The sequence below is a fragment of the Lampetra fluviatilis genome, chromosome 22 (assembly GCF_964198595.1).
Source record: "Lampetra fluviatilis chromosome 22, kcLamFluv1.1, whole genome shotgun sequence".
Taxonomy (NCBI): Eukaryota; Metazoa; Chordata; class Hyperoartia; order Petromyzontiformes; family Petromyzontidae; genus Lampetra; species Lampetra fluviatilis.
Genome location: NC_136296.1, coordinates 9,769,596 through 9,913,774, shown reverse-complemented (window position 1 = coordinate 9,913,774; position 144,179 = coordinate 9,769,596). Strand labels below are relative to the sequence as shown.

The following is a 144,179-nucleotide window of genomic DNA, read 5'->3' as shown; positions in this document are numbered from 1 at the left end:
TCTTCCATAGCGTACGTGAACACATTATTTATTTTATTTTTACAGGCGAAGTTTCGGGCGATTGCCCTTTGAACGATCATTGCCCTTTGAAGGGTCATTGCCCGAAACGTCACCTGTTACGCGCCACTGCCAGCGCAATTTAGAGTTAATGGTGAACAGACGAATGAATTGATCGAGTAATGAGTTCACGTGACGGGTGCTAGGTGGAGGTGGCAGTGGTTTGGGGGCGTCTTCATCGAGCAGTGGATCGTAACAGCTTGAGCATGACGATGAACAGAAGTCCCCGTTGGCTGTCACACAAAAAGGGATGTTGCTTTACATCTCATCGTGAAACGTTCCCTCAACATTCCTCTAACATTACCCCACCATCGGTGGCATTGTTCAGAGCCAACGAAGGCAAGAGGGCCGTCGAAAGAAAAAAAACTAAAAAAAATACGTAGCGTCTAAAAAAAACAATCGTTTAACACCTTCCCTAAACGCGTGGCAAGGGTGCGATGAATTACCCTGAGCTTTGAAACCTGAGCAACACGCAAGAATTATGGCGCGGCTCCGTTTGACGTCGCGGTGGCCGCCACTCACATGCACCTAAAATATTTTTTTTTTACTTTTGACCGAGAACCATTTCCATTTGCGATTTTTCTCCAGAAACAAAACTCCCGGGGGGGGGGGGGGTGGGGTTGGGGGAGGGGGAATTTGCGGGCGCTTTGCCCGAGAGAGCCGATAACTCTGCAAGACGAGCACGTGAAACGATTGCAATGATTGCACGGCATTACGCGTCGACGAACGTACACCTGGCGCGCGCAGTTTTCAGCGGTGCCGTCATCGATATGGCCAGCAGGTATGATTTTAAACATCTGAAAACAATTAACAACCCCCACCCACTCGTCCCCAACCCACCACGCCCCCGTGCCTGAAAGGTTGTTACAGCAGCACCCACTTCTCGCCGGAGTGGCGGTGTTTAGTTGAGCGACGATGCGCCGGGTTTTGCCAAACTTTGTTCAGAAACTTCAACGAGCAGCTGTGTTCTCTCGAGCGAACGGGAACTTCACAACAAGAGCAAAAGAAACCACAACGCGCTAACGCAGCGTTTGGCGATGTTATCGCTCGGCCTTTTCAGTCGAAGGGGGTGGAGGAGACCACCCCCCCACATACACACACAGCTTCTTGCGAAAACGCGCGGTCAAAAAATGAGAATGTCCAAATTTGGTATTTTGGCACTTGTCACGGCGGTAGATATCATCGTGTAATGTTTTAACAACAGCAAACCAAAAATGTATTTTATCGAATCTCGATGCGTCACACCGCGCGCTCGCGGCCACAGATTTGGAATTATTTACACGAGGCGACCACCAGATTTATGAGCCGCGATTTTACTGCTTCTTTATTTATTTTCTCGCGGAGTAATTTATGTACTTTGAAAACCACCGGCTGCTATTAATATTGGTATAAAGCCAACAAAACCCAGCCTCTGTTTATTTTACTTCCATTCCAACCACCTTTGCCACGTCCCAGCGCCGCCCCCCCCCCTTCTCTCTCGGGGCGCCGTGGGGGTGCGATGTTAATTTCCTCGCCGGGTATCCAGGAAGTCGCGGGTTCGATCCCAAATCTGACGCCTGCCGCTGTATATTTGGAGTTTTCATGTTCTCCCCGTGGTCGAGTGGATTTTTTTTTCCGGCGCTTCCCTCCACATTTATAATCAACGTGCGTTTGGAGTGTTTGGCTGCTATCCATTTCCACGTGATAAGCCACTTCGTTGAGCTATCATTTGTGGCCAGGTCACTTCTGAAAAAGAGCTCCAAATATACAGGCTTCAGGGGTGGGATGGAACCCACGACCTCACGCATACCAGGCAAGGTAGCTAACATCTGGCCACCGTGATGCCATGTATACATATATACCCTAAGCACCCCCCTGCGACGTTTGGAGGGAGAGAGGGAGGGGGAGGCAGAAAATAATCCACGTGGGAATGAATCCCCGACTCTTAGCCAAAAAATCTCCGTGGCCAAGGGGTTAAGCCGCAGCAGTGACCACGACCAACAGCACCGCCACCCTCGCTACGCAGCCCCGACGACGCCCCTCACCCTGTCGCGACACCAAGAGCCGCCGCCGCCACCGCCGCTGCCAGCGCCGAAAGCCGAGCCCGCGAACGAGCCCAGGAGTTTCGATTTAAAAGCTTTCGTGACTGCAGGGATTCATCGTCTTGGTTCCTTGATTCCTTCGGTAAAGTCACGTAGAAGGGAAATAATACAATAATAAAAATAAAACATAATAAAAATAAAATAACATTATAAAATAATAGAATAATATTATATATTTATTTTATTATGTTTTATTTTCATTATTTTATTATTTCCCTTCTACGTGACTTTACCGAAAGAACCAAGAAGATGAGCCCAGGAGTGTCTTGTTGAAACATTTCCGGCGGCGATGGCTGGGCGTAAGGAAATATTGACTTTAGCACGCACGATCGTGCCGGGCTGCCCCCCCCCCCCACCTATTGGCTGGTGTTTTGTTTTGTTCTCATTTATTTTGTTCTGTTGCGCTATGTCCTCTCGCGCCACTCGAGAGAAGAAGCCCTCGGAACGTTCGGGGAGGAAAGTGTTGAGGTCTCTCACTTTGGGGTTGCGCGCAAGCCGAGAAAGAACCTCTGACAGGAAGAAATAACAACGGAGTGAGCTGGGCGTACGAGAACGCAGCGATTGTGGGAGCGAGAACACTGGCCGGCTCTCTCTCTCTCCTTTCGCTCGCTCTCTCTCTCTCTGGCCATGTGGCTCCGGTTTGAGTCACAGCGTGGGATTGTGGGATGAGCGAGAGGGCGCTGACCGATATGAATGCTCTTGGTACGCATGCATGTTGAACTTCTGTCGCACCGTACGTAGCCAAAGACGTGCTAAAGCGGAGGTGCGTGGGAAGGACAACAAACTGAACACAAAAAAGGTCGAATGCGGTTGAGCGGAGCAAGCCAGAATCAGGATATGTATTTATACTGGAGAAATCCGATAAGCTGTAAAGCTCTTTGCCTCGAAAAGTTGAGACAATTATTCGCTCGCCGCTGTCATTCTGTGCTCAAAGGCATTGCCAATTGGCCTCTCAGCTCCTAGTCAACACAGCCAGACACGCGCTGTGGATTTTCATGGCGGTAGGATTCTTCTCGCTGAAATAACCCCCAGGACGAGGCGGCTTGCCACAGGAGGTTATGCAGAGTGTCCTGTCCTGGCTGCATGCAAGAAAAAAAGACCAAACACATACACGCACAGACACATTTCCCTCTCGTCGTGCACATCCCCACTATTCACGACACATCCTGATAAGTGGCTGCATTTCTATTTCAATTCTCAGAGCTGTAGAGTATCCAAATCAATTGCGGAATCAAACTTGGTACGGAGGAGTTTAATTTGTGTGTGTGTGTGCAGGCTGGGACTACAAACTAACCGCTCAATTTGATGATCATCAACTGCCTGGATCTAAACCCAGGCCTCAACGGTGCCAACTTTGGGCTTAGATTCGTGCCTCCAAACGGTGTCGTATCGTACAACTATTACCATCCGCGTTGCTGAATAAGCCACATTTTACTGTGGATGCAGTCTTTTAGACGATGCTATAAATTACTCGAATGGAATTTCGAGAAGTGCCCGTTGCAGGTTTACACTTGCGTGTCATTCATACTGTTTAAGCTGTGTATCGTTTATATCTAGCTGTACCCCCCCCCCTCCCCCGCGGAGGATATCTGCAATTGTTTAACAAAAAATGAATCTCACATTGTGAGACCGCGCGAGTTGGTGGCAGCTTGGACGAAGCCTCCGCCCAGCATTGGGGCAGATCGTGGCTGATGGCGATCATTACCGCGATCTTTACGGCAAGCTGACCTCGTCAATTCGATGTGAGGTCGCTGCCCACCGCGACAACCGGAACACGCGTTCGTCAAGCACGGCAACCATCTCAAATCGGACCAACAAAAGCGAAGGGCAACGCCCGACAGTTTATACCAAAAAAAAAAACACGCCAGAGTCAAGGCGGACGTGAATTCTCGCGAACCGTGTCTCAAACGGCCCCAGTTATCCCGCATTAGGACCATTAAGCCGCGGGCAGCTGGCGGAGTGCAGGTAACGCGAAGCACGTGGGCCTAAACGAGAGCCAGACGACGGCCATGCGGAGGAGAGGCGGGGGGGGGGAGACCGACGGGACACGCAGACACAGACCAGAACCAGAATTCGGAATATTCCATTGTCACCGGAGGAATCCGATGAGCTATGAAGCTCTTCTCGGCGCTTCACGCCTCGTCTCTCACCCCTACTGGTGTGTCACCCTCCCCCACCCCAATGTGTGCAGACACTACTGACTCTATTGCGTGGAGGGTGTGTAGGCATATATGCCTAGAAAATACATTTCTTTTTTGGGGGGGTTGGGGAATGAAATGTTTGTTGGGGAGGTGGGGGTCGAAAATTGGTGTAACTCTGCTGGATCAACATCTGGGAGGGGGGGGTCCACTTTCTATCACTTTTTTTATTCAGGCCTCCTAAAAGGCTCTCATCATCTAGTTGACGGACAGACGGGAGAATGGAACTTCGGGCTTTCATACGAGACGTCCAGTAGAGGCGGGTAAGAACGTTACAGCAACAAACAGTACAAAAAAAACATGATAGCGGTACAAAATACAAGAAAGGTAAACAAATCACCCAAACACACACAAATGAAACTAAACCATCTCCATCCTACCAAAAAAAGCCTACTGAACATGCAAACTCCAAATATGCTGGCGTCGGGATCTAACCCTCGACCTACTGCAGACGTGCGGAAAAGGTCACATCTCACCACTCCAGGGGCTGTCGTTTGCGCACAGTTGCTTTGCTATCGAGGGGTCGATCCAACTCATTCACGGGCCTGTGTATAAGCAATGTGGAGGTTTAAGTTTGCTTGAGTTCACTCTGTTTAACCAGGTGAGGGTAGTCTCATTTGCAAGAGGGTCGTGGGGGCATAATCAGTCTGCAATTGGAGAGCGATGATTGCTGTGCACAATCCCAATTGAGTTAATTTGTGGGCACTTTTCGAATTTTGGCAAATGTGAGCCCCTGACGCCGGCGCACACTGGCCTAGTCTCGCGAATAACGAAAGGGGCGATATTTTCACGTCCACTCTGAAGCAGACGGCGCGGAGTATTCGCATGGCTCACGCGACCGCAGTAATGTTCGGGGCGGCCACTCGATTTGAACCGTGGAGCCTCTGCAACAAGCGGCGAATGTGCTGCCGATGGGCCACGTCACTGCCCAACGATGCACCGATTCAGGTGCAGGGATGCACCGATTCATCAATCGACGTAGACCCTTCAGATAACGATACATTCATTGACATGCTGTCGTGAGGATCAGTGGTTTTCTCATTCGTATACGTTGTATGTAATGGGTCACACGTCGTGGCTTCATTGCCCAATGAATAATTTCCTGGCTGTTGCCAGACGGGAGTAGGCTCGCGACTCGTAGCCACAGCCCTAGGTCCCAATGCTGCCCGTTGTCAACGCAGAACAGCAACAGTGGGTTCTGTGATTCATAATCGTGGGCAGATTTAAGCGGGAAGAGGAGGGGGGGGGGTGGAGACTGGGGGTTGATGGGCAATTTTAGACATTGGGCATTTGTCCAGGACCCAATATTCGGAATTGGCCCACGATAACAGACACATTGACATTTTAATTTAAAAAAATTGGACTGAGTATTGATTTCGTCGTTTCAATGTGCAAAAAAAACAAAAACAAATGACTACCTTTCACTCCTTTCTTTTTTATTAGACTGTTTTAATACCATCCACCAATTGTCCACATCGGACATCGATTCACCTTCACGGATCGCAGTCGCGTCATTGTGTCTGCATGTGTAAGGGAAGAGGGGAGGAACAGGGGGGGGGGGATGGGAGTGGTCTTTCCTGCTCTGGTGTCCCATGGGGTGAAGATAACCTAAATTAGGCCCTGTTTGTCATGTAGACCGCACAGCATTTCACCGTGTGCCTGTGGATATTTATAAGTGACAACAAAAAATCATCCCACGGCACCATCGAAAAGAGCCAGGCCATTGTAAGTGTGGGCGCGTCAGTCGGAAAAAGTATTTCGGAAGAACGCTGGCGAACAGAGAGGAGCCACTAATAGGGGTTTTCCTCTTTTTTCTGGCAACAAAATTGACACCTTTTGCAAGGAATCATGTTTACATTAACCACAATACTTGCAGTCAAAATGCAAACAAAAAGCAATACTCTCATAATTTATGCATTGTCCTTGAAACGCATTGGTCCACACCAGAGACAGCTTTTCTTAGAGCCTAGTCTCATATGGTGTTCGACCAGATGACGCCAAAAGGCGCACAGTTCAAAGACAACGCACTATCAGAGTATTGAGAGCTCGGGGTAAGCATCTACATCATGAGGCTTCCATTGCCAGTACCAAAATATACAAATAAGGTTTTTTTGATTCCTTGCAAAAGGTGTCAGTTTTGTTGCCAGAAAAAAAGGGGAAAATCCCTATTAGTATATGTTGGTACTGGCAAAGGAGGCCTCATGATGTAGAGTGGAGCCACACGAGCGTCCAAAGGCTCGAGCATCTCACTTCCTGGCTTTGAAATTCCTCCTCGCAAGACACCGGCGGTGTAACCATCAGCCGCATCAGGACCTCAACAGGCCGGTGCATGAATGTAAAATGAAATGCAAGCCACAGTTGTGCGACTGTGGCCACGCAACCCAAACCGTGGACCGTAAAGTAAACCCATAGAGAAACACAGAGATACGGAGACTAACAGAGATGCATGGAGACACAAAGAGATGCATGCAAGCCCATAGTGATAAATTAATGACGAGCCACACGAGTGCGATTGTGGCCAACGCAACCCAATCTATTGACTACATTGCAAACAACTTTCGTCTGCGCTCTTTAACCGGCGCTCTCTCTCTCTCTCTCTGCTGAAGCTCGCTCGCCGTGGCCAGCAGCAGACCTCGACATTGGCAGTTAGCTCCCTGAACCATATTGCTGCAGCATGCAAGAATAGAACGGTGGTCACGTGAACGGCTGCCTATGTGCTACACTCTACCCAGGAGGCCCAGGGAAACGAAAGCCCCCCTCCGCCCCCACCTCTCTCTCTCTCTCTGCACTCTGGAATTGCAGACTCTGCAACAAGCTGACAAACAAATAACGACAAACGAACGGTTTCCACTTCAACACGCCTCATGCATTTTCAATGAAGCAGCAATTTTTGGGTAGTATTACTATTACGATAAATACACAAATAAATTAGAGAGGGAGAAAAAATAACTTACGTCAATGGAAACACACGGCCCATTTTGGTTACGAAATAAATCTCCTGCAGGCAAACTTTGTGCACAAAGTTATGTTTAACAGAATAAATCGTGTTTTCTTTTTTAATCGCCAGAATGTTCAGAGTTGCTTGAGCGAGTTGGATGTTCTGCAGTTCTCATGAACTCACTCACACACGATGTTTTGTATACTTTATGGGTTTAAGTCTAAATGTCGACTGCTGTTGTTGTTGAAATTGTCATACTTTTTTTGTAACTCTCAACGCCTATCGCCCACGGTAGGTGTAGCATCCACGAAAACTCAAAAAAAAATTAGTTTCTTTATAGACAACAGACATTGCGTGCAAAATGCATCCCAATCTGTGTGATTGCATCCGTGATTATATGCTGAAAATATATTGGAGTAAAGTTGGCCGATAACCCAGCGGATAATGTCATGCACGGGATTGATTAAGGTTCTTGTAGGCCCTCGGCACCTTTGTTTCGTCGGCCTTCGTTGATAACGATCTCCAGTTGATACTGCTGCTGCTGCTGCCCCGTGTCACTACCACCGCCGGTGTCACGCGCCTGTTCCACGCGTACTTCGTCCGTAGGACCACGACGCCTCTTCTTCCCTTGCACGGCTCTCTAGTGAGAATGACATTGTGCGGGAAACACCATTCGAAGATGTTATTGCTCATACTCTTTGTTTTTTTCGGTGAAGTCACATAGGTAAAAAATAAAATAAAATAAATGAAAACAACTCAATTAAATCACGATGTTTCGGGCGCAACACAAGCGTCCTTCTTCAGATGGGGACAACGTAGCGAAAGCACAACCGCTTAAGTGTGTCTAAGAGATGTTATTGCTCATTTTGAAATGGCGAAATCTCGGAAAGTTCATCTCCGGTGTTCATTTCTCTCGCCCGATGAAAAATAAAACGATTGACATGACTCTGCCTCTTTTGTATATACACTGTGCCTATCTTTGCTGTGTACATATATTTATTCAAGAACATATCTTGGTTCAAAAAATGTTCAATCATACAAAGAAATAAAAAACCATGGTCAACATTTTCTTTTCGTAGTTCCTTTAGTTTTAGTAGGCCCGAGGCCCAGTGCCTACAGTGCCGATTGAATGATAGGGCGCTGGGAATCGGTCTCCCACATCGCCCACGGATGAGAGTTCTCCTAAATTATTTTTTGTAAGCCAGGTATTCCTGAGAACGAAACTTGCAGTGTCACCTGATTATAAATAAACGCCAAGTGCAGTTTGCGCCTATAATACAGCCCATTTAACGTTTCACTTTCCCAACCTGCTACACACCATAAGTGCTCGCGCTGATTCTCTTTGGCCAAGCGTAATTTTAAATTCCATTCAGGGGCCAGGCTACGAAAATTGAACGGCGTCATTATTATTATTTTCCTGGAATGAAAAATGCCATTGTTTGTGAGTGTATTTAAAATAGTATTTTTCCATTAATCACTCCGGGGACCACCCCACGCCGCAGAGCGCGCCGAGAGTTTGAGTGGTGAGCGGGCGTCGCTTCACGCACAAGGGGCCCCCTTTGTTCACCCCCTAGTGCGTCGCCACCTCACCCACTCACTCACCCACCCGCCCACTCACTCACTCACCCACCCAGTCACTCAATGGCCACTTACTCACCCACCCACTCAGTCATTCACCCATCCAGCCACCCACCCACACACTCATTCACTCACTCACCTGCCTGCTCACCCACACACCGACCCACTCACTCATCTACTCACTTCACCCACCCACTCACTCACTCATTCACCCACCCATCCGCCCACCCACCCACACACTCACTCACTCACCCGCCTGCCCGCCCAGCCACTCACCCACTCACCCACCCACTCACTCATCCAGTCACCTACTCACCCACCCACCCATCCACCCACTCACTTGCCCGCCCACCCACACACTCACTCACCCACCGACTCACTCACCCACTCACTCACTCACTCATCCACCCACCCACCCACTCACTTACTCACCGACCCACCCACCCACCCACTCACTCATTCACCCACCCACCCATCCACCCACCCACACAACCACTCACTCACCTGCCCGCCCACCCTCTCACCCACTCACTCACCCACCCACCCATCCACCCACCCACACACTCACTTACTCTCCTGCCCGCCCACCCACCCACTTACTCACCCACTCACTCATCCATCCATCCACCCACCCACCAACTCACCTGCCCGCCCACCCACCCATCCACCAACCCATCCACGGAGACGCCTGCCAAGCAGCGGCAGAAAGCATTAAAGAAGAATGTCACGAGCAATGAATAAAAAATAAAAATAAGTATCCAGCAGCCGTATGGGAAACCGGCGCTGTTCGTTGCGTGGAAACTTCGCGATCCAGAAACGTGTCGCCCGTGCGTCACCACGGCGAGGGATGGACGGACGCTGGCTTGCCATGATGACAGGAGGTGTGACGTGGAGGGATTGGTGTGACGTGGCATTTGTCAGCTCGACGCGAGGGGATGGACTTCATGCTCAGGCAGAAGAGTGGAAAAAAAACGTGCCTTTACTCCAAGGAATTAAAATGTGTAATTGACAATAAAATTATGTTTTTGAGATACTTTTCAATCCACTGCTGAATGAAGGCCTCTCTACACCTATGTCGGCACAGAGGGATTGTTTGACCATACTTCACCACGCTGGTCAATGCGGGTTGGTTTCAGGACCGGTTCAGATATCCACTCGCTACTGATGTCAAGTTGGTTGGGCCCACGGCGCAGTGAGCGAACCGCGGTACCGTCTCTGTACTTTACAAAACACATCTCAAACTCATGATGGAATACCAGTGCACACACGTGTGTATGTGTATGTACAGATGCATGTAATCGTCTTGTTGTTCAGAAAATACATAGATCCATTTTAACCTTGTTGTACTGTTGCTCCCATGTATGTTAGCGGAGTGCCTATCATGCCTGGTATGATGCGCCGGGCGCTGGAATGGGCCATCACCATCGCTGTTAAAATAATAACGGCTCATGGCATTCTTTCCCTGGATAAAAGTTAATTTGAATAAATGCACGCGTTCGGTACAAGCACGAACAATTGACGATCCACTTTCAACAAACATCCACGCACTTAAATTAACAATGTACGTGCCACACAGGCTCACACAACCCAGTCAGGCGATTTGTTATCTTCGGAAATTTGCCTGCGAGCAGCAGCATGGGGGCAAAAACACACCAGTCTTGTTTCTTACTTCTTCGCCAAAAAAATCCCACCGTGTCAATATCTGATGAACTTCATCTGCCACGGGGTGGTCCACACCACCCATCAATCACGGCATCTTTAAAGAGCGCCTGCCCATCCCGTCGGGTTAAAGACGCAGCCCTGCAAAAACCCGCAGAATGGCATTCAGTAGTGGAAGATCTCGAGAGCACCCCCCCCCCATCCTCCCTCCCTGTATCGGCTTCTTCACCGACTCTGCCACGCTCGCCAGACGTCTCGCCAAAAATCGCCGCAGCCACGCATTGAGCCCCACCACGGCGAGACCTGCCGATCGACGAAACTGCGGCGCTCACCCATTCGAGCCGCTTGTGGTGAACAGAGAGGCGACACAGAGTCCATCTCAGACATTGGCACCGTCGTTGCGACTGGCCGCGTGGCCACGAGAGGTCGGACCCGGCCGCCACGACATTGCAGCTTCCAGCGTGGCAATTGTTACGCCGCGGGCAGCATCGCTGCCAACGTGGGGTCAGCCCAATTCCCACCGTGAGTTCACCGCAGATGACACCCGTGCCCCGCCCCCCACCCTCTGTGCACCCCATGTCACAGCGGTGTCGCTGTCTCGGCACGACGTTCTGACCACTTTTCCAGTGTCATGAGCCAGGATGCCCGAGTTGTAACTGGAGATCTTGCTTTGTCTCATTTGGATGCCCGAGTTGGAACTGGAGATCTCTCTCGTCTCATTCGGATGCCCGAGTCGGAACTGGAGATCTCTCTCGTCTCATTCGGATGCCCGAGTCGGAACTGGAGATCTCTCTCGTCTCATTCGGATGCCCGAGTTGGAATTCGAGATCTCGTCTCATTCGGATGCCCGAGTAGGAACTGGAGATCTCTATCGTCTCATTCGGATGCCCGAGTTGGAAATGGAGATCTCTCACGTCTCATTCGGATGCCCGAGTTGGAACTGGAGATTTCGCTTCGTCTCATTCGGATGCCCGAGTTGGAACTGGAGATCTCCCTCGTCTCATTCGGATGCCCGAGTTGGAACTTGAGATCTCTCCCGTCTCATTCGGATGCCCGAGTAGGAACTGGAGATCTCTCACGTCTCATTCGGATGCCCGAGTTGGAACTAGAGATGTCCCTTGTCTCATTCGGATGCCCGAGTAGGAACTGGAGATCTCTCTCGTCTCATTCGGATGCCCGAGTTGGAACTGGAGATCTTTCTTGTCACATTCGGATGCCCGAGTTCGAACTGGAGATCTCTCACGTCTCATTCGGATGCCCGAGTAGGAACTGGAGATCTCGCTTCGTCTCTTTCGGATGCCCGAGCAGGAACTGGAGATCTCTCACGTCTCATTCGGATGCCCGAGTTGGAACTTGAGATCTCTCTCGTCTCATTCAGATGCCCGAGCAGGAACTGGAGATCACTCACGTCTCATTCGGATGCCCGAATAGGAACTAGAAATGTCTCGTCTCATTCGGATGCCCCAGTTGGGCTTGTAAAACAAAAGTCAAAATGGTTTCCCTTTAAAATTAGCATGCGGTGGTGTTCATCTGTGTACAGATCAGAGCCAGTGGTGGAAATTGTGCATTCGTATGGCAGAAGAAAGCCTATTGATGATGACAACCATCGTTGACTTATTACATATGTATGTATCTTGAACTTCTTTTGCATCGTATGTTGCCAACCGTGCTAAATTGAGGTGCGAATTCCTTATCAACTTCTTATCAATTTGTTGGATAAAGGAGGTCTCTGCCGAGTTGCCAATGATCACACACACTGAATTTGGGTTGTCATCTATACTGTCAAAAGTCCATCTCCAATAATAATAATAATTATAATAAAAAATATTTTGGTTGTTGTACAATGAACATCTCTACAGCAGCGCACATGAACAATCACTAAACTGTCCACAGACGCGACTGGAATAGATCTCAGAAGTAATTCTGCTAAATATCCCTCCACCGGCCATTCCGTACCACAGAGAGTTTGAATGAACATTTTGTCTCATAAGCTGATGCCAAGAACACAGTTTGGAATAAAGTTTGGGGAAAAAGAACAAAGCAATATACTTTGTCAAAATTACTTTCGCGGAGATGATGGACCGAGTTAAACTTTGGCGAGGATGTAAGCTTGCAACTTTCCGATTATATTTCGATTTAAAGCTTTCGTGACTGCAGGGATTCATCTTCTTGGTTCTTTCGGTAAAGTCACGTAGAAGGGAAGTAATAAAATAATAAAAATAAAACATAATAAAACAATTCTCACGACGTTTCGGCCACAACGCAAGCAGCCATCCTCAGGCGAAGAATGAAACACCCCAAGCTTGGAGCGTATATTTAAGCTGGGTTAGAGGGGGGGGAGGTGGGAAGAAGAGCGCTCTTCTTCCCACCTCCCCCCCCTCTAACCCAGCTTAAATATACGCTCCAAGCTTGGGGTGTTTCATTCTTCGCCTGAGGATGGCTGCTTGCGTTGTGGCCGAAACGTCGTGAGAATTGTTTTATTATGTTTTATTTTTATTATTTTATTACTTCCCTTCTACGTGACTTTTCCGATTATAATCTACGTATTCTAATCACTGAGCTTCCCAGAAGAATACGTACATAGTGTGTGTAATAGTTCACGTGAATTACAACGACCCAAATAATTAAAGAAAAACACGCATTACTACATTCATAAACCACCACTCAGCTTCCCAAGCTACAGAAGTTCTACGGAAAAAAAACATAAAATGAAGCCAATGAGTATTGACACGGATGATTCACCATCTACAACTGCAGGCTTTATTTGAGAATTGTGAACACATTCTCCGTTTCCCTTTGACGGCTTTACTTGCTGCTGCTTTTTTTTCCTCTCTTCAAAATGACTCTTGAAGGAGGCATATTGTCAAATTGGACACACCTTAAATTATGCCAGCAATGCAATTTTTCAATAATTTCCACGGCACGAAAAATGGTGGCGAAAATGTGGCCGTGAAATTTCCGTTTGTCAAGCGCAAGCCGAGCAAGAACCATGAGAGGCAGAAAATGAAACAGAGCGATTGGAACGTGCGAGAAGGTAGCGATTGTGGGAGCGAAAACACTGGCTGGCTCTCTCTGGGCATCTGGCTCCGATTTGAGTCACAGTGTGTGGGATGATCGAGAGGGTGCTGACCGATATGAATGCTCCTGTACGTATGTATGTTTAACTTCTTTCGAACCGTACGTAGCCAACCGTTCTAATTGGAGGTGCGGGGGAAGGACAACAAACTAAACACAAAAAGCAGTTCTAAGAAATGGGTTTGTCAATCTAGATTATTTAAAGTGTATTGTAGCTTCAGTGGCTTCCTAGCATTGGAAGGAAGAGCGTTCCAGACGGCCTCAAAAGCTCATCTGAAAGAGCGCGATGCAGTGCCCGTCTTTGTTCGACGGTTAGCCAAAATACTCGTCGAGGATGACCAGATATTGTGTGATGTTGGTTTATGCTCAATCTTAATTTTAGAACTTTCGTGACTGCAGGAATTATTATTTAATAATAATAATAATTCCTGCAGTCACGAAAGTTCTAAAATTAAGATTGAACCACTTCTACGGGGAAGTTTTAAGCTTATCTTTTTTCTCTCTCTCTGGCGACTTGTTTTCTCTGCCTGTGTCCTCTTTAGAATGTTCACACTTAAATTCTAACTTAGCAATCTTTGAAATACGTAATCAACCAGGCTATGCGTTAATTGTGTGTTGACCGACCCTCTGTGTTGTATTACATTACATTTCGATATTTTACTAGGTTATTTAATTTTAGTGTGTCCTTCTCCTGATTTTCAGGCTTGCTTGCCGTGCCATCGTACTTGCAGCACCACGTCTGTTGACCACTCATTGATATGCTAATTTTTTCTCTAACCCCCCTCCCTCTCTCTGCCTCCGCCCCCCCCTCTGTCTATTTAAGGCCACCCCACAGAGACGATCACCCTTCTCTGTTACCTGTGTTGCTCTCGCTATGTATCTTGGTGATATCTGTCTGCTAATATGTCTGTCTATAGTTTTCTGGTTAGATTTGATGTCGCTATTTCATTATACCTGATGATGATTGCTTGTGTTGCAATCGAAACGTCGTATTCTATTATTTAATTTAATTTATTATTTTATCTTTAGACGTGACTTAACCGAAAGAACCAAATAATGGTTTATGCTCCTTGATGAGTCCAGCAAGGTATTGTGGTTCATTTGTGGCGAGCGCTGTGTGTGCAATGAGTGCGAAAATGAGGCCCGTCATCGTCACCAAGTTTCAAGGGCAGCTCAAACAAACCAGCGAGTGACACTGGCTCGACACAGGAAGGTGATTCGAACACGTCCTGTCCATAAATAAACGCAAGGGGTATTTATATTATCGCAGGATGTGCAATCCTTCTTCGTTAAGAGTCGGGTATGGCGATGGCAGTTTTCCGTCCCCCATAGGGCCCACGGGCTCGTCATTTCACGCCACATTCAAAATTATCCCAGCGAGGTCACGATATGATTTGCGAATCTGTTTAGCAGCAGCAGCATGCGTCTGTGATTATTTTCAGATATGTTTCGCGTGCGATCGAACGAAAGTACGCGGTGTCCATCGAAAGGTATCGTCCCATTATGATGGAATTACATACTCTTAGGTTTTTTCGGTAAAGTCACGTAGGTAAAAATAAATAATAAAAATAATAGAAATAATAATAGAAATAAAATAGAATAATTATTATTTCATTTATATTATTATTTCAGCCAGTGTTTTCGCTCCCACAGAAATAACATAAAAGAATAATTATTTTATTTATATTATTATTATTTATTTTTACCTACGTGACTTTACCTAAAAAACCCTAAAAGTGTGAATCCTTGCAGTCACGAAAGCTTCAAATCTAGATGGAATTACAATTCGATAGTTGCGTTATGGAGTGAAATCGTGTGCTCGCACGAATCCGGCCGTGCTGTTTCCAACATGCCTTTTGCAAAGTATTTAATTAGCGACGGTGACGTTGCCTTACGAGCCACGTGACACGATGGCGACACAATGCGTGCACAAAGGCGTCAACGTGAGTGAAATCGATGTCATCACCGCTGGCAAGACCGCTTCTTTATTCTCTGATTATTTTATCAACCCTCTGATAAAAAGCAAAAATGTGATCGGTTTTCAAAGAAGGTGAGTCCAGCTACGTTGGCGAGGTCGTGGGTTCGATTCCAACACAGACGCCTGCTGTACATTTGGATTTTGGATGTGTCCCTCTCCCCGTGGTCGCGTGGATATTTCTCCAAGTTCTCCGGGTTTTTTTCCTCCACATGTGTTGGCTGCTCTAAATGTATTTGGCTGCTCTAAATGTCCACTTGATAGGCCACTTCGTTGAGCGATCATTAGTGGCCAGGTCGCTTCTGAAAAAAAAACTATATAGTTCAGTGGGCCTTACCTGACAAAAATTTTTTGTTTAGTTTAAATAGTAAAAAAATCGGATTGAATCATCTTCATGAGAGTCATCATGCCCCTCCCACCCCCCGCTACAGACAGTTAGACGTCGAGATAGACAAACAGGTTTCATCCTTAGCTGGAACGAATTAAAACCAATCGTCATGCGTGAGCACACATGTTCGGTGTTAATAACGCAGAGAGAGAGAGATACAACACTAAGACTATATAACAAGCTACAGATGAGTTAACAGGCGACGACAACAACAGCACCATTGACGATGACGACAACGACGGGATGCGTCGTTCTGATCGTGGCGAGGTCCCTATAGATGACACGTGATGGACGACACGTGATGGACGACGCGGGATGAACGACGCGTGATCGTTGGCAGGGTGGAGCCAACTGCGCCGTGTCCTGCTGCGTCACATTTTTGTTATCTTATATATAAATGCAGACGAGTTATGGGCACGCGACATAACTTATCCATCCGAGATAATTAGGGATTCTGGCGACAGTTGCGAAATTTATCTCGAAATTAATTATCATAATAATAATAATTGATGAAGCACCCTTAAGCAATCATTCCCAGGGCGCTATGCATGGCAAGGCGGAAATACTTAGCAACAACCAAGTAAGGTAGAAGTGAGAAAGATGTTTGAAAGTATTTAAAGAGTGAAACCAATGTTTAAACAGATACGTGTTTATGTCTACGTGTTTATGTCTCGGAAGCCGTGACCTCGAAGGGGCAAGGGGTCGTCCATAAATGACGTCACGCGATTTTGAACCATTTTTGACCCCCCGCCCCCCCCCCCCATAGTCACACGGCGTCACAGAAAGTCAGACCCCCCCTCAAAAATTACGTCACAAAGCTCTGCCCCCCCCCCCCCCAAAAAAAAAAATATAAAATATACTTCAAATCGCTTTAAACTATTGTCATTGCAGTGCGTATTTAATATGGCGCTGCACTCTGATGTTGTAAGAGAAAACATTTATTAAAACGTCTATTTAATTAAGTAGAACGTGTTGTCTATATTTATTTAAAGTTGCGCATTTTGACGTGACGTCACATTTCTCAAACCCCTCCTCGTCACACATCGTCACAAATGTCTGAACCCCCCCCCCCCCCCGCTATATGCGTGACGTCATTTATGGACGGCCCCCAAGGAGTTGCAGAGTTCAGGTGCCGCAAATGCAAAGGCACCGTCACCCCCTGAGCGCGAAGCCGAGAGACCGTGGAACGTGAGCCATGCACAATCTGAGGATCTCAATGATCTTGATGGGATATCCGTGGCTGAAGGAGGTCATGAATGTAGGGAGGAGTAAGTCCATTTAAGGCCTTGAATACCAGTAAGATAATCTTAAAATTGATACGGGGTACGGACACGGGTGTGATGTGATCCTTGAAGGGCGTACGCACCAGTAAGCACCCTGGTTGCCGCATTTTGAACACGTTGGAATGCGACTCCCTTAAACAAGAGGATGACCGAGACGGAAGCGCAGCGGTGCATCATAGAAAAAATAACAAAGTACAAATATGCACGAGATCAAGGAACATCTGTGGAAGCTGCAGCACACTCGGCTAAGTCGCTAACACAGAGAGATAGATGCAGTTGGTCAGTGACCTGTTGTGGGGAGCGGTGGTGCAGCGGTTAGCGCACTGCGCTACGAACCTAGCGACCCGTGTTCCATTCACGCTCACGGGCAACATCAGTGGCGATTATCTGAACCGGTCTTGGGCTTCCCCTAGGTCGACTCAGCCTCAAATGAGTACCTGGTGCGATGTATAAAAATCGTCACTGGGGAGACAAAAGTGGCCGGGCGTAGTGCTGGTCATCCACCCACCCTCTCGTGTGCTGTGCCGGCCTTCATAGGTGCTCGCTAACAGCACTTGCCCCAACAGTCTGTTCAGGCTATACGGGGGATGTTTGTCTTTGTTGAATTTCCATCGCACTGTATGTATCCGACCGTGATAATCGGAGGTGCTGAGAAGCCACTGAGGATCAAAGTTCATTGTAAGGGACACTTTGGTCCACACACACAGCTTTATTTACAGTCAGCCTTTTATTTATTTTCGCAGTAGTCTTCGTCTTGCCGATGACGACTTGTGGAATTTGAAAAGAAAAAAAAACAGCAACACGTTCACCAATAGCATTGTGGCCTTTTAAGGAAACACGTCGAATCGGTGATATTTCAGGCAATTGGCCATTTTTCATAGCACATAAATTAACAAGGACCATCTAGCCTGAAATGCCACCTTTTTTTATACACGTGGGGGTTTATTTTCTTCATTTTAAAGCCACACAGTGCGATTGAGGGAACGTGCTGAGTGCCGTTGTTAAATGTGCTTGCGCACTGCTGCAAACGCAGTGGTGGCTGCATCACCAAATTTCCTGTGGAATTCTTATTTTCATCTCGTCTCAGTCGATTAGAATTCGACCATTGTATTAGTCATTATAGCGCACGCCATATATGTTTAAGGTTGAACATTGTTAACGATGCACAATTTTACCTGGTTATGAAGGGTAGTTTAGCATACGATATAAGAGACATTGAAACAACCCTTAATCTCATATTGATGCACGCACTGCTTTGTGCGGCTATACAATGTGAATATAAACGTGATGATGACTATTAGAGTGGGAGTAATACTAACATGACTCGCGGTGGTGGTTATGCACGTGGCTTGCAATCAAGCACTGCAGAGACAGCATTGAGTGTTGGTGGATCACCGAAAAGTTGCAGCAAAAACTCGTACCCTGGCCTGCTAAGAGATGGCGGGACAGCATAAAATGTGGACTTCTCCTGTTCCATCGGGGATTGCGTGTTGCCCCCTCGCATATGTGGGTTTTCTCTGGGTGCATCTGTCTCCTCTCACACTTAAACACTCATGAGTTGACACAAAACACTTTATAGGCCACTTCGTTGAGTCATTATTTGTGGCCAGGTCGCTTCTGAAATAGAAGCTAATAACTCAGTGGGCTTTACCTGGTAAGATAAAAAATATATATATTTACATATGTTGAACTTCTTCAGCGCCATACGTAGCCAGCCATGCTAATCGGAGGTACGGGGGAAGGACAAGAAACTCAACACAAACCAGTTCTGTTTATTAATGTTTGTGATTTGCTTACCATCCCAATACTTAGCACTCATATCGTGCTTTTTTGTATTGGTTGTCGTCGTAACGTTCTGACCTGCCCCTTACCGGGAATCTGTAAAATAAAAAAAATCTTTAAAGCTCATCGGATGCCTCGAGAATAAATCGAAATGCTGCTTCTGATTAATATATATCGAGGACCGCAGAACTTGTGCGGATAATTTAGAGCTGGCTGACCACGTGACTGCCGCCGCTCGCCTGTGGTTCCTGCTCCTCTACTCGTCTCCGAGTCGTCTTCTACTCCCTCTGCGAGAACGAGCGAACACCATCGGGCGCTTTACGAGCTGAAGTTACTCGCATTGTACCAACTCAACGTCGTGATGAAGAGCATCTTTAGTGCACGGAGTATTGGTGCGCGTGCGTTTTTTTGTTTGCTGTTCATGCCAAACAAATGGTACGGCGGAGTGAAGCGCTCAAGGGCATACACCGTTTTACAATCACTTGGGAAAGTGCTCTTAAGATTAAGGTTTCAGTCGTGAGTCCACGGGCATGGACACAAAAAATGCTTTGTTATAGCACAATCACACGGTGCAAATATTCGGAATGTTTTTTTTTTTACAAAGTAATCTTTGCAATATCCGATAATATTACGTTTTGGGGGGGAGGGGGACATATATTTATTTCTTGGGAAACGAATATTTGAGGGAGGAGGGGCTGACATATCTTGTCTTACACCATCACCATGTTCCTGTGCAGCCATGGCAGCAGAAGACCAGCGACTCTCTGCCAAATGTTACCCCCCCACCACCACCACCCCTATCCCGCACCACACAAAATAGAAGCAAATGCTTTTAGGCTGTCAGAAGTACATTACGGGCAGACAGCTGAGCGGGCGTCACCACTCGGGGCGGGTGAGCGATGGGGGGGCTGAGCGATGAGTTTTGGGCGGGTGAGGTCAGCGAATCGCGTGCCACATTAATCACACTCTGCAATTCCTCTCTCAGTAGGGGGGGGTGGGTAGGAGGGGAGGGCAGGAGGGGGATAACAGAACGTTAATTAAATGTGCAGGCAACCGTCGACCCAATTACACTAAATAATTACTGTGTATTTATTTTGCGAGCCGAGATGTTGAATTAATTGGAACAGCGTGGCCGTTATTCAGCTCCACGTTTTGCCACGGGCGGAGCAGCGGCGCAGTTGTTGGCGTAAGGGCGCTGCGAACCCGGCGACCCGAGTTCAATTCCTGGCCACGGCTAACACACCATTGGCGAGCGATATCTGAACCAGTGCTGGGTTCCAAAGCCCCGCTCGCCAGCGCGGCGACGCGCAGTGTGCGGGGAAGCCTTCATCCAGGAGTGGAATGAGAAAGCCTCCTTGAGATCAGTTGAGGTTAATCTCGCTCGTCTCGTTTACAGCAGGCGACTCGTCGTGTCTGGATGCGCAACCTTTGCGATTCCTCTTATTCTCTTTATCAAGGTCAGAGGTCATGGACTGGCTACCAGCAAGAAGCCACCACAAGCAACACTAGAATAGAGCATTCAGCGTGTGTGTCAACTGCCAGTCACTGATGTGCAGATGTCCTGCATTTGGCATTCAGAATGTAATGACGCTTCACCTCCCAACCCAATTTTAATAATCCAGGTCGCTCTTGCAAATGAGAATCATCCTGGTCATCTTTTATTCTCACTTGGTTATATTAATTACATTTAAACCTGACACTTGCAGCCCAGTGATTTAGCAGGTAACGTTAGCCATGAGTCGCGGTAATGATGCATTTAAATGTTGGCTCTTATAACCCATCGAGCAGAATCTGTACCCGTAGCACCTGTAGAGTTTATATGCCAAATATAAAAAACGGAAAGTTACCCAACTTACACAAATGCTGATTCCAATAATCCAAGTAAATGTCTTCTGCTGCGTACTGGAAATACGAGTGTTTGCCAAAACTGAGTATTTTCATTCTTCCTTGTAAGGCAGAGAACCCGTGTGTGTGGTTTTGTGTGATGAGGTAATTTCTAGAGGGGTGTATGTGTGTGGGTCTGTGCGTGTGTGTGTGTGCGTGTGTGTGTGTGCGTGTGTATGTGTGTGGGTCTGTGTGTGTGTGTGTGCGTGTGTGTGTGTGTGCGTGTGTATGTGTATGTGTCTGTGCGTGTGTGCGTGTGTGTGTGTGCGTGTGAGTGTGCGTGTGCAGAGCGGTACTGTAGCGGTTAGCGCGCTGCGCTACAAACTCGATGACCCGGGTTCGATACCCGCTCACGGTCAACACCAGTGACGATTATCCGAACCAGTCCTCCCCCCCCCACCTAGGTAGACTCAGCCTCAAATGAGTACCTGTTGCGGTGCGAACAGCACTTGCCCCAACAGTCTGTTAACGCTACACGAGGGAGCTTTGTCTTTGGAAGTGCTTCTATCGAAGCGACTGCACACAGCCCTTGCTTGATCCCAAGGCGTCCTCTACCGATCGTGTTCCCGACCGCCCGTCCCACCCCTACCCATAAACCGTCACGATACAACAACAAAAAAACCTCCCAAATGAAACGCAGATGTTTTATACTGGATATATATCTATTTTTAAAACGCATTCTTGCTCCGCGCTGGACTTCAGAGTCCGTACCTGCATGTTCGGTCTATCTGGGCGGCTCTAATGGGCCAGAACGTGCACCCCAAAACTGGGAGCCGTGCAACCTGGACGAAACAAGAAACATCGCGGTCGTTTCCTCAGCAGAGGTCCAGGGCACACGTGGAAATCATTTGTCGGGTGTGGGCACATCAGCCCTCGGCTTGCTCTCTCCCACCCCCAACTCAAACCTACTGGCGCCACGGGCAACTTCAACTGCACGTTCCTGCTTCCACCTCATACCAATCTCTACCTCATTCCATCATCCCCCCTCATCCTAGTCTCCACCTCATCTCAGTTTCCACCTCACCCTAGCGTCAACCTCACCCCAGTCTCCACCTCATCCCAGTCTTCACATCATCTCAGTTTCCACCTAATCTCAGAATCCTGCTCTTGACCACAGCACTGTTTGCTCTGCCACTTAGGCTTACCACCTCTAAAAAAACCACCCCAGAACATCTCATGGGAAGGAGAACATCTCACAATACGAGACCAGGGGAGAACTGCATGGCAAATGTATTGTCTGGAGTGGTGTAGAGATGTTAACTCCCTCGCCTGGTATACAGGAGGTGGTGGGTTCAATTCCGACCCTGACGCATGCATATTTGGAGTTTGGATGTTCTTCCCGTGGTGGTGTGAATTTTTCTCCAGATCCTCTGGTTCTTTCCTCCACATTGAGAAACATGCGTTGAGAGTATTTCGCTATCATTGATAAGCCACTTCGTTGACCTCTCATTTGTGGCCAGATCGCCTTTGACAAAGAGCTACGTAGCTCAGTGTTAAAATGAAAAAATAGTTTAGTTTTTAGTTTCGTATCATTATTATTTTTACGCAACTGACACAACGACGAGACTGATTATATCTCGGGAGGGCTGACACATTTCCCGGGACAGCAGCTCAGAGAGTTTAAGCGATCAGGGGAAAACCTGGACAGGTGGCAACCACCCAAACTGCTAACCACCGTATCCAGAGCTTCCACCACCCCACACCCCTCCCACGGCCGCTCCTGTGAAGGTGTCACTTCTATGAAAGCGCCGTGCACGACGATAGTGCACCGTGGCAGTGGCCTATAAACGGTGTCCGTTACCCTCGCAAATTAAACCCGATCTTCAAAGGGGCAAAGAATCCCTTCGATGTTGCTGCCTTTGGGTAGAAAAAGTGGCACTTCCTTGGGGGGGAAATTGGCGGTTGGTCGCCAATTACTCAGTTTCCAAATGCAGTTTATTTTTTTGCTGTTGTTTAAATAAGTGACATTGATTTAAAGGAAGTTTTTTTTAGGAAAATTTAGAGTATGGATTAAAAAAATAATTACACCTCCTTCCAAAAGAGCTTTTTGAACTTCCAAAGCAGGATAAAAATGCATAGCTCCATTACGTATCGTTCAACATGTTGTGCTTATATGGCATGGAGCGGTCTTCACTGCACTGGTAGATTGAGAATGGCCTGAATTTATTGCATTAATTATTATGTTAAAATGCATTTAGAATGTAGTGAATACGTTTAAAGTACAAATAAGCTCCCCATGCAATGGAATCCATCACATTCTCGACAGTTATATTTCCAAGATTACTGTGAAAATCACACATCGATTACAGTGCACGACCCCATGTGAAGAGAGAAGCAATTCCGTTCCGGTAAAGGCGGCACGTTACTCAACTCATTGCAATAAAAACAAGAGGGATTTTGAGTTGAGAGCATGTTCAGCTTTTTCTCCTACTCCCCCCTCCCACCCCCACGGGAACGCAGTGAATAAATAATAAGGTGAAACGAGATCTTAAGCCAAAAGTAAAGCTGCACGGCTGAAATGGAGAGTGAAATATTCACTGCTTCTGAAAAATAACGACGACGACGACAAAGAAAAACACCACCACGAGAGGTCATCCAGCCAGGCCGCAAGACAGAGAAGAGGGAAGCCCACCCAGGCCAGCTCCCGACCCACACACACACAGGAGGCACAAGGCGCCCGGTCTTTCATACAGCCTCGCAGCGGACGGATAGCTCCCGCTTCCACTGCTGCTCCAAAAAAAAACATCACAGCACAGAGGTCACCACGTGGCAGCTGACGGGGAGCTCACGCCACGCGAAAACTCTTTTCCACTGTCCACAGCCGAGCCGCGCCGGGGCTGTTGCTCGAGCCAATTCGACGCGGCTCAGGAGGCGGCCAGATTTATTTTTTCCCACTGCGGAACCAGAGCCGTGCCACCGACGTCACACGCGACGAATGAGCCGAGACGCGAGTGGTCGTTGCGGCGACGCCGTGTTTGAGTCTAATGCGGTGATGTAGCGGTAAGCGGGCAGCACTACGAAGCTTGTGACCCGAGTTCGATTCCCGCTCACGGCCAACACCAGTGACGATAATTATCTGAACCGGTCCTGGGCCTCCTCCCCTAGGTCGACTGAGACTCAAATGGGTGTCTGCTGCGATGTGAAAATATCACCACTGGGGAGACAAAGGCGGTCGGTCGTGGTACTGGTCGCCGACCCCCTCGTGTACCGTGCCGGCCTTCACAGGTGCTCGCTAACAGCAATTGCCCCAACAATCTTTTAAGGCTATACGGGGGATCTTTGTCTTTGTTTCGTGAGAGATTAAGTGAGGAATGAGTGAGTGGGAGGGAGTGTGACTGAGTGAGATGGTGAGTGAATAAGTGGATGTGTGTGAGTGATTGAGTGAGATGGAGGGTGAGTGACTGAGTGAGAGGGTGAGTGAGAGGGTGAGTGAGAGGGTGAGTGAATGAGTGGGTGTGTGAGTAAGTGATTGAGTGGGAGGGAGCGTGAGTGAGTGAGTGATAGTGTGTTGTTGTGATCTGCAGTGTGGGTGGTGGTTGAACAGTGTGGATGAGACGAAACAGGCAGATCAATTCCTCAACATGGGTGCAGGAATCACCGTGTGGGAGGCTCCTGAAAACAGGAACCGTGGGAGTTCTATCGAAGCATTAGAAGAAGGAACAGCGGAATAGAGAAACAGATAAAGATGGAAACATAGACAAAGTGAGACGTTAAGATACATTGGGATATACAGACAGGCTTCTAAATAAGATTAGAAGTTTGGCTGGCTGATTGGAGGTGGTGGGGTGGGAGAGATGCAGTGTTATTCCCCATATGTGCAGACTCATAGTAGAAGAAGACATTTCCAGATCTAGTTTGTATTATGTTAAGCTCCAGCCAATGATGCTTATTTAGTATAATTGTGCTCGCTAGCAGCACTTTCCCCAACAGACTATGAAGGCTATATGGGGGATCTTTGTCTGTGATAGCCTTGCTTTGCACCCGAGTCAGATTCATATGTCCTGTGAGGCCAGCGGCGAAGCTTGGTTTGGTCTCGGCTCTGCACGCGAAAGAGCCAGTGGAAAACCACCGGTACCCGAACTCGCTCAGCATGGACGAGCCAGTGCAAAAAGGAGTACTGCAGATTGCTCACTTAGCACGACTGAAAGCCTGGGTTCAAATCTAAGTTTCTGCCACGGGCGATCAAACAGCACAATGCAGAAGGCTCACAATAACACATTAACAGCACATCGTATGCAGAGACAGGCTTTTGCCGTGTGAGTTCCGGAAGGAAGTATCATCTCATGTCAACGTGACATAGATAGCACAGATATAAACCGTAAACATCACCAGCAGTAACAAGACACCTGATGAGGGAGGGCCTGACAGAGTGAGGGGCTAGAACCTCGGGCCACCAGGAAGGGCCGTAGTGGAGGGGGGCATGTGTGGTGCCTGCCTCGCTGTTAGAGGGGCGCCACGCTACAGAGATGTTCACTACCTCGCCAGGTATACAGGACGTCTTGAGAGTTTGCATGTTCTCCCCGTGGTCGCATGGATTTTTCTCCGGGATTTTTCTCTGAGTATTTGGCTGCTATAAATGTCTACGTGATAAGCCACTTCATTGTGCCACCATTTGTGCCTATGTCGTTTTTGATAAAAGAGAGCGAAATGGTAAACAAAAAACTAAAAAGAACATAAAAAATGTTGTTGAAAAAATAGGGACCCACAACAGAATTAGCAATGGGCTCGTGGCTTAAGGCGCTCGTGTCAACTTCAAGGGAAAGCCCTGGGGGGGGGGGGGTGGAGAGTTGCGTGGGACAAGACTCGTGTCTGATGGTAGATGACCCCCAGTGGTCGTGACGTGATGAGGGAGAATGAGACCAGACGTCCAGGGAATGGCCGTTCAAGATGCCCTCCGCCAGCTCGACTTTGTGTTTTTTGCTGTAATCTTCCAATTGCCGTTGCTATTGGCCGTGTAGAGGGGGTGTGTGTGCGTGTGCGGGGGCGGGAGGCTGGCAGTCGCCCCCCAAAGTTGACGCGGCCGGCCGCCCGCCTCCCCCTCCGTCTTTGCGCCCCAATCACCGCCTCCCACGCCCGCTCCCATGCCCCCCCCCCTCATCCGCCCGCCACGACCCCAGCACTCATCGCCCGGTGCGCCGAAGCGAAGGTGGAAAGCGTTAGCGGTGGCGTCGTAGGACGACTCCTCGGCTAAGGTGTCGGCGCGTCCAATCGCGGGAATGGCCGAACGCCGCTGCGGCCGCGTCGCGTGTCGCCGTGTCCGATTGCCTTTCTGTTCCCGATTAGCCAGGAGCGCGTTTACTGACGACGGAACGCGCGTGGAGCTGTTGGGCCGCGCGTGCTCTCCCTGCTGTGCCCTGCCTGTCCCCCCCCGCCTTACTCCAAGGGTGCGCGACCCCTCGCGTGCCCCGCGTTTATCGGCGGATTTGCGCACGGACGGCGCTCTCGCCGCAGCTGGGGGGGTTGGTGGTGGTGGTGGCCGAGGGAGGAGGAGGAGTGGGGAGGGGGGTGCTGCCGTCACGCCGCGCTTCACGCATTCCTGCACGGCGCGCGCGCTCGCTCGCGGCTGCGCCAATCAGAAGACGCGCGCGCGCTCCGCGTCACAAACAGACAGACAACGGAAGCGAGCGCGTTCCTCGCACGCGCTCGTCCCTCGTGCGCGGCGCACGTGACCCGAGGGCTGGACGCGTCGCCGTGGTTCCGGCCGCTACATCCATAGAGGCCGTCCATAAATGACGTCACGCACCTAGGACGGGGGGGGGGTCAGACATTTGTAACGATGTGTGACGAGGGAGGGGAGTTGAGAAATGTGACGTCACATCAAAATGCGCAAATTTTGATAAATATAGAATTGTTATAATAACAATAATTATTATAACAACACTCCTACAACATCAGAGTGCAGCGCCACATTAAATACGCACTACAATGACAATAGTTTATAGCGATTTGAAGCATGTTTTATTTTCAAAATGGAAATATGGTTTTTGGGGGGGGGCAGAGCTTTGTGACGTCATATTTGAGGGGGGGTCTGACTTTTTGTGACGCCGTGTGACGAGGGGGGGGGGGTAAAACATCGTCCAAAATCGCGTGACGTCATTTATGGACGGCCCCATATCGCGACCGCTGTCGACTTCCCACCAAGTGGCGAAGGCCCCAAAGGGGGGAGTGATAGGCTCACTTTGGGCATGTCCTAAATTTGAACTTTAAATCTTTATGGTTGAGTGGCGCCTTCCTACCCACCCACCCCAACTGCTCAATCAACGGAACTATCGTGGTTGTCTGAGCGAAAGGTCAGTGGCCCACATTCAATGCGAATTGGGCACGATCGCTATTGGAGGATGAGGCGCATACTTCTCAATGGCCCACGTATGCAAAATGTTGCGAGAATTCAGCTTATAATCCCAACCACCCCAGCAATTGAATTCAATAATCATGATTTTGGGTAAGAGATTTAATTGAAGAATGTATTATATTTTAAAAAAATTACGTACGAATATGTCTCGTCTGGAAAGAAAAATTGACGCTCACGTATGCAAGGTTATGCGTGTATCATGGGCGTAAGAATCAACTATAATCGACGAATCTTCACACGCCTGGCGTGCGTTGCCATACTGTGCATGTCGAAACTAACCGCCCGCTGCGTGATGTACACTGCTGCGTGAGCGACTGTGCAAAAGTGTGCCTTCTTCGCCAAGACTCACATTAGAAAGCAGAAAGGTTCGATTAAAAAAACCGGTAAAACGGAAACTAAAAAAGTAAAAAAAAATTAACAAGATATTTCCCAGGCGCAGATGAAATGTAATGTTTTTGCTTTTGTTGGCCACACTCCCAGAAATCATCTTTTTTTTTAGTACATTTTTGTCCACGCTGTTAGAGCCACTGACAAAGTGTTCATTATCGTAAGGGCGCCATGTGCTGGGCATCGTGTGTGCATCGCAACGCCCTGTATAGGAAAAAAAACAGTCAAGTTCTCCTGTCGGCGCCATCGCCGGATTCAAGAAAGCACAAAAAACCCCAAGTAAAAATTATCCCTCTGTTTGTTGTTTTAATCTGGCCGAGTGGCGTTAGCGGTCAGGTGAGGACGTTAATTTTTTTTTTTAAACAATGCTTGATAAACACAGGCACGAAGCCTCAAAGGTTCAAAGGTACCAAGTGGTCAGCAGTAACCGTTGAGCAGGGCGTAGGTGCAACATTCTCGCTGCAAGTGAGAGGAAGACACAAGCCAGGAAGCGAACAACTCTCATCTTGCTTTCCGTGTGCTGCACTGTCGAAAAAACTTTAAGCTTCGTTCATGATAAATAGAAGACTTGAAAACGCCTCTCTGCAGTGCGCTAGCAGTGTCAATGTGGAGTGATGCTCCCATCTTTTAATGCAACGTGACTGTAGCACTGTTCCCAAGAGTGCAAACCTTGAAGGAAACTTGAAAGCTCTCGTCGAACGATCACATGGATCACATGGATAGGTCCGTATGAAAAAAAACACAATCCTGGACTGATCTGATCAATCCTTCATGTTTTTTATGGAATTCGGGTTAGCCACCAACTTCGGCAGATACATTTGAGAGAATGTATACAATGGCTCAAAAGCTTTGTGTTTCAAACACGTCAAATGTCTCACCGATATAACAATGTTCAGCCCTTTGTCAATCCATTTCTGAGTGAAGTACCACCCTCCCTCCCTCCCCCATATGGCATGTCAGTCGCTGGAGTTGTTTGACCATACTTCACCATGCTGAGCAGTGCAAGTCGGTGAATGCTGCAGGAGGCCTCCAACCGGTTCGGATGTCACTTGCCAACGACGTTAGCTATGGCCGCGATTCAAATTCACATCACTCGTTTCAGAACCCACGGCTCCCCTCTAGCCTATGAAAACACATTAAGTTAAACGTGGGAATTTGGCGTGTGTTGCCTGCGCGTTGTGGTGTTTTTTCTTCTCCTTTCGAATTTCTCAGAAAGTCGTGCGCATTGTCTCGCAAGGGGTAGGCTTGGACACGTGTCCCAACTTGCCGCCGTGGGAGCCGTAAGAAGCGTGGAGCGACGTCACGTTCACGTCCGACAGCTCCCGGTGGGGTGGAGCGGCGGTGGATGCCGAGCCAAGCACGCGGCTTCCGGTCGAAGAATGGGCCAAAAAAAATATCCCATAAAACCTCGTCTCTACATGCATCTTCATGAACCGCCAATCCTCGACGGTTGGCTGGAACTTATTATCACAGTGAAATGGTTAAAGGTGCAATGCCGAAATTACTTGCTTGTGCCACTGCTTGCGAAAGAGCCTCTGACTCAATGGAGCTCAAGCGAGTCCCTCTCGTGGATGCTATGATTGGCCTACTCTTCTACACTGGTCAGACGCCTTGGGAGGAGGTTGGGGGCACCCACACTTTGCACCACCACACGCGACCTGCCGATCCGCTGTGTGGTACCCATTTATACTGCCGGGTAGGACAGGGGCGATGGATTGAAAAAACCTACCCCCCATTGTTTACACGATTGTGAAGAATCACCCGATATCAATTTTGATCCAAACTAGAGGGGTGTTTTGGGGTAATATGGTGTATATATAAATGTGTCGTTATATCCACATAACCACCCGACACAGCCAATTAGTAAGGTTTGTCACGTGGGTTTATTCTCCAACACAGCGGTCTTCTGAAATAATAACGAATTGCCATGTTTTGTTTAAGTGACAAACCTTACTAATTGGCTGCGTCGGATAGTGGCGGGTTTAACGACAAATTTATATTTATACGATCTAACCCAAAAACACCCTCTATTGTGGATAATATTGGTCGCAAAAGCCTACGTGTTAAAAATAAATTTAGACGTTCCTATTAACTATTTTTTTTTTTACCAGGAATTATTTTTCCAACCGATTTGCCCGAGGGAACTTTTGTCACAAGACGTTAATTGCATTTCCAATTTATTGTGTTTTTTGCACAGTTTATTTTCGATTTCTTCTGTCACGAAGTTCCTTTTAGTCTCCGATTTCCCATTCTGTTGTTTTTGCTCCGATTTCTGACTTGCTTCACAGCTATGCTTTGTTTTAACCTTGATTGCCTTTGTCGTGTTTGCTGACCCAGCTCACTCCGTGCGAATGAGACGACCCTGGTCTCTTGAGTTCTCATCATTGTTAAAACAAATAAACTTGAATACAGCGCTGAATGAGGGCCTTTGTGATACATTGTCATCTCTCACTGTCCGGCGATATAACGTTCCACTTAGCACTGGCGAGATGTTAACTACCTCGCCTGATATACATACAGGAGGCCGTTGGGTTCGATCCCGACCCGAACGCCTGTATATTTAGAGTTTGCATCTTCTCCCCGAGGTCGTGTGGATTTTTTCTCCGCGTCCTCGGGTTTTTCCCTCCACATTTAGAATCCTGCGTTGAGAGCTTTTGGCTGCGATACATTTCCATGCGATCAGCTTCTTTGTTGACCTATCATGTGTGGCCAAGTCGCCTCTGAAAAAGAGCCATATAGCTCAGTGGGCCTTATCTGGTTAAAACAAAAAAAATGTGTATAGTTTAATTTGAGTCGTCACTCCATCTCTACAATGGACGGGCTCTCTTAGGCCTCCCTTGGCTGCGACTTTCATTCGTGCCGTCCACCGGCCACCATCTCCTATCGGCAGCGTTCTTCACTCATTTTCAGAGGGGAGCCAATTTATTGCCAATTAGACATCATCGGTGCGAGTGCCGCCACACCGCCTGCGAGCGGGGTGTCTTCACATGTTCGTGTGTTGTCGGGAGTTAGGGGCTGCACTAAAGGCCCACGGGCCTTGCAATTGTAATGTTCTTGTAGGGAGACGGAGTCTTCGTAGAGGCAACACGGTTTATTATACCAAACAGTTTACACTTAAACCCTAACACAAAGGGGTAATGGCCCCTTCCACCCACAACCTGGGGAGGTCAGCCTCTGGGCTATCGTACCTACAACTCTGACTACTCCAGCCCTCCGGCTGGCTAGACCTAGGGGAGGCTGACCCACCGCTGGCCCGGTGGGTCCCTGACCACTGGCCCATCCGGACCTGGTCCTTAGAAGGACATCAGGCCGAGGGAACCTCAGGGTCCTACCCTCTCGACCACCGGCACCGCACTGAGCCCCGGCCCTTAGAAGGCCGTCGGTGGCTTTGGGTCCAGGGTCTTCTTCTCCAGGCGGCTTCTGGCTTCGGCTTGAGGCGGACTGACTCACGCTCTCAGGGACCCGCTTTATATACTCGTTCTCCCTGAGGGGCGGGGTTCTGGGGGATCGTAGCTTCCCCCAGCCCCCTCCCCTCAGAGGGGTTCCAACCGCCGTTGGCCCGACCGGTCCGGACCGGTTTCTACCGCTCCCCCTGGTTGTGGCGCGTGTGTGTCAATCATGACCACCACACAATGAAGAACACTGCCCTATTGCGACAGTGTCCTTAGAGATAAGACAGCAATCGTTAGATGCAAATCCCCCACCACCCCCCCCCCTTGCAATTTGGCCTCCTCATTCTCCACAACGACTCTCTGGAGAAAGAGCAATGTGACCGCAGATACATTACGAGCCACACACAGGCTCCCAGTGCCAAACCCATGCAAGTTGAGTCACTCCCCCCCGCCACCTCACCCAGTCACGACGTACAGTGGTAAGCGTACCGCACGTACTGCGCTTACCACTGATGCCTCGCCACGTAATGGACAACGAATGTAATTCCCACGGGTAGGAGGCAACATCGTAAACGGTCCCCACACCTCCAACCTTCGCCAACCCGCGTAAACCAGCATGGTGAAGCGTGGTCAAAAAGAGCCCCGATCACCGATAGGGCATGGGGGAGGGCTCCGTCAACCATTTGTGGATTGAGAATGACTGGAAATGTATTGACGATTTTACTGTCTTCCTTGCAAATGACGGGCAGGTCAGCGTTTCAAAAAGCCATCCTTTAGGGCAGGGGTGGGGAACGTCCAGCCCGCGGGCCGTATAAGGCCCGCAAAATCATTTGGGTCTGGCTCTGCCAAGGCAACCGCAGGCGGGACTCGAAATTCAATAAATCTAGGAGCAAACACGGAAAAACAGTTGCGAGTAGTGACATCATCAATACCAGCTAACACCACACGCCTCACCAAAGAGAAGCAGTTCCAGCCATCGCATTAGGGGCGAGTTAATGAAACGTTTGACCAAATATAACAGGCTAATTTTAAAGTTGATAATTTTGTATGGCCCGCGAATGATGTTATAAATATCCAAATGGCCCTTGGCAGAAAAAAGGTTCCCCACCCCTGCTTTAAAGGATGGCTGTTGGCACGATGCAACGTCATAATTCATTTCGTTAGAAGTGCTTGTTGTGTTTAATTTGTTGCCCTTCCCCCTGCACCTCCGACTAGCACGGTTGGCCACGTACGGTGCGAAAGAAGTGCAACATACATGCGTGCATGTCGACAATGTGAGTATGTTTGCGAGGACTCTGATGCGAATCTTGAAATTGGGAGGCGAGAATTCCGTACGAGGTCCAAACTTGGCTCCAGTTTTCAGTATAATCATTTGCAGGTGCTGGTGAGTGTCCGTTTTTCGGAGCCACCAGCGCCGGTCTCACTGCCGCCACAAGCATCGGTTGCAAGTTATTTCTGCGAACAAAAACAACTTTGTTATTGCCAATAAGCGATAAAACAGCAGCTCGCCGCCGCATTCATCACTCGCGACAACGTCGTATGGAGGAATCACTTCCATAATACAGGTTTTTTGGGGTTTGATCGCGTAAATATATAAACGTATCGTTAAACCCGCCACCACACGACACAGACTATTAGTAAGGTTTGTCACGGAAACAGAACATGCCAATTCGTTACTAGTACAGCAACACCGGTGTGTTGGAGAGAAAAGCCACAACATTTCCAAACTGAGTACGACGTTTCACCCGTAATTACAACCTGCTTCATCAGGCGACAGCCAGATTAGGAATAACTTGGTTTTACGGCGAGTTAATTTTTCACGTCCAGCGGAGAGATTCGGAAGAGGCGGAGTGGATCTGTGAGATGTTTCCCCGCAGTGGGTAAAGAAAATCGCCGGTTGTGCGACCGAGTCTCCATTATCGGATCTCGGTAAAGCATCGGTGTTGCCAAATCCCAAGCAATGTGCTCAAGCAGCCAAACCTACTGGAGGGGACAATTTATTAGAACCCATTCATTTACTCCACTCAAGTCGCTGTGTTGGCTATTGGGGCAGGAAAAAAAAGTTCGTAATAATAAAACTCATAACAAGGAGATGAATCACACTACGATACCACATTGGTCGTATGCCTCAGAGAACTAAGCAGGCAATGGCTGTGATCCTGGGTTAGGAAGTTGAGTTTCAGCCGCCCATGGTTAAGCCAGGTTCGGAAGTACACCGAGTCAATGCTCTCAAGTGCGGTCACCAATGGCTGCACAAATGAAAGACCACGTCAAATGTGTGTTGTTTTTTACTTTTACTGATTTCGAGAAAATTCTAACTCTGGGTAGTAAACATTTCAGCTCGACTCACGGCGTCACGAGCATATTCATAGCGGCGGGCATGACAAAATGCGGCGTGCTTGATGTGGATTTAAAGACCACCTAAAGAAGGTATTTCAGAAGTAGTTCTCTGACATCCACTTCCCATTGACCGTTCTCACTTGCCAAATGCGATCGGGGCGATGCCCTGTCCTGCGAGATTTCACAATGCACACTTTGTCTCGCGACATGATGCCAATAGTGCAATTGGAATAAAACATCGGTAACAAAAGAGACCTACTCTCTGAGCCTGTGGAGATTTTTTAAATGCGCCTCAAAGCCTATTTATACGCTTCCGCTTATTAAACTTTTAGCTGATTTAGTAAAGTATTATAATAGGATATTTGTTATGCTGAGTGTCTGCTGCTGCTGTGTCCTGCACAGCGCTTTGAGATCATTGATGAAAAGCGCTTTGTACATGGGATTATTATTATTATTACTCATCGATAAATTTAGCACAAAAATATCTGGGGGCATTCATTTGGCGAGATTCGGAGGCTCGAATGAACAAACCTTAGCTCGTAGAAATTGGCGCGCCCAACTGCGCAGCCAAATACGAGCCCAGCCCAACAGGACGGATCCCAACGTCGCTGTAGGTAATGCGCGCATGTCACGGCGCCGCTGGTCACATTGGTACACATACACATTTGGTGAATTAAACAACAATGAATAGGGCAGATGCTGCTGTTTCCACATGGAACGAGACACTGCATCCGATCCCACACACTTTTACTGCTCCTCCGACAATTGCACGAGAGAGATGGGGGTGGGGGGGGCTGCAGCGGGGGTGGGGTGGGGTGGGGGAAGATTCAAGCTGTCGATGTCCGATTAAAAACACAGAGCAGGTCTAGCCATCGGGGTGGAGGGGGGGGGAAGCCATCGGTGGAGATCTCTCCAGTGCGCAGTTCGGCACGATGCCCCCGACGTTTCGCTCCACGCGCTGGGAAGCTCCTTCGGGAACCGAATTCATTCCGGATAAAACAAAAAAAAGCCGGACTCCAAGCCAAAGGAGGACGCGGGCACAACCCCGAAAGCGTCGCGCCGGTGGGGGAGCTGTTGCACAACACGGCGGCGATCAGCCCCGAAGCAGCGTTCGTCGGTGCGGTGTTGAGGCCAGCTGTCCGCTTGAACGCTGCGACGCCGCAAACGACAACAACAACAACACCCACCCCACCCACGCACTAATGAGACGCCTTACACTACTCACAGCTGGGTATAAACGGGTGTCTGTGTCCGCGTGTTCCCACACTCTCTCCCTGGGCGTAACACGTCCTAATTTGTGTATCCTTACCGGAATTTAAAACCCGCGCATGAACGGCGAAAAAAAAGGCCATGCCTACGTGGACAGGGTGGTTGGAGATGAGTGTTATCTCGGTGAAGGCGAGGTAAGAGATAATGCCAAACACTTGCCATTCACATCTGGCGTTCATCTCACGGGCCCAGAGACAAAAGCCACTTTCTCTCCACCGTCCACATCGGTCAGCCCTTGCTACTGCTGTTGCTGCCACTGCTTCTGCTGCTGCGATTACTACTGACTTTGCTGCTGCTGCTACTGCTGCCGCTGCTGGTACAACTGAAGCTTCCACTGCTGCTCTGCTGCTGCTTCTACTGCCGCTGGCTTTTGTACCCAATCTTACTGCAATCCCAGCGATCGCACGTCTCGTGTGAAGGTGTGGGCACACGTGGCAGACTTTGCACCGTCTCCACTGCTAGCCTTCTTCAGGAGATCAAGTTTTTAATGCGGCGGAGGAGCACGGGTCGCTTTAGTCAAGCGCGCTCGGGTTGACAACAAAAACCAGATGCGTCTCATTCTGAGGTCTCCCAAGGCCAGCAAATGTGTATAACTTCCAGTAATTACCAATAACGTTGACAACAATTCGGAAAAGGAAAAATAAACAATACGCGGTTCCCTTCACTGCACTCAGACAGTTGGCAATGCAGTGAGTCTGTTGAAAAAGAAAGTCTGGATTTTTTTTTTAAATAGTGCCCATGTAGATATTCTGCAGGGGTTGTAACGATGAACAGATACTTCAGTTCACAACATTAAATAAAACTTCAACACATTCGTAAAAAAATTGGAGTCATGTTAAAATTCTACAATTTTATTCTTAACAACGAATTGAAAATATAACTGAGACACAGAAGTAGAGTGTGTTGTACAGTAATACTATTAAATTCAGACTTGCTACTTTGAAGGTTCCAACTGTGAGCTGGTAAACCTCTTCACCAACCCTCAACCCAAGGCATTGACAATTCGCAGCGCCTCGGTTTGTTTGAGTAAGCGTTCGATTAGGTTTGTTTATTATTATTTTTTCTGTAGAGTAAAAAACAGAACACCTTCGCGAACAACTACGGCTGCAGCGATGCTCTGCAGGCAGCCAAGCCGGTGGGGGGGTGGAGCCGTAAGAAGTAAAACATCGGGGTGGGGGGGGTAGATAATTGAAACAACGTCAAAACTTTTACGTGCCGCTAAACGTTTTTTTTGCAACCTACGCGCCCGACGCAGATCGTGACACTTTCCAAGGTTGCGAGCGGTCCTAAAATGTCAATCTTCGCAAACAGGGCCTTAGGTTAATACAACAACAACATGTATTTTCTGGGGGGTAAATATCAATATAATGCCAATTAGCAAGATCTCAAGGGATAGGCGATCACCTCCACCCACCGCCCCCCCCCATTCCTCCCCCCCCCTTGGGTGCCGCCACCAAACTCGCGGCTTAACGGCAATTTAATTGGCCACAGTAGGTGATGTCGGGCGTTTTAGATGCTGCGACTCGGGCGAGGAACCGCGGTGGCGTGGAGGTGGACTGGGTCATCCGGAGAAGTCGTGCAGACGGCGGCAAGACGGGAGACGTTTAACTCGGGGGGGGTGGAGGGGGGTGGGGGGGGGGCACGCGGGGTCATGTAAACAGTGACCCCGGCAGTCGGGACCCCACGAAGCAGAGCACCCCACGGAATACAGGAGCTCACCACCACCCCCCTCCCCCCTCCCCGTGGGGTGCGATGGAAATGGGACCTCCCACATCCAACAACAACAACAACAACGACGACGACAACAAACAGACCGCAATGCGGGACTTGCCTCGGACGCGTTCGCAGTCGTTCCGTCTGTAGGCATGGCACCTCCTCCTGCGATGAATGAATGAACTACACCCTCGAGGATGGATGTCGAGAAACGTGGTGAGGCAAGTGCAGAGAGACAGAAAGAGGAGCAGTACGCATTGAGAGTTGGAGGCATCATATTGACTCTTGAAAAGACTAAAAAAAACATTACGTGGGGCTTGAGAATGATACGTCTGCGACTGTGGTAAGCCCAAACCATTAAACGCATTCTAGATTTGAAGCTTTCGTGACTGCAAGGATTCATATTCTTAGGTTTTTTCGGTAAAGTCAAGTAGGACATTTTTTTTACAATTTTAATTAATAAAAGTAAAATAAAAAATAAAATTAAAATCACGACGTTTCGGAGGCAACACAAGCTTCCGTCTTCAGGTGGAACCGTCACAGCACGATAGCTGTATATTTTACTTTTATTAATTTTAATTTTTTACCTACGTGACTTTACCGAAAAAACCTAAGAACATCAAACGCATCACCGACGTGGTGTGCCATCCACGCACACCTTGGATTGGTTAAAGGACCTCAACGCTCAACTGTGACATAGAAGAGGGTGATGGCTGGTGGTGGAGACTCTTGATGGAGTGGCAGCCGAAGCAGTGAGCACGCCTGAAAGTTCGTCTGCCAAGCGGGTGGAGCAACAATAGCAGCAGCTCATGCCCTGGGGCAGGATGCATAATTACGTCACACGACGGTGTGAGTTTGGTGACGGCCTACGAAGACCAACATCCAGATCATGGTTGACGATGCCATGTCACATCAGATTCCTAACAAGTTCAGACTCAGAATCTTAACGCAGGCTGCAGGAGGAATCCGAGGAGCTGTGAAGCTCTTTCTCACAGATGTCCAAGTTACAACGCGAACAATACAAACAACGAATATTTTTTTGTTGTATAATTATGTAATGTTCTAATAGGGGTTTTCCCCCTTTTTTCTGGCAACAAAACTGACACCTTTTGCAAGGAATCATGCTTACATTAACCACAATACTTGCAGTCAAATGCAAACAAAAAACAATACTCTGCTAATTTATGCGTTGTCTTTGAAACGGATTGGTCCACACCAGAGACAGCTTTCTTTGGAGCCTCGTCTCATATGGTGTTCGACCAGATGACGCCAAAAGGTGCAAAAGGTGTCAGTTTTGTTGCCGGAAAAAAGGGGGAAAACCCTATTAGTATATTTTGGTACTGGCAAAGGAGGTCCCATGATGATGATGATTATAGAATGTTGTCAGACCTTATCTAAGGTCGAGCTGTGGGCCCCCTTAGAGTTTCAGCAGCACGAGATTAGATTATTGACAGGCATCAAATGGTCCCTCTCTACCCATGAAAACTATTCCATTAATTGGCATCTATTATTTACGCCTCATTTGTATAGCTTTGTCTGCCACATCAGCCAACATTGTTACATTAGCATATAATTATCATGTAAATTGCACGAATTATAAATAATTGATTCTGCATCAGAATATTTATTTGCGTTGGCGGAATCCGATGAGCTTCGAAACTCGTTTTGACAGACGTCTCGTAGGGGCAGGTCAGAACGTTACAAACATGATCTAGCAGTGGAGTGAGCATGGCTGATGATGATGAACTGATGCTCACACACACAACTTAATTGCAGGTATTCTGAGCCTTGAGAATTAACACTAATCAATGAATTCATGCACATACGCATACACAGCACGTGTACGTAAACGACGAACATACAGACAGTGCTGTACTCATATACACTAAAGATCGTATTATTACAACTACATGGAAAGAGTAGTATTGATAAGCAATACCGGAGAGAGTTTAGAGGTAGATTGCACAGCATTAACGGCATTTAATAAAACAGCTGCAACGCAAGAGTGGGCACACATACACAGAGAGACAGGGAAACCAAAATGCTTCGAGTTCGGTTGGAAAGTTTCACTTGCCAAGAGAGCTTGAACCTACAGAGACCCATTAGGGTCACGGATTACAGCTGTTATGCTTTAAACCACACAGGGTCCGCCCCTCCCAGGCCAGCAGTAACAGAAAACCAGGGGGCCCCTTTCCCATGGGGCTTGGAGGAGCTCAGGCACATCTGCAGCAGGAGCGTCTATTTATTTTAATTTTTAACATCCTCACGCAACAGAGAAGAAGGGAACCCCGAGGTAGCTTTGTCAGATGGCCACAGCAAGGTCTGATCGCGTGCACGCGGGGGAAGTTTGGCATCAACCCTTCCACCAACTTTGTTAATTTTTTTATTGGTATACCCGTCAATCCATACGGTTTACCCCGTATTTTTGTACAATCAAATTTAGTGTTTCAGGTCCATACGGCGTACAGCCGATTCAATACGGGCAAAACTATTTTGTTTGTCTATTGCTTTGTGTTTCTCCCTTGTGATGGGGCTTTGTAGGATGGACGTTGAGATTTGCACTGGCACAGGGCGACCAATAAGGTCTGAATTGGTCTGTAATAAGGTAGGACACTGACAAGGAGTTGACAGGTATGCTTTAGATGTAAAATAACAAAAAGAAACTCACACATGATGAGAGGAATCTCCATGGGTTTTTTTTGTGGTTGTCGCCCCGTCCATCATCTCGTTCGGACGACAACCAACGTCGATATTGGACGGCGCCGGCCCTTTGAAGTGTTTGCTGAATTCCCCCAGGGCGCGTGGGGGGGGGTGGCCTTAGTCCTCGTCACATCAAAAAGCGAGGACGCGATCCGTTAAGAGCATCTCCCCACCAACCACTACCACCACCACGTCCCCCCTCCCATCAAGAGCTTCGTCGCTTTTCTCGTCGATCGCGACCACAACGCCCGGCCGGCTCTCGTCCGGCCGTGACCACTTTGGCAGACCACAACGCCTCCGTGGACTGGTCGTACCCTTGCTCCCACCTTTTCTGGAAGACTTTGCTGTTCTTTCCAGGATTTTTCTGTTGCGTGTAGTCACTTTAAGATGTTTCATGTTCTTGTTTTTTTGTTGCGGTTGCACCCGAGTCAAGAGCCGCATGGCTCACAGGGTTATACCTTATAAATGAAAAAACTGAAACTGTAAAAACCTCACGTTCACTCCCTTCGCCCTCTCTCGTTTGAATCTATAATAAAGGATTGTTTATACTCTTTGGTTCCTCCGGTAAAGTCACGTAGGTAGAAAAATAAATACACCGAAAAAAACAAAGAGTATGGATTCCTGCAGTCACGAAAACTTCAAATGAAAAAGGATTGTTTATTTTGGGTTAGGTCGCGTAAATATAAGTGTGCCGTTAAAGCCGCCACCATCCGACAGAGCCAATCAGTACGATTTATCACGTAAACTAAACCACTATTCTGGCAAATCGCCCGATGATGCTGGATGTAATTACCAGCGAAACGTCGTACTCAAAATTGTAAATGTTGTGCATTCACTCTCCAACACACCGGTGGGTTAAAGTAGTGAACTATTTGTCTTTTGTCAACGTGACACATTTTTTTACTGATTGGCCATGTCGGGTGGTGGAGGGTTGCGACACATTCATAAATAACGCGATCTAACCCAAAAACCTTTATTATGAATATTATAAACGTGCCAATGTGTCACTACTTCAGCACACCGGTGCGTAGTAGAGTCAACCAACAACATTCACGACGTTCTGAATCTATTCCCCTCCGCGCGCTCCCATACCTCTCCCTTCTCATCTTACTCAACTCTCCTTCACTCACTCTCTGCTCCAGCAAACCGAGGCTTTCTGTCCATGTCCCTCAGTCACTCTTCACTCGGTGGGAGGTCGCTCATTCTCCTCCGCTGACCCTACGGGTGTGTAACGCTCTTGCCTCCAGCCGCCCGTATTGCCGACTCCCTGTCCAAGTTCAGCCTCAAGAAAGTCCCGTCGTCTCCTCCTTCACCATGACTGGCCGACTGTCTCTAACATTAATATTCCTCCTGTTTCTGTTCAGCATTTCCGGATATTGCATTTGGATGAGATAGAAATCGGCATTGAACTACATTCTAAAGCACATGAAGCGTTGCGTGGAGACTTGAGTCCAAACAATAAACCTGTGGGTTACCCCACGTAGGCCCCATTATTAATCTCAATGGTGTCACGAATATGTTAAAATATGTGTCTCTCTGTGACATGCAATGTATGGAGTAGTAATATTATTATTACACATGTGATGGCACACACTTGGTGGATCGCGGAGATATTTGTACACGCTCCCAAACTCACCGGGCAACGAGCTAACTGAGAGATGGTAGTACAGCAAGTAGGTTCGTGACCTCATCTGTGCAGATCCGTGTGGCGGTTACTCCCCCTCGTACGAGTGAGTTTTCCTTCCGGGTGCTCGAGTTTCCCCCAACTTGCAAACACTTCTTCAAAAAAATATTGTTATCATTATCCAAACATCCTACCAAATGTCGGACCCTCGTCGCAAGACTGGGTTTAAGACTGCGTGAGGCTTTTGCTGATTAAATGAATTAAGACATATTTTCGGCAGTGCTATTGAAAGATTCATCTTAAGGGTAACCGGTTTCCGAGAAGGAGGAGAAGGAGGAGAGGCTGCGGCGTCTTTCCTGCTCCTCACACGTGGGTTGGGAATGTATCCGGAGGACAAAGAAAATGGGGAAATTGCTTCTTTAGCGGTTATTGAATTATGATCACGGCGCGGTAGTACGGTTTAAACAAACGCGGTATAACTGAATGAACCAATACAAGGAGGCCACGACACGAAATAGCGCGGGGCTCTGTAACGATGTCCAGCACAGCGGTGACAATCCGTTAACCTTTCCTTGACTCTCATCGAGCGCATTCTGCTCTTTGTTGAAAGTGAGAGGGGGTGACGAGGGGGGGCTGGCGGGTGCATTATTTTTTCTTAGCGGAATAATAATTTAACAACCCGTCAAACATTTCTTGCCACGGCGGCGGCGAACAAACGGCCCCTGGGTGTGTGCTGCGTGCCAGCGCGCGTGGATCAACGCGGCCGCCGGTTCAGCAATGCCGGAAACTGCGCGCTGCTTGGCGAGTGTCGATCGTTCAGTCGGTTCCAGGCCCGGCGAGATGCGATTCCCACGCCCAGGGAATAGGGGGAGGGGAAGGCATCGAAGGTTGTTTTTTTTTCTTCCTGGGCCTCAGCCGCAGCCACCGATTTGGCTTTCAATGGGCCTCAGCTTTGTGCAAACGTCATGCTTCTATCCATCTTAAACTCATGCATGAGTGATTGAAGCTCGCTCAACAATAACTGTAGGCCCCCATATCCAGGCTGCCCCGTTGTTACTGATAAACCAATTTCCTTTACACATTTAAATTACACGCAGTGGCTCCCTGTTGGCTAACTGGCCTCAACCACTGCACTCCCAGCCAGGTCCACAGATGCCAGATCACCTCACTGCACTTACATTTTTGTAAAAATTCCCCTGCCAATATTCGGGGAAGAGATCAAAATGCACTAAGCAGGAGGTTCTGTCAGCAGCGGTAGCTTTATTTATGATGCCAAGTATAGACATTCCTTATCATAGCCAAGTGCTAATCAATTCCTTACACAAAAGGGGGCTTTCCTCCAATTCTTAGCACATCGGTAACATTGTTTAACCAGTGGCAGTTATTTTATCAGCCTTTCTTTTTGCACGTACCAAAAATACATGACGATTTTAAATAAATAAAAATCCTAACCAATGCCACAATTCTAAAGTCTTTGTGATGTTTTTCAAGTGCAATTGCGAGTGATTGTTCCTATGGGGAGTCCAAAAAGCCCTTTGAGCTTCCTGCAACAGAGCACCATCACTGCAAACCGAAGGAAATGCTTTTCACAGACCCCTTTGTATTGCGAGCTAATATATTGCATCCCACCCGTTCTCGCTAGCAGGTTCGAATAAAAATCAAAGATTATTTTTTTTACTTAAAAACGCACAACACATCCACACGCTTTACCAAGCTAGCGACGGCAGTGCACTTTACGTGGCAACTTGAAAACTAAGAGCCGATCTATAACAACTGTACTCGATCGCAGGCAGAACGACGGACAAATCAGAAGACAGTTCTTCATCTCTCACATTGCCCTCCACCTTCCCTGAACAGCTTCAGCACGTACACCAATCCAAAGTGTTTTGGCCACACCATTGGCGACCGACCAACATTCACGGCATCTCATTTTTGCGCCAGCGAGCCAACATTATGCCCACGTGCGGGTGATGCCAGACAACCCACGTGGGTCCATAATGCCCCCACACCACCATCACCTGCCGCATAAACCCGGCACAGATTGAGGGCCCTCTTGTGCCAAGCTTGCCTCCCAAGCAGCTTTTGGAGGCGATCACTCCTCAAAAAGGGAGCGCTCGCTAGATCCAGAAGAAGAGATGAAAAAAAACATCCCTCGCGATTCAACTTCCAGTGACCACCCCACGTGTGTGTGTGTGTGGAGGCCAATTTAAGGGTCTCATGATCTCAGGAATGTGCGTCTGAAATTGCACAATGATACATCCACGCTCAGCCAAGCCGAGTGTCTGGGGTGGCTTTGTGAGTGTTTTTCAACTGGTGCTTTATTTGAGATTTGTATTCCAATCGTGATTTCGGCATCGTGTCTCGAGACGAAGGGTCCGTTCAGAACTCTCGCAGAGCAGTGTAAACCAATTGTGTTCAGGGAATGCTCTCGGCTGAAGTAGATACCGTTGAACTACTTCGGACGTGCCTTCAAATGACATATTTAGTCACGCATTTGGTAGCACACTTTTCCATACGACCCGATACAGAGGGACGTCACGTGGCAGTCAAACCGATGTGAAATCAAAATACTCTTTTTTCTATTTCAAGCTGGGCTTTTGAACAAGTCATTGACAAACTAAGCTGACTTTATTTAACCGGACACGATTGAGAATCTGGGTTCAAATCACAGGTGGCTGAAACCTGGATTTGAAGGCAGGTACTCAGCGTTGCAGGCACAAGAGGTATTATTATTATTCACATTTTAAAAAAATATGTGCACGTTTCAAAACCTACAGGGGGCTAACTGCAGTGAAAAACCATGAATAACGCGTGCCATGGCGACACATGTTCAATTACGTATAAAGAGGCATGCCTCTTATAACGCTGCCTCCTGAGTCAACCGGCCACCTCAGGGGGGGTGGGGGCAGGTGGGGGGTGGGAGTAGGGGGAGGGGAGCAAGTAGGGGGGAGCAGGAAGGGAGCAGGGAGGGAGGCAGGAGGAAGGGGGGAGTGCGTCGGGGGGAGCAGTGAGAGGGGAGCGGGGGGAAGGAGAAAGGGTGGGAGCGGAGGGGGGGGCATGGGGGAGCAGGGGGGGAGCGGGAAGGGGAGGAACAGGAAGGGGGGAGCAGGGAGGGGGGGCGGGGGGGAGCAGGGGAAGAGCAGTGAGGGGAAAGCGGGAGGGGGGGAGCAGGGAGGGGGGAGCAGGACGGAGAAGGGGTGGGAGCGTGGGGGGAGCAGGGGGGAGCAGGAGGGGGGAGAGAGCAGGTGTTCGAATTGAAGGAGGAGGGGAGCGAGCAGTCAGCGCGCAATTAGAGGAGCAGTCACAGAGGAAACGCTTGACGCCACCCGCCCATTCCACGGCACGATTTGGCGAATGTTTAAGTTTGAAGTCTGGCAAACAACGGGGCGCAGTCTGTCATCGCCCGAGCAGACCGCAGTCGCCTGATGTGCCACACGAGGCGCCGCCGTGGCGAGATGTTAACTCCCTCGCCTGGTCTACAGGAGGTCGTGGTAGATGTTGACCACCTCGCCTGGTCTACAGGAGGTCGTGGTAGATGTTGACCACCTCGCCTGGTATACAGGAGGTCGTGGTAGATGTTGACCACCTCGCCTGGTCTACAGGAGGTCGTGGTAGATGTTGACCACCTCGCCTGGTCTACAGGAGGTCGTGGTAGATGTTGACCACCTCGCCTGGTCTACAGGAGGTTGTGGTAGATGTTGACCACCTCGCCAGGTCTACAGGAGGTCGTGGTAGATGTTGACCACCTCGCCTGGTCTACAGGAGGTCGTGGTAGATGTTGACCACCTCGCCAGGTCTACAGGAGGTCGTGGTAGATGTTGACCACCTCGCCTGGTCTACAGGAGGTCGTGGTAGATGTTGACCACCTCGCCTGGTCTACAGGAGGTCGTGGTAGATGTTGACCACCTCGCCTGGTCTACAGGAGGTCGTGGTAGATGTTGACCACCTTGCCTGGTCTACAAGAGGTCGTTTTAGATGTTGACCACCTCGCCTGGTATACAGGAGGTCGTGGTAGATGTTGACCACCTTGCATGGTCTACAGGAGTTTGTGGTAGATGTTGACCACTTCGCTTGGTCTACTGGAGGGCGTGGTAGATATTGACCACCTCGCCTGGTCTACAGGAGGTCGTGGTAGATGTTGACCACCTCGCCTGATCTACAGGAGGTCGTGGTAGATGTTGACCACCTCGCCAGGTCTACAGGAGGTCGTGGTAGATGTTGACCACCTCGCCTGGTCTACAGGAGGTCGTGGTAGATGTTGACCACCTCGCCAGGTCTACAGGAGGTCGTGGTAGATGTTGACCACCTCGCCTGGTCTACAGGAGGTCGTGGTAGATGTTGACCACCTCGCCTGGTCTACAGGAGGTCGTGATAGATGTTGACCACCTCGCCTGGTCTACAGGAGGTTGTGGTAGATGTTGACCACCTCGCCTGGTCTACAGAAGGTCGTGGTAGATGTTGACCACCTCGCCAGGTCTACAGAAGGTCGTGGTAGAGGTTGACCACCTCGCCTGGTCTACAGGAGGTCGTGGTAGATGTTGACCACCTCGCCAGGTCTACAGGAGGTCGTGGTAGATGTTGACCACCTCGCCTGGTATACAGGAGGTCGTGGTAGATGTTGACCACCTTGCCTGGTATACAGGAGGTCGTGGTAGATGTTGACCACCTCGCCTGGTCTACAGGAGGTCGTGGTAGATGTTGACCACCTCGCCAGGTCTACAGGAGGTCGTGGTAGATGTTGACCACCTTGCCTGGTATACAGGAGGTCGTGGTAGATGTTGACCACCTCGCTTGGTCTACAGGAGGTCGTGGTAGATGTTGACCACCTCGCCTTGTCTACAGGAGGTCGTGGTAGATGTTGACCACCTCGCCTGGTCTACAGGAGGTCGTGGTAGATGTTGACCACCTCGCCTGGTCTACAGGAGGTCGTGGTAGATGTTGACCACCTCGCCTGGTCTACAAGAGGTCGTGGTAGATGTTGACCAACTCGCCTGATCTACAGGAGGTCGTGGTAGATGTTGACCACATCGCCTGGTCTACAGGTGGTCGTGGTAGATGTTGACCACCTCGCCTGATCTACAGGAGGTCGTGGTAGATGTTGACCACCTCGCCTGGTCTACAGGAGGTCGTGGTAGATGTTGACCACCTCGCCTGGTCTACAGGAGGTCGTGGTAGATGTTGACCACCTCGCCTGGTCTACAGGAGGTCATTTTAGATGTTGCCCACCTCGCCTGGTCTACAGGAGGTCGTGGTAGATGTTGACCACCTCTCCTGGTCTACAAGAGGTCGTTTTAGATGTTGACCACCTCGCCTGGTATACAGGAGGTCGTGGTAGATGTTGACCACCTTGCATGGTCTACACGAGTTCGTGGTAGATGTTGACCACTTCGCTTGGTCTACTGGAGGGCGTGGTAGATGTTGACCACCTCGCCTGGTCTACAGGAGGTCGTGGTCTACAGGAGGTCGTGGTAGATGTTGACCACCTCGCCTGGTCTACAGGAGGTCGTGGTAGATGTTGACCACCTCGCCTGGTCTACAGGAGGTCGTGATAGATGTTGACCACCTCGCCTGGTCTACAGGAGGTTGTGGTAGATGTTGACCACCTCGCCTGGTCTACAGAAGGTCGTGGTAGATGTTGACCACCTCGCCAGGTCTACAGAAGGTCGTGGTAGAGGTTGACCACCTCGCCTGGTCTACAGGAGGTCGTGGTAGATGTTGACCACCTTGCCTGGTCTACAGGAGGTCGTGGTAGATGTTGACCACCTCGCCTGGTCTACAGGAGGTCGTGGTAGATGTTGACCACCTCGCCTGGTCTACAGGAGGTCGTGGTAGATGTTGACCACCTCGCCTGGTCTACAGGAGGTCGTTGTAGATGTTGACCACCTCGCCTGGTCTACAGGATGTCGTGTGTGGTTCGAGCCCGACGCTGACGCCTGCCCCGCACGTGGAGTTTGCGTGATCTCTCTCCCGCTGGAGAGTGAACACGCATTTCGATCGCAGTGTTTGGCTGGTATCAATGTCCACGTGACAAGCCGCGTCGTTGAGCTGTCATTTGTGATGGCTAGGTCGCTTCTGAAAAAAAAGCAACATAGTTCAGCGGGCCTTACCTGGTGATTTAAAAATTGTTAATACTTCATAGCATGTGGCTTACATTGTTCTGTTGGACACAGAGTTGCTGGAACAGAACGTGTTAAAGGGATCAGCTGGTGTCTTCATAGTCTCCAAACTGGTGTTGCTACATTCAGTATGCCTATTCTACCCGCTGTGTCATTACAGACTGTGTCGTCATCGTCTACACAGCTGCTGCTGTTGTCTTGCGTGCCACATTGCTCGTATTGAAGACGAGCTGCTTGTTCTTTTACAACACACTGCTCAATCGACGTCATCATTTTTTTTCCCATTTGAAGGCTTGGGGGGCATACCCCAGGCTAAAGTAGCTCAGGTGGGGCTCCTACCCAGGTTAAAGTATAAGCTGCTGTGCTGATTGATTGATACATGCAAAGTGCATTGTGTATCAATTGCATAAACAAGATTTCGAAGGTCAAAGTGATTTTCTGCTCAATTTTACTTGGGGTGGTTGCTCATGTAGAGTTCCCAGCCCTGAACCGGTGGTGAAACTTCTAAGTTCCTACGGCGAGGTGCAGAGTCCTCATTGTACATACAGAGACGCATCTGTGTTCATTTCCATGGCGTAGTCATTTGTACACTTAGCGATAAACCCAGCCAACCGAGTTCAATTCCGGTCCACGGCTATCATGCGTGGGCGAGTGATATCCGAACCTGTCCCGAGCCGCACTCGTCGCTAACCCGCACTGACCAGTTGTGGTGAAGTATGGTCAAACAGCCCGCCTGACCGACAGAGTGTTGGGAGACCTTGATTCGGCAGTGGATTGACAAATTATTGTAAATTAAAATAATACTTTTTACATGTAAAATAAAACACTTAGGCTCAATCGGGCTTCGGCGATTGGTTTGGCAAGAGAAAACGGCGTCACTGGAACCCACCGTCTCAGCACCCTCAAGCAGTGGGTGATGATCAAACAACGTCTTATTGGGTAATGCGCAAGGATTATTCCATAAGCTTATAACTGAGAATATTTTTTTCAATGGATAAAAAAAAACACTGCTGGATTACATTGAAACTTTAATGAACTCAAAATGATTGAAATTAGATATTTTAATAAGTATTTTTTTTCATTTAAATGGTTTGCGTCATATCGGAACTGACATATTTTTAAGAAACCCCATGTTAGCTTCATTTGAAAACGTTAGAATCTTTTTTTTTTATTTCTCTGATATCATCTGTCCACAGCTGGCCACGCAATGGACTTCATTATTATATTTCGTCCATTTAATTCCGTCTTCTCTCAAACGAATGTCTGTACAATGATCTTGTTGGTTATAAAGTTTTCTTTCCCGAACACCCCCTAGGACCTAGGATCACGTTTTACATTATAACGAGCTATATACAGGGTGTTTAAAAACGATGGACCCAATTTCAAAGCAGTATATTTCACGATGCCAACATGTTACAATTACACAAAAAGTTACAAACGGTTTAATGAGCTATAAAGTTTTACTAACCATTTTATAAATGATCTATGTGCCCTGTACGGACAACATCAAGACGTTAATTGAAATCGTCCCAAACGCCTCTCAAAGTTTATTCTTCCACTGAAGTCACCGCTGCCGTGATTCTGTTTTTCAGGTCATCCAGATTAGTTGCTAATGGTGGCACAAAAACCACGGTCTTTGACGTATCCGCACATGAAAAAGTCGCAGGGTGTGATGTCTGAGGATCTTGGGGGCCAAGAGTGTAGTGCCAAGTCTTGGGGTCCCGTGCAACCTATCCAACGTTGAGGCAGCGCGTCTAGCGAATGACTGAGGCTAGGGGCTGTTTATGCGCCGCGAGAGGCATCTCACAGTAATCATTTGAACCTATATGCCCCGCCCTATCTATGCCCCGCCCTCTCTATGCCCCGCCCTATCTATGCCCCGCCCTATCTATGCCCCGCCCTATCTATGCCCCGCCCTCTCTATGCCCCGCCCTCTCTATGCCCCGCCCTCTCTATGCCCCGCCCTTTCAAGTGGTAAGAGTTTCATTCATGGGCGGTTAGTGGTTGCAGAGATATAGCGATTTCAAATCGGATCCAACCTTTCCCTGTACTGTTTTGATTTAAAGCTTTCGTGACTGCAGGGATTCATATTCTTGATTCTTTCAGTAAAGTCACGTAGAAGGGAAATAATTAAATAAACAATAAAAACGCCACTTTTTTTACATTTTCTTGCTGTGGTTTTCACACCTGATGATGATTGCTTGTGTTGTAGTCGAAACGTCGTGAGAATTTTATTGTTTTATTTTTATTATTTCCCTTCTACGTGACTTTACCGAAAGAACCAAGAATATGAAACCCTGTACTGTGCCACATGTTGGAGCGGTGGCACAACAGTTGAGCACGCTGCACTAGGCAACAACGAAAACTCGAGTTCATTGACCGGGTACGGCTAACATCAATGTCAACTGATTTCATAATCCGTCTTGCTCTCACCCCCATCCCCCATCCCCCCGCCGTTCTTCCAACCACACAAAAGAGCATGGTGAATTATTTTATTGCAATTGTTTTTTACACATCTGCAACATGGCATCGAACGGTGGTTTGAGAGCGGCACTTGGCAATTCCAGCCAACGACGCTCAGCACCTCTGTGCACTTAGACCGAGCCGGCTGATTCTGCGCGCTCTGTGGGGAATGCACAGACGCCGAAGAATAAAAAAAGGACATCTCCCAAAATAACGTCAAAAAATATTTATTTGGCAAACGAGCAGCTACGGGAGAAAACGTTGATACCCGACACGAACCCCAGCTGAAGGCCACTCTCGTAATAAACATTGAATCAGCATTACACGCTGCGTCTGACGAAATCTGACTTGGGACTGCCCCAAGCCACGTCCACTGTCTAGCGCGTAGCAGATGCGCGTCCTCAAGAAAGTTTTAACTCCTTTTGCCGCAACGCAGAGGAATACAAGTGAGATGGCTCAAATTAATCTGACCCCTGCCCGCGTTTCCCTTCCCAGGGTCGGGAAAAAATGCCCTGTGGTGAAGCCTGAAAGGACAGGATACTAGACTCCAAACAAGGCGCCACGGTTGTGAGATGTTAACTACCTCGCCTGGTATACAGGAGGTTGTGGGTTCGATGCCAATCCTGACTCCTGCTGTGTATTTGCAGTTCGCGTGTCTCTCTCCCCGTGCTCGTGTTGATTTTTCTCCGGGGCCTCCGGTTTTTCCCTCCATGTTTGGAATCAACGTAACGCGTTTAGCGTATTTGTCTGCTGTAAATGTCCACGTGATAAGCCACTTCGTTGAGCTATCATTTGCGATCGCTTCTGAAAAAGAGCCATGTAGCTCAGTGGGCCTCACCTGGTAAAATAAAGAGAAATAGTTGATAGTTTACTTAGCCCCGTGACACCTATTCACCAGCTTGCTTGCATTCACACACAGCCCACAGAGTAAAACCTCTTGAAGCTGCACTCGACGAGAGAGAGCGTAAGGTTACCATGAGCGGACCACGTGGTCGACCGGTGGCATTGGCAAAGCGCACGCCGGTAGACGCATCGGTTAACCACGTGCTCTGCTTTAGGAACAACCTTACGCGCTCTCGTTTTTGGACGTCAAATTCCCCCCCCCCAAAAAAAAATGTGTGCATGTTTCGAAAACTACAGGGGGCGAGCTGCAGTTAACACTCTGAATATCGTGTGGCATGCCTACGCATGTTCAATTACATATATAGGCATGCCTCTGATAGCGCTGCCTTTTCAAACGCTGTTTCCTCATCACACTCTTTGTCCTGGAGGAATCATCAGACAGCCCATGTATGGCGCTGTTTCGTATTGAGCTCCGTTTACCAAAAACACATCCGAAGTATGCCTCTATTAAAAATAAATATTTTATCCCCCCCTACCCACCTCCAAAGAATACTTTCACATGCCACCTGTGCCTGCACGGTTTCCTTCTCCGTGTGGCCAATGCGCCGGAGAGCATCGTGCAATCGCATGTTGACTTGATTTCACCAGACGGACAATCCATTGAGACGATAAGTCTCTCGCAAGAGGGTGAACTGGGTAAACAAGTTGCAACAACACAGTGCAGCTTAGAGCTAAACACACACACAGAGCTAAGGGTTTCACGGGAGAAGCTCAACTGCTCAACAGCAGTAGACACCGTTGCAGAGAAAAGTGATGCTAAATTCAGCCATGAAAAGTATGGGGCCATCAGTGCAGAACTTTATTGGTCCGAATTTACATCGGCACGCATACGTTTTATATTTGTAAACGTGACTTTGTCGTCGGGTGGTGGAGGGGTTAGTGACAAAAACATGGGCCTAACAACTACCACGTGGCCTGACCCAAAACGCAAACGCGGATCAAGCAGAAACGAGTTCGTGCAATGTCAAAAAACACGCCACGCGCAACGAATGCATCCATCGTGATGGATGCCGGGGTAAGAGTCGGACCCATTCAGTGTGTCCCATCCTTGTTCATGGTTCATCACCCCAGGGGAGCGTTCTGTGCGCCTGTCTCGCATGCATCGCATTACTGCGATCTAAAACCACGTGCCAGGCCCTCTGCTGATAATCCCCAGGGCCATGCCCTCTCAAAGGGGGTGGTCCCTTTTATCTTTATTTTTTTTGTTTTGTTTTTGAAGCTTGATGCTTTGATGTCCATTTTTCATGGCCGATATAATTATACATTTTCATATGTAATCTAATAACGGAGGAGCGGGGGAGTTGGAGGGGAGGTGGGGGTGCAGTGGTGGTGTTCGGGACCCAGTAGTCTCTGAGTTAAAATTATGGCCATGGCTGATAGTGAACAAATCAGTGGTCATTGACCTCTCCTTACCCTTCACCACCAACCCACACTGACCAGCGTGGTGAAGTATGGTTACACACTGCTGGACAATGCCTTCATCATTCCACTTAAGTTCTGTTGTTGAACCAGATTGTTAACCATGACCGAAATCCAAACCCATGCTGGCGAGTTGAAGGCGTAGCACGCTTTCAAATCTGCCATCGAACCACAAAAATGGTTACTCAATACCTTTTAATATTAGCCGCCCGCTATTTCCTCCACCTAAAAGTTAAATACATCTCATTCGCATAAATCTGCCTCTGTTTACACGTCCGGGTTGGGAGGGAGGGGGGGCTGGGGGGGATGGGCGCTTACTGAATGAGTCAACCATTTACACATTTTTGGTAATAACGTGCGGCAAGTGAATGCGAGACATTTCCTGCACTAACCGAAAAATTAGGTCAGATATTCTGGAATCAATTACACGTGCTTCTCGCAACACGAGCCATCCCCTGGGTTCCAGCAGAAACAAGCGCACTTGTATCGCTCTCACCCGGACCACGAATAAAAAAAAAGCCAGCTGCTCATTATAGACACTTCTTTCATTCTTAATCGTACGGTAGGAATAATAATAATATCAAGTAAGGGCGCGTTAAGTTGTTGGGACTCACAATTCTTTGTAATCGAACCCAGGTTGCCGAGGCTCATAGTGCAGTTAGTGCTCTAATCATCTTGCCCGTTCTGGCATTACTTGTGAATATTCTAAAATGACTCCACGTGCTTCGAAGCTGCAAGTTTCACACGAACGAATACAAATTAAAAGGTGGCATTTCCTTAAGGAGGGCACGGCCCTCTAGGTTGCTGAGCGCAAGCGAATGCCCCAAAAAATGCCAAGAGGCCAGCAACGCACACCACAGCGAGGCCCATAAGTCATGCGACAGGGGAGTTTTTTTTCTACACATCTTAGGCATTTACAAACCCAGTGAGATTGTTTGCGATTGAGCAGAAAAAATATAATTGCTGCCCCCTAACGCGCGAGGTTTTTCTCCGGCTGCTTGGGCTTTCTCCCGCGTGCACTCATCACTCAAAACTCGCGTCTTGTTCCCCTCGCTTAACCGCAAGACCTCCTCCTTCATTTGCCCCTCATAACCGCCACGGTCGCTGTTCCCTCTTCACGTTCTCGTTGTGCAGCTTTCGCTCCTTGACCCCCATTCGTTCAATCCGTTCATCGTCGTTTCACTGTCCTCAATTTCGCTTTCACCGAATTCTTCGCAGATTCGCTCCCATTGCTCCCTCATTCCCGTACCGTCGTTGATTCTGTGTAAAGCGCCTTAGTTAAAGCGCGATATAATTTCCGTTACGATAAGAGAAAATGAATTGGCCGATGGACACCTACATGTTTAGAGGACCGCAGAGCGTGGGCAATTGTTGGTGCTGGTTCACTGCGTGGGTGCTGCTGTTCCCTTCCCACTCCTCGTCCGCCTCCTCCTCCTCCTCGTAGCGCCTCTGAGTCGTCCTCTGCCTCTGCGTGTCTCTCTACGAGAGCGAGCAAACACCGCGCAGCGTTACAAGATGAAGTGATGAATACCATCGCGAATGCACAAACATGTGCAGATTTTGACATTAGACACGGCTTGTTTATGAATTCGAGCAAAACAAAAAAATACGGATGTAAAATATTTGGTAATGACCACCAAAATGTAATAACAAATATTAACTGTTTGGGAAATATGAATTAACTGTGTTATTGTAAAGAGGTTTTGTTTTCTTAGCACTGCCCATTACATCTACAAAGCACACAAACACACGACAAACAGAGATTCCCCGTATCGCTTAAAACGACTGTTGGGACACCGCCTTTGTCTTCCTCGTGGCGATGTTTACAGACCGCATCACTTGAGGCTGAGTCGACCTCGGGGCGGCCCGGAACCGGTTCAGATAACCGTCGCTACTGTCAGTGGCCATGAGCAGGACTCGATCTCGGGTTGGTGGGTGCAGCGCGCTCACTGCTACCCCCCCCACCTACAGACACAAACACAAAGACACGCACGCGCGTGTAAACACATGTGTGCGTTGTGCGCGTGTGCGTGCGCACACATAACCAATCACCATCCCCACCGGAAAAGCATGCCAGAGGGCAGCACGTAACATGGCACTAAAATGTTCTAAAGCCCTCGCCCCGCCACCCCTTCCCCCCCTCTCGAGAATCAGTGAAGAATTAGCTCCCAGTAGAATATAAAAGTTCGCTTCGTGAAAAACAACCTCAGGTTGTAGCGCGCGTTTATTTCTTTATTTTATCGGCCACACTCCCTTGGTTCTTTCGGTAAAGTCACGGAGATATAAAATAAAATGAATTAAATGACGACGTTTCGTGACTTTAGAAAGAACCAAAGAGTATGGATCCCTGCAGTCACGAAAACTTCAAATCTAGATCATTTTATCGGCCGTTTCTGCGAGTAACGCAGGCAAGTTTGAGCACAAGAGTGAAGTGGGTTCAATGCCCCCTCCCTAGCATCCCACCCTGCCCCTCCCCCTTCTACCGCCCCCATGGGGACGTGAAGGAGCAGGGGCAGCCCAGGGCACGCGATGTGGCTCTGCGTATTTGGCTGTGCCAGCAAAAATGCCGGGCGGAGAGCGAGTCGAAAAAGCTGCGTTCGACTCGTTGAAAAACAGTGGCCCAATACGTTGTGTTTCGCTACCACTCAGGGTAGAACATGCTAGCAATGAGTATCTTTTTGGGTGGCCTAGGGGGGTGGGATTGTATCTCTCGTACATGCACCAAGACTGTGCAATGCTATCCCTACCGATCTCAAAATGTGTGTTTTATACTGGAGGAATCTGACTAGCAGTGATATAAAACATCTACGATATTTCATAATACACAGGAAGTTCGTGTGTGTGTGTATGAAGCAGATGGCCTGCATACCAAACAATCTGATCACAGTGGGCACTTCCCGTGGCATTAGGGATTGAACTTACCACCCTAACATTTTCCTATTTTTTTTATTTACCAGGTAATGCCCACCCCACTTAGCGATGTAGCTCTTTTTGAGAAGCGACCTGGCCACAAATTATAGCTCAACGAAGTGGATTATCATCATGTGCAAATATACAGCAGCCCGAATACTCTAAACGCATGTTGATTCTAGGTTTGGGGCGCCACGGTGGCGAGATGTTATCTACCTCGCCTGGTATAGAGGAGGTTGTGGGTTCGATCCCGAGACCCTGACGGTCTGTATATTTGGAGTTTGCATGTTCTCCCTGTGGTCGCGCGGATTTTTCTCCAGGTCCTCCGATTTTCCCTCCGCATTTAGAATCGTTACACAACTGGGAGGTTGTTAATGGGGGTTGGCTTTTTTTGTCTGACCAACAACCGTGGTTGAAACGACTTACATTGCATGAGACAACAATTGTGAGGTGTTGAAAAAAAATACTGATACCCCACATAGATGTTCATAAGATAACCGATTGTAACTTCACCGCAACACTTTTCTTTTCTGCTCACAACCAAGAAACAATTTCTTGCTGTGGTTGTTCCACCTGATGACGGACGCTTGTGTTGTGCCCGAAACGTCGTGATTAAATTTATTTTATTTTATACCTACGTGACTTTACAGAAAGAACCAAAAAGTATGGATCCCTGCAGTCACGAAATTTTCAAATCTAGCTTGAACCCTTACTTTCACAGTCGTGATTCTATTCAAGATTCGATCATGTTTTCTTACATTTTGTGAATATAGCGGCCACTAGTGGCTGCAGGCATGACATGAACGAGTCTATTATTGCACATGCCATCGAATGCTTGGACCGTGAGTTGAAGGAAATCCATGTTCATCGATTAATCGATGGATTGTTACTCTCCCACTGCAATATATTTAAATTAATGGATACGGAGATGACAGGAGCAATATCAGGAAGGTTTCTTTTTTACACTTTCTCATTTGGTAGGATATCTTATATTTGTTACTTGGAAGCTACATTCCCAAATATAAGTTACATTTATCTCATGTTAAACATGTGGAGTACCTTTGGGCAATGTTCAATTCGTCATCATTATCAGTCGTGCTTAATCCACTTCTGAATGAAGGCCTGCACTAGGCTCGTCCCTCTCAGACAATCCCGCAAGCCAACAATTCAAACGGACATCGTATTGTCAAACTTTCAACATTTCAGCAAAAAACTAAATGTAAAAATAAACCCGCACTTTTTTTTGGAACAGTTTAATCTCCGAGAAAGAAAAAAGATTGAATTTACAAAGGGAAAAAGCTGAGTCTGTGGCAATAAATGAACAGATGTCATCCTCATGCAGGACGAGGTGAACATCTCCCTTTCCTGATTGTCGTCATCACCATTGTTGTTGCTGTGAGCACACGAGGCCATCAGGAAGACGGGAATAGAAGCGGAATTTATGCGAGTCCGGCGAGGAGCAGGCAACCGGGACATCCTGCCAGGGCCACTGCACCGACAACGGGAAACTCGACATGGCCAGGTGTGGTCCCGTTCCCCAAACAACTTTCTCGCCCAGTCTGCTGGCCAACCATAACCTCGCAGCCGCCCACTCAGAAACTCTAACAGCAGCCTCCCAGCCACCCAGCCTCCGAATCAGCCACGCGGCCAGTAAAACAGCCAGCAACTCAGCTAGCACCTCAGTAATGTAGCCACCCAGTCAGCTACGCAGCCAGCTACCAAACCAATCCCATAGTCAACCACCCAGCTAGCAACCGAGCTATTCACTCACCCCCGCAGGCCTCTCAACAAGCAGCCATGCACAGCCTCCCACCCATCCAGACATACAACCACACAGTGAACCAGCTACTCGGTCTTCCAGCCGTGCAGGCGTTCAGCCTCCTGCACATGTAGCCAACCAGCCACCCAGCCACCGAACTTACCAACCAACCAGACAAGCATGACCTGAATTGTCCAACGACTGTATATATATACACAGTGTATGTACGTATGTTGAACTTCTTTTCCACCGTACGTAGCTAATCAAAAGTGCAGGGAAGGACAAACACGTTATGCGATCATTCCATCTCTCAACGTAAATAAATGAGCGCACTGAAGCGGAGATTTTCAACATTTGCCTGTGCCTTGACCCATAAAATCTCAGTCTAATGAAGCGTCCAGGGAGCCGAACTGCGTGCAGTTGCTTACCTTGACGATGCCAAAGCCACTCGAGTAGTCAAAGCGGTTTCGCAGTTTACCGTTGCATAGCTGCTACTTCAAACGCGTGGACAGCTACCCGTAACACGGAACAAGAGATGAAGGGTGAACACAGAAGAATGGACAGGTGGATGCTCGGAATTACACTGAGAGGCAGGAGACGGAGGAGGAGGAACACACGGACGCGTGCAACAAACCGGACCGGCAAGATAAGGTAACAGGGCGAGGGCAGGTTTCGTTTGGAGAAGCCACGATGGTCAGTGGTTAAAGACGAAGTTCGGTTCGGCAGCCAAAGGACACCTCCCACGGAGATGGAGCGATGGAATCATCTCAGGCGCGGGTGTACTTGACGGATTGTTGTATCGGCAGTGCATACAAAGATGGTGACGTCTCCAGGAAGGTTTTTCGCCCAGCAGTGAATATATCATAGATGAGGATGATGATTTTTTAAGCGCACGCAATTGCTAAGGATGTTTCTAACATTAATTTAGTTTGTACTTCAATGGGGGCCAGAGTTTAATTTGAACAAAACAGGCTTTATCACAAAAAAACACGTTGGTGAATAAACCACAAATGATAGCTCAATTGAAGTGGATTATCACGTGGAAATGTATAGCAGCCGAATACTCTAAACGCGTGTTTCTAGATGTGGAGGGAAAAAACCGGAGGACATGGAGAAAAATCCACGTTATCACTGGGAGAACATGCAAACTCCAAATATACACCATGCGTCAGGGTCGGGATCGAGCCCACAACCTCCTGTATACCAGGCGATGTAGTTAGCGATGTAGTTAACATCTCCTAGCCCTTTGTAGCGCGGCGAACCAAACACAATACTGCACTGAGCACCAAAACCCTGTGAACCACAGTATTCAAGATTGCAGATATATCAATGGGGGGAAGGGGGGGGCAATGGCGGCAAGCAAGATCTAAAGGAAAGACAAGCGATAACTAATCCTAAAACCCAACTACGTTGCCAACGCTAATGTGTCAATCGGCGGAGATAAGTAACATGCCCCCTCCCACCTTCAGCAATTAAGACAATGAAGGGAAAGGCGTTCACTCCCCTATGCCCTTGCCTTGGCATGAGCATAATGACACGCACGAGCGTAAACAAAACTCTCGCACTATTATAATCATTGGCTAACCCCACCAGCGCGCCGTGAGACGATAAAATCCTACAGCCTCTGTCATTTGCGAGCTAAATCGCTGTGTCGATTCACTGCCAATCGATCAATGGATATATTGGCAATGATGTGATCCCCCCTCCCCCCTTCATTTGATTGGCTAATATCAGCAAGATCGGTGATTCCGTCGCGGTCCGCTTTGATTGTGATCGCAGCGCCACCGATGCGTCGTGGGTTATTTTTGCTTTGCAAAATGACCATCGGCTCTGCCGTTGGCTTCGCGTCTTTTCGCAAATGTCGTCGTCGTGTTTTTGTATCCGCGAATGACGCACGCGCGCGTATTCCCTCAATTACATCGCTGAGGCCAACTCGGAGGAGGTTTTCGTCGTTTCAGAAGCAGGGCCATTATGTTAATCGGCCGGCTCGTGGGACCACTCCGCGCATGTTATTATTGTAATTTAAATCATTGTGTTTGCACAGCGCTATCTGGTAACTTCAAGAAAGCACAGTTTATCTTCTTGGTTCTTTCGGTAAAGTCACGTAGAAGGGAAGTAATAAAATAAGAAAAATAAAACATAATAAAATGAAATAATTCTCACGACGTTTCGGCTACAACGCAAGCAGCCGTCTTCAGGTGAAGAATGAGACACTACCGAAAGAACCAAGAAGATGAATCCCTGCAGTCACGAAAGCTTTAAATCGAAATTTAAAGCACAGTTTGTTGCTATAATAAAAAAAATATTATTCTCTTTGGAGACGAAGAACGGAGCTCTGCTTGTACAGTCTTTGCCTTTACCCATGAAAAGGGATATTTTTTTCGAGTTGATGCACTTCGTCTGTCGAGGTTGTTGTTGTTGTTGTGTTCTTGTTGTTGTCGTCAACAAACCACCCCTCACCTAGTGGATCGCTCGCGTCCGTCCGCCCTGTGCGCGATGGCCGAGTAGCTTTCTCGAGTCAACTCGAAATGCCCGCGCGTTGGTATTCATCCGAAGACACGACGGAAGACTTCCCCGTCTCCACCGACTGAGGGGCCGTCCATTAATGACGTCACGCACCTAGGGGGGGGGGGGGGTCAGACAATTGTGACGATGTGTGACGAGGGAGGGGGGGTTGAGAAATGTGACGTCACATCAAAATGCGCAACTTTAAATAAATATAGAATTGTTATAACAACACTAATTGTTACAACAACACTCTTACAACGTCAGAGTGTAGCGCCACATTAAATACGCACTACAATGACAATAGTTTAAAGCGATTTGAAGCGTGTTTATTTTCAAAATGGAAATATAGTTTTGGGGGGGGTGGGCAGAGCTTTGTGACGTCATATTTGAATATTTGAGGGGGGGGGTCTGACTTTTTGTGACGCCATGTGACGAAGGGGGGGGGGGGTCAAAAACCGTCCAAAATCGCGTGACGTCATTTATGGACGGCCCCTGAACGCCGCACCACGTAATTTGTCAACTCGGCAACGTCGTTCACGATCATTATCCGACGAACAGATCTCGGCTCGTGTTCCGTCCTCATGTCCAGCTTCGATCATCGTTCACAAACCTCCGCCGCTCCTCGTTGCGTTTGCGGTTTACATCCAAATCGCTGAACCCCCTCGATAGCCACAACCGTCGAGTTCAATTAGCCTCCTGTTGGTTCCACCGTCCAAATGCTGATGATGATGCGTGCCCGTCAGACACCCCCCCCCCCCCCCCCGTGGGAGTCAATTAATAATGAGATATCTTGGCACAATCGTTCGCCGAAATTACACTTGCGCACTCTGATTGCAGCTCATTACGAATGACACATATCCAGTTTGGAATTGAGCCCAGGTCTGATTATATATATACGTTTCCGTGATAAGGCAGTGCTGATGATTAATGTATGGCGCGTTACTTTGAGCTGATATTACATTTGAGCATGCAGAGTGATTAGTGCTCAACGCTATCAGAATATACATTACTGGAGGAATCCGATGAGCTATAAAGCTCTTTTCACAAATGTCCAGTCGGGGCGGGTAAGAACGTGACATCAACAAACTGTAAAAAACACGACAGTAGCGCAAAGAACAAGAAAAGTAAACAAATCACCCAAACACATACAGATACAACAACTAAGCCATCCCCATCCTACCAGACAAAGCCCACTAAGGTTTTCACTTATACTGGTAGGAACCTCCTGGTTACACCAGCCCACAGGGGATTATTGTGTCCGTCCGTCCGTCGTGCATCCAAAAATTGGAGGGGTGGGGCTGGATGGAGAGGGGAAGGTGGGAAGGGGCTGGTTGGGGAGGGGCTGGGTGGAGAGGGGAGGGTGGGGAGAGGCTGGGTGGGGAGGGTGGGGCTGGGTGGGGGGTGGGAGAGGTGAGGCTGGGTGGGGAGGGGCTGGTCACCCCGTGGTGCCCTTATAAAACTCAACGTTGAACCTACTCACGCCGGCTTGTGCCCGCCCTCACAGTCGGCCATATTTGCGGAATACACCACGCCGCTGTTGACCCTGGCCATTGACCGAGCAACCCAACGTTCCTACCAGCTCCCTCCGCAGGAGGAATGTGTTTTTTCAAAAGCGACCTGGCCGCAAATGACATCTCAACAAAGTGGCTTATCATTTGGACATTTAAAGCAGTAAAATAACCGAAATAGTGTGGTTCCTGGCCACGGCTAACATCAGTAGCCTTCACCAACCCGGAACAACCTGCACGGTGAAGTATGGTCGAACAACCTTGGTGACCGAAATATTGCGTGCAACGCCTTCACCCAGCAGTACAGCTCCCCGCTGTCTCTTCGGGCACGATGTCCGACGTTTCGCTCCCCGTAGCCGGGAAGCGTTTTCGTGAACGGAGCGAAACAGTGCCCAACAGGACCAGAAAAAAACACGCGATGTAGCTGCGCCGCACAACCACGAAAACAACCGACGCGGTGATTTACCCCCATGACCTCGTGGTCCAGATACTCCTGATTTACAGGGCGGGTGTGTGTACAAACATTTCTGGTCAAGAGGAAACAAAAACATACGTTCGCCGCTGTGCTGGATGTCTGATCAGAATCTTCTCAGCAGTGGTTGGGGGCCTCGCTCGCGAAGGACCTCAAGGGTCTGACTTGCCAACGGTGCAGCTATGGGCCAGTGAGTAATGCTCGCTCGGAGCCTGACTAATGGCTCTGTAAACAAACACAAAGGCGAACACTTACCGCTTTACGCCACCAATCACCCAACGTGACAATGCCAGCCAAACAATCTGGGAAATGTACATCTGAAAGGTGAACAGTAGATATATACACACGCATGCATGTACACAAGACAGACGCACGCTCACACTTGCCATTGGGAAACCACTGCTATCAATTGCTGGGAGCTCACCCGATTCTGTCGTATCTCGGAAAGCCAATCAGGTTTTGCGTCTGGAAAGTGCAATTAATTCTAAAAGTTATGACGACCACGTCGATGTCGCCGTGAATTGTGATTCGTCGCGAAAGTCGAATGTGGCGAGCCATTGCACTCTCGCCGTATCGAGAGCGTGGATATTCATCTTCATCACCTTGGGGCGCCACGGTGGCGAGATGTTATCTCTCTCGCCTGGTATGCAAGAGATCGTTGGTTCGATCCTGATCCTGATGCCTGCTGTATATTTGGAGTTTGCATGTCTCTCTCTCTCTATCCCCGTGGTTGTGTGGATTTTTCTCCGAGTCCTCCGGTTTTTTTCCCACGTCATTTAGAAACGCGCGTTTACAGCATTTGTCCTGAGTGCCATTCCTGACGCCTGCTGCTGTATATTTGGAGTTTGCGTGTCTCTCTCTTTGATAGTAGGTTTTTACCCTTTTAACTGGTACAAAACTGACACCTTTATTAAGGTGTCAGTTTTGTACCAGTTAAGGTGTCAGTTTTGTACCAGTTAAAAGGGTAAAAACCTACTATCATATTTTGCCACTGGTAAAAGAGATCTCATAGTGTAAATGTCTCTCTCTTTCTCTCTCCCCGTGGTCGCGTGGATTTTTCTCCGGATACTCCGGGTTTTCTTCTCCACATTCAGAATCGACGTGCGTTTAGAGTATTTGGCTGCTATACATTTTGCACGTGATGAGCTACTTCGCTGAGCTATCATTTGTGGCTGGGTCACTTCTGGAAAAAGAGCTACGTAGCTCAGTGGGACTTACCTGGTAAAATAAAAAATAAAAACGTATACTCTTTGGTTCTTTCGGTAAAGTCACGTAGTTAGAAATAAAATAAAATTAAAACGAATCACGACGTTTCGATTGCAACACAAGCAATCGTCATCAGGTGGGAAAACCACGGCAAGAATATTTTTTTTTGCTGAAGTGGGAGAGAGATGCGGTGGTAAGAGGTTATATAGGTAAGAGAGGGGGGAGGGGCACGGGGGGAGAGAGAGAGAGAGGGGGTAGGGGAGCGTTGCGTGGACGTTAGCAGAGGGACGTGAAGCTGAAAACACACTATTGCTGTGGTTTTCCCACCTGATGATGATTGCTTGTGTTGCAATGGAAACGTCGTAATTCGATTGTATTTATTTCTAATTATGTGACTTTACCGAAAGAACCAAAGAGTACGGATTCCTGCAGTCACGAAAGCTTCAAATCAAGATTAAAAACGTATAGTTTACTTTTGGGTGCACCATTGCCGAGCACAGGTGCGATATAAATGGATTTGTGAAGACGGGAGAGTTTGTTGGCAGCATACGCAAGGCTGCCACGACAAAACGTAACCCGAGCTCGATGGAAATTCTTGACATACCTTAGCCCTGAATTAGTTTTAGTCTGGAGCTCAGATGTGTTGCACGTATTTCCATGACCTGCTCATAATACTGCCATGTTGCGAACATGTGTGCCCATGTGTGCCCATGTGTGTGTTTCTTGCGACCGTGCGCATGAACACAGATAAAAAGATCCCCTATATAGCCTTGACATACTCGTAGAGCAAGTGCTGGTTAAATTTCGATTTAAAGCTTTCGTGACTGCAGGGATTCATCTTCTTGGTTCTTTCGGTAAAGTCACGTAGAAGGGAAATAATACAATAATAAAAATAAAACATTATAAAATAAATTATTATGTTTAATTTTTATTATCGTATTATTTCCCTTCTACGTAACTTTACCCAAAGAACCAAGAAGAGGGCAAGTGCTGTTAGCGAGCACCTATGAAGGCGTGCACGCCACGTGAAGGGGGTGGATGGCCAACACCACACCCAACAGACTTTGTCTCCCCAGTGGCAACGTTTACAACTCACACCAGGTACTCATTTGAGGCTGAGTCGACCTAGGGGAGGCCCAGTACCAACTCAGATATTCGTCACTGGTGTTAGCCGTGAGCGGAAATCGAACCCACACACACACACGTGCGTGCTTTCTCACGAGCATTGCCGCAGTAGTTAATGCGGTGCACGATGAGCCAGGTGTCCTGAGTTCGATTCCTGGCCATGACTAACATCAGTGGTAAGTGGTATCAGAACAGCACCTGCCCCAGCAGTCTATGTAGGCCACATGAGGAATCTTTATAAAGTGTGTGTGTGTAGGCAACCTGATTTGCATTACAGGCTTTGGCTAAAACGAATAAGAATTTATATCAAAAACAGTCTTGGGCCTCGCCGAGGTCGATTCAGACTTTAAAGGAGAACGCGGTGAGGTGTGTGACTCGCTATCAGTACAGGAGTAACAATGAAGGTTGTGCGGTGGTGCTGACCAGAGTAATCTTTGTAGTCTGCAAGCTTTAATAGGTGCTCTCTAACAGCACTTGCCCCAACAGTCTATAAAGGTCATAGGGAAAATATTGTCTTTGTTGATTATGCGGTGGTGTAGTGGCGCTCCAAATCCGACGACCCGAGTTCAATTCCCGGCCATTACCAGTGACGATTATTTTAACCTGTCCTGGGCCTCCCCTAGGTCTACTCAGCCTCACATGAGTACCTGGTGTGGTGTGTAAACAGCGCCACTCGGGAGACAAAGGAGGCCGGGCGTGGTGCTGACCACCCACCCCCTCGTGTGCCGTGCCGTCTGTGAAGGCTATACGGGGGACCTTTGTCTCAATTACATTCGTGGTGCGTGATAACCGAACCGGTGTCTTAGGCTTCCCTAAGGTTGACTCGACATGATGTGTGCGTGTGTGAGTGAGAGAGAGTGAAAGGATCACCGCAGGAAGTAAGGATAACATCATGCGAGTCAATCGTGACGTGTGAGCCAAGCCACTGTTATTGTATTGAAGGGAACGATTTAACAGAATCAACCGCAGACCCAAACAAAAACAAAGACAACGATCCCCCGTATAGCCTGAACAGACTGCAGTGCTGTTAGCGAGCACCTTATGAAGGCCCGCACGGCAGCACCACGCCCGTCCGCCTTTGTCTCCCCAGTGGCGACGTTTACACACCGCACTTGAGGCTGAGTCGACCTAGGGGAGGCCCAGGACCGGTTCAGATAATCGTCACGGAAATCGAACCCGGGTCGCCAGGTTCGAAGTGCAGCGCACTAACTGCTACAACTACCGCTCCCCATAGACGCAAACCCACCAGTGCCTTCGCCCTGTTGAAAATCTTGCCAACAGCGTGTAGCCCAGCCCAGTTTGTATTCACAGACACAAAGAAACAACAACAAAAAGAGCTCTTGACGACTCTTTTCTTACTTTGCGTGCGGGTGTGTGCGCGTGTGGGGGATTTCCACCGTGCTTGTGATGCCACTGGAGAGAAAGCACGACCCCCGCAGTGAACAATACGGCGCGTAGCCGCGAAATTCAAAACACGGAGCCCGCATCGTAAAGCCGACGGATTTGATTTCGCGAAAACCCCGGCGACGGAATGGATTTTGAAGGGGGCACTTAGAGAGCTCGTGCATTAAAGTCGAGCCACTCAAGTTTCCACAAACATAATCAGACTCCAGAAGTTGTGAGTGTCTCTCTCTCTCTTTCGACCCTTTTGTCGGTCACCGTCTGAAGTTGGCGTGGGACTGCGTGCGCACGTGTGTGTGTGTCTGTGTGTGTGTCTGTGTGTATAGGGGGTGGGGAGCGGTAGTGTAGCGGTTAGCGCGCTGCGCTATGAACCTGGCGACCCGGGTTCGATTCCCGCTCACGGCTAACACCAGTGACGATTATCTGAACCGGTCCTGGGCCTCCCCTAGGTCGACTCAGCCTTAAATGAGTACCTGGTGCGGTGTGTAAACATAACCACTGGGGAGACAAAGGCGGTCGGGCGTGGTGCTGGCCACCCACCCCCTCGTGTACCGTTCCGGCCTTCATAGGTGCTCGCTAACAGCACTTGCCCCTACAGTCTGTTAAGGCTATACGGGGGATCTTTGTATCTTTGTATAGGGGGTGGGGAGCGGTAGTGTAGTGGTTATACACGCCGCCTCAAATGAGCACCTGCTGCGGTGTGTAAACATCGCCACTGGGGAGACGAAGGCGGCCGGGCATGGTGCCGGCCACCCACCCAGCCCCTCGTGTGCCGTACCGGCCTTCAAAAGTACTCGCAAACAGCACTTGCCCCAAAAGTCTGTGAGCGGCTACGCGGGGGATCTTTGTCTTGTGCCCGTTCAGTGTGGCGATGGCCACCCGCCCCCCTCGTGTGTTCCACACTGTCGGCCTCGCTAACAGCACTTGCCCCAACAGTCTGTGAGCGGCTACGCGGGGGATCTTTGTCTTGTGCCCGTTCAGTGTGGCGCTGGCCACCCGCCCCCTCGTGTGTTCCACAGTGCCGGCCTCCCTAACAGCACTTGCCCCAACAGTCTGTGAGCGGCTACACGGGGGATCTTTGTTCACTGTGTGGTCCACGAGCCTGTGAACGCATGCCCGCCCGTGGCTGTTTGTGGGTGTGAGGGTGCGCTTGTATGCGCGTGCGTGTGTGTGTGTGCGCGTGTGTGTGTGTGCGCGTGTGTGTGTGTGCGCGTGTGTGTGCGCGCGTGCGTGCGCCAATAATTGACCTAATCTTGTAGGGTTGGCCCCGTTGGAATGACAAGGGGCCTGCCGCTTTTAAGAGCCCGTGGACCATGAAAGATCGCGTACCACACAACTTGAAATCCTTTGTTCCCTTAACCCAAGCCCAGCTCTTTCCTCCCATGAACAAGCTTTGCTTGCACTCGTCGGCGCAATCTCAAGCGGCTTTGTCCGAGCATTTGTGACCGACAAGAGAGGGCCCATTCCAGTCGCCCCCATTCTCGGGTGCTCACTTGTTTCTTAGCTGTTAATAAGTTCCTAGTCTTTAATTGGCCGCATTCCTTTCATCCGCAACTCCTCCTCCTCCGTCCGTCCGTCGACCCCATTAAGCCATCATTGTTGACAATATTATTCTTTCCAGAAAAAAATGGGAATTCGTCTGTTCAACAATAGTAAACAAAATAAAATAAATCCATTCCCAAGTAATTTAAAATCAAAATGTGACACGTGATGCCGTGGTGGATTGTGGGTACAGTAATTACGTTTTGAATTGACAAAGCAAAGTATGAAAAATAAGAATATGTGTTACCCTTTCTGGAAATAAAACAGTTTGTGTTATGATGTTCAAACACCAAATTGCTACCTTTTGCAAGGAACCAAGTCTGCATTAACCACACGTACTTAGTATGAACATGCAAACAAACATGATCTGATAACATTGCCTTTGAAACTGATTGTCGCTCTGGCTAAGAGCTGCAACATTTGATGGACAGGATTTGTTCGGGGTATGCGCTGGGTGACGGCGAAGCAGGGGAGACGTGGACAATGTCGACGTGATGCGTGGTTTATCATGATTACCGTTCAATTACACTGTGATGGTGATACAGATGGTGGACGACAAGGAGGTTCACAGCTCATCGGATTCCGGATTCTTCACCCCCGACAGGGTGCTCAACCGACTGTCAATGAAGAATTCATCTACAAAAGGTCCTCTGCCGGGCTGACGTTGGGAATCTTCTTGTTTCTTGTTTAGGGAGAGCGACGATATCCCTCCCGCTCCCAGAGCCCCCTGGCGTGCCAACCACTGACCGGTGTTTACACAGCAATGCCTTCCCAGCGGTGTCAGTTGCGGAGTCTGAACGCCCCCCCCCCCCCTTTTGTCATCCTGCTCCCCCTAATCGGGGCTTCACGTTTCCTCTCCCCCCCCTCTGCCCTTCTCGCAAAGGTAGAGGTGAGCGAGCGAGCGAGTGGGCCTTACCCATGCAGGTTACAAAGTAAATACGCAGACAATGCACCTCTTTCAAGGGTCTGTCAATCCACATATAAAAGTTTGCGTGTGTGTTTTTTTTTCGTAACATATCCTATCAGCTGCACAGCCTTCTGGAAGCAGCACATCGTTTGAGCGGCATTTTGTTTAACACAAGCAAAACTCTGGAGCGGTTTTGACATTCAATGTCTCATCAGCGGAATCAGGCTTGCTCTACCCACTGCTGGTAACTGCTCTTGATGTTCATAGGCAAGGGTGCCTCACTGTTACATCGGGGGTCCTACTTTGACACGAAACGAATGTGCTACGTAACACAAAGCGCAAACCACTCCTGAGCAAGTGATTCTTTTTTTCCCAGGTCAGGCGATCATGATTCCAGCCAGAGGTCGATAGGCAGCACTGAGAGGCTCAACCGCTGAATCCATGGACACTCTGCGTCTGAGAGGTCCACTATTCAGTGTGCCCTTGCGTCACGGGCCATTGATCGAGAGGAGGGGCAATCGAGAAGTCCCCTTCCAGAACGAAAGGGGGGGGGGCGGGGTAGGAACGGAGCCTCCTTGTAAACGAGACACGGGCTCGTAGATTCACGTGCGAGGCAGCGTGAATAGGTGCCCAGTGGGTGGCACGAATCACCGTCGAGAATAAAATGTCATGGAACAAAAAATGAATTCGCACTGGAAAAACGCACAACGCACCGTGTCAGAATGGGTTCATCTGCTGCCTTCCAATATCACACAAATAAATTACGAATCTGCAAATATAGCACTGCGATATTTTGTTCTTGGGCTTAGCGGTGGTATGCACGTGTGTATGTCTAACTTCTTTCTCACCCTACGTAGCCAACCGTGCTAATCGTAGGTGCAGTGGTTTGCACACTCCGCCAAAAACCCCGCAACCTGAGTTCAATCCCCATCGACGGCTACGTGATATCTAAACCCGTCCTGGGCACCCACCCCCTGCGCCAACCCACGCTGACCAGCGTGGTGAAGTATGGTCAAACAACCCCCCCCCCCACCCCACCTCCTCGCCCCATGACCAACACGTTGTGGTTAGATTGTCATCGAGCAGTGGACTAAAACACGGGCGGTAATTATTGTTGTTGTTGTTGTTATTCGATGCAGTTGTTGCTTTGAACTTTTATCTTTTTGGTCCACGGGACTACTTAATTGTCGCTGCGGCGAGGAGACGGCTAGGAACGTGACATGACGGTTGCCAAGCAGGGATTGTGATCAAAGAGATCAGACGCGCGGCTGACGATGTCACTGAAATCGCCCATCGGAGGCAAGCGCTGCTGCTCCTCTGACTTCGGGACGAAAAGCGGCACCCGACCCCAGCCACTTTCGTGGCCACCGCCCTTTGCCCATTCTCACCAGATCCACCAAACCCTGGCAAGAAAGCACACGAGGCAGATGACATGTAGGGGAGCTGGCACACCAGATGCCCGTGAAGAACAGAAGGCAGGTGATAGATACATAGAAGGGGTCTGGAATCCCAGATGCCCGCACAAGACGAGGCAGATGATTGTTAGAAGGGGACTTGACATCCCAGATGCCCGCAAAGCAGGCCGTGTCCACATTTAATGCCAATTTTCTACTCGGGAATGCGTCGCCGGCCCTCGTGACTCTGTGCTAACACGCATTCGGCAGGCTTTCGCGACCGATATTATCAATAATAATAATAAACGTGTCGTTAAACCCATCACCATCCTACACAGCCAGTTAGTAAAGGTTTGTCACGTAAACAAAACGTGCCAATTAGCTACTTAATCCAGCACGCCGGTTTTGTGTGTTGGAGAGTAAACGCACAAACATTGACATCTTCTTGGTTCTTTCGGTAAAGTGACGTAGAAAGGAAGTAATAAAATAATAAAAATAAAACATAATAAAATAACGTTTTATTTGTATTATTTTATTACTTCCCTTCTACGTGACTTTACCGAAAGAACCAAGAAGATGAATCCCTGCAGTCACGAAAGCTTTAAATCGAAACATTGACATGTTGCGGACGACGTTTCGCTGCCGATTACAACCAACTTCATCCTCGTGACTTTGATGCTTGCGGGGGGGGGGAGGAGGGGCGGGGGGGTGGTCCAGAACCTTTGGATCGAATCCAATCGGTGACTTCTACAAGCGCGAGCTCGGATAAGGATCTCGTGCTTGGCTATGCCGCGCGCACGTGCTTTAAATTTGTGCAATTAGCGCGCTTCTGGCAATGGTCATGAACTGCAGAAAAAGCCACAAAGCCGGAGAGGCCACGAGTGGCGATGGAGGCGTTGAGCAAGCGTGGTCGTGGTGTACCGAGCTCAACTAGACACGCAAACGCTCGCCTGACTCCAGTGGTACCGTAACCTTTTACTGCAGCCTTGCAATCCCGTTGGTTCTCAATCGTAAACACGAACATGTGGAATCGTAATAAGTACACAGGGGTTTGATGAAACGAAGTAGTTGGGACTTTGGTGCCCGTGCTTAATTTGTGCTTCGTGTATTTACATTCTAAAAACGATCTGGCCACGTCTCGTACCTCCAGAAAGGGCATATCGCACCCGCAGGGAGTGTAGCGTGCACCCCGGGTTAATAAAAAAGAAGAAGAACTACTGCCTTCCTCCTAACCAGCTAGCTTACAAGCCACTTACATTAGCTCTGCACTAGCCCTTATTAGCTAGCTTACCAGCCACGAGTACTAACTCTAGCCCTAACCAACTACTGTGCGTTTGTGAAAACGAGTTTTATAGCTCATCGCATTCCTCCAGTGTACATATTCTGCTTCTGAGCTTGCCTACCAGCCACCTGTACTCGCTCTACTGCGAGACATAACCAGCTAGCCAACCAGTGAAGTTTCAAGTTTCATGTATTAGGTATAGCCCTGTGAGCCATGCGGCTCTTGAGTCGGGTGCAACCGCAACAAACTAAATATGAACGGAGAACATCTTAAAGCGACGACGCGCAACAGAAACATCCTGGATAAACCAGCAAATCTTCCAGCAAAAAACACCGTATTACAACCTGTGTGCATACATCCCAGTGTGATGCAAGTCAAACAATAACAAACATAAGACATTTTAGATTAAAGTTATCAGGCCAACTCCGCACTTCCGCAAGAAACGTGGTTTAACCATATGTTTTCGAAATCACAAAATAAAGCTTTAAAAACAATGTAACAACAGTAATCATAGGAACTGTGATTCAAATTTAACAATAAACGATATACATAACATGTACGACCAAACTTGCAGCAATAGCTGGCAGCATGACACTCCCAGTGTATGATGTGTGAGTGAGTCAGTGGTAGTGGGAGTGAGTGCATGATGTGTGAGTGAGTCAGTGTATAATGAGTGAGTCAGTGTATGATGTGTGAGTGAGTCAGTGGTAGTGTGAGTGCATGATGTGTGAGTGAGTCAGTGGTAGTGTGAGTGAGTGCATGATGTGTGAGTGAGTCAGTGTACGATGAGTGAGTCAGTGTATGATGTGTGAGTGAGTCAGTGGTAGTGTGAGTGAGTGCATGTGTGAGTGAGTCAGCGTATGATGAGTGAATGGGTCAGTGGTTAGTACTAACTCTACTCCTCGCACTAACCAGCTATCCTACCTAGTATTAGCACCACCCCGAGTCCCCAACCAACAAACCAACGAACCACTGTTATTGGTTCTACCCTTAGCCCTATCCAACGAGGCAACCAGCCACTAAGCATTAACTCTACCTCCTCACTCCAACCATGTCGCCAACTGGTGTCAGCCCTAAGCCTCGTCTCATATCCGCAAGATAAAAAAATAATTTCCACTGCGCCCCTTTCTTATCCGTCTGTTCCCAGCGAGTCGTCGACAGACACGTGGAGACAGCTACCCCCCCCCCGCATCATGCAACGCGACACCAGAGACGTCTTTGGCCCCGCGTGTTAATTGCCGGCGTGAAGCGGGTCCGGGTGAATGGGCAGAGGCTTTAGCGCAATTATGCACCAAATAAATGATGAGGGTTTCATGGCGATAGTCGATGAAACAAAAATCTCAAGGAATGCGTTCGATCTCACGAAAGGTCCTCGGACCGCTGAGCGGGGGTCCCGAGAAAACATGCTCGACGTTGAGCCAACGTTGAGTCACGAACGTTGGACGAACGTTGGCACAGTGCTCCGTGTTCAGTGGGGTTAGGCTCGGATAGAGCAAGGATGGGAAGCCGCAATGCATTAACGTGGCCACGTTTACGACTGGACGTCTGTGAAAAAAGCTTCATAGTTCATCGGATTCCTCCAGATTTATTAAATATTCTGATTCTGATAAACAGGTTGTCAGAGGACGGTGGGCCCACATGACTGGGCACTGCAGCAACATCCATTGTTGTACTGTACTATGCTGTCACGGCTATGCTCCCCTCTCCTTGCCCAGCGTGGTGAAGCATGGTCAAATATTCACACGGAGTACTAATCCAGCAGTGGATTTACAAACGCGCCCGTATATGTCAGCATGATTGATGAAAGTCCATGCACGGCGGTCAGCCGTTTCCAGTATGTGCATTGCATAAAAGATGAAGAGTCGAGAGTGCACGCTTAGCGGCTCCAACGGGAGATCCGGAGCGCACACACTGAACGGGGAATCACGAAAGGTGCGTTGGAATGTTGGCAAAGAAGACGCGTGGGGCGAGAGACGCACGCTTGGAGTTAAACCGAGAGAGCGAGAGAAGAACATGCGGTTTAGAGAAAAAAAGTAACATTTAAAAAAAAACTTTTTAAAAAACACGCTTTTATTAAATGTACTAGGAATTGAAGAACTCCACGACTTCAAGAAGTGGCCCCGAAGCTTGCCATAACGTAAGGGGCCGTGGTGATTTACAGCCAACGTCAGTTGAGCGTGGACAATTAGACCCAAGCCGAAACATAACATATACAAATATGGTTTCAAAATATTTTTTTTTCATTTTTTATGATATAATATTGTATTGTCATCAGTATGACATAAGTAAACCAAGTGTGCAGTCGATACCACATTGAGAAGTGGGTTAAAAATGAGTTACAAGATTTGAGGATACAACAACAACGACAACAACTTCAATTTCGATTTAAAGCTTTCGTGACTGCAGGGATTCATCTTCTTGGTTCTTTCGGTAAAATCAGGTAGAAGGGAAATAATAAAATAATAAAAATAAAACAATAAAATACAATTCTCACGACGTTTCGGCCACAACGCAAGCAGCCGTCCTCAGGTGAAGAACATGTCTGTCGAAAAGACAGCGTCTGAATTCATTCATTATTTCCCTTCTACGTGACTTTACCGAAAGAACCAAGAAAACGACAACAACAACAGACAGAGTGAGTTAAATAAAAGCGTGTAAAACGAAACGCGCGCAGGTTAATGGCACGGTCCGCACTATTGAGAGGGGCAGGCGATGAATGTGGGCACGGTGCAGGCGACATTGCTCGAAGGGATGACGGATGACGGTCGAGATGAGATTTTAAAAAAACACAACGGAGTTTGCGACAAACCCATCGCGTTTGTTGGACCAGCCCAGTGTGTGTGGGATACGTCCGTGAACGTCGTACACACAACTCGACGCTTGTTATTCTCGACAGCGGTGGCACGTGTCGAGTGCGAACAGAAAGCTGCAAACAAAAGACGGCTCAAAATAGAGATGGGACTGCTGAAAATAGAATTCTCGCCAAATCCGAGTGTGAAAGTAACGACACTTTTTTTGTACAATCAGCTAAGACGGCGCTGCACTCGGGCATGCTTCAACCCCGGTTAATAGATTTACATCCCCCCCCCTCCAATTATTTCAAAAGTCTTGCGCCCTATATGTGATGGGTCACAGTCGTTTAACAGCTTAACCTCGCAAGCTGCGTGGAGTTCACGATGCCCCATCGTTTGACGGGGAATGCTCCCATCAATCATAACATCTGATAAAGCAGCTGCTATCGGTCTGAAGCGTGCCTGGTTCTGCTTGATGGAATCCAGAAGGTTGGAACCGGACCAGACTTTACCTTCACATATCGGTGCTGGAAATCCAAATTGGCTGATAGACTAAACACATATATAATTGTAAAAGCTACGGTTCTGTAAGACTATGAAACAAACTCAACACATCCCTCAATAACACTGTTGCTATTAAAAGGATAAAAGATATAACAGGCGATACTTGGGGCAATGCTATATATTTTACCATTGACGAATGCGTTGATATGTTTTATTATTATTTAGTATGCATGTGCGCCACTGCCTATGCAGCAAACAGCAACAGCACATGGCCATTTGTATGTTTACTCAGTCATTCGCCAATGACTATCCACAAGCGAGCAATCGTTTTTTATTTTATTGTACGATATTGGCTGTTTTGCGATCAGAGATCTATTTTAAATCTGCTAAACCAGCAGTAGAGGTCACATGTAGCGGTCCTGACTGCTGATGAGACCCATAAAGTGGACACCCCCCCCCCTGCAGTTTGCTTTCTCAAACAATCAGAATCAGAATCTGTGTTTATGCTAGAGGAATCCGATGAGCTATAAAGTTATTTTTTTATAGATGCCCAGTAGGGGCACGGGGTAAGAGTTAGAAAGGCCTATGAGCCCCCCCCCACACCGCTTTCACCAACAAACGCTGACCAGATTGGTGAAGTATGGCGAACGAACATCCACGGAGTGTGGAAGCCTTCACCCAGCAGTAGATTGATAAATGACCCCTACATTAATATAAACTGTTATTGTTGTATTCTGCAGCGAGATTCCGCGTGATTGCTCCAGGCACTAGAGGCCGCTAAATCCACAAAAACCTTTTTTTACGATCGATTTTCGGACAATCTATTGAATGACCCTTGGAATGAGAGGCGGAGGGGGAAGCTGGGTGGGTGGTGATGGGTGGAAGCGATGGCTGGGTGGTTCCACGGCCAATAATTAATGTTGAGCGCAGTGAGTTGGAAGTGGCGAGAGAAGGAGTTTCTCAAGACCATCACTTCATCACTTTGGGGCAGGCAAGGGGGGTAGGGGCCGGAGGGTGGGTGGGTGAGTGGGTGGGTGGGGGGCTCTGTGGAGAGGGGTGTGGATTTATCCCAGACCGCGAGACTCTTGAGTCTTACGGAAACGCTGACGTCAAAGAAAAGCAGCTAGAAGAAGAAGTAGAAAAAAAGAAGGGGGATAACTTTTTTATTTGGGGGGGCGGGGGAGAGGGGAGAGTTCTGGCAAGGAACGAAAACTGTTAAACAGCCCCTACGAGGTCGGGAACACGCTCGCTCTTCCCGCTTGCGCGACACACGGGGAAGGGGCATGACGACGCGAAGAGTTCCATAGCCGGAGAAACTTTTTTTGACGGACGCGTGGCCGCCACCACTCCCCCCCCCCTACTCGCTCGCTCGCTCGACTCCACCCGAGTAAATTTTTTTCTCTTTTCTTTTTTGGCAACTTCAAACTGTTGAGAGGGCCGGGCAAAGGGGATATCTTTCGCGACGAAGTAAGAACGGAACTTCTGGCTTGCTTGCTTCACGGACTAACGGCGAGCGTCATCGTCTCCGCAGACGCGCATCCAGCAGTGAGTGGCCGCGCGTGGACCATTTTGTTACATTCCAAGGCGCTGGATATTCTCCGAGAGAGAGAGAAGGCTCCTCTCCGGGTTGAGGGACCCTCTGGTCAAAGGAGCTAGCTCCATGTGCCCCGCGCACTAGCTCAGCAGGACCGTCCATCACGATCGCCATGGGCACTCTCCGGATATCGCTGTTGGCTGTCATCTACCTGGGAGCCGTGTTCCTCTCGCCCTGTCTGTCCACCTTCTCGTCCTCGGCACGCTATCACCCGCAGTCTTCGTCCATCAGCCACGGGCAGCTGTCATCAAGTCGCCCCGCCAGCAGACACAGGTAAAATTAATCGATTTGCATTCATGGCGCGCCCCGTCTAGGACCACGCCGCCGTGAACGCGCTCCTATCGCTCAGAAGCTGAGCAGGGTTTTCGAGCCTATATAGTCGGTGTTACGGGCTGCGGGGTCGCGCTGTGGACGGTGCAGGGACATCTATGGTTGTACTGTACTTATATGCTCCAACGTCTGCGCTCCCCACCTTTCCCGACTGCTGACTGGCGTGGTGAAGTAAGGTAAACGAAAATCATCGAAACGACTCGCACTGCCCATAGAGGCCTTCATCCAGCAGAGGACTTGCAAAGACCTCACGATGAACGTGGGAACATTTCAACGCCGTGCAGTCGTTACCGATCTGGGAAGCTAAGCAGGCTTGAGCTTGGTTAGTACTGGGGTGAGAGGCTGTCTGCCAATACCTGGTGTTGTCCACCGGCTTGTGGTGCGAGATGGACAAGGAGGTGGTGGACAGCAATGGATTATTGAATCAATCTGTGCGGAGCTTTGAATGTGTTTCTCTCGCATCCGTTTGGCGGTTTTGTCCAGGCTCTCAGGTTCCCCCCCTAAACGAAAACAAATTCTCGTTAATCGAACCTGCTAATCATTCCTCGCCTGGTACACAGGAGGCCGTGGGTTCGATTCCGACTCTGACGCCTGCTGCTATATATTTGGAGTTTGCGTGTCTCTCTCTCTCCCCGTGATCGCGTTGATTTTGCTCCAGGCCCTCCGGTCCCCCCCTCCCCCCTCCGCATTTAAAAACACGCGTTTAGAGTATCCGGCTGCTGTACATTTCCACTTGATAAGCCACTTCGTTGAGCGATCATTTGTGGCCAGGTCGCTTCTGAAAGAGAGCTACGTAGCTCAGTGGCACTTACCTGGTAAAATAAAATATGTTAGGACATCCGATGAAGCAAGGACCCTCTTTTAAAATGAATCTTGGGAACTCAGTGAAGTTGTCCTGTGTAAACATAGGGGGTGTATATATATGGCACAATAAAATGTGCTTAAGCGATAACCAATTAAAACAAATTCTCTGACACACTGGGGTTGGAGTGTCCGGGATTGGCGTTTGAATTTTGTGAATGATAGCAACAACACAAAACAAGACTTTAACGTTACGGTCCGATATGTCATTATGACACTTTAGTCACGTGACTGAAGAAGGAGGATGATTTCTCCACAACTCTGGCAGTCCGCCTGATGATGCTGGTTGTAATTACTGGCGAAACGTCGTACTCGAATTGTAAACGTTGTGGTTTTACTCGCTGAACTTGTAGCGAACCGGCATGTTTTTGTTTACGTGACAAGCATTACTAATTGGCTATGTCGGGTGGTGGCGGGTTTAACGACACATATTTACGTAATGTAACCCCAAAAAAACCCTCTATTATGGGCCATGTTTGATTTAAGCAAGGTCTTGACCATTTTTTTGACAAGTGAATGAATTGTGCGGTAAGATTCCATAACTTTCAGAAATGGGACGGTTATGTGTTCTGTACAGCATGCCTATAATAAAAGTGCACGTTATGTAAGAAGTGTAATATAAATCTTGATAACCCGCAAGGACTCACTGCCCAGTTGTTTGTTGAGAGTCGGTGGATTAACTGCATTGAGTGAACTAATACACTCATTGAGCAGCCACGATAAGAAACGAAATAATTGCAAAAGTTATTGTCAGGCGTTTGAATTATAACACCATGTGATATTTTCAACATAAAATAAATGTGGATTATCAAGTCCTTTTGACGTTGCTTCTACAGCGTAGAGTAACCCTCGTAATATTAACTCACTTATTGAGTTTGGCGGTGGGTGGTATTGATTTTGCTTCCCATGGCGTGCCTTCATATCGCAATGCTCGGGGTGAACAACACTTGCCACATTGGTCTTCACCTACCCGTACTGACCAGCGTGGTGAAGTATGGTCAGATAACCACCCCACCCCCTTCCACGACCCGTAGCGGATTGAAAAAAGAGGGCTGTCGTATAGCTACATTAGTCATCGTCGCGTTGCTGACAACAATTGGGCCAACATGGGCATTTGTCAAGATATGCATCTGAGACATTGTCCATCGACGGTGTTATGTACACGTTCGTGTGGCCACTTAAATCGAAGCTCTAGACACATAACCGATGTAATGTCCTTACCGCGCACTTACGATTAGCACGGTCGGCTACGTACTGTATGAAAGAAGTTCAACATACATACAATGGCAATGAGATGACAAAACATAATCATAGCTTCGTCGCTCATCCAAGCCAAAGTGGCACGGTTGATTTAACAACTCGTATCTTGAGTGTCTGGGCACTCCAAGCACCGCGACTTCGTCAGCGAAAGTCGCCGGATTATTGGGCAGATGGCGCCCCGTAGTGGAACCGACGTCGAAAAGCCTTTGAAGTGCATTCGTTGTGTCACACAAGACAAAGACAAAGATCCCCCGTATAGCCTTGACAGACTGTAGGGGCAAGCGCTGTTAGCGAGCACCTATAAAGGCCGGCACGGCACACGAAGGGATTGGGTGGCCAACACCACGCCCGGCCGCCTTTGTCTCCCTAGCGGCGATGTTTACACATCACACCAGGTACTCATTTGAGGCTGAGTCGACTTAGGGGAGGCCCAGGACCGGGACCGGTTCAGATAATCGTCACTGGTGTTGGCCGTGAGCGGGAATCGAACTCGGGTCGCCAGGTTCATAGCGCAGCGCGCTAACCGCTACACTACCGCTCCCCACACACACACGCACGCACGCACACGCGCACACGCACGCACACACACACACGCGCACACACACACGCGCACACACACACGCAGACACGTTGCGAACCTACAACGTCCAGGGAGGACCTGGTGGCACGCGCGCGCCTGTGATCCAGCGCTTTGGAGGCAAAGGGTTGGTGGGTCGCGTAGAGATTTGTGAAACTCCCAAACCCCGCTGGGCCGTGGGATGGCCAGGAGATGGTAGTACGGCAAGTGGACTCTTGTAACCTGTCTTTGAGTGTTTTCCCCGAGATCCCGTGGTGGGTGTTTTGTTGTTGTTTACGGCACGTCGATATCCTCCGACTTGCTTGAAAAAGGAATTGATATCAAACACTCAATGCAGGACCCTCCTCAAAGCGTCTCAATGCTCAACGAGGCTTTCCGAGATACACACGGGACAAATGGCAAGGGTACATGTTTGGCATTGATTGAAAGATGTATGCATGTATGTGGAACTTCTTTCGCACCGTACTTAGCCAACCGCACTAACCGGGGATGCGGGGTAAGGACAACACAGCTATAGACAGAAAAGCAGTTTTAAAGAAATTCGTTTTAAATGTTGATTTAAAAGTGCATGAAGATCATAAACATCTCATCATCATCATCATCCAGTGTTGTGTCCGTAGACAAGTCAGAGGCACACGTCTCTTTAACATGAAACAGGCGGATTTAGCCACAACTCTGGCTGTCTGCCCGATGATGCTGTTTGTAATTACTGGCGAAACGTCGTACTCGAATTGTAAATGTTGCGGGTGTTACTCTCCAACACACCGGTATGCTGCACGAGTAACGAATTACCATGAGTTTTTTCTTGTTTACGTGACAAACCTTTCTAATTGGCTGTGTCGGGTGGTGGCTGGTTTAACGACACACACTTATACTATGTGACCTCCTTTACCAGTGGCAAAATATAGTAATAGGTTTTTACCCTTTCAACTGGTACAAAAACTGACACCTTATACAAGGCATCATGTTTGCAATAACCACAACACAAGCAGTCAAAATGCAAACAAAAATAAACATCTCTGATGATGATAATGATATGCACTGTCATTGAAGTTGATTGGTTCACACCCGAGACAGCTTTTCTTAGAGCCTAGTCTCCATTGGTGTTGGACCAGATGACGCCAAAAGGCGTACAACTCAAAGACAGCGCACTATCAGAGTATTGAGAGCTCGGGGTAAGCAAATCCGAGCTCCTCCATGATGGAGGCACGCTTCTTCCCCGTTGTTTTCCCCTGTCTCCCACCTGCACGCGCGCCCTTCCTTGCATCGACCACGACTGTCCCTCCTCGTGGTATTTTCCCTATGGATTGTGGGGGGGGGGCGTCTTCCCTCGATCACCTCCTTCAGCTCATTCCCTCCAACCACTACCCACGCGAATCCAGATTATTATTCCTCTTCCGAATATACGTCTATGGGTCTCTACGTCCATGGGTCGCGATGCAAAGACTGCGCATGGTCTCAATCGGTGTCTGTGTGTAAGTTTGTGGAAATGTATGAGTCATTACCTAAGTCCATCATGCATCCCTGTGTCTTTGAGTCACTCGGCAAGTCTGTGTAAGTCGATGGGTCTCTGTGCAAGTCGATGTGTCTACATGTACGCCTATGGATCTGTGTATAAGTCTATGGTTCTCCGTGCAAGTATATGGGTCTTCATGTAACTCTATGGGTCCCTTTTCTAAATCTATGGGTCCCTTTGTAAATCTATGGGTCTCCGTTTAAGTCTACAGCATGCATCAATACAGTTCCACCCCTCAATTCGCCTTCTCTGGACGAATAATCCCCTCTCTACATGTTTAACAAAGCAGACCCACATCTTTTTCCCAATGCTGCAGACGCGCATTATCTCATGACTCGGTGCGGCAATTAAGTGCTTACAGGAATTGACCGCATCTGGTAATTGCTCTCTCGCTCTCTCTCTCTCTATATCTCTCCAGTTTGTTTTTGTGTGTGTGTGTTTTTTTAGCGAGCAGCCTCTAAATTTAGAGCTCATGCCCCTATCGCATTGATTGTTTCTCTTAGTCATTTATACAGTCCCCCCCATGGGAGAGAGTGACTGCAAGGGCAACGCACACTGATGGCTGTGGCCTCAACAGAATCCGATGGACTGACCGCCTCTCGGGGCCTTTTTGTGCAGGGACACCGGAGAAACTCCTCTTATCCGTAACGATACGGGACAAACAGTATCGCGGATCTCCATCACACTGGTCAACAACAAAAAACACATTTTTTTTCTTGCCTGGACTTTTGCAGCTGTTTCAGACTAATTTCGGGGTGCTGATTCCAAATCTGATCTCAGATTTGCTCTATCACATCATTTTAATGCTATCGGCATACCCCATTTTCATTGATTTTACCCGAAATTAACTCTGTCACTTATGATTGCAAGTTGTTGCGAGTCAGTGACTACTTTAGTGTTAAAATATGGTGCTGTATTTTTAGGATAGTGTGTTTATAATATAATTTTATGTAGATATCCACATTTATTTAATATTTTTCTTCTGCAGTTTTTATTGAAAATGCATATTTAATATCTCAAAAACCTGATGTGATAGACAAAACTGATGCCAGATTTGGAATAAGCACCCTAAAATTACATTAAAACCGTTGGATACCTTATCCCAGAAAAAGTGTGTTGACCAGTGTTATCCGCGAGGCTGTCCGCGATTTCGCTCCATTTATCCGTGGGAACATTGTTGTGGATGATCGCGGATACGAGGAAGAATTAGGAGCCACTGAGAGCAGACGCTGTCTTTCCGACGGCTCTTTTTCTTCACCCGAGGACGGCTGCTTGTGTTGTGGCCGAAACGTCGTGAGAATTTTTATTTTATTATGTTTAATTTTCATTATGTTATTATTTCCCTTCTACGTGACTTTACCGAAAGAACCAAGAAGATGAATCCCTGCAGTCACGAAAGCTTTAAATCGAAATTTAGACGCAGAGAGGTTTTTTTTTTGTTGCAGACCCATTTGGCGCTGTTGGCGCGACAGAATGAGTCCGTGGAATAAGGGAGGAGGAGGTGCAAGCGTGAGTCCTATGCAGCCAACGGCAAGCGATGCCACACAATCAACAACCAATGGCTGGAGATGAGTTGGCATGGGATCTAGCGTGGGGTCGAGCATGGAAAGGAAATCGATATTATATTTATCGACTCCGGTTCCATAGTTCCACATACGGGGCAAGCACACACCCAGGGTAACATTCATTGGATATGACACACACACACACCTACTTTTACATGAGGTTTTTTTGGGTTATATCGCGTAAATGCATCGTTAAACCCGCCACCACCCGACACAGCCCGTTAGTAAGGTTTGTTGCGTAAACTGACACCTACTTTTCATTATTATAATTTATCCCTCTTATTTCACAGGCAGACAGATGCTATATGAATCATTGTGTGTGTTAACCATGGCGGTAGTGTAGTGGTTAGAGCACGGCACGACAAACCTGGCTACCCGGGTTCGATTCCCGCTCACAGCTAACACCAGTGACGATTATCTTAACCGGTCCTGGACCTTCCCCTAGGTCGACTCAGCTTGGTGCGACGTTTAAAAAACATTGCCACTGGGGAGACAAAGGTGGCCGCGCGTGGTGTTGGCCACCAAACCCCCCTCATGCGCTGTGCCGGCCTTCATAGGTGCTCGCTAACAGCACTTGCCCCAACAGTCTGTTGAGGTTATACGGGGGGGATCTTTGTCTTTGTTAACCGTCCGTCTGCCCGTCCAAACCAGGAACTGGTGCGCGTACATGGTGAGCAAGACGGTGACGTGCCCGGCGGAGGATGGAGTGGAGACGTTTGTCAAAGCCGAGTACCATACCTGCATGTGGGGTCATCTCAACTGCCAGCGCGCCGTCACGTACGTACACACAACAACAGCAACGCTGCCCCCAACACCCGCCGTTCACCACTAAGTGCCGGTGATGTCACCACGGCGCCTGTGCCAGGCCAGGTGCACTTTGAGGCTATCACGCAGAGTGTCGAAGGCTCGAGGATAGGAGGTCACGGGACGGTCGAACGTTGCACCATCGTTCTCTCCCCAAAATCGCATTGGCAGGGCCTGCCCCCGTGTGAATCACATACTTTTTGGCGAGGCGGTAAGAGCGATGTAAGGGCACGTTCAATTTCCGTTTTCTGCTCAAGTCTTAATAGTAACGATGAAAATAAAATTGTTCCATGGGCTTTTTGACTGGACAGATGCACCGTCTCCACGCAAGTTCATGCCAGGTCCGTCAAGAACAAATATCTCGGGATTTATTGATCCATATCCTGACTACGCTGCCAGTAACTGGCATCAATTCTAACTCTCAAAGCAAGTCAAGTGCGGGAGTGCGCGCACTCCTCGACAGCTGCTATACCCTCCATTGGGTGGCCCCATGGCACAGCCCCCCAAGGCCACACCAAGTATACATGAGTGTGTGGGTTCGATCCCGACCCCTGATACATGTATATTTGAAGTTTGCCCCGTGGTCGCATGGATTTTCTCCGGCTCCTCTGGTTTTTCATTCCAGATAAAGAATCGACAACATGCGTTTAGAGTATTTGGCTGCCATAAATGTCCACGTGCTAAGCCACTTCGTTGGGCTATCACTTGTGGCCAGGTCGTTTCTGAAAAAGAGCTATATAGCTCAGTGGGCCCTTACCTGGTCAAATTAAAAAAAATTGTTAATAGTTTCTTCCAATTTCCTCGCTGTTGGTCGCAGCTGCCAATCTGCTGCGGGTCAGGAAAGCCAAGGTTGTGATTTTGACCTCTTCAGTGTGTAAACCCCTCCCCAAGTATACACGTGGACTTTCTGGCATGGCAGCCCTTACTAAGCTATATTGCTTTGATTGCCCATCGTATATGAATAAATTACTTAAACATCGAGCCCTGTAATTTAACTCGGTTGAGTTGTTTCCCCACGACTTCATACAGAACAGGCCTGCAATACAAGTGGGTGTTCACGTGGGATTATGCTGTAATTGGATTCAACAATGTGTTTCAACTCCACTCATCCATCTTCCCCATACGAGGATTATTTACGCGGTGCTCAAAATGTAGCTGAACAATGCAGATGCGATAGGAATCCAAATTGGATTGCATCGGCTTCACGTCGCTTATTCTGTGATCGTAATCATACAACCCAGCGGTGTTTCGTTTGCCTGCAGGTATCGTACCTTTGTACGGCCACAGTACAAGATTGCCTACAAGACGGTGAATGAGATGGAGTGGCGATGCTGCCCAGGCTACAGCGGGAACGGCTGCACCGACGGCCCCGCGCCCAGCCCTGGAGACACCTCATCACCGTCTTCCCCAGGCTCGGGCCAAGCGAGGCCGAGCAACGGGGCCTCTGGCTCCCTCTTCCCAACCAGGAACGGTGGAGGCTCACGGCCCGCGGTGGTAGGCGTCCCCACGGCGCACCGGCCTGGTAGCCTGGGCCCGGCGCCTAGGCCCGATCGACCCTCGCAGCGCCAACGGCCTGGCGGGCTGGTGCCGCCACAGCAGCATCCACACCCGAATGGTGAGCGGTAGAGTGAGACTTGTGGCGAACGTCAGGGCAGGGTTGACGTTGGGCGAGGTTAAACGGGGACGTCGCCAAACGCAAGCGACGGCATGGAACGCCCACAGGACGCGAAGTCCTGAGATATGGTCGCCGTTATGGTGCCTTATGTCAGTGGCCGTAGACAAATAAAGTACTGGCTTCTGTAATGAACTAAAACATTTTTTTTTCTAGAATGGTTATCATTAGCCGTAAAAAACTCTCCGCTGCTGGACAAAAGCTTCCTCAAGTTTGCAAACAACTTTTATTGAAATAAATGGCAGCACTTATGCGAATATAAAACGTTGAATTGGAAAGCTCCTCATTGCGTACTAATATGTTATTGCATAACATTGCAAGTTAAGCCTGCTGTGACCTTCAATTAAACACTGATGTCCGTGCTATTAGTGTCTATGCCTTAGTCATGGTTACCCATATCAAAGCTTACTTGTGTGTGACAAGCAGTGTATGGGACTTTTTCATGTGTGGGGTAAGTGTCGGGAAGTGTTCTGAATTCTCACCTCATTTTAGTGGCTCTTGCAAAACTGGCGAGCACATTGCACGTTTCAGCAATTTCCAGGACAATGCATAAATTATCAGAGTGTGTTTTTTTGTTTGCATTTTGACCACAAGTTTTGTGGTTAATGCACACATGATTCCTTGTAAAAAGGTTCCAGTTTTGTTGCCTTAAAAAGGGGGAAACCCCTATTTTTATATTTTGGTACTGGCAAAGGAGGTCTAATGATGTAGATGCTTACCCCGAGCCCTCATTACTTTGATAGTGCATTGTCTTTGAGCTGTACGCCTTTTGGCGTCCTCTGGTCTAGCACCAATTGAGACGAAGCTCAAAAGAAAGCCGTCTCTGGTGTGGACCAATCAGTTTCAAGGACGATGCATTTATTATGAGAATGTGTTTTTTGTTAGCATTTTGACCACAAGTATTGTGGTTAATGCAGTAACATGATTCCTTGTAAAAAAGGTTTCAGTTTTGTTGCCAGAAAAAAGGGGAAAAACCCTATTATTTTATTTTGGTACTGGCAAAGGAGGTCTCATGATGTTTCAGTAATTGACTGAAATTATTCGGCACGCAACGACACATCAACAGAAATTGATACCTCACGTTCAGAATGCGCGCATTGAATTGTGCTCGCGAGGCTTTCGTATTTTCTTCGTTTGTGCAAAATAAATGCCAACGACATGCAAATAGTATTCCCCTTCGCAGGACGGGTCCCAGACAACCCCCACGGTGACAAAATCACCCGGCTGGAAAACGAAGTGCACCGCCTGGCGGAGGCGTTCGGCACCCTGCAGTCCACGGTCAACGGCCTCAAGCTGACGCTGGAGGAGGACTCGAGCCAGCTGCGCAGCCTCATCATCAACAGCAACGGCCACGGCAAGGAGGGCTTCCGCCCACCCATCAGCACGCTGGGACATGACACCCACCACCCGGAACCCGCAGTCCGGGGCGCTGTCACCGACGTGGCCGTTGCGTGGCGGCCATCTGACGTGCTCGGCAGGCTCGACAGGTTCAACGACACCCTCCGGCGAAAGGCCACGGCCCTGGATCAAATCCAGGGGCTCGTCCAGAGCCAAGATGCGAAGATCGACGACTTGCTGCGCAAGGTGAAGGCGTGTAATGAGCCATGCCCGCCCGACCGTGGCGGTGGCGGCAGCGACGGGTCGACATCACGGCCGGGCGGTGTGGGCACTGGTTCTGGTGGTGAGAGAGGCGATGTGAGAAATCCAGGCTCGAGCCACCCTGGGGGTCCAGGGCAGTGGCTTCCAGGAGGCACTGGAGGTGGAAACATGGAACAAGGCACTGGGACCGACGGTCAACATAGACCGGGCAGCACAGTTCCCAGATACCCTGGAGGCCCAGGTTTTTCCACGCCGAGAGGTGAAGGGCAAGGACAGGCTTGGGTCCCAGGTGTAGGTTCAGGAGATCAGGTGGGTGTTGGCCATGGATCCACCATCCCAGGTGGTACAGGCACCGGTCACACTTGGAGACCGGACTCAGCTGTTGGTGGAGAAGGAGGTGGAGTTGCTGGTGGAAGCCAATCTGGAGGACCAGTGTTTGTGATTCCAGGAGGAAGAGGGTCAGGCGATACATTAGGACCAGGGACTGGAGGAGGAGGTCAGCTAAAGGTTGATAGTCCTGGGTCTAGCTACCCAGGGGGTCCAGGCCTTTATATGCCAGGAGGTACAGGGTCAGACCAGGATGGAGTGGGTGGCCCAGGAGATAGATTTGGGCCAGGAGGTGGAGTTGGTGGTCCAGGAGGTGGAGTCGGTGGCCCAGGAGGTGGAGTTGGAGGCCCAGGAGATAGATTTGGACCAGGAGCTGGAGTTAGTGGTCCAGGAGGTGGTGTTGGTGGTCCAGGAGGTACAGGGTCAGGCCAGGGTGGTGTTGGTGGCCAAGGAGGTGGAGTTGGGCCAGGAGGTGGAGCTGGTAGCCCAGGAGGTGGAGTCGGTGGTCCAGGAGATGGTGTTGGTGGCCCAGGAGGTGGAGTTGGTGGCCCAGGGGATAAATTTGGGCCAGGAGGTGGAGTTGGTGGCCCAGGAGGCGGAGTTGGTAGCCCAGGAGGTGGAGTTGGTAGCCCAGGAGGTGGAGTTGGTGGCCCAGGAAGTGGAGTCGGTGGTCCAGGAGGTGGAGTTGGTGGTCCAGGAAGTGGAGTCGGTGGTCCAGGAGGTGGAGTTGGTGGCCCAGAAGATAGATTTGGGCCAGGAGGTGGAGTTGGTGGTCCAGGAGGTGGTGTTGGTGGCCCAGGAGGTGGTGTTGGTGGCCCAGGAGGTGGAGTTGGTGGTCCAGGAGGTGGTGTTGGTGGGCCAGGAGGTGGTGTTGGTGGCCCAGGAGATAGATTTGGGCCAGGGGGTGGAGTCGGTGGTCCAGGAGGTGGAATTGGTAGCCCAGGAGGTGGAGTTGGTGGCCCAGGAGGTGGAGTTGGTGGCCCAGGAGGTGGAGTTGGTGGCCCAGGAGGTGGAGCTGGTGGCCCAGGAGATAGATTTGGGCCAGGGGGTGGAGTCGGTGGTCCAGGAGGTGGAGTTGGTGGTCCAGGAGGTGGAGCTGGTGGCCCAGGAGATAGATTTGGTCCAGGAGGTGGAGTTGGTGGTCCAGGAGGTGGAGCTGGTGGTCCAGGCGATAGATTTGGTCCAGAAGGTGGAGTTGGTAGCCCAGGAGGTGGAGCTGGTGGCCCAGGAGGTGGAGTTGGTGGCCCAGGAGATAGATTTGGGCCAGGAGGTGGAGTTGGTAGCCCAGGAGGTGAAGCTGGTGGTCCAGGAGATAGATTTGGGCCAGGAGGTGGAGTTGGTGGTCCAGGAGATGGAGCTGGAGGCCCAGGAGGTAGAGTTGGAGGCCCAGGAGGTGGAGTTGGTGGTCCAGGAGGTGGAGTGGGTGGCCCAGGAGGTGGAGTTGGTGGCCAAGGAGATAGAGTTGGGGGTCCAGGTTCTAGTTACCCTGGGGGTCCAGGAGGTATGGGATCTGATCCGACAGATCAGCTAGATCCAGACGGAAAATTTGGTTCACAGGACACAATTCAGCCTGGAGTTCATGGAGAGCCACAGTTCAAAACACCACCACCTCCCAGAGGATCACACCCTGGAATTAACACCATCAATCATATTGATCAGGAAACCCTCGATCGAAAATTGTCGCAACTCAAAGGGGAAATTCTTCAAGAGATACAGTCGAAGATGCCACTAACTGCAGTAGATGCCAGCAGCTGTCCCTGTGACCCCGAGATCTTCGATCTCCGCGAGAGGTTAGAGGAGGGGCAGGAGTCGTTGCGACGAATGCAAGATCAGATCACGGCTTCGAACTCTGGACAGGACCGTAAGTTCGGCGACATTCATGCGCAGCTCGAAATGCTCGCTCTGACATCTCTGTCTGACGGCGCCACCGCCAACGGGCGGCCCTGCTGCGACTCAGTGCATGACTTTGACGGTCGACTCTCGGGCCTCGAGAGGAACATCTCGTCTGTGGCGGATGCTTACAGAGTGCTGAACTCCCGTCTGGACAACGAGCTGGCCGCAATTGCTGTTGCTCCGGAGGTGCTGCAGGAAGCCTCGGAGTTGACGTTCCAAGACCGCCTGGCTGACCTGGAGGGCCGGCTGAACGCGTCGGAGAAGAATGCAGAGGAGCACTGCCTCTATGCCCAGGATCTGCTGGAGACAAAATTGTCTGACCTCCAGGAGAAGCAGCGGGATGACTTGGACAGTGTAAGGGGAGACCTGGAAGCGCTGCGCGAGCTTGTCAGCGCACTGCGGGGAACGGCGCACGCCGACCCCTCTGGTCCCGTGGACTCAGTTGACCTCTCTGATGAATTGGTCAACCTCCTTAACCATCGATTCAAGGATTTGGAGAGGAAACTGAACAAGACAATGTGGGAAGCTGTTCACAATGCCAGCGGCTCGGCGAGGCCCCACAGCAGTGGCCTAGATTTACCAGACAGCCTGAGAGATGCCTTGGATCAACTGGCGAGCGACGTAGATGGATTCCACATCCAGGAATTTGCCACGAACTTGTCGGCCGTCACCAATGAGCTCAACAAACTGAAGGCACGCCTCGACGGTGGCAATTACGAAACTGGCCTCGACACAGACGGCTTCTGCTCGGAGCTCTGTGAAGCAGAGGTGAAGAGGGTTTCGGAAAGAGTGGACTCTTGCGACGATAGATACCGCGAGCTGGCTGCCAGAATAGAGGCAAACAGGCGGTACGCCACATCGCTTAATCACACGTTCAACCAGCGACAACCCCAGCCTCCCACCACTTCTGGTGGACGTGGAAGCAGCGGTGGCGGCGGTGGTGGTGGTGGTGATGGTGGTGGTGGCAGCGGCGGCCGTGACAGTAGCAGAGGTGGTGATGGCGGTGGAGGCTTCAGTGACAATGACAATGGTGAGGACGACGTGGCGGTCCACCTCACGTTCTTGCGGGGAGAGGTGAAGACACTCAAGGGGCAGGTGCACTCTCTCAACACGACACTGAAAGGGATGAACGACTCCCTCTATAATATCGGTTTTGTCGGTGTGAGTGACACGGAGGGCAACGCCGACGATGACGACATGAGCGCCAAGATCTCCTGGATCTTCCCAGGTGAGCGCCCTCCGATCCGAGGGCACGGCCGCATCAGCAAGACCCTCGAGGGTGAAACGATAAGTTTATCCCCCGCCAAGGCCAACGGAGAGGGCGGCGGTGATGACGATGGTGGCTGCAGTGGCAAAGACCGGGAAAATTTCGAGCGGCGAATCGGCAACCTGGAGGGAATGTGCGGGAAGCTAACGTCCGTCGCCGGGAGCCTCGACCGGATCAAGGACGGCCTGAACAGGCACGTGACGGCGCTGTGGCAGTGCGTGAACAGCATGAACGTGACCCTGCGGACGCACGGCGAGGGGATTGACAGCCTGCAGGACGTGTGCGGCAACACCCGCGCCGACATCGAGGATCGCCTGAGGTCCCTCAACGACACCGTCTTCCAGATCCTGCACGACCCTCAGGATGTCTTCTCAGGTTTGTGGTAATCGACGGTCTTCGTCGGCTCGTTAAACTCCAGCTGCACCCCTCCGGGGCTTCGGTCACAACAATGATCAATGCGAATACTTTTGAAAACGCTTTCAGAATCAGAATATGTATTTCCATGTTACGTATGTATATTGAAGTTATTTCGCATGGTACGTAGTCATCCGTGCGAATTGGAGGTTCAAATACTTACAAAAACAAGCAATACAAAAACACGATAGGAGTGCAAAGTATAGGAAATGTGAATAAATCACTTAAAAATGTCCAATTTAAACTAAACTATTTTTATTTTACCAGGTGGAAACAATGGGAGCTAGTTTATTGATGCCCTCTTGCCTCCTCTGTCCACCCAGCATTCTTGATGGGTTGCGCCGCCCTTAGTCGATCAAGCAGGTCCACGTGTGGTGAGGCAAAGACCTTGGTACTCTTTCCAAGACGTCTGGTCAGCGTGTGGAAGAGTAGGGGGGCTCTCTGAAGCTCTCCCTAATCGAAGGCCCCTTCCGCCAGCAGTGGCATGACCAAGCAATTAGAGGGCTGCACCTGTGCCTTTACCCAGTGTTAAACCCACGGTATTTACGTTTGGTTGCATACACGCCGATTTTTCACAGGACTTGGAGATTTCTCGAAGCCATCGCCTGGTGTTCCAGGACCCCCCGGCCCTGCCGGTCCTCATGGCCCCATCGGCCCTGCTGGCCCTGCTGGCCCACGGGGCCACCCAGGGGCCCAAGGACAACAGGGCCTCAAGGGAGAGGCAGGGCCACCTGGCCCAGAGGGCCAACTCGGTGAGGTCAAAGGGGCCGCAAAAGCTACAGATAATTACAATAACAGCAAAAGATAAAGCTTTGATTTTAACTTTTACAATAAATCGCAAACTACTGATCGCAAAAACAAAAAGTTAAGGGGCGTAAAAATAATTGCTACCGACAAAATAAATTAATTATTATATTTTCTTGCTGTGGATTTCACACCTGATGATGATTGATTGTGTTGCAGTCGAAACGTCCTGAGAATTTTTATTGTTTAATATTTATATTATTTTATTATTTCCCTTCTACGTGACTTTACCGAAAGAACCAAGCATATGAATCCCTGCAGTCACGAAAGCTTTAAATAAAAAAACATAAATTAATTAAACAAATACAATTCAATTTAGACCCATTTATCTCAAGGGTATTTAAGTTTCATTTCCGATACAAGGAGCTTTCTGCATGAACTCAACGCATTCGTCAATAGCGTTGTTTAGCTTTAAAAGTAAAAGAATAGAATGAATAGGGGACGTTTTTTGGGAAATAACCCTTCTTCATGGCACATAAATCATAGCCACTGCCCAAAGGTTGTCTATCATACGGAGGCCAAAGTTGCGTTCCGTTCTCTGCGCACCTCCACGCGGATTGTTCTACAAAAGTGGTTCTTAACCTGGGGTGTACGCACCCCCTGGGGGTGCGAGACATGGCCAGATTTTTTTAGAAGGGAAATCATTGAAATAGAAGTTAAGCACGGGCACTTAAATGCAGCTACTTTGTTTCATGAAACGTATGTATTTATTTAGATTATATTTTTTTTACGATTGAAAGCCAAAGGGGTGCGAGGCTGCAGTAAATGTTAAGAACCACTGCTCTAAAGCGAACCCAGTTAGCATATTCACTTCAGGCGAGTCACACGCACACACACAAGGGGCTGCCCATTTCCCACGTGTGACGGAGCGTCGATCCACTGCCGGATTGAGGGCCGTGTAATATAGCGAAGAACAAGTTGTGTGCCGCATGCCCATACCCCCAACCCCCAACCCCCACTCCCCGCCCGCCCGCCCGCCCGCCACGCTAACGAGGGGGTCACGCCGACGGCCGCGTGCAGGTGGTTGGGGCGCGCTCTCGGGCCCCGTGGCGTTCTCCGCCGCCGTGCGTGACCATCAGCCCGAGAACACCGTCATCAAATTCGGCCTCGTGCTCGTCAACGACGGAGACCACTACAACCCCAACACAGGTGAGCGCTCTCATGGGAGGTGCACCAAGGTGTGGGGGGAGTGGGGGAAGTGGGGGGGGGGGCATGGGGTGGGGGGACTAAAATGGCCCACCACCAACGAAGTTTTTTGTGTTTGTGCAAGAACGTGTTGTGGGGAGCGGTAGTGTAGCGGTTAGCGCGTCGCGCTACAAACCCGGCGACCCGGGTTCGATTTCCGCTCACGGCCACCGCCAGTGTCGATTATTTGAACCGGTTCTGGGCCTCCCCTCGGTCGACTCAGCCTCAAATGAGTACCTAGTGCGATGTGTAAACATCGCCAGGGAGATGCTGGCCCACCCCCTCGTGTGCCGTGCCGGCCTTCATAGGTGCTCGCTAAAAGCCCTTGCCCCAAGTCTGCTCCGGCTATATGGGGGATCTTTGTCTTTTTAAGTACGTGTGGGTGTAGTGTCGTGAGAAGTGGCAGCGTGGTGGTTCGCGCGCTGCTCTACGCACCTGGCAATTAGAGTTAAATTCCCCGCTCACGACCAATACGAGTGCCGGGCAATATTTGAGCCAGTCCTGAGCTTCCCCTAGGTCGACGCAGCCTGAAATAAGGGGCCGTCCATAAATGACTTCACGCACCTAGGGAGGGGGGGTCAGACATTTGTGACGATGTGTGACGAGGGGGGGGGTTGAGAAATTTGACATCACATCAAAATGCGCAACTTTAAATAAATATAGACAACACATTCTGCTTAATTAAATATACTTTTTAATAAATGTTTTTTCCTACAACATCAGAATGCAGCGCCACATTAAACACGCACTACAATGACAATAGTTTAAAGCGATTTGAAGCATGTTTTATTATTTTTTTGGGGGGGGGGGGGGGGCAGAACTTTATGACGTCATATTTGAGGGGGGGTCTGACTTCTTGTGACGTCGTGTGACGAAGGGGGAGGGGGGTCAAAAATCGTCCAAAATCGCGTGACGTCATTTATGCACGGCCCCTAAGTACCTGGTACGGTGTGTGAACATCAGCACTGGGGAGGCAAAGGTGGCTGGGCGTGGCAATGGCCACACCACCTCCTCCCTCGTGCGGAGTTCGGCCTTTCGCTTGCGAATCTGGTTTACCCTTTGAGTGGCTAAATCGTTAACTCTGTTGTTCAGCTGTAGGCGGCTCAAGTGCTCCGATGCAGCATTGCAAACGCGACGCTTAACATACAGCTACGCAAACAGGCGGCGACGGTCTTTGTTCCTTCCCTGAAATATTCACAGACTCCCACCCCATTCTGACTGCAATAAATGTCCACGTGATAAGCCACTTCATTGAGCTATCATTTGTGGTCAGGTCGCTTCTGATAAAGAAGATAAAAGCTCAGTGGGCTTTACCTGCTAAGATAAAAACAAAGTTTGCTTTTATGTTTTTAAAGTGATTGGTTTACCTTTCCTATACTTTGCGCTTCGATCGTGTGTTTGTAGCGATTGTTGCTGTAACGTTCTGGCCTGCCCCTACTGAACATCTGCGAAAAAGAGCTTTATAGCTCATCGGATTCCCCCAGGTACAAATAAATATTCCGATTCTGAAATGTCCAATCGCCACCGTTCATCCCAGGCATTTTCACCGCGCCGGTGAGCGGCCGCTACCTCGTCACTTCCGTGCTGGTGCCGGAGAAGAACAACCACGTGTTCGCCATCCTGAGCCGCTCCAACCACTCGCTGCTCTACGTCGACTCCTCCGGCCCGCGGCCCGAGGAGATCGAGAAGACCCTGCAGGCCAAGCCGATGGCGGAGGAGGCCTCGCTGGGCCAGGCGGTCATCAGCGTCATCCTGCCTCTGGCCGCGGGCGACACGCTCTGCATGGAGCTGGTGGAAGGCCAGGTGCACGCCTCCGAAGACCCGTACAGCACGTTCAGCGCAGCCCTCCTGTACGGCGGCGAGTTGAGATAACCGCGTCCCGCCGTCGTCGGGGAGGGAGCGTCCTCCGTATCGGAGGCGACGGGGCCTCCGCGAGCCGGGTCGTCGTCACCGCCGCCACCGCCGGCACGTTGAGATGAACCTTGGTGTCGTTTCGCGAAACGCCGACCAGCAGCCGTTCCCCTCTGCTCTCTCGAGAAGAGAAGTGTCGTTGTTCAGGTCAAAGAAATTGGGATACGGTTCGAGAAAAAAATGTCCAGGCCGGCGAGATCGCGTTGCCGTCCTTTTGAATATAAATTATTGGAGTGGGTCTGCGCAGACGTGAGATTAACGACGGGGCACTATTCCGGGCCGATGCGCAACGACAGCTGAGATGCACCCTCGACTCTGCACCTCCGATTAGCACGGTTGGCAAAGTCCGGTGCGAAAGAAGTTCAACATCCACTCACATACGACAGGTTTGTTGTGTTATTGCAGTCAATATAACCGCCATCGGCACGCCTGTGACATTTTAATTAGGCGGCGTTGAACGCAGTTATTTTTTGTATTTGTTTTGTACTTTTGATAACCAAAACAACAATGTGCACTGAATGCTTGTGCGTCGTTTAATCTGCTGTGTCGGCTTAGGAAGGGACTCTTTTTAAGTGGCACGTCTTTTTTTATTACACTTACCGTTTTATATGTATGTATTTAACTTAATGTTTTGCCACGGTATACCTTCCTGCTTTACGCTTTGAACCCTTTTAATCTTTTACACGATTTAAATGTCGTAGACTCATTATAAAACCACAAACTTGTCTTTTCTTTCACAAGCTATTTCTTTCTTTTAAACGCACTGTATATTTTACCAACAAGCAAAGCGCTCTACATATTTGCAAGATTGTTTTTTGCCGTTGTGTTTTTTTAGTTCCAGGATGCGTGCAGCTGTCTTGGCACTGCGTTGTGGCGATTTAAATGTCGTTGCTTTGAACCCTCTTAACGGTAACATTACGACGCAATGCTGTCACGGCCTTCCTTCGTACACATTAAAACCCCTTGTTAAAGCGCTCACTAGACTTACACGTATGTACATTATTGACCAACAATCCTCTGAACGATTCTCGACTATTTCCCAGGGTCTTGCCCGATGGCAGCACTTAATTAAAACAAAACAAAATTTCACCTCCGTTCCCATGTGCCGCTGGACGGAAGGTTACGGATGGGGCTTGGTGGCCATCGGCATCGTCGGGCCGCGTCATGCCTGACGTGGCTTGCAAGGAGGCAGAATTCCAAGCCGGCTGACGTTATTAGGCGATTGGTCGACTTAAATCGATTCATCCCAGCCACGAAACATCTCACATCACCGGCTGTGTCTGGCTGCGATGGCGGAGGTCACACGCAGCCAAGCGAGGGCAAGTTGCCACCACTTCGCAAACAACCCAGTGGACAGCCAATGAACAAAAATGTAATCGCAAATCAAATCTCAATCGCAATGTCAGAAAAAATTTGATATTTTCTCCAAATCGTTCAGCCCTAAGCAGTAGCATCATCATCAGTAGCAGCACCATCATCATCAGCAGCAATGAGCAGCAGCAGAACGTGCCAACGTCGGCAACGTGGTTGGAAACGCTTTGCACAGCGCTCCACGTTTAACGTGGGGGGGGGGGGGGGCAACCGATGATAGCACTTCTTGTCGAGTCGTTACAACACGAGTGGGACTTTCAAGATTTAAATTATGTTTTCTCAAGTGTATATGCTTATAGAGGCGTTTCATTAACCAGTGGCTAGAATGGCTTCTCAAATGTAAAAAAAAAACAAATCAGTGGTCATAATTAAATTGTTTGCAACTTTTGAATAAAGCTATGAAATCTGCCTCGAGCAATCAGCTTTATCCCCCAACCCCGGCCTCCCTTTATGTGAAAGGCTCATTAACGTTGTCATAAAATAAACCCGCAGTGTTGCCGACTCGCTCTGTAATTCAATGAGAAGGGGGTCTCTCCCTCTCCCTTTACCCCATGGACCCCCTGCACGAGTTCAGCGTAATCTTCCACGCCATGGCGACGACGCACCACGTAGCTTGTAATCCAGCACTGTGGAGGCAGCAGCAGCCAGGGTTGGTGGATCACACACAGACGGGGGTCGAGGTGCCATGCCCTGGCTCGCCGGGAAATGCCGGTTACTTTGAAGGCAAACTCCGCCTGTCCCATCTGTATTGGATAGCGTTTCTCCTCTCACGTAAACGACGTTTAATTAACACATTCCTGCGGAGGGAACTGGTAGGAACGTTGGGTTGCTCGGTCAATTGCCAGGGTCAACGGCGGCGTGGTGTATTCCGCAAATATGTCTGACTGGGCAGGCACAAGCCGGCGTGAGTAGGTTAAACGTTTAGTTTTATAAGGGCACCAAGGGGTGACCAGCCCCTCCCCACCCCTCCCACCCCCCACCCCACCCAGCCCCTTCCCAACCAGCCCCTCCCCTCCCATTTTTGGATGCATGACGGACGGACAGACACAATAATCCCCTGTGGGCTGGTATAACCAGGTTCCTACCAGTATTAACACCTTCATGTATAGAGGACTGCAGAGCTCAGGGACGGGGGGGAGGGTTCTTCATACTTTGTTCTCGCTCTTCAAAAGCGAGCGAATACAGTGCGTGCACTACAAGTTGGAAGTTACTGAGAACGCCAAATTGCCAGGACTCTTATTAAGCAAGGTCCTGTTGACACCGAGACACGTAGCCAAAACCATTGAGGTCCTGTGGGAGGAAACCGGAGAAAACTCGCAGGGCACACGACAGGATGGAGAACGAGCATCTCATGACCACCTTGCAGCCACATGTACGTTATGTTGAACTTCTTCTTTCGCACCGTACCGTAGCCAACCCGTGCCAATCGGGGAAGGACAACCAAGAGAACACAAAAAGCACATGCTTGTAATACCCGGTAAGCCCTGGTAGTCGTCTGCCTTGCAAGTACGAGCCAGGCTCAAACCCGCCACCCCATGGAGATTGGACGCACGCAGAGCGATTTGGTCTTGCGCAAGCGTTCCACTGGCATGCCGTTGAGGCTGCAGGTCTGTAGATTGGATCCAAAGGCCGCGGAAAAAAAGGCGCAAACCTCCACTTGGCGATTTTGATGCCAAATGCTCCACAAACCGGACGGCGTGCCATTATTATTTTGAAGGCGGAAAGTCCCCGATAACATCGCGACTTTGTACTGAAAGTTCGATTCATAATGCATCATCAATGCAATACTTATCGTGTTCCCCCACTGTGGACGGGCAGAGCTAATGCACGAAGCAATTTCACAACCAAACAACGGGAACTAAGAGAGGGGGGGGAGTGCGCAGTTGGAAAATACGATTGACATTTCATGAGTAGATGCGGCTGCCAAATCTTTTTCCTCTGCAAGAACCGCAACGACAAATAAACGTAGTCACACAGACATCAGGGGTGAAACAGCAGTTTTTTTTTATTTAACTCAAGCAAAAAAAAGGCAAACGTCCAGACATTTGTACTGAACTATTTTTCTTGTTTTTTTTTTATTTATTTTCCCCCTTCAACTTGTTTATTCCCTTTGTGTGCTCTTACTTGAATTGCAAAGTTACAATTTTTTAAAACAAACTCAAAACCGAAACACCTTCCGTCTTGTCCCGTTCGCAATCCGCCACTGCCGACAGTCGTCAGCCCCACCAACCACAAGGCAAGACAACCAAAAACGCAGTCCCCCAAAACCTATCAGATGAAAACCTCACCTGACCAAACACAAACCGTGCGTTTTTTTTCCAAACCCCCAGTGTCCTTACGACCACCACCAACGTCCGCCCCAGGCACCATTTACAAAACCCTGCTCCGGTCAAATACGACCGATGGGAAGTCGAACGCGCTGGTTCAATGCCGACAGCGATTCGTGCAAAGATAGACCTCGTGCGGATTTATGTTTTACACACAATGTCCCCGATGACACAGAGGGCACGATTCATCTGTGTACACCTTCGCGTTGTCTTTTGTACACGCGCGTGCGTGCGACCCGAGCACCGATTCAAATCGCCAAAGAGGTCTCCGCGTGCGTCCCACGTGACGCGGAAGAGCGCCGATTCAAACAAGAGGTGAAGGATTTTTATTTGAATTGGAAGTCTCCAACGTTATCTCGGCCGCACGGGCGTCTCGGATAAAACACGCACATGGAGGGGATGTCACTTTCAGAATCTGCGCTCCCTGCGTCACGGCGTTTTTTTGCCAATCGTCAGACATGTGCAGATTGAACCTCTTCAACGTGTATTTTAACGCACAAGTATGGTAAAACTCTGTAAGGCGGACAACAGTAGCCCCAAGAATTGGAAGTTTGGAAAACCACATCTTAACACATTTCAAACCATTAGTTTTGTAATTTTGCTATTTTTTTGGGATTTTATTTTACGTTTTTTGTGTTTTTCTTTTTCACTTCGATATGCTATTTTTGTGCATTTTTTTAGTGACTCCAGTCTAAATGTGTCCAGCCATCTTGAACCACCGTGGAGGGTCTGCCAAATAAAACATCGCAACGTTAGAAAACCGACGGTCAAAAAGGCATGGCAGTCAAGCGATTCTGAGTCCAGTAACGATGACTCAAGTAGATAAAATGATCGCTTCAGATAGTTGGAACGAACGGGTTCGCCAATTGCGTTGTTCTAACACGGTGGGTGGGGGGCATCCGCGCCCTCTCGTTCTCTGCAACTTTTCTAAATAAATTAAATTGCACGGGTTTGATCGATCGACCATTATGCCCTGGCTATTTTGGTGACCATGCCCTCTCTCTCTCTCTCTCGCCTTGTCTGGTTTTGGGTGCTTTTACCGTCTGGGCCGTGTGTGAATAATCGCAAGCTGGTGAATAGGTGTTCGATGAGGCTGAACCCTGTGCAAGCCCTAGCCACCTGATACGAAGACCTTTATCCTTCACCTGGTTAAACAAAATAAACATGGCCACAAGAGGTTGATGTTGAGATGCGACCAATTGCCACCGATGTACACGCATGCAGGGACCACCACCACCACCACCACGACGCTTGACACAGGCCCAACACAGTGAGCGGCACTTACTCCTCTCTCTCGATGGGGGGAGGGTGTTGTGGCGCTTGGAAAATTACTGCACCGGCACGGCCCCCGTCTTCTGAGCCACCTCTTTAGCCTGGTGGGCTTGCAGCACCGCCACAGCCTCCTCCACCTGGATGCCGGGGTGGGTGGGGGGGGGCAGACAGCACCAGTCAGGGCACCACGAGGTCAGACCCAATTCTGAAAAAAAAAAAAATCGGCTATAAAAATAACGACGCAAACAGAGGATTTAAAAGACGGGAAAGCCCTTTAACACTCAAGAGATGTTGTGCGGCCTCAAAACGGTGCACCGGGGGGGGGGGGGGGGGGGGTGATTCATCGTCGTCCCCATGAGGCACGCTCAATCCACCACTGGATGAAAGCTTCTCCGCCCCACCGCCCACCCATACGATCCTGCGCTGCATCAATCCACGCCAACTGATTTCACCGCTGCTACTCCACGGTCGACGTTTTCTCGGCCGCGAATCCAACGCTGGGCAGCACACTGCGTTATTATCCTCCACCATTGGTCCCGTCATCCCTTGGAGCGACGTGTCCCACGATGATTTCGAAATTTATTTATTTCGCGCGAGCCCTCTGCGGCCGCTCACCTTGGAGCGCAGGGACTCGGGCGACTCGAGCATGTGGAGCAGCTCCGAGTTGTCGATCTCCAGCAGCATGCCGGTGATCTTCCCCGCCAGCGACAGATGCATGCCTTGTATCAGCGGGAAGAGACGCTCGCCTGAAACGCGCAATGCACGCCGACGAAAGTGAAACCGGCAAGGGGGGGGCAGGGGGGGGGGGGGGAATGTTAGTAAAAAAAACATTCCAGATTAGGTGTGACCAATGCGCAAAATGTGCACTCAAAACTTTTAAAAGACAATAGCAAATATTAAGTGATCAAACGTGGTTAAGCTGGGTTTGTAGCGAAGGGGACCAACCATCGTGTCACCACATCCCCTCCCTCCCTTGTAAGAGTAAGACCATTGCCCGTTTAAAAGAGATGCCAATTGCAGGTGCACCTGCTCAAGAGTTGGGATGGTTATAGTCATCAGTCAAGGGTGCAGAATGGACTTCATGACCTACGCAAAACTGCCAGTTTAAAGAATGTGACAACGCAACAGAAGCGAATTTAGCACAGGTTACTATCCAGGCCACAATACATGCATCAGATACAGCGTTTTATTAAATCGACTACATCCAATTAAGCATGTGGTAATTGGTTCACATGGCGCCCGGAAGTTACTAGAAATACAGCAATGGCAGCACAAATAATTGATTCTTTAACGTAATCGTGACGTCCCAAAGAGTTACAATTTACAAATCGTCACATGCCTAGTAACTGCGTACAGTACAGAGCTATTTATACGGATGGGGGTAAGGCTCACTGGATTGTGTAAAGGTGCAACACTGCTCTCTCCTGGCCACAAGAGAACAACGTCTTTCGAATACAACCGCTAAATAAATCTTAACGATGCACGCAGAGACCCCGCGTGCTAAAACGGTCCAGCCAATATTTCAAGCTCCTCGCGAGCCAATCCAAGCGATAAATCCAGCCGCTCTATAACCCCCGCGCGTTAAAATAGAATAATAAATCTAACGTCCCTATAACCGCAGCGGCTAAACCAAACTCATAAATCCTGCAATTGTGAAAATCCCCCCACCCCTCCCCATTCCCCTCCACCCCCCCAAAAAAATACACAACAAAAAAAATCGCTTACGGGCGACGATAAAGACGCAACCACCGTCTCTCCTTCTGCCCCTTTCACCGGTGGGGCTCAGTGTTCCTTAGGCACTCGCATCAAAGCCGACATTAAACTCCAATCGCTGATGGAGTAAGCGCCCCCACCCCACCACCCACCGCCCAATTTGCGATCCCATCCATATGCTCGCTCAGGGCTCCATGTGCCACCTCCTCAGTTACCGGACACCCCCCCCCCCCGTCCGCCTGTCCACCCACCCCCCCCCCCCTACTTACAGGCAAGGTCAGCACGCTAACTACTACTACGACGACTCGCAGAGATTTAAAAAAAAAAACATTCTGTCAAGTCGAGAGCAAGATTCTGACCGGATCAGTCCACTGGTTCAGAATCAGAATATTTATTTATCCTGGAGAAATCCAATGAGCTATGAAGGTCCCAGAAAGTTACAATAATACTAAAACACAGATAGCAGTGCCAAGTATGGGAAAGGTCAGTAAATCGCTTAAAATAAAATGTGAAATTGATAAAGTATACAAGTTCAAATAGCATTATTACACCAATTCCCAAAATTGGTCAAGGCAGAAAAACAAGGTTCAACGTCATAAAAAAAACTGTAGCACGCGATGTATGCCCAATACTAGTAAAAAATATACAATTACTGTGCAATTGTACAATTAGTGTACAATGCAGTGTATTCCCTGCTGCTCTGTTGACCAAATTATAAATTATTTCGGGTGCTCAAAGAAAATTCATATTAAGAGTTCGTAGCAGCTGTTGCATCGATCCCACCAAATCACCCTCCTCCCCGATGCCACATTCCATAACCGCTGCAAATGTTACATTCAACCTGCGAGGTTCGGGTATACACTGCACCACCCGTCTGACTTGCGTGGTCTTCCCCCGGTTGCCGACCTGTGAATGCCACTCCAATGCCCGTGTCGGTCCTCTGCCCTCCCCTCTCCCACCCCTCCCCACACCGTGATCCCCCACCCGTCGCAACGTCCACAACAAAAAACACTTTCGTCCTCCGTATCGATTCCAGACCCCTTCGAATTGCTCGCCCCCGGATCCTACCACGAGATTCCTCCTGCACGCGCGTCTGCACTCGTAGTGTGCAAAGCGTTAACCGTGCAGAGGGGTGGGGGGTGCTAACGCATGGCCCACTCACCCAACATCTGCTTCTGCTCCTGGAGAGGGGCAGACGCCAGCATCGATGGAGTCAGCGGCTCCTGCCCATGCACGTGGACGGCCTGGTGCATCTGGACACGAAGCGACAGACAAGGGGCAGCGAGCGGGTCACGTCTCCGGCAACGCGTGTAAAGCCACGGGCGGCGGAAAAGCTACCGAAGAAGTCCACTGTCTGGCGTTGGCTGGTTGCGCAGGACCCCCGCCCCCCACAGCATTGTCAGGATGCACCCGCCGTGTGTCATTTCGGTAAGATGTGAAAAGTGCAAAAGGAGCAAAGGGGGGGGGGGGGGGGGGGCGAATGGTCGGAGTTTAAAATCGTTTCACGGTATAAGCCGAACGCGCGCGTCTGCCTAAGCGAGCCATCGTCCGGTCACCCAACAATGACGGCCATTTATTTTTCCCTGGTGAAGGGGACGCGAGTGTGGCCAGGCGGCTGCGTGGCATCAGATGGCCACATGGTCATTTTTAACCCCTACACCCTCTCCTGGCAGACACATTTGAGGCTTCACCTTCAATGCTTCAATTATCGTGTGGAGAGTTGTGCTTTTCAGCGCCAGTGTTGTGCGCGTTACGTCAAGTGAATACGTTCATGCTGCACGTGGACGATCCACTTCCAGGGCCGAATTTCGTTCAAGTCAGTCGACTTCAATGTACAGAAACAAGCGAATACTATAAATTGTACATATACGTAACATACAAACATGAACGTAGCTCACCAAATTAATATTACGGACCCACGCGGCCTGCATCTACGGACCCACGCAGCCTGCATCTACAGGGCCACGCAGCCTGCATCTACAGGGCCACGTGGTCTGCATCAAAGTCGTCACGTAGCCAGCACCAACAAAGCGTCATGAGGACTTGAATGGCACTCACCTGCTGCATATGGCCATGAATCGGGTTGCGCATCGGCTGGCCGTACTTGTAGGCACCCACATTCCGCGGTCCCATGCCAGGCATCGCTCGGGGTCCCAGCGTCTGCGTTGCAGCTGCAGGAAAAACACAAAGCGCCGCAAGAGAAAGGCGCTCGCACTTGCGGCCAAGGACGGTGATGCGCGAGAAGATTGCAACGAGATGGAAATGAAAAAAAACAAAAACGCACGAACAAAGGTAAACACGGGATGTGAAAAAGGCACTCGTGTCTGTCGCTCGTTGCAGATCGAGGTATGAATCAAACTTCACTTTGAAAAAATCCCCAGGGTGGTTCAGTGCACTGCTTCGAGTGTCGGCACACAAAGCACAAACCCAATTCTACCAGTCGCCGCCATGCCAACGGCACAAACGTTCACCAAAGACTCGCACCCAGTTTTCAAATTATATTCATCTTTACATCATCCGCCAAATTGAGCCAAGCTCGAGTCTGTGTCAGGACTGCAGTGGAGATGGTTTTTGAATAACAAGCTAATTTGAAACCTTAACTAACCAGTGTAAAGAACGGGAACATATTGCAATGGTGTATTTCAATCCAACAGAATATTGTAATGCACAGAATAATAGTAAAAAAGCGTAACGATATGGGACAAACAAATAAATCCAGACTCCGAAAGTGAAGTGGACAATATTGAAAAACAACCTAATCAAAACAAAAAGGACAGAATGCAAACATGGGTCAAAGTTATAACCGGGCTGGGAGAGCAATGGACAGCCAGAGAGAAGATTTGGACTACTGGCAGCCATGCCAATATCGACCAACCTAACCAGCGAACACGCCAAACATATTCCTACAGAGGATTCGCACAACTACCACGGCGGAGAGAGGCTTGAAGCCGGCACTGGCCAGAGTGCTTCTGTGCGCTCTTTGCGGAGGCCAAGGGCGGTGAAAATAACCGGACATCTGTCATGCACTCCCGAGAGCAATATGACGGACGTGGCACAGACATCGCTGGACTCGCCATCTCGCCGCTGTTGAGGCGCCAGTGGCGAGATGTTAATTACCTCGTCTGGTATACAGGAGGTTGTGCGTTCCATCCCAACCCTGACGCCTGTATATTTGGAGTTTGCATGTTCTCCCCGTGGTCGTGTGGATGTTTCTCCGGGTGCTCCGGTTTTTCCCTCCACATATAGAATCAACATGCGTTTGGAGTATTTGGCTGCAATCAATTTCCACATAAGCCACTTTGTTGAGATATAATTTGCGGCCAAGTCACTTCTAAAAAGTAGTATATAGCTCAGTGGGATTTACCTGGTAAAAAAAAAGTGTAAATACTTCGCTTTGAGAAGGGGTGGGAGACCTTTTTCTTACCGAGGGCCCAATAGGACTGCACATCAACAAAGACAAAGATCCCCATATAACCTGAAGAGACTTGGGGAAAGTGCTGTTAGCGAGCACCAACGGAGGCCGGCACAGCACACCAAGTGCAAGATGGCCAGCGCCATGCCCAGCAGCCTTTATCTCCCCAGTGGCGATGTTTACACATCGCACCAGGTACTCATTGAGGCCGGGTCGAGCTAAGGGAGGCCCGGAACCGGTTCAGATAATAATCTGGCGTTGGCCGTGAGCGGGAACGGAACTCGGGCAGTCGGGTTTGTAAACGCAGCGCACGCCAACCACTGCACCACTGTTCCACACGACACATTACACACACAAACCCACACCTTGGGTGACTTCTGTTACTGCAAGAGGTGCTCGCAGTGCCAAGAGTGAAGAAGCATACCAATGAGAAAGTGTCTTTTCCAGGTCAAAAATCTCCCCCACCCCCACCTCTCACGAGTTTCCAATTTATGCAGCCAAGAGGCTTGCAGCGACGGGTTAATATCATTGGCGGGCCGTTTCAAAGTGGTAGGCCTTGCGTCGCCATGGGTGGGTACAATAAGAGTTGCGGGCCACGTCTGGCTCACAGAGCTGTAGAAAATGACCATGCGGTGTCCCCGTATGAAATGAGTCCCGGGCGTTGTCTGGCCCGTGCGCCATGAGTTCCTCCCCCCACCCAACCCCCTGCTTTAGAGAATCGCGAAGGCAGCTCTCACCGACGCGATGTCCACCGGGGATGGATCGTACAATCTGCGTGTTGGTGATGGGCGACATCGTCCGGATGGGGGGCTGCTGCTGTTGCTGCTGCTGCCTTGTGCCCGACTGCCTCATCATGCCTCCCTGCATGCCCTGGTAGCCACCTGCCCTCCGCCAGCAACAGGGACCACAATATGCACCGCGGTTAGTTCGTCTCCGCAAGGGGAGATGCTCTAATCATGGTCCTGTTAAGTATTTGTGTATGTTTGAAGTATATGCTCTAATTTATTTTTTGTTCTGTCCATGCTATTCTTGATAGTTTGGAGGGTTGCGCAAAGGTTACGGACTGCCTTACATCTGCATGCACTATTGCAGGGAAGGGGGAAAACTTTAAGAGACAACGTTCGCCTAGCAGCGAAGCCCGCCACACCCAACGAGGCTGCCGACCGGAACAAGACACCGGCTTCGCCATTCAGCGGACCGAACACAGGTGCCACTTGCAGACACGCGCCCGCGCTGCTTGCAAGCACCGGTGCTAACACACGATGATGCCAAAGCATCGCCGGACCGCAACCTCAACTGCTCTGCAGCCGAACCACGGGCAAAGACAAACGCTAAAGCACGCGATGAATTCAGTGCCTCTGCGATCAGTGCGAAAGAGACTGAAATTGGGTTCACGATGAACGCGTGCAAGAAAGCCCAATTCCACTCGGCAGCAGGTGATGGACTGACAGACCCGCCTTGCGGTTTCAGACGCCTCCTAGCGCAAGTCTCTCACGTTAACGAATCGCAGTGGCGATGAAACTCATGCCATTGGGACAGAACCAGGAGCCCCCCCAAAACCCACCCTCCCTCCCTCGTCCCTCACCCGCCACCCGCGAGCTTTCCAAAGTGAAGTTTAATTCATCCCCTCGTGCGCATGCGTGGTGGGACCTTCGGGAAGGCTTCTTTTTCTTACCCTGCGGACGGACCTGCTGTGTGGGCCAGCGCTGCTGGGGCCGAATCTGTGTCATCTGGTTGGGCGCGTAGTATGCCGTGCGAGTCTGCGCCTAGGCAACAACGTCACAATCTCCCTCAACAACTTACGAGTGACAGCTGAAAAAAAAAAGTCTTCTCGCAACGGTCACGCCAGGCGTGCAAAGTTTCACAGCATCGCAGAGCTCATCGCCGACATAAAAGAACTCGCCGTGGGTGAGGCCCGCTGGTGCAGCGGACGTTCGACCATACTTCACCAAGCTGCTCAGCGCGGGTCGGTGAAGGCGACGTGTATAGACGGTGGAAGCATAGAAGTGCAGTTTCACATTTAAATTTTGCTGACCGCGCATGGTGGTCCCCCACTCAGCCGAGCCAATTAACAATAAAACACACAACTTAAATTATAAACGCAACAATTTGAATTCCTAGACCACTGCTGCAACAATATCACCAACGCAACTCGAAAGCAACCTATAAAACATCATTATAGCATAATACTAACACGAGGCTATCGACCGTAATTATAAATCATAACGTTGTAGGTAAAGTACATACAAATATAATAAGACCGTTTAACACCACCCCAAGTCTCCCTGATGACATCATTGCTCGTCGTCACTACCCTGGGAGATTGATTATAATTTCTACGAGAGCTTTTAGTCCCGCAAATCTCTGCACGACCCGCCAATCCTTGCACCGAAAAGTGTTCTATATTTAGAGTTCCACATCGCTCCCGGGGTAGTGATTAGCAAAACCGCACTTAACCTGGCTACCAGAGTTCGATTCCTGGTCACAGAAAAAAAAAAAGTAGCAGCAATAATCCAACTTCTACCTACCCCCCCCCACAGCCCCGTACTGACCAGCAGGGTTAAGCATGGTCAGACATTCCCCGTGACAAACACGGCGTGCGGGGAAGGCCTTGATCCAGCAATAGATTTTATAAATGGATCTTTCGTTTTTACTACTGCTACCTTGGGGAGGTGGGGGGGGGGGAGGTCCCTGCACATATTTAGCGGCACAAACGCTGGCATCCTTCAACAAAAAAACGGACAAAACTGCATTGCTCGGTGAGCAGCAGCTGTGGCGGCGGCTGTGTCACCTGGGGCATGGCCGGCACGAAGTAGCCGCTGGGAGCTGCCGGCTGGTACTGGCTGATGACGGTGTTGGGGGGCAGTGCGCGCATGCCGGCGATCCTCTGCATGTACTGCGACGTCAAGTGGGCCTTGCGCTCCTCCTTGCGCTGCGCCAGCGCCACGTACAGCGGCTTGGAGCCCACGATGCGGCCGTTCATCTCCGTCACGGCTTTGGTGGCCTCCTCGGGCGAGGAGAAGCACACGAAGCCGAAGCCCTTGCTGCGACCCTCCTCCGACATCACCTGCGGCGGGGCAGGGGCGAGAGCGAGTTAATATCGTTTAAGTAACGCGAGTAGTCGCGTTCTTTATATGGAACTAAGAGTTAAGATGAAGACCTGTCGAGCAGCGTGAAACACTGTCGCCTCTCTGTTGCAAAACCGACCCGAGTTACAGCAAGTCATTTTGAACATGACAGAATAAAAAAAAAAAACTTACGAATCTAGACCATATCGAACAATGATTTTATAAAAATTCGAATATCGCCAAGCAATTAATGTGCATTGCACTTCATTTATTTGATTTGTTTTTACATTTCATGTGTCCAAGCTATTAGGTGGTACAGGAGCCGTTTCCCCCACCCTTCGCACATCCCCGCCACCACCCTGTGTGTTCAGGCAAGTCCGCAGGAAGTGCGGTGGGGGGGACAAGCAGCTCACCTTGGTGCTCGTGATGGTGCCGTAGGGAGCAAACTCCTTGCGCAGTTGTTCATCGTCGATGTTGTCGTCCAAGTTCTTCACGTACAGGTTGACGCCCTGACGAAGCCAAAGAGTCGCCGTCAATTATCGTCGCGACCGCGTTTCCTCGAAACGCGCTAATATGTGCACGTGCGAACCACTGTATTAAAGCTTATAATGATGCACCTATTAAAATGACTACGTGAGCAACACGTGCACAATTGTGCATGAATCGGGGAATCAATATTTATACATTGTGGCTATAAATGGTGTAAATGACTGCCAGCAGCCATGAGGCGCTATATTCAACACCTCCCCCACCACCTCAAATGATGACAAATTCATCGCATTGCATGGAAAGCGCAACTCCAACCACGTCCGGCAGGGCGACGATGCATTGGTTAGAGCAATGGTTCTCAACCAGGGGATACGCGAACCTCTGGGGGTACATGGCAATGTCCCAGGGCGAACGTAAGGCGATTTATAAATGTGTGAAATTATACCGTACATGAGTCATTGGTGAATAATCATGTACGAATCTGGCAATATAAAATACCTACGAAAATATTTTTATCCATGTGGCAACCTATAATAATTTAAAAGACCACTCTAAACTCACCGATTGTAAACAATGTGGGGTTTTTCCAAGAGCAACTGGCGAGTACGCACAAATTTCGTCACGCATGCAGTGCCGCCCGTTGAATTTTAATTTTTTTTTATCCGCTTCCAGTTATTGGCTAGTTAGGCGACCTCACAAAATGGGCAATTGGTTCAAATACCAATGATCATTGGTTGAAACACAACTCAACAAGGGGTACCCCTCCCCCCCACAGTAGCCCAAAAAAGGTTGAGGACCACTGGGTTAGAAAGCACACAACTGGCTCGCCAAATCCGAAGAAAGGGTGCCCCTCGCCATCGCATCAGCTTTTCACATTGGCTTAGCTCTGCCCTCGTGCCTGGAGAGGCAGGGTGGGGGAACTCGCCTGGTATCTGCTGATCCTCTCCTGCTTCAGCATCTCAAATTTGCGCTTCAGCTCAGCCTGGCGTTCGCCCTTTTTCTGCGCCCGTCCCACGAAGACGGTTCTCCCGTTCAGCTCTTTACCATTCATTTCATTCACCGCCTTCATACATGTAAAAAATAAACACACCGTTAGCAGAGTAATGAGCGACTGCACAAAGCAAACTGGCTTATTAAATTAGGTTTTTAAATGGAATTCGGCTTAGGAATACCATTCTTCAACCTCGGGTGTGCCCAGTATCAGCTTGGATATTTGTCGCGGATGTTATACACGATCAAGAATCCAACTCGGGCCTCCGGGTTCTTTGCGCAGTGCGTGAACGACAACACGACCGCAACCCACACAGCTTTAGAAGTCAAGACAAAGAGCCCTGCTTTAACAGACTGAGGGCAAGTGTTGTTTGCAAGTAGCACCGATGAAGGCAGGTACGGCGCACGAGGGTGGGTGGCCAGCACCACGCCTGGCCGCCTTTGTCTCCCGAGTGGCAATGTTTACAGATCGCCCCAGGTACTCGTTTGCGGCCGAGTCGACCTAGGGGAGGCCCAGGAACGGTTCAGGTGGCCGTGAGCGGGAATCGAACTCTGGTCGCCGGGTTCGTAGCGCAACGCAGCGCAAACCGCTACACCACCGCTCAAAATGAGACAAAGATCCCCCATTTAGCCTTAACAGACTGTAGGAGCAAGTGCTGTTAGCGAGCACCTATGAAGGCCGGCACGGCACACGAGGGGGTGGGTGGCCAACACCACACCCGGCCGCCTTGGTCTCCCGAGCGGCAATGTTTACACATCGCACCAGGTATTCATTTGAGGCTGAGTCGACCTAGAGGAGGCCCGGGACCGGTTCAAATAATCCTCACTGGTGTTGGCCGTGAGCAGGAATCGAACCCGGGTCGCCAGGTTCATAGTGCAGCGCGCTAACCGCTACACTACCGCTCGGACACATACACATACACGTGGCAGAGCTAAACCGGAGCCAAGATGGCTGTTTTAATGCGGTAGGGGTGGGGGGAGGATAAACATCATCGCACCCGCTGCGCGTCTTCGTGTCGCTCGAAGCTCACAAAGCCAAATCCGCGGGATTTTCCGCACTCGTCGGACATCACGCAAACGCTCAGGGCCTTCCCTGCGAGACAGAAACACGGCCGTTAGGGTCACAAAGTAGTCAGGCTCTCGGGCTCGCATTCCAAAACAATGTTTTTCTACACTTAAATTGGTTACATTATTCCAGCTCTGAGAATAAAAAATATCGGATTGAACATCACGTGGCAAACGTTACTTAGGTGGTACGGGCAGGTGGGTAGACTGAAACTATGCACTCAGATACTTGTGCAATATACATTTTCACGAGGAATATATCAATATTATATTTTAAATTAAAACTCCACATTTATCAACACTGCCCAAAAATGAAATAAATATATATTAGGCAACGTTTCAGACAATGGTCCTTCTTTATCATTGAGGGAAGGGCCTTTGATTTTCATGTCAAGTGTGTATTTTCCTCTTTCTACGACGCCGTTAATGACACGCGTGTTGAGGTTTTCCGATTCGGGCACCACTGCCCGCACCCTCCGAAGAGCGTGGTTTGGCTACGTAGGGTGCGAAAGAAGTTCCAAAATACATCAGTCACAATAAACACAGCAAAATTCCGCGTTATATTCAGGCAGCAGCGTTGAACGATAACTATTAACGCAGCACAAAACCAGTCATTAAAAGCATCCGCTTGCTATCTTTTGTCCAACTGCACCAAGCGCCTCTACAAAAGCAACTACTCGCGCGCCCCCCCCTACCCAACAGCACGAGGTCACGGGAAGGGATTTGGCAGCGCGTCACGGATTACGGCACAACCAATCTCAGTGGAGGGGAGGGGCGAAATAGAAAACGGAGTTCACCGCGGACCGCCAGCCAAAATCGGCATTAAGACGGGCAGTCGCCGCAAACTCACCGAACTTGCCAAAGAACTCTCGGAGCTTGTCCTCGTCCATGTCGTCGCCAAAGTTCTTGATGTAGACGTTGGTGAACTCCTTGGCCCTCGCGCCCATCTCCTGCTCGCGCTCCTTGCGTGACTTGAAGCGCCCGACGAACCTGCGACCGCGAGCGCACGAAGGGCGTTTGGTCATCGTGCAAAACCGCGCGGAGACTCGGCCGCGGGTTACAGTTTGATTCAACAGTAGATCCCTCCGATTTAAAGCTTTCGTGACTGCAGGGATTCATATTATTCTTGGTTATTTCGGTAAAGTCACGTAGAAGGGAAATAATAAAAATGTAAAACAATAAAATTCACGACGTTTCGACAGCAACAAACCCACAGCTAAATTTTCTTGCTGCGCATTTCACACCTGATGATGATTGCTTGTGTTGCAGTCGAAACGTCGTGAGAATTGTATTGTTTTATATTTTTATTATTTTATTATTTCCCTTCTACGTGACTTTACCGAAAGAACCAAGAATATAGTAGATCCCCTCCGAGTCTGATTGGTAACATTCTTAGCATTGTCCATCTCATTTCGCACCATCCCATTCGTACCACCCGTCTCATTTCCGTTTACATTATCCATCTCACACAGAGGACCGTTCACATTTTGGCAGCCTTACTCCAAAGCACTGGTGAGACACGGCCATAAAGAGAGGATGTCTCTGGTGTCGGCGAATCTGTTTCAAGTACAGTGCCATACATTATCAAAGGGTATGTTTGCATTTTTTTACCACATCTATGTGAAGTTAATGCAGGCTTGACACCTTGAAATAGGTGGCCCTTTGGTGTCCAAACATCTTCACACCTACTGTATTTATGCCAGCGGAAAGCCTTTTCCATCATTCAATATCTTAATGCTGGAAACAGGGTCTCCCGTAGATGCCACGCTTGTCGCATTCCGACTGTTATGACGCAGTTATAACTCAGGCGGCGGCACGGATTGCAAGGAGCCAGACGCCACGGTGACCTGGCATGCACATTCATGCAGAAAGATAAAGATCCCCCGTATAGCCTTCGCAATCTGTTGTGGCAAGTGCTGTTGGCGAGTAGCACCAAAAAAGGCGGCACAGCACACGAGGGGGTGGGTGGCCAGCGCCAGGCCCGGCCGCCTTTGGTCACCTCCAATGCTGACGCTTACACATCACACAGAGTACTCATTTGAGGCCGGGTCGACCTAGGGGAGGCCCAGGAACAGTTCAGGTAATCGTCACTGGCGTCATCCGCGAGTGGGAAATCAAACTCTGGTCGCCGGGTTTGTAGCTCAGCAGCGCCAACCACTGCACCACCACCCCAATAACAACCGCCATTCGCCACTAAGTGCCGGTGACGTCACCAAAACGCTTGTGCCAGGCCATGTGCACCTTGAGGCCATGTGCACCTTGAGGCCATGTGCACCTTGAGGCCATGTGCACCTTGAGGCCATGTGCACCTTGAGGCCATGTGCACCTTGAGGCCATGTGCACCTTGAGGCCACGTGAAGTGTCGAACGCCCGCTGGCAGGAGGTCACGGGGCAGACCCAGGTGCCACGGGTCGACTGACTGAGATGACCGAGATGACTGGCTGATGCACCACCTGTGCCCCCTATTGTGCCAACTTCCACCCCCCCACACACACACACACTCTCACGCGCGCAAACTCACACTTTGCGGTCGTTGAGCAGCATGCCGTTCATCTTCTCGATGGCACGGTCGGCCGCCTCCTGCGTCTCAAAGTGAACGAAGCCGTAGCCCCGGGAACCGTTCTCGTCACACACGACCTGCAGGAAGGGACCAAATGTTCACGATTCGCGATGAAATTTTGGGTTGCTCGGCTACGTTCACGATCAGACCAAAATTCGTGTTTTTGCAGAACCCTCACGGCCAAACGAATTGAATTGCCGCGTGTGCCAACGTTCAACGAGTCGCTTAGTATTGTTTTCCGCTCGCATGCAAGGTGAAGAACCACTCACAACCAAACTAAGCTATTAGACAGACGATGCTTTTTGTTTGAAACCAAGTCGAGCATCAGCAGGAAAAAATAGAGGACGTTAGAATCACGACCCAGAGGTCATGAACTCGTAGCAACAACCATTCAGAACTTTACTGGATATTAACCAATACAACTTGATTCTAATCTTAATAAAAAAAATGTTTTTCTAATTCATCTGCGCCCATGATATGTGTACGTTTAGCACACAACCAAATCACAACAAAACCCCACCTCGTTGGGTGTTGAGCCAAATTAGTGTGTGGATGGGAACCTGTCTGGGAATACCATATACAGTAAAACCTTGGATTGCGAGTAACTTGGTCTGCGAGTGTTTTTCAAGACGAGCAAATTATTGAAATAAATATTCACTTGATAAACGAGCGAGGTCTTGCAATACGAGTAGTACGTATACACTTTGTCTGCCGAGCGTCACGTGATCACAACTGATATACGAGTGCTTTGGATTACAAACACGTTTCCGGAACGAATTATGCTCGCAATCCAAGGTTTTACTGTATTTGTACGGATTGGTCCGTCATGTAGCCAGATGGCAGTGGAGCAATAAATTCTGGAATCTGTGGGGCAACATAAACAATGTAACTGCGGTAAGTTCACGGTTGTGATCTATAGCTCTCCGATGCACTTTCAAAATCATTTCTCAAGAAGCTCCCAGAACGTTGCGCGAAACGTCGGACATCATGCCGAACAACCCAAAAACACATCAGGGAACTCTTGATTGTTATCCCGTTTAATGGGTGGTGGCCTTTCTCCAGATACTCCAGTTTCATTTCACGAGCCAAACATGCATCGGTGGAATCGGCCAAGCATTGATCAAATATTTTTCAGGACTCTCCTGAAAAAAGCTTCTTAAACTCAGCAAAACTTTCCTGTATTAAATACAGGAAGTCCTCGCTGAACCATTTTTCACACGACGCATCGTCTCAAGAACACGGTTCTTCTATTAGGGAACACCTTTCGCACGCAACGCGGCCAATTTTTACGCAGTTTCTGAGGGGTCGTCAACTCAACCACTTTCTTGAGCTGCGCGGCTGAGGGGTATGGGAAGTCTAGGCATACGCACGGAATGGTACAGTACGTGGCGTACCCTCATCGCCTCTCAACCCAAAACAAGAAAAGCAACCACCTCCATCTGTGCAGAAAAAAATTGGATCTCATCTGTTCCGTCTATAGGAGAGTGTCCCCTCTCCCCCCCCCTCACACCTGTGGGATTTCTCCGGGTCCTCCAGTTTCCTCCCTCGTGTCAATTCATTAATAAGGCTGATAACTGGAATAGAGGACTGCAGAGCTTGGGCAATTGCTGGCACAGGCTCGTCACGTGGCTGCCGTCTCCGTTTGTCCTCCTCCTGGTGCCTCCTGAGTCGTTCTCTCCTATTTTGAGTGGTGAGTGGGCGTGGATGGGTGAGGAGCGGTAGTGTAGCGGTTAGCACTACGCTGCGCTACGAACCCGGCGACCCAAGTTCGATTACCGCTCACGGCAAACACCGGTAGTGACGATTATCCGAACCAGTCATGGGCCTCCCCCCTAGGTCGACTGTTGTGGTGTGTAAACATCGGCGCAGGGGAGACAAAGGCGGCCGGGCGTGGTGCTGGCCACCCACCCCCTCATGTGCCGAGCCGGCCTTCACAGGTGTTCACTAACAGCACTTGCCCCTACAGTCTGTTCAGGCTATACGGGTGACCTTTGTCTTTGTGGGCATGAGTGGGTGATTTGAGGCAATTGTTGGTGCAGGCCTCTTCACGTGGCCTTCTCCGTTTGTCCTTCTCCTGGCACCTCAGGAGCCATTCTCTCTCTCCATGAGAGCGAGCACATGCAGTGCCGCGCTACGCGTGAGCGACGGGTTACCTTGCAGGACAGGATGTTCCCAAAGGCGGAGAAGGTGTCATACATGGCCTTGTTGTCGATGGATTTGTCGAGATTCTTGATGAACACATTGCCGACGCCCGACTTGCGGAGGGACGGGTCACGCTGGGACCACATGATGCGGATTGGCTTTCCCTTGATGACGTCAAAGTTCATTGTGTCCAGTGCCCGCTCGGCTGGGAGAAGACAACACATGTCTAATTCAAACCAGATGAGGGGAGACAAAAAAACAGAAAAACAAAAGGTAAGTAAAAGATGGGGGCAAAAGCACAGTGCAGCACAGCAACATATTCTTAGGTTTTTTCGGTAAAATCACGTAGGAATTTTTTTTTAATTTAAATTAATAAAAGTAAAATAAAAATAAAATAAAAATCACGTTTCGGAGGCAACACAAGCTTCCGTCTTCAGGTGGAACCGTCACAGCACGATTGCTGTATCAAGTAACACAGCAACAATTTCGACCCGCACCCAAATTGTTTTCATCACAATATTTCGTCCGAACAAAAAAACTCCCTTTGAGACAGTACGCGTCTCGTTTGCGCGGGTGCTCAGGGTGTCGATCGATAGCATGCATAAGCAAACATGTCATGACATGTGCACACAAACACACATTTTAAATACATAACTTATGCATTTAAAAACAATGAATATTCACACCAGGTGACGCCATAACACCATAGACGGGCAAAGACACACGCACACTTCCAAGTGCCTGCTTTTATTTCACGTCAGCTTTAATCATATTACAGCGCACTGCCAAATCCTATAGATTGGGCTCCATCTGAAACAGTTTCCACCCCTCCACCAATCTATGCCCGTTGCCAATTGTGTTAAATGGCATCAAGTTTACACGGCAAAGTAGCCATTCAAATCTCTCACAGGGCACTGTGGTTAACAAAATAAACGAACTTGCATTTGTCGCTACATATCCATGTTTCATGTTTTCTCGTCCATTAGACTATTGGCCTTCTGAACCATTATTATCCAGCATCATTTAAGCAGACAATATGGACTGTTCTTCTTGGTTCTTTCGGTAAAGTCACGTAGAATGGAAATAATAAAATAAAACACAATAAAATTATTCTCACAACGTTCCGGCCACAACGCAAGCAGCCGTCCTCAGATGAAGACCAGGTCTGACTTTACCGAAAGAACCAAGATGAATCCCTGCAGTCACGAAAGCTTTAAATATGAACTGTGTTGACATTCTGGGTCCCATCAGCACGTGTTCAACAAGTCTCACAGGAGCAACTCATCTCATACACGCGTACCTAGGCAGTGTCCCTAGTTGTCCGATACGCGAGAAGCTTCGTAAAGTAGGGGAAAAAAACGATAAAAATAACCCCGGCAGGCTGCCACAGTGTTCTAGCGACGTCACTGCAAAACGCGCCCTATCAATTTACTTTATGTCGCAGTCACGTTTCAAAAGTAGTGCTGATAAATCTGAATATGATCCTTTGTTTTTTTTCCAATAATAAAACTCCAACATGTACAATAACACAGGCTGCGTAGATACCTACACGAGCCGTTTCCTTTTTCAAGCGAGATCTTCCTTTGGTGGCAGTGTTTCGTTTCGTCAATTGTGTTTTAACTACCTTAACTGTAGGCCACAACATTTTCTCCGAGTCTTTTCTCCCAGTTGTCGACTTTTGAATTCCCCTCCCATCGTCTCGTTTCCCACAATTTCTTAAAACCCTCGCACAATGCATAATAACAACGTGTAAAGTGTTTTCTATTACAACTTTGAACAAGCATTGTGTTTAGTTTGTTATCCCCCCCCCCTGCACACCTCTGAATAGCACAACTGGTTATGTACGGTGCAAAAGTGCAACATACATACATACGGATAGTGCTGTTTGTGTTGCCAATCACTTGACATTTTGGGGCCTTTGCTCAGCAACTGCGTACTAAAAGATAAACTGTGGGAGAGCACAGGTGGCCTGCGCATGTGCCAGCCATCTGAAGTCATTTAACCCATTACCAGCTGTCGTGTACCCACTGCCAGGGGGGCATCCCACACTTCACATGACCTCAAGGTGCACTTTACCTGGCTCAAACTGATTTTAGTTAGGTTTATTTTTTAATCCACCTGGGGTAAGAGTGCTGTGGGTATGGCGGTCCCTCTGCCCTTCTACTGACTCCACCCCCACCTCACCCTGGGTTGATGAGACTGTGGCGCTGATTATCTTTGCCACTGCCCAACCCAAATTTCCCGGTCCTCCCCATCTGCATCCCTGCCACGCGACCTCCTGACCATTACCCTTCCTTCGTGTTTTTAATTGTGACATTGTTGTTGTTCTTACCAAGTGAGGACCAACTGGCAAAATCGTCAACTGGCACATTCGGATATGTCATCGTGGAGCCAATCGACACCAGCAAAACGACACTGTAGTGGACCATAAACGGGACGTGACATGTGCATGAACCTGGCAGCTCCCAAGACGAAACGATCGCACAACACTACTCGCCAACATTAAACTCGGAATCAAAAAACACCCAATGAACATCAGAGCAAAATGTAACAGGTGGCTATATCAAAATGGAAATAACAAAAATCTGTTATTTACATCTGGCCACAGGTAAAATTGTAACATAAAGGCAACGATGATATTTGGCCTCTGCAATGAGAACTAAAACATCGGACAAATAATAGACAATGAAATGTTGAACGCACACACCGACTTTGCATTCCATTATTTAATGGCTGACACAAGCCGTGGAAACAGCTGAATATGCAGAGTGAGCAATAAAGTCAGTCGAGTCAACACCAACATAGTCGGCAGCCGCTGTCAAAAGCCCCATGCGTTAAGGACGCAAAACATTCCGGCAACACCACGCCAACACGTCTCCGTGTGGATATATGCGTCCGTGTCTCTCTCAGTGACTTTCTTTTCGGGGTCTCTCTGTCCGTCTTCTGTCTCTCCTCCGTGTCCGTGTATCGACGACGGTTCAATGTTCACATGCCATTTTATTGAGGGACTGTGTGTTATCTTGGTGTGGTCTGGCACTGTTTTTGCTGCCTTGACCAAGCTTAATAAATCAGACTACAGTAATATAATTACGTAATTATTCATATTTAGTGACTTGGTTACCATTTTCTCTATTTTGCACTCCTATCGTGCCGTTGCAACTTTCCGACCCGCCCACACTGGACATCTGTGAAAAAGAGCTTCATAGCTCATCGGATTCCTCCTGCAGTCTAAATAAAAATTCTGATCCGACTCAATTCTGATCTCTCACTCTCCCCCATGTCTCAGTCTTTCTCTCTCCTCAGTGTCGCCACCACTCTCTCACTTACTCTCTCCACGTCTCCATCTGTTTCTGTCTCCGTTCTCTCTCTTCATCTCCCCGTCTCAGTCGAGGTCTGCCTCACATTTAGTACAATGCTAACCAATGCTCTTCTGAATATCACACCGTTATGACACGCAAGATTATTTAGATTTAAGGTTTTTCAATTAAGCAAGAATAAATTACTGCACTTAAATGCAAGTGCATGCAGGGGATGCCAGAAGATTCATGGAGATACAGGGTAAGCAACTTTTGAGAGTTCACAGAGTATAAAATGGAAATAATGTTGCAGATGTCATCAAAAGGAGGTTATTACGATTTATAGGGCAAAATGTGCAAGATGGAGGAGAACAGGTTACCAAGACAGCCATTGGAGTAGCACCCAAAGGGCTAGCAAACAGGGGGATATCCTCAATCAGATAGTGATGATGAGATTGGATGAGTTAACATCCCAGGTTTAATTTTGTATTTGCAATCATGGTAAATAGGCAGGAGACACGCTAGCAAGGTGTGCGGTTGGAATCAGTTGCAACATCTGTAATGGTACCCTGATCTTAAGGGCTTATAAGGATAGTTACCAGACGTAACAGTTTTGGTTCAGCACTGTGGATACCGGATGATGGCACGCATTGTAACCAAACACGTCCAGTCTGTTTAGTCGACGAGGTAATTCAAGCAAGTTGTGTTCCATGCCAGCACTGGTCCTGATTTGTCATGTGGTTATGTAACCACGGCCTGTGTCGAGCCGAGAAATGAGAAATGATCCAGGGGCCATGCACCTGGATCACACTCTGGTAAAATGCCACGTTGTGGCACAGCCGTGTGGCGAGTAGACCCGAGTATTCAAATGTCAATCGTAGAAAATGTAGTAGTAGTAGTGGTGGTGGTGTCAATTGGTCTCGCAACAGCAACATCCAGCTCATGGGTAAAGGTGCAGCACTGCAATTGCTTGATCACGCCACTGCAGGCAGAAGGGCGTCCACGAGAGGGAGCTCTAGAGATTTGGTCTACTCTTCCACGCTGACTAGGCGTCTGGGAAGATGTGGGCATACCAACACTTAACCCCGGATAGTCGGCTCTAGAGGCGGCTAACAACAGTGAAATTAGCAAGGACTTTAAGCTAAATTCACAACAGAAGTTGCGAGATGTTTGCAAATGATCTCAAAGCAGCATCGGCTCCACCGAATGCTGAAATACAAATGCACATCACTTTGCCAATCCATTGCTTCAAGTATTCTCCCACATCATGTCGGTCATGATGGTTGTTTGACCATACTTCACCAGTCTAGTCAGTGCAGATTGGTGAAGGGTGGGGCTAGAGGAGGGGGGGGGAGAAACCGGTTTATATTTCACTTGCCACTAAATGGCGGTGGTGGACAAATCAAACTCAGGCCGTCGGGCTTTGTAGCACAGTGCGCAAACCGCTGAACCACCACTCCACTCCAGACCGTATGTTAGAATGGCTTCAATAGAAAACCTAAGCGGGAGCAATAAAAACAAATAACGCAGCAGCTGCCAGGCTCAATTGGCCAGGACGCATGCAGACGCAGTGACACGCACACAGCACTGGGAACGGGGAGAGATGGGGCTGAACGATTAATCGATTTCAAATCGAAATCGCAATTTGAAACAATGCGATTAGCAAAACGCAAAGGCTGCGATTTTTTGCGATTTTAAAAGTCGTATTACTTTATTGGAATCGTTTTATTTTTCATTATTATAACTTTATTCATTTAACTTAACAATTGTTCTATGTTTGATTGTTCTATTTCAATTAAAACATTTTAATAAATACATGTTGGAAGCAATTCATATATTTTAAGTTCTCATCCTTGCATTAGAATATATAGAGCAGTTCATATTTTGATGCTATCATGTGGGAATTCTCCATCACATGTTTTAAATCTATTACACAGTGAATATTGAACTGAAGCTTGACTTAAAATATTTAATCGCAATATCTGTCAGAAAAATCGCAATTAGATATTTTCCCCAAATCGTTCAGCCCTAGGGAGAGAGAGCTTTTGTCTGGGAGCAAGACTTCGCATAGAGTGCGCGTTAACCAGGGATGTGCACCCAGAGGGCCCCAATCTGACTGGCCAGGGAAACCAACTCCTTGGTCGGTCACCCACCATTCTAGTTGCCAGGGTATGGGGCCGAGCTGTAGATGTCTGCCTTGACCCTGACCACTGGGTCTGGGTTATGTCTAGGAATAGCCTAGCGCGCAACACACTGTAAGCTTGGTAAACAGACGCGCAGGGCCTAATCCTGACACCAGCATAAGATACGTTGCGGTGCAGCCAAAACCTTGATCGTGTTCGAGGTCTGCAGAAAACCCTAATCCTGGCACGGCCACTACTACGGAATGAGTCTTATGGACTGTCCTAATTGTGAAATGAGAGACGGCTGGTCCAATGGATGATACTGCAACTTAGCGTGCTCAAGTTTGGGAACAGCCAAAATGTGGCATTTTGGAGCCAATACTAACATTGCTGTTGTTTCGAAGATGGGATTGGCCATAACCCTGACATTTTAAATCAGATAATTCCCGAGGAAGTCTTGAGCAGCATCGGGAAGCTGGTTATTTCCAGCCCTGATTAAATTGGGGCTACGAATTACAGAGACAATCTCCTACACAACACAGGCTTCCGGAGGGAAACATAGACTACACTTAGGATCCAGTTCCAGCCGTGACACCAGTTCTAGACACGAGTTTAGGGACTGCCCTAAACCTCAGGAGACATCATGATGCTGCAGGAAACCCCTGACCCCAGAACCCCCAACCATTTTAAGGCTTAGGACGTTCTCCAAGACCCGTTTCCGTTGGGTGTCCACATAAACCAATCTCCCAGCTAGAGAAATAAGTGGAGAATACTCCGGTAAAATACTAGAAAGCAGTGGATCAGACACTGGTTTAGGGCCGCAGCCGCTAGAGGGATATTGTACAGAACGACGGCCGACAACCTGAGGCTCTTTAAAGGGGACTTCTTCGTGATGTTAGCTATTAAAGACCCACCCCCGTCTCGTATCCACATGCCACGCGGCTCTTGAAAGCCTTGTTTTACAGAATTCGATCAAAACGGGCTCGTATTGTTACGTTCGCTGCCGAGCCCTGGTTATAGAACACAGGGATAGCTAAACCCCCTACTACATACTGGTTAGGCAATGCCCTATCATCACAAGGAATAGGGCACTGGTTTACGGATTGCCCCCACAATCGTGAGGGGGTGATAGGTTTTTATCCCCGTTTGAGTTGAATAAAAAACGAGAAAATACCCATCGCCGCTTGATACGTCTCGGACGTTACACAAACACCTCCAATGTGCCGTAACACGAGGCTGGAGCCAACGATAACACGTACAACCGGTTTGCTGTACAGTGTCCGCAATATCTCACATACCATACACATTTGATCGATGCCAATCGTTGTTGTTGATGATCATTATTACGAGAAAGGTAAGAAGCGATTCGTGGGGAGAGAACGGACAAGGTCATCGATACGTACCGTCTGCGGGCTGTTGGAAGTTCACGTAGGCATAGCCCAGCGAGCGGCGGGTTATCATGTCCCGGCAGACCCTGATGGACAAGACGGGCCCGGCAGGGGAGAACTTCTCATAGAGCATCGCCTCAGTCACGTCGGGGTGCAGGTCGCCCACGTACAGCGACGCCATCGGATAACTTGGTCCGCTCGGATTCATGGTCGTGGCGGGGTGGTGGGTGCCGCTTGGTTCAGCCGGGGGTAGACGCGCAGATTCCCGCAGGGAGACTAGGAAAGGTCGGTGGCTGCCCTGGCTCGCGGTCGATCGGCAGGCCCTGGGCGGTGTCGCAACGAACGCGGCGGTGTGGCGACAAAACTGCTGTTTCGAATTTGTAAAGCTTTTTTTCTCCTGTTATTTCGTGATTTTTTTTGTTTTTATGTGTTTATTCACGTGTGTTAAAAAAAGAACCCCCGCAGGGACTCTTTTTCAAACGAGCACGTGTAGCGGGGATCAAGCTTAAGGGAAAAGTTGAAGAGAAGTAGTCCCCGGTGCGCAATGATTATATATAGCTGAGTATCCCTCCGCCGCGCACCTGCAATGGGAATAATTTCCGGCGCATCACCGCTAGACAATTAAGTGACGCGCCCCTAGGCGAGAGCACATGGCCTTTTAGCTTAACACGATTACCATACAATGTGCCAGGGTGGTCGAGATGTCTTGTGACCCCCAATTAATTGACTCATAACTTCTACTCTTAGGTTCTTTCGGTAAAGTCACGTCGGTAATAGAAAACAAATTATAATAACATAAAATAATAATAAATGAAAATAACTTCTAGATTTGAAGCTTTCACTTGATACAGTAAATTTAGCTGTGACGGTCCCACCTGAAGACGGAGACTTGTGTTGCCTCCGAAACGTCGTGATTTAATTGATTTATTTTAATGTATTATTATTTTATTTCTATTATTTTTTACCTACGTGACTTTACCGAAAAAACATAAGAGTATGACCCATAACTTTTACTGATGACGACCGCTTGTGTTTTTTTATTTTCTTTGAACCCATCTTCGTGACTTTACCGAAAGACCCAAATAACATAACTTTGTTTTATTCCTTCGCATATTCATATCTGTTTTAAATAAACATTTTTAAAATATATAAAGTTTTGGTGAACTAAATGGGGGGTCACAAGACATCTGGATCACCCTGTACAGTTCAAATGTACAGTGTGGTAACGTATGTAACTAATACAATCCACATGTTTATAGACGTTAAATATATGAATTTTGTTTACGTTTTATATCGATAAAATGAAAACAACGCGATTAAACAATTACAACTTTGTCATAAAATAGAAAATCAAAACTATTCTAGGATAAGAAAGTAAGACACGCCACACTTGTAGCCAATTTAAATTAAGTTTAGACAAATCTGGTCACCTACAAACCTTTGATTTAAAGTGCGTCTCATACCGTAATCCCCAGAATACATGTATTATTGTACATTACTTATACATGATAATACATTTCCACATTACAATAACATGAACTTGTCACGGTTGTTTGAACTGTATACTCCACGCTGGTAAATGCACGTTGGTTAAAATATAATTCGACACTGATGTTATCCGTGGCTAGTAATTGCACGTGCAGTTTGAAGAGAACATAAAATCAGTGTCATCTTCGGATTATCCGGCAGTGCTGGAACAGGCAACCATCATACACGTAAACTTAAACCCCTTAATCCGTATCGTTTGACTGCACTTCCATGCTCACGCACACGGTGTGGACAGGTCCTCATCCAGTAGTGGATTTGACTTTCGACTACTATAATTAAAGACATTACAGTGTGTCCCCATGTTTGCCGCTGGACGGGAGGTGCTGGGCGAGGCTTGGTGACGTCACAACAACACGTGACGCGTCACGTGGTTTTTTTGTGGAGGTGCCCACCATTTGGCGTGTTCATCCAGCAGCGGATTGAGAAAGGAATATCTTCGAGATGGCTGACGATGTTACAGCAAAGCAGCAAGGTAGATGAGCCTGACAGACGTCCAAATAAGGCGTTTGTGAGTCATTTTGAACTCCATTCAGCTCTCCAAGCTTCGTCGGGAAGTTAAACTCGCATTGTTGAAGGCTTAAAGCGGATGGCTCCAAAAACGACGGCTTCGCTTGACGACTTCCATTGACAGCGCTGACGTTATTTGAGGCGCTTGATGAATGGGAAGACGACTGCTCGGGTTTGTGACGATGGTGATAAGTTGTAAGTTGGTCGTCGTAGTGCTTATAAGAGGAAAGGGTGTGCTCTGACGTTGCGGCTGGCCGGTTAGCTCAGTTGGTTAGAGCGTGGTGCTAATAACGCCAAGGTCGCGGGTTCGATCCCCGTACGGGCCACGAATATTTTTATTTTGTTTTGGGGTTTCAGGAGTGACTTCGAACCGATGTTTTGTTCGTGCAATCGTTTGCACATTGTATATGTGTATTTTATTTTTGCAATAGCAATCCAAATGGTTTGCGTTTTGACCGGTCGGTAACACTATTGCGTTATGTTGGTAGTTATATGAGGTATGGTTAGCTCTTGTAAAAATGTGTGGGGGATTAGCTCAGATGGTAGAGCGCTCGCTTAGCATGCGAGAGGTAACGGGATCGATGCCCGTATCCTCCAAAGGCCAATATTTTTTTTACACAATATTTGTTCGTCACCCCAAACATTAACGTTTTAACTTTACATGTTTAACCTACTTCATTAATGATGATTACGGATTGTCTTAAAGCAAGCACTGTTACATTTTGTGTACGTTTTTAATTGTGCATTTGACCGGCCCTCCACGTTATCGTTCAGTTTCCACAGACAGACACAAGGAGGCGCTAGCAGACAGAGCCACGAGGAAGCCCCAGGATGCCTCCCGTCTCCCATTGCGATTTCATTGATTCGTTTTACTGGTAGGAACCTCCCGGTTACACCTGCCCACATGGGATTATTGTGTCCGTCCGTCCGTTGTGCATCCAAAAATGGGAGGGGTACGGCTGGGTGGAGAGGGGAGGGTGGGGAGGGTGGGGAGAGACTGGGTGGGGAGAGTATATAACCTTAATTACCCCGACAAGCCGGCAGGTGTCACCCTGTCATTACGTATGTAAAAACTGGTCATCAGAAAACACGTCTGAAATGTAATTCTCATCAGGCCCCATGGTGTTAACAAGTGCAGTCTCCAACTTATCCACTCTTTGGGCTCTCTGTTGATGTACTAAGAAGTAGGACCATTGTCCGAAACGTCACCTACCATATATATACTTCTTAAATATGTTTTTGATTTAAAGCTTTCGTGACTGCAGGGATTCATATTTTGATTATTTCGGTAAAGTCACTTAGAAGGGAAATAATAAAATAATATAAATATAAAATAAAAATTCTCACGACGTTTCGACTGCAACACAAGCAATCATCATCAGGTGTGAAATCCACAGCAATACATTTTCTTAAATTATTTTAAGGCAACGTTTTTGACGAAGTGTGTTGAGTTTCGTTTTGTAAAAATTTATGTTTTAAAAACGTCTAATAGGCTACGTTTCACGTGCCAGCCGCTAGAAGCCGCTAGTTCGAGATCAAAACATTTCCACAGCGGCGCGTGTTGCTGCTGGTTGGTGGTGGTGGTGGTTGTTGTTGTGAAAAAATTCACGGCCATGTAACAAGAGCTGGGTGGGAGTGTCAACCCCCTATGTTTGTTCCCCAGGATGAGATTGTGTAACCACTGAAGACCATCCCCTTCCACGGCCAAACAGCCCAACAGCTGATCCTTCACCACCACCCACCCACCCATATTCCATCTCGGTCTATTTTGGTTCCAGCATCAGAGCCTCAGAGAGAGAGAGGCCGGATACACTCACTCACTCTGTGGCGCAGTCAGTTTTGTTTTATTGGTTGAGTTTATATATGTGTACTGTATATAATTGTGTACGTGATGTTGGCGTGAAGTGATATCAAATCGTTAAGGATATTGCCAGTTTGTGAGTCACCGCATTCAACATAATATGGATCGAGCGTAATGCTTGCAGAGTGAACTTCGAGTTCTGAGAGCAGATTGACCTTAAAGAGGTATGTATGTCATTTCGTTTGCACTGTCACTACTTGCACCTTAAATGTCACGTCAAGCAGTACAACACTTCACGAGACTTTACTCTTAACTGATGCATACATTTCACTGTACGTGTACAGCCCTTTGTCAGTCCACTGCTGGATGAGGGCCTCCAGGATGGGGGGTCATGCAGGGTCCCTTGACTATACTTCACCACGCTGGTCATTGTGGGTAGATTCATCCACCCATGTTTAGGACTTGGTCTACCGGACACTGTTTCGTCGCATTCACTGTGCTCTGCCACCACCCTACAGGTCACAACACTTATTTGGAACTGATGTTCGTGTTGAGTTTGTTGTCCTTCCCCCGCACGTTCAGATTAGCGCGATTGGTTACGTACGGTGCGAAAGAAGTTCAACGTGCATATGTGTCTTTCTGCAACCCAAGGTGGCTCTTACAAATCTAAGACTGACTGGCCTCTTGATGAAGTATGTTGCCTCTCGCCCCACAGTCTGGAGATGCAGGCAGGAGGGGGCAGCACGGGCAGCGTGAAGGAGAGATGCAAGAGACTGAGCGAGCGATCGGGAGCAGGAGAGAAGCCAGCCTTGCGTGGAGTGGTAACCCACACAGCAAACGAGGGATGTGTTCCCGATATTCGGATTAGTCCTTAATATGGAGCGTACTTCGGCCGAGACGATTTTTTTGTCTCCTGCATGACGTCACGTGCGTGATTTTCCTATCAAAATTGATGCCACGTGCGACCAGGTGACGTCACTATTGTTAGCACGGAGATTTACATTAGTACATAATGTGAATTATCCGAAAATCCAAAAACATTTCAAAAATTGCCCTTAAATATCCAACCATCCAAAATCCTAAATTCATCCATACGTATGCATCAGTGAAACAATTACTTATCGCACTTTGCCGATCCACTGCTGGATGAAGGCCTGCCATGCTACGTTGGTGATCGGGGATATGACATCACGGCACTGGTCAGTGTTGATGAAGCGGTGGGGGGTGGTGGAGGGGTGAGGGCAGGTATGAGTCAGCACTGCCAAAACCTCACAAAGCACTTGTGAATGCTGGCAACAAAATTAAGCGGCTTATTGTTCTAATAAAGGTGACATTCTGATTGATGATGGTGTTGACATGTTACTTCTCATTTTGCCGACCACAATAACCCTATAAACAATGCTGGTGATGGTGATGACGAGCCGGGCATGTGGCTGCCTGTCATCCAGCACTGTGGAGGCAGCAGCGAGGGTTGGAGGGGGGGGTTCATCACACAGCGGTTGTGAAACTCCCTTCCCACGGGCATCGAGGTGCCATACCCTAGCTCACCAGGAGAAAGCGGTGCAGAAAAAAAAATGTGGACTCCTCCTATCTCGTCTGTTTGGAATGCGTGGGTTTTTCCGGACACTCCGGTTTCCAAACACATGTAAATTACTCAATGATTGGATAATAACACCTTGATATTTAGAGGACCGCAGAGCTTGGAAGTGCCCACTAATCGTGTGGCTGTTGCTGTCTTCTCCGCTAGTCTTGTGGTTCCTCCTCGCGCCTCTTGAGTCATCCTCTCTCGGCAAGTGGACCAATCGCCACCTGTACGGGGATAGAGTGTTGCCCCCTCGCTTGTGTGGGTTCTCTTCGGGTGCTCCGGTTTCCTCCCCAAAGAAAAAAATTACAAAAAATATTTAGCAGTAACAAAAAATATAAACGATACAATCCCTGACCCCACCACCCTACCCCCAATCCCCCCCCCCACCCCTTGCCCAGCGCTCGACCGCCGGTCGCGTTCTGCGCTTGCGAGTCGCCGTGGCGTGCGACGACGTGGTCTCCGCTCGCCGGTTGCTGCGGGAGATCATCGGCTCCAGCGTCGACGAGACTCCCGGATCGACGGCCGCTCCCGCTCCCGTCGCCAACGCTGACCTCCAGGGGAACTCCCACGGCTGGGCCACGGTGGCCCAGGTGCGCGACCGCAACGGCTGGACGCTGCTACACCTCGCCACGGTGCGCGGGAGCGAGGGATGTGTGCGGCTGCTCCTGCAACACGGAGGTCAGAGATGCCATTGACATGTGCCGCGCACAGGAACGTGCCAAAGCGTGTTTCCATTGCAGGGAATTACCGTATTCTCCTGAAATAAAACAATAGTTTTTGTATCCCGGGGGAAGGAGCGAGTAAGCTCAAAGGTCATCCCTGGTTGGGCGGGAGGGGGCGGAGATATAGGAATGGCACAAGAGATGTTGTCAGTGATACAACAAAACGGCATCATAACGACAAAGGACCATATAAACAATCGAACACGTGCGAACGCATTTGCAGCAGCAACTCTTCAAGGTGAACAACATTCACTGCGGTGCAATTATGAAATTAAATTACTGTATGCATCCTACACTACATGCCAGTGAACATGAGCTGACACTGCTGATATCCAGCAGAGTTCGAATCTAGGTCTAGCCATCTTCTTGGTTCTTTCGGTAAAGTCACGTAGAAGGGAAATAATAAAATATGTTTTTTTTCCCTTCTACGTGACTTTACCGAAAGAACCAAGAAGATGAATCCCTGCAGTCACGAAAGCTTTAAATCGAAATTTTAGGTCTAGCCACTCTGTGATGTTTAATTCATTCAGCCCACTCACACAAAACAATTAAAGCCCATCATATTGCATGTTTTCGGTTAATCTGGGTTCTGTGACTAAACAAGTTGTGACAATCAGCTCTGGAGGTGGGCATGGGTGTAGATGCACCACCTATTGTGGATAAGAAGCAATTGGAGTAACCTCAGAAGTAGTCTGTGATGCCATCTTCCAGAGGCCATTCTCTAACACGGAGCACTGTTACACTGCATCTAATAACGCGATGTCAACATAAGCCAAATAGGAATAGAATTACAGGACACATGCATACAATAGACTGTCCGTCCTGGACTGCCAAAGAGTGCCATCCCAGCGATCAATAAGTACATCGTTAACATCGCTAGAATGTTATTGAAAAAGCCGATTAAAAGTATAATCACAGACCCCCCCCCCCCCCCCACCACCTAATCGGTGACACGTAACTCGCTGTCTGTGGGCCCCCCAGTTGACCCGTGGGACGGCGATCAGGAAGGCGACTTCACCGCGTTGCACTACGCTGCCATGGGCGGGCGCGGCACGGTGGCGCGCATCCTGCTGCAGTCACCGGCAGCGGTGGCGGCGGCACCGGGGAGTGCCCCAACTCATGTGGCTGCACCGCCAGTGACCCAGCCGGAGATCGAGTCTCCATCAGAAGCCCACTTAATCGCCGACGCTCCATCAGAGACCCACATGGAGATTGAATCTCCATCGGAAGCCCAACCGGAGCACGTGGCTCTATCGGAGACCCAAATTATCGCTTCGATTCCGTCGGGAATCAATGCTCGCGGCGCAGGGAAACCCCCACTGGGGTCTGGACCGGGATCAGCTGGGGTGGACCGGCGGCTGGGGTTGGTGGCCGCACGCAGCAGAGATGGATGGACTCCGCTGCACGTGGCTGCCAGCTACGGGCATGAGCACGTGTTGCGACTGCTGCTTAACTACGGGGTACGTCTGCGTGTCCGTGTGTGTGTGTCTGTGGAAAGGTTTTTTCATGGTGACGGCATTGCTGGTGGTGGTCGTGTGGCTAATGATGATGATGATGTTGAAGAGGGCGGTGCTGGTGGTGGTCGTGTGGATATTTGGGGATGACGATGATGAAAACGGCGTTGCTGGTGGTGGTCGTGTGACTATTTATAATGAAATTTTTATGTTGAAGAGGGCAGTGCTGGTGGTGGTCGTGTGGATATTTGACGATGACGATGATGAAAACGGCAGTGCTGGTGATGGTCGTGTTGGCTATTGATGATGCAATGTTGATGATGTTGAAGAGGCAATTATTTGACGACGGCGGCACGGCAGGCGGACGTGGACGCGCAGAACGGGAAGGGGCTGAGCGCGCTCGTCTTGGCCGTGATGCGTGAGCGCGAGAGCTGCGTGCGAGCGCTGCTGGATCGCCGTGCCGACATCCGCGCCAACCACGACCTGGCGCTCTTCTCTGCCGTGCTCCGGGGCAGCGACACCATCTGCCGCCTCCTGCTGCAGGTGCCACGCTCACCAGGGGGTGGTTGATGGTGGTGGCGATGTTGGTGGTGGTGATGTTGGTGGTGGTGGCGATGGTGGGGGAGGTGGTGACGATGATGGGGGAGGTGGTGACGATGATGGGGGAGGTGGCGGTGGCGATGGGGTGGAAGGTGGTGGCAATGATGGTGGGGTAGTTGGTGGCGGCGATGTTGGTGGTGGTGTTGGTGGTGGTGATGGTGGGGGAGGTGGTGACGATGATGGTGGGAGGTGGTGGTGGCAATGGTGGGGGAGGTGGTGGCAATGATGGTGGGGTAGTTGGTGGTGGCGATGGTGGAGAGGCGGTGGTAGTGGCTGTGGTGGTGGTGGAGGAGGTGGTGGTCGTGCTGGCGGTGGGGAGAGGTGGCACAGTGGTGAGCACTCCGCTTTACAAACCCGGCGACCAACAAGATTGGCAAATATTTGTTAGAGGTCCTGGGCCTCCCCTAGCTCGACTCAGCCTCAAATGAGCACCTGGTGCGATGTGTATAAAAAGTCAGCACTGGGGAGACAAAGGCGGCCGGGCGTGGTACTGGCCATCCCACCCTGTCGTGTGCCGTATTGGCCTTCACGGGTGCTACTCGCCAACAGCACTTGCCCCAACAGTCTGCTCAAGGCTCTACGGGGGGTGGGGGGTCCCCCTGATCTTTGTGTTTGTAGAGAGGCGCGGACCCACGTGCGAGCCGGCCCTGCGACGGCCTCACGCCGCTCCACGTGGCCGCCCTGCGGGACGACGCGGCGTGCTCGCGCCTCCTGCATGCCCACGGGGCCCACGCGGGGACCCCCAACGCCGCGGGAGTCTCGGCCTTCTCCGTGTGCGCGAGGCGCGCGCGGTCCGGCAGCCCCTGCCTGCAGTTCCTGCGACAAGCGGCATGTACGATTCCGCACCACCCCCCCCCCCGGCTCCTACCACCCGGCCATGGGAATGTGGAATTTCAAACATTTCCGTAGCCTCGGATTTGCGAATGAGAATGGGGACGGTGTCTTTACATCTGTGGCCGTGTGGCAGCTTGAGATGTTTTGTTTCAGTTCAAGCACTTGATCAATGCTGCTGCTCATGACAATGCTGCTGCCAATACTCCATTTGCTGCTCATGATGATTGTCGTGAAGCTGCTGCTGCTGCTGCTGATGTCGATGAAGCTACTGCTGATGACGAAGCTGTTAATGCTGCTGCTGATGGGTGATAACGACGATGATGATGATGCTTCTGCTGCTGATGATGCTGTTGCTGATGATGAAGCTGACGAAGTGGCTGATGCTTCTGCTGCTGATGATGCTGCTGCTGATGATGATGAAGCTGACGAAGCTGCTGATGCTTCTGCTGCTGCTGATGATGATGATGAAGCTGCTGATGCTTCTGCTGCTGATGATGATGATGAAGCTGACGAAGCTGCTGATGCTTCTGCTACTGATGATGATGATGATGAAGCTGACGAAGCTGCTGATGCTTCTGCTGCTGATGATGCTGCTGCTGCTGATGATGATGAAGCTGACGAAGCTGCTGATGCTTCTGCTGCTGATGATGATGAAGCTGACGAAGCTGCTGATGCTTCTGCTGCTGATGATGCTGCTGCTGATGATGATGAAGCTGACGAAGCTGCTGATGCTTCTGCTGTTGCTGCTGACGATGAAGCTGAATGCGGCTGACATCCCACGCCGCCGCCACGGCGCGCGCGGTGTCTCTCTGTCCCTCCGTCTCCCCAACGACGCCGAACGCAGGCCGACCGCGCTCGCTGCTCGAGTGCAGCCGTGCGGCGGTGCGGCGGGCGGCGTGGCGCGCGGGGGCGCTGCCTCGCCTCGGGGAGCTGCCGCTGCCCCCCACGGTGCTCCGCTACGTCCTCTTCAGAGGCATCGACCTCAGCGACGGCGACTTCCGCGACGAGGAGGCGCCGAGGCACGCCGGTGGCGGTGGTGGCGGCGGTGGTGGCGGCAGCGGCGTGGGGCCGAGCAACCTGCCCCGCGGCCCGCTAGCGAACGGTGGTGGCCAGACGCGGCAGCAGCAGCAACAACAACAGCACTAGCTGTGATAGCACCAGCTGTGATCGCACCAGCTGTGATAGCAGCACCAGCTGTGATATCAGCACCAGCTGTGATTACACCAGCTGTGATATCAGCACCAGCTGTGATAGCAGCACCAGCTGTGATAGCAGCAGTAGAAGCAACAGCTGTGATAGCAACATCAGCTGTAATAGCAGCAGCAGTAGAAGCACCAGCTGTGATAGCAGCACCAGCTGTGATAGTAGCACCAGCTGTGATAGTAGCACCAGCTGTGATAGCACCAGCTGTAATAGCAGCAGTAGAAGCACCAGCTGTGATAGCACCAGCTGTAATAGCAGCAGTAGAAGCACCAGCTGTGGTAGCACCAGCTGTGATAGCAGCAGCAGTAGAAGCACCAGCTGTGATAGCAGCACCAGCTGTGATAGCAGCAGCAGTAGAAGCACCAGCTGTGATAGCAGCACCAGCTGTGATAGCACCAGCTGTAATAGCAGCAGTAGAAGCACCAGCTGTGATAGCACCAGCTGTAATAGCAGCAGTAGAAGCACCAGCTGTGATAGCACCAGCTGTGATAGCAGCAGTAGAAGCACCAGCTGTTAAAGCAGCAGCACTAGCTTTAATAGCAGTAGCATCACCAGCTGTGATAGCAGCAGCACCAGCTGTCATAGCAGCAGTAGAAGCACCAGCTGTTATAGCAGCAGCACTAGCTTTAATAGCAATATAAGCACCAGCTATTATAGCAGCAGCACTAGCTTTAATAGCAGCAGCATCACCAGCTGTGATAGCAGCAGCACTAGCTTTAATAGCAATATAAGCACCAGCTATTATAGCAGCAGCACTAGCTTTAATAGCAGTAGCAGCACCAGCTGTGATCGCACCAGCAGCTGTGATAGCAGCAGTAGCAGCACCAGCTGCGATAGCAGCAGAAGAAGCTGTAATAGCAACAGCAGCAACAACAGCACCAGCTGTAATCCCACCAGCAGCAGCTGTGATAGCACCGGCACCAGCTGCAATGAGGGCCCGATTAAGGTTCTTGTTACTTCTGTTTTCGTAGGTACTGCCGCCCCTACGGTGCTGCTGCCCCATGACACTACTACCGGCACTGTCACTCGCTTGTTTCAGGCGTACTTCGTCCAGCCGCTGGACAGATGTCGTTACTGCTGATACGTCCATCGTTTAGTCTGTGCCCTGATTCGACGGGAACGCGCTGTGTGCCGCAGATAAGCGGATTTGGTTTGAGATTATTGAGAGAGAAAAAAGGTACGCCTAAATATATGAGAGAACATTTCTTCAACTGTTTTACTGTGGTTATCATATGGGATGACGCGGCTTTAAAAGGATGCCGTTCATTTTCATCGATAACAAATTCAATGTTCTGACAGAATGACCACGTGGCGAGCACCATATTGCTTTGCTTTCGTTTAAGCTGAAAGATGTTGGTTATTTTAGGTGTAATATGCCTCGCCTACAAGTCAACGACTTATTACCACTGCGAAGAAATGGCAACGAGCAGCCATAAAAATACACATACTTATTCAAGAAGATATATTGGTGACAAAAAAATGCATAATACAAAAAAAACATGGTCAAAATGTTTTTTTTTCGTAGGCCGTAGGCATAGTGCCTATTGTGCCTATTCGATAAAACAGCCCTGGCTGTAATAGCACCAGTAGCAGTAGCGGCAACAGCACGAACTGCAATAGCAGAAGCTGTAATAGCATCAGCAATAGCAGCAACGTCACAAAGCTCTGCCCCCCCCCCCAAACAAAAAAAAACATGCTTCAAATCGCTTTAAACTATTGTCATTGTAGTCCGTATTTAATGTGGCGCTGCACTCTGATGTTGTAGTAGAAAACATTTATTAAAAAGTCTATTTAATTAAGCATAACGTGTTGTCTACATTTATTTAAAGTTGCGCATTTTGATGTGACGTCACATTTCTCACCCCCCCCCTCGTCACACATCGTCACAAATGTCTGACCCCCCCCCCCCCCCAGGTGCGTGACGTCATTTATGGACGGCCCCTGAACATCAAAAACGAGTAAAGCAACCGGGAGCGCCCTATGCTGCTCTTTATCGGCTTTAGCGTCCGTCAGTCAACCTGTACGGGAGGCAAATTGCTTGGTTCACAGGTGATAATTTATTTATGTTGAACGTGAGACTTCATGCAATGAGGACGATTCAGCCGTCTCTAGGCCGATCAGTGAAACCAATCAACCTCCTGACCAGACATATATAAACACTTCGATGTTGTGAGCAGTCATAGATAATAGGCCTGGATGACGTTAATGCCACTCAATCAACAAAAACTCAACGCAGTGGAACTGCCAATTCATATTCTTAGGTTTTTTCGGTAAAGTCACGTAGGTAAAAAAAATTAAAATTAATAAAAGTAAAATAAAATAAAAATCACGACGTTTTTTTACCTACGTGACTTTACCGAAAAAACCTAAGAATATGAATCCTTGCAGTCACGAAAGCTTCAAATCTAGAATTACTGCCAATACGTTAATATACAGTCCTGCAAGTTAACGATAACACACCTAGTACTTGATAACAAGACAACGCCTATCGAACGCAATTGTGATCCTGAGATAATAATGGTTATTGACACCAAAAAATATCATTGTTTAGAATTTTCCACTCGAGGTGGTTATCCCATTGTTTTGGGGTCATGACCCCAGGGTGGGCTGGCTCACGCGTGCTGTGCCACTGATGCGACTCGGAGGGGAGGGCCCATCGCTCGACGTTTGCAGCCGCCGCTCTTTATTCAGAGCAGCAAGGTGCACAAGGGGAATAAGTCACAAGATGTCGACGTTGAGTCACATATTCACTTTAAGATGTTTTTTCTTCATGTTTTTGTTTTTTTCATAATCAACGTTTTTGGGTTTAGATCGCGTTATTTATAAATGTGTCGTAACCCTCCACCACCCGACACGATTCTGGCGAATTGCCCGATGATGCTGGATGCAATTACCAGCGAAACGTCGTACTCAAATTGTAAATGTTGTGGTTTCACGCTTCAACACACCGGTGGGCTAAAGCAGTGAACTATTTGTCTTTTGTCAACGTGACACTTTTTTACTGATTGGTCGTGTCGGGTGGTGGAGGGTTACGACACATTTATAAATAACGCGATCTAAACCCAAAAACGTTGATTATGAATAATATTGGTCGCGAAAGCGTACGTGTTAAACCTTTTTGTTTTTTGCTTGTTGCGGTTGCACCCGATTCAAGAGCCGAATGGCTCACATGGCTATACCTAATAAATGAGCTTGAACTTGAAACTTGAGTGGACGTCAGCCCGCGTTATCACAGAGCCACGCGACATACATATAGCCGCTGCTCTGGCTGTAAAACAATCGCCAACAAACTGGCAGGCCAGTCCAATGAGGGAGCCCTACATTTTCTTAGATATATCCTGAGCGATATTCAATGGGGGGACCTCACTAGAAAAATATAATAAAATCGTTACAAATACACAATTTTTTTAGTACACAATTTTGTAATACATGTTTATAAAGGGAAACAGAAGCTTAATATTGTATATTGTAGATATGGGCTAAGCCTATGGTAGGTGTAACCAGCAGAGTTCGGCAATTGGCATCTGATTTCGGCTGGCGCCACATTTTTGTACCAAGATGTACTGACGATGTTGTGTTGAACTATATTGCACTCGCCCGTGAGACCAGTCAGGGCTCGGCACGGCAACCTGCCAGTAGGAAAAAATCACCCATACCGCGTACCGTGAGGTCTCCGCGAGGGCTCGGCTCAGGGTTGTCACGGTGGTGAGATGTTAAGTACCTCGACTGGCATACAGGAGGTCGTGGGTTCGATCCCAACCCTGATACCTGCTGTATATTTGGAGTTTGCATGTTCTCCCCGTGGTCGTGTGGATTTTTTCTCCGGGATCTCTGTTTTTTTTCCCTCTACATTTAGAAACGTGCGTTTAGAGTGTTTGGCGACTGCTATAAATTTCCACATAAACCACTTCATTGGGCTGGGCTATCATTAGTGGCCAGGTCGCTAAAATAAAATGTGCCAGTGGGAAAATGAGCATCACTATCTCACCTGGATTACACTTTGGGGGTAGAGCGGTGGTTCTGGGGTTAGCACACTGCATAGTGGATTGGAAAAGGGCATTGCTTTTCCTTATATACAGCAACTCCCGGCCTCCAAATCGTCTTCTCTTGCAGAGTGTATTTGAATACGGTCGTTGACAAGTGAGTGACGATGCCTGTAGTTGAATTGAACTCACATGCGCAAATTCATACATGGACTCTTCTACTTATAAACAAGTTAGGTTCCCAGAGGCCTGTTCGTAAGTCGATTTGTTCGCAAGTCTAACTTTACTCCTGTTGATTTCAAACATGTTGTACGAAATGTACACTAAACACGGAGAATGGCTTTAAAAGTTTTATAAGCTTCTGTAGATGCCACTGGTTTTTCATGTTCTGTAGATGTAGATGCCACTGGTTCTTCGTGTTCTGCAGGTGGAGATACCACTGGTTCTTCACGTTCTACAGATGTAGATGCCGCTGGTTCTTCACGTTCTGCAGATATAGATGCCACTGGTTATTCACGTTCTGCAGATGTAGATGCCACTGGTTCTTCGTGTTCTGCAGATGTACATAGATGCCACTGGTTCTTCACCTCCTGCAGATGTAGATGCCAACACCGCCATCTATTGCGCGGCGGTTGAGCTTACGACTCTCGGTTCGAACAGGCAACTGGACATACTGAGATATTTGGTCGTATCTCTAAATGTTTGTAATTCGATTGTTCGTAAGTAGAGGAGTCCCTATATACCAAGAAGAATATATCAATAATGCAAAGGTTTTGCTTGTTAGATCGCGTAAATTTACGTGATCTAACCCAAAAAAACGGTATTATGTATGACATTGGTCACGAATATAACAAGCTGGACAAAGCCGGTCAATAAAGAGAGCCTCTGTTCTAGTTTCGAGCGATTCGAGAAGCGTGCGGCAGGCAAATGCACGCACACACACAGCAGCGTAGAAAAAGGACGCACACATCGTGCGTGCTGATTGTGCGTACATGCGCACAGCATCACATTCAACAAATCAAACTTTTAAAACGTATGTTGTTGCCATCGTTCTCCCCCCCCCCCCCCCCCGTAAGAACTGCACTGATATGAGCACTGGTATTGATAAGCCGTTGGGGTACATTGCGTAACGATTGGGATAGAGGTTTTATATACTTCGTCGATAGCATGTGTGAAGTGTCCTTGAACAGACAAGAGGGACGGACAGACCATGTTTTCTGGATCGGCAACATGTGGCTTTTGGACTCCGTTAAAAATCGAAATGCAGCCAACATATATGTAAAACAATACTATTTTTTGGTAAAATATTGATACGCGTGCTCCATCTTCAAACATTGCAATTAGATGCAGCATAACAGAGCGTGGGTCGTTATTGAGCAATGGCCCCGTTATCAAATCTGGCACGTGATGTTTGCAATTGTTGCGCTCACAAACAGGACTTTGTATGTCAGATAAGGCCTCCTACCTGGTCCCACCGAATGTTTGCGTCCTACGAACCTTTGCCACCCGAAGGGAACATTATGGAAGCGATGCTGCATCACATTTTGCAGTTGGAAGCATGTTTCCCACGCACGTGAAAACTAAAACCCAGAAAATTGGAAGAGCGTGTATTGTAGTTATCCCAATTTATCTCGATTCTCGCTTTGTTTCGTATCTGTTTGTTTCTATCCCTTTATTCCTCTCTCTCCTCTTCTAACTCCCACTCCCTCTCGATTCCTCTCCTTCCTCCACCCGATCTCATTCACTTGCCTCCCGCTATCTGCCTATTTCTATCTCTCTCTATCTCTCTCACCTCTCACCCTCACTCTCATCCCCACCTCTCTCAATCTCACTTGCCTTTCCCGAACCCTCCCTCCTACGACTTGTCGCTCTCCCTCTGTCCCCTCTGTTTCACGCCCTGCCACTCTCTACCCTTCGTTCCTCTCCAGGTCATCCTCGCTCCTCTATCTCCCTCCCTCACCTCCCTTCCTCACCTCTCCCTCACCTCCCCCTATCTCCCTCCCTCACCTCTCCCTCACCTACCTCTATCTCCCTCCCTCACCTCCCTCACCTCTCCCTCTCTCACCTCCCTCACCTCCCTCACCTCCCCCTATCTCCCTCCCTCACCTCCCTCCCTCACCTCCCTCACCTCCCCTTATCTCCCTCCCTCACCTCCCTCCCTCACCTCCCCCTATCTCCCTCCCTCACCTCCCTCATCTCCCCTTATCTCCCTCCCTCACCTCCCTCCCTCACCTCCCCCTATCTCCCTCCCTCACCTCCCTCCCTCACCTCCCTCACCTCCCTCTATCACCTCCTCACCTCCCTCACCTCCCCCACCTCCCCCTATCTCCCTCCCTCACCTCCCTCACCTCTCCCTCTCTCACCTCTATCTCCCTCACCTCCCTCACGTCCCCTATCTCCCTCCCTCACCTCTCTCTCCCTCACCTCCCTCTATCTCCCACATCTATCGTACACGACTGGGGTGGAAGTTTGGGGATGGCGGGGGGGAGGCGTGACGTCAGCGCGATGCACGAACCCGGATCGTCTCTGTGGGACGCGGGTGATGTCATCACGGAGATGTGCGCAGTGATGTCAGCCAGGCAGCCAGCCAGGAATCCAGGAAAAGTCAGCAACACTTTTTTATTAATGTACTGTGTAAGATAAAATAAATATATATACAATAAATATGTTGAATTAGGATGCAAACTATTCGGAAGTACGGACATTTGTGAATACACGAAGCTTCAAATCAATTAGCTTTTTATTATTTAAGTGTTTGGAGTTAGTATTATTAGGCTCTCTTGAAATGGATATAACCTGGCCCTCGCCTGGGATCGGGCGCTTTTAAGGCAAGGGTTGGTGGGTCACGTCGATTTGTGAAACTGCCCAACGAACTGGGCTGCGAGGTTGCCATAAGGTGGCAGTGCAGAAAGTTCGTGAACCCTACACACCCTAGACTGGCGCTCTCCTAGAGCTCTCTCTCGAGCGAAGGCACTTCTGCCGGCAGCGGCATGGGCAAAAGCAGCTGCAGGGCCGCGCCGACGAATGGGCCGATGAATGGGGTGAAGGAGATTTTACAAAGGAGACAAAAACAACACGAACGGAATGATACCAACAAAACAGCGGGACGGGAAGAAAGAAAAAAAAATGTAACCCGTAAAAACAAAGTTTTTCACTATAAATCCTTTATATGCGTGGCGGCTAGAGTCCTCTCGTCCTCTGGCTTGAGATGGCTGCCACCTATGGGTCAGATGATTGTCTGCCAGCACTAAGCAATTGGTAAATAAATATTTTTTTTTAATTCCCTAAACAGTGTAAAATTTTTGAAAAAAATTTTCACGAAAATTCATTGTCACGCACAACGAGTCTGTGTGCAAAATGTCAGCTCGATTGGATCACGGGAAGTGGGTTAAAAAACAACCGAAATATTTGCACGGTCCTAAGCAAGCAAGCAAGCGAACTTAATATAAAGGATTTAAAAACAATCAATTGTGACACACACTCGTGACAAGTCATCGAATCGCGATAACGTGGTTCTTCCGTTTGGACACAATTTCACACAACCCAAAACGCGCACCGTTATCACGCGGAACGCTCCCGTTATAACGCGGTACGCACGCCGTTATATCGCGGAACACTCCCGTTATAACGCGGTACGAGCACCGTTATAACATGGAATGCTCCCGTTATAATGCGGTACAATCACCGTTATAATGCAGAACGCTCCCATTATAACGTGGTACGAGCCCCTTTATATAGCGAAACGCTCCCGTTATAACGCGGTACGAGCACCGTTATAATGCGGTACGCGCACCGTTATAACGTGGTACAAGCACCGTTATAACGCGGTTTATGAGCGGTCAACGACGAACTACTTTCTTGAGCTGCGCGGCTGAGCGGTGTGACACGGTACGCGGAGTGATACAGTAACGGGGCCCTCATCTTAGGCTGATTTGACAGCGCAAATGCGATTCAGTAACCTGCAGCAATTCCTCGCTTGATGAGTTATTTTCGCTCAATTCGGCACATTTTCAGGAACGCATCTTCCGCGTTAAACGAGGAATTGCCGCATTAATCCCCCCCCTCCCCCTCCGGCAATAAGCCGGGCGCGTTCCTCGATTTACGTTGTTTTGTTTCACCTCTGCAATCATTGTGCATTGTCTCAAATCAGGGCAGGGCCCTTTGACTCTTCTCGGCCTCTGAAATGCTGACATAGATGCTCAACTCCCCACCCCCCACGCACACCGCTCTACCTCCCCGCGATTAAGAAACGAGGAGGTGACTCGCCCCAGCTGGTGTTTTTTTTGTTCTAGGGGAAAGGGCCCAAGGACGAAGGTCGGCAGCTACACCTCAGCTGTGTGTGCGTGGCAGGGTTGCAGGGCCTCTTAAACCCGAAATCTCAACCTCGTTATGGGGACTGAGACGGCTGTAAACAATACGGTTAAGTAAACACATATGTTTCGATTTAAAGCTTTCGTGACTGCAGGGATTCATCCTCTTGGTTCTTTCGGTAAACTCACGTAGAATGGAAATAATAAAATAATAAAACATTATTAAATAATTCTCACGACGTTTCGGCCACAACGCAAGACAGACCTGTTCTCCACCTGAGGACAGACCTGTTCTCCACCTGAGGACGGCTGCTTGCGTTGTGGCCGAAACGTCGTGAGAATTATTTTATAATGTTTTATTTTTATTGTTTTATTATTTCCATTCTACGTGACTTTACCGAAAGAACCAAGAAGATAAACAAATATGCTGCCTCGCACGAGCTGTGCGGGTAACCGCGATATACGGCCGACTGGTGCGGTTGGTGTGGGGCTGTCAGATTTTTCACGCAAAATCCTCGAGACCTGTCACACATCTGCAGCCACGCTCTATCCGCTGTTCGATGAAAGCATCACCAGTGTTGTCCCCATACCTTACGGCAAGTGTTTAGTTGAAGCCCGAGCGGCCTCGGTACTTTTCGCACCCAGCTATATCCACCTCGCCAGACGCATTAATGGAGTTGACCAAACTTCCCAATATAGAACCACAGCGCTTGGGAAATGAACTAAACTAACATTTTTATTTTACCAGGTAAGGCCCATTGAACTTTGTAGCTCTCTTTCAGAAGCGACCAGGCTGTCACAAACGCTAGCTCAACGAAGTGGCTTTATCATATGGAAATGTATAAGCAGCCGAATACTCTGCACGCATGTTTCTAAATGTGGAGGGAAAAACCGGAGGACCCAAAGGAAGATCCACGGGGGAGAGACGTTGCAGACTCAAACATATACAGCAGGCATCAGTATCGGGATCGAACCCACAAACTCCTGCATACCAGGCGAGGTACTTAACATCTTGTTGATATTTCGATTTAAAGCTTTCGATACTGCAGGGATTCATCTTCTTGGTTCTTTCGGTAAAGTCACGTAGAAGGGAAGTAATAAAATAATAAAAAAATAAAACATAATTATTTCATTTTATTATGTTTTATTTTTTATTATTTTATTACTTCCCTTCTACGTGACTTTACCGAAAGAACCAAGAAGATGAATCTTGTTGATAGTGCTGGTTCTGGCTGCCTTCCTTCACACTTTACTGTGTTTTCCCCCGCGTCTCCGTACGGAATCGGGCGCCCGTTACAAATTCTGCGGCGTTTTGACATCCGCGAATTTGCACGAACCCAGCCGCCATTGTTTGCGACGCGAAATAAAACGAGGGCTGCAAATAATTGCACTGAATAATGATGATTTCGCACGTGGGGATGGGGGTATTGGCACTCTCATTGTTATTCGAGCGCAAGGCTGCCATGGCGAAAGGCACTGCGTTTCACAAACTCCATCTACAGTCGTCGCAGATTATGGGGGCGACGTTGCCACTGTGTCATCCCTGTTGAGTAATTTGCAGGTAATTAAAAAAAAATGGACCATGATCTTTAACTTCCACCGTGGAGCAGACGGAGTGTCGTGGTTTATGGGGTTTTTGACGGTTAATTCACCCGCCAGTATTCACCAGGGCAGCTGCTGGACTTGAACTGCAAACCTCTACATAAATCGGCGAATACGCCACGTCACCGCCATAATTACTAAACATCTGTGAAAAAGAGCCTCATAGCTCATCAGATTCCTCCAGTATAAATACATATTCGGATTAGTAAGTACATTTATGAATGCGCAATTCTTACCACCTAAGTTTTCATGAGTGTGCAGGATTCATACATTGTAAGCTCTTGCATCTTCTGCTGAACTGGTTGAATGTCTGTAACGAGTCTCCAATATCGTGCAGCGGCAGTGAGTTCCAGACTGACAGACCACTGAGTAGGTGAATGGGTGGGTGAGTATATGAGTGAGTGGGTAGTTGAGTTCCAAGCCGATGGAAAGCTGAGTCGGTGAATGGGTCGGTGAGTAGGTGAGTGAGTGGGCAGTTGAGTTCCAAGCCGATTGACAGCTTAGTAGGTGTGTGAGTCGGTGAGTAGATGAGTGAGTGGGCAGTTGAGTTCCAAGCCGATTGACAGCTTAGTAGGTGTGTGAGTCGGTGAGTAGGTTAGTGAGTGGGTAGTTGAGTTCCAAGCTGACTGATAGCTGAGTAAATGTGTGGGGCGATGAGTAGGTGAGTGATTAGCTGGTTGAATTCCAAGCCGATGGAACGCTGAGTAGGTGAGTGGGTCGGTGAGTAGGTGAGTGAGTGGGCAGTTGAGTTCCAAGCCGATTGACAGCTTAGTAGGTGTGTGAGTTGGTGAGTAGGTGAGTGAGTGGGTAGTTGAGTTCCAAGCTGACTGATAGCTGAGTAAAAGTGTGGGGCGATGAGTAGGTGAGTGATTAGCTGGTTGAATTCCAAGCTGATTGAACGCTGAGTAGGTGAGTGGGTCGGTGAGTAGGTGAGTGAGTGGGCAGTTGAGTTCCAAGCCGATTGACAGCTTAGTAGGTGTGTGAGTCGGTGAGTAGGTGAGTGAGTTGGTAGTTGAGTTGAAAGCTGACTGATAGCTGAGTAGAAGTGTGGGGCGATGTGTAGGTGAGTGATTAGGTGGTTGAATTCCTAGCCGATGGAACGCTGAGTAGGTGAGTGGGTCGGTGAGTAGGTGAGTAAGAGTGGGTAGTTGAGTTCCAGGTCAATGGACCGGCCTCCACCACGTGTCCATGAGATAGCCGCGAGCAGATTGGTGTAGACACTTGGAGTATACCACGGTACACAACTTGTAATAAATCCTTCATTATCATGGAACTAAAAGGCAACTGATGCGGTGCCTTTGTTATAACACTGAAAACATTTACGCAACCAGTTCTGAGTTGACGCGCGAACAGTTTTCCATTAACAGAGCATCAGAGTTATCAAGCGAGTGTTACTCAGTATCTGTGGTCTCTGAGGTGCCACCGGTGGTGAGATGTTAACTACCTCGCCTGGTTTACAGGAGGTCGTGGGCTCGATCCCGGCCCTGATGCCTACAGTATATATTTTGAGTTTGCATGTTCTCCCCGTGGTCGCGTGGATTTTTCTCCGAGTCCTCCGGTTTTCCCCTCCACAGTTTAAAAATATGCATTTAGAATATTTGGCTGCTGTAGATTTCCACTTGATAGTTCACTTCGTTGAGCTATCATTTGTGGCCAGATCGCTTCTGAAAAAAGAGCTATACAGCTCAGTGGGCCTGACCTGGTAAAATACATGTTTTAGGTCTCACCTGGTTATACAAATACACTCCAATTAGCACGGTTAACCACGTAGGGTGGAAAAGAATTTCAACATACATATACTTGAACATTGTGAAGGTGCCACGGTGTGAAGTGTACCAATCTCCCTGCCCTATCTCGAGATGACCCCTAACTGAGAGTTGAACTTGCAATCGCCCTCATTGGAGAACCATTGACTGGAACGTTGATTTATTTGAGGTTGTTCTCTGATAAGTATTTCGCGTTAAAAATCAATTTCTATCAGCGTCCTGCTTCGAGGCGAGCTGTCCATTTGGAATTCTCACAGAGCGGTGCATCAACCTGTGGGGTAGAGAACGGCCCGTGGAAGGTGACATCACAGAACTGCTTCTGAGATTCCTTCAAGTGATCTCTTATCTGCACTAAGGATGCGGCACGCATTAATATGCTCTATTATAGAGCTGTCTCACATGACAGTCAAACCACATTCTTTATCCAATTCTCAGAACTATAATTTGGCCAAATTAGGTGAAAAATAAAACTGATTTAACACAATATATTTTGTACAGTCATTGGTGGCTCACTGAGACCATCAACTCACGTGCGGCTTAAACCCAGATTCAAACCCAGGATCTCAGCGGCCCTGCCTCAGCACTCTGAGCCATTCGGCCACACCATGCAAGTCGTTATCCACCTTTGGATTTACACCGCAGATGACCTTTTCGTAGCTGTGCAGAGAGCGGCACACATCAGCGTATCTTCAATGTGCTCCCCCACCCGATGGCAATTGCGAGACAGGTAGGTGAGGCAACATAACCTCTGCTGCTGCAGAGAAACGTCACGCGTCGGTAATGCGTCTTGTCATCACGATCGGCGCTGACATATGGTCGTTGGTACAGCCACCTTTGTTCTGCTGAGGTATGAATTCCCCTCTCCACCAGTGAGGCATCTTCACGCACATCCTCCAAAGTCGGCAGCACACACCGCACGGCACGTGCGCAAACCGTCGCTAGTGAAAGGTCTTGGCAGAGGCACGAATTCGGCAAGCTCCACGTGAACGGTGGCTCGGAGATGTTAACTACCTCGCCTGCTATATGTTTAGAGTTTGCATCTCTCTCCCTCTCTCTCATCATCATCATGGTAGGTAGGAGATGTTAACTACCTCGCCTGCTATATGTTTAGAGTTTGCATCTCTCTCCCTCTCTCTCATCATCATCATCATGGTAGGTAGGAGATGTTAACTACCTCGCCTGCTATATGTTTAGAGTTTGCATCTCTCTCCCTCTCTCTCATCATCATCATCATGGTAGGTAGGAGATGTTAACTACCTCGCCTGCTATATGTTTAGAGTTTGCATCTCTCTCCCTCTCTCTCATCATCATCATCATCATGGTAGGTAGGAGATGTTAACTACCTCGCCTGCTATATGTTTAGAGTTTGCATCTCTCTCCCTCTCTCTCATCATCATCATCATGGTAGGTAGGAGATGTTAACTACCTCGCCTGCTATATGTTTAGAGTTTGCATCTCTCTCCCTCTCTCTCATCATCATCATCATCATGGTAGGTAGGAGATGTTAACTACCTCGCCTGCTATATGTTTAGAGTTTGCATCTCTCTCCCTCTCTCTCATCATCATCATCATCATGGTAGGTAGGAGATGTTAACTTCCTCGCCTGCTATATGTTTAGAGTTTGCATCTCTCTCCCTCTCTCTCATCATCATCATCATCATGGTAGGTAGGAGATGTTAACTTCCTCACCTGCTATATGTTTAGAGTTTGCATCTCTCTCCCTCTCTCTCATCATCATCATCATCATGGTAGGTAGGAGATGTTAACTTCCTCGCCTGCTATATTTTTAGAGTTTGCATCTCTCTCCCTCTCTCTCATCATCATGATAGGTAGGAGTTCAAGTTCAAGTTTCATTTATTAGGTATAGCCCTGTGAGCCATTCGGCTCTTGAATCGGGTGCAACCGCAACAAACAGAAAACAAAAACATGAACAAGAAAACATCTTAAAGTGACTATGTGCAAACAGAAAATCCAAGAAAAGACAGCTAAATATTGCAGAAATAGCAGCGTACAAAAACACTGTGTGCAAAAATCCCAGTGGGATGCAAGTCAAACAACCACAACCATAAGAGAATTTAGATAAAAGTTATCAGTCTAACTCTGTACTACAACAAACAAACATGGCCAAACCAAAAAACGTTTCGAAAATCACCAAAATAAAGCCATAAAAGCAATGAAACAGTGATCATAGGAACTGTGACCGAATTTTCACAATAAACGACGTCAACAACATGTACTACCAAACTCTGCAGCCAAAGCTGGCTGCATGAGTCACTCCACAACAGCAGGAGCATCAGTCGGAGTATCAACATTTTTCAATGCACCTTTAAGATCAGCACACTAAATGTTAACTAGGAGATGTTAACTACCTCGCCTGGTACACAGGAGGTCGTGGGTTCGATCCCGACCCTGACGCCTCCTGCTGTATATTTGGAGTTTGGATTTTTCTCCAGGTCCTCCGGTTTTTTTTCCCCTCCACATTTAGTCAACGTGCGTTTCGAGCATTTGGCTGCTTGAATGTCCACGTGACAGGCCACTTGGTCGAGCAATAATTTGTGGCCAGGTCGCTTCTGAAAAAGAGTG

At 48.9% G+C, this 144,179-nt stretch overlaps 3 protein-coding genes and 2 non-coding genes across 10 annotated transcripts; 4 read left to right on the top strand and 1 right to left on the bottom strand.

Moving 5' to 3' along the window:
* Positions 1-74,079: 74,079 nt before the first annotated feature.
* On the top strand, positions 74,080-94,233 carry LOC144938517 (uncharacterized). The gene is made up of 7 exons (XM_078866405.1): positions 74,080-74,753; positions 81,241-81,366; positions 82,656-83,008; positions 84,249-88,526; positions 89,144-89,317; positions 90,390-90,518; positions 92,092-94,233. The coding sequence occupies exons 1-7, from the start codon at positions 74,593-74,595 to the stop codon at positions 92,424-92,426; spliced, it is 5,556 nt and encodes a 1,851-aa protein (XP_078722531.1). The 5' UTR covers positions 74,080-74,592; the 3' UTR covers positions 92,427-94,233.
* Positions 94,234-95,816: 1,583 nt separating this feature from the next.
* Positions 95,817-120,197, bottom strand: LOC144938516 (polyadenylate-binding protein 1-like). 5 transcript variants are annotated; one of them, XM_078866400.1, is made up of 15 exons: positions 119,697-120,197; positions 112,886-113,100; positions 110,694-110,809; positions 109,023-109,162; positions 108,106-108,200; positions 107,043-107,180; positions 106,042-106,137; positions 105,352-105,627; positions 104,236-104,320; positions 103,298-103,441; positions 101,207-101,319; positions 100,311-100,401; positions 98,051-98,181; positions 97,449-97,572; positions 95,817-96,892 (listed from the first exon to the last, which is right to left on the bottom strand). In XM_078866400.1, the coding sequence occupies exons 1-14, from the start codon at positions 119,887-119,889 to the stop codon at positions 97,492-97,494; spliced, it is 1,914 nt and encodes a 637-aa protein (XP_078722526.1). In that variant the 5' UTR covers positions 119,890-120,197; the 3' UTR covers positions 95,817-96,892; positions 97,449-97,491. The 5 variants fall into 5 exon arrangements, with proteins under 5 accessions (XP_078722526.1, XP_078722525.1, XP_078722528.1 ...); XM_078866399.1 differs by having other exon boundaries at positions 104,236-104,326; positions 119,697-120,196; XM_078866402.1 differs by having other exon boundaries at positions 104,236-104,326; positions 109,032-109,162; positions 119,697-120,196.
* A 1,399-nt stretch (positions 120,198-121,596) lies between these two features.
* Positions 121,597-131,678, top strand: ASB7 (ankyrin repeat and SOCS box containing 7). 2 transcript variants are annotated; one of them, XM_078866397.1, is made up of 8 exons: positions 121,597-121,701; positions 122,511-122,611; positions 124,253-124,358; positions 125,521-125,800; positions 126,826-127,304; positions 127,659-127,841; positions 128,517-128,730; positions 129,577-131,678. In XM_078866397.1, exons 2-8 carry the CDS (start codon positions 122,568-122,570, stop codon positions 129,876-129,878), a joined length of 1,608 nt encoding a protein of 535 aa, XP_078722523.1. In that variant the 5' UTR covers positions 121,597-121,701; positions 122,511-122,567; the 3' UTR covers positions 129,879-131,678. The 2 variants fall into 2 exon arrangements, with proteins under 2 accessions (XP_078722523.1, XP_078722524.1); XM_078866398.1 differs by lacking the exons at positions 121,597-121,701; positions 122,511-122,611 and adding an exon at positions 123,538-123,761.
* Positions 121,989-122,062, top strand: TRNAI-AAU (transfer RNA isoleucine (anticodon AAU)). Its single transcript has one exon. It is a non-coding gene; the product is annotated as a tRNA-Ile (tRNA).
* On the top strand, positions 122,261-122,333 carry TRNAA-AGC (transfer RNA alanine (anticodon AGC)). Its single transcript has one exon. It is a non-coding gene; the product is annotated as a tRNA-Ala (tRNA).
* Positions 131,679-144,179: the final 12,501 nt, after the last annotated feature.

Excerpts from the sequence above, each read along its gene's own strand:
- LOC144938516 (XM_078866399.1), bottom strand. The coding sequence starts at position 119,889 with ATGAATCCGAGCGGACCAAGTTATCCGATGGCGTCGCTGTACGTGGGC. Across the intron at positions 110,810-112,885 it reads GGAACATCCTGTCCTGCAAG|GTCGTGTGTGACGAGAACGG; the intron begins GTAACCCGTCGC and ends CCCTTCCTGCAG. Across the intron at positions 97,573-98,050 it reads CCGAGTCCCTGCGCTCCAAG|GTGGAGGAGGCTGTGGCGGT; the intron begins GTGAGCGGCCGC and ends CCCGGCATCCAG.
- LOC144938517 (XM_078866405.1), top strand. The coding sequence starts at position 74,593 with ATGGGCACTCTCCGGATATCGCTGTTGGCTGTCATCTACCTGGGAGCC. Across the intron at positions 83,009-84,248 it reads GCAGCATCCACACCCGAATG|GACGGGTCCCAGACAACCCC; the intron begins GTGAGCGGTAGA and ends TCCCCTTCGCAG. Across the intron at positions 88,527-89,143 it reads CCCTCAGGATGTCTTCTCAG|GACTTGGAGATTTCTCGAAG; the intron begins GTTTGTGGTAAT and ends GATTTTTCACAG.
- ASB7 (XM_078866397.1), top strand. The coding sequence starts at position 122,568 with ATGCCTCCCGTCTCCCATTGCGATTTCATTGATTCGTTTTACTG. Across the intron at positions 122,612-124,252 it reads TTCATTGATTCGTTTTACTG|TCTGGAGATGCAGGCAGGAG; the intron begins GTAGGAACCTCC and ends CTCGCCCCACAG. Across the intron at positions 127,842-128,516 it reads TCTGCCGCCTCCTGCTGCAG|AGAGGCGCGGACCCACGTGC; the intron begins GTGCCACGCTCA and ends TTGTGTTTGTAG.